This window comes from Cheilinus undulatus, linkage group 5, assembly GCF_018320785.1.
Source record: "Cheilinus undulatus linkage group 5, ASM1832078v1, whole genome shotgun sequence".
Classification (NCBI taxonomy): domain Eukaryota; kingdom Metazoa; phylum Chordata; class Actinopteri; order Labriformes; family Labridae; genus Cheilinus; species Cheilinus undulatus.
In genome coordinates this window covers 54,445,273-54,589,451 of record NC_054869.1, presented here as the reverse complement: position 1 = coordinate 54,589,451, position 144,179 = coordinate 54,445,273, and the positions used below count along the sequence as shown (strand labels likewise).

At 43.2% G+C, this 144,179-nt stretch overlaps 1 protein-coding gene across 1 annotated transcript; it reads left to right on the top strand.

Moving 5' to 3' along the window:
* Window positions 1-26,684: 26,684 nt before the first annotated feature.
* antxr2a (ANTXR cell adhesion molecule 2a) lies at window positions 26,685-114,222 on the top strand. The gene is made up of 17 exons (XM_041787460.1): window positions 26,685-27,191; window positions 35,838-35,909; window positions 44,631-44,702; window positions 45,816-45,897; window positions 45,983-46,087; window positions 46,312-46,380; window positions 50,509-50,589; window positions 59,338-59,398; window positions 59,739-59,834; window positions 63,244-63,313; window positions 81,726-81,804; window positions 83,310-83,405; window positions 98,537-98,587; window positions 99,777-99,866; window positions 108,392-108,562; window positions 109,115-109,195; window positions 114,046-114,222. Exons 1-17 carry the CDS (start codon window positions 27,022-27,024, stop codon window positions 114,220-114,222), a joined length of 1,623 nt encoding a protein of 540 aa, XP_041643394.1. The 5' UTR covers window positions 26,685-27,021.
* Window positions 114,223-144,179: the final 29,957 nt, after the last annotated feature.

The window sequence follows — 144,179 nt, the reverse complement described above, 5'->3', positions numbered from 1 at the left end:
TTGGGGCGGCAGTAGCTCAGCCTGGAAGGACTTGGGCTGGCAATCGGAGGGTCGCCGGCTCAAGTCCCGGTCAGACCACCTGGACTTTGGTCTGGTAGCTGGAGAGCCAGGCCACCTCCAGGCACTGAACCCCCAACAGCTCACGGCAGCGCTCCAACCAGAGCAGCAAGGCCATCGCTCTGACATCTCTCCATTGGTGCGTGTCCATGGGGATCCAGTATTTGCATGTATTCAGCCTATGTGTGTGTAGCATGTATAACAATAGAGTGTAAACTGTGAATTTGGGACTAAAGGTCCATTTTGACCTTTGAAACTCATGATTTGGACGTTTACCTCATATCTTGTTAAAAATCATGATTTTGAATTTTACATTAGTTTCTGACTTTTATAACTCATGGTTTCAGTGTTCTATCTCATATTTTGCCTTTTAAAAATATTATTTTGACTTTAAGTGTCATGTTTTTGCCTTTTAAACTTATAAGTTTGGCCTTTTTTTAGATTTTGAGTTTTTAACTTATCATGTTCACCTTTTAATGGTAAAATCATTTACCATCAGTGCCAGGTTTTTAACCCCATAATTCATTTCTGGTGAAAATAAGGTTGGGGTTTTATGGTTAAATATGGACCCTGTTGGTCCCTCAGGTTAGACCCAGGTTCAGAATCCGGCCCCTGCTGTGACTGAGTCTGACAGTCCTGGTTTAGAGGAAGATCCTCCTGTCTTTAAGATCATCTTCTTTTTGTCCATGGTTCATGTCTGACTGAAGTGTTTCAACAACCAGAGCTAGAGTTAGAGTATGCATGAGTGATCCTGATAACAAACGGGTTGTCCTCTGCTGTCATTTAAGAGACTTTTTTTCCATACCAAGTGAGACTCTGTTTGAATTTAACATCTCTGTTATCTAGAACGTGTGTCACAGAGACCAGGATCAGATCAGCTGTTATCTAGAAGGATCAGAGGGAAGTGAGAAAGGAGGGTAGTCTGGAGTACTGGACTCAGGGTGGGCTGCTTCCTGTGACAGAAGTGTCTGAGTTTGAGCTCTGAATCAGAGCGGTGAGATCGTATCTGAAGAGAGGACGGACGAAACCAAAGAGCTGTGAGTTCACAGAGAAGTAACGTAGAAACTGTAGACCTACCTGTACGTCAGGAACCTGCGTTTCTCTTTGCTAAACAACTTCAGTTCACCTCGGCATCTACCAAAGATTGCATATTAACAACAAGAGCATTCACTTTATCCCTGATTCACTCAGTCAGTAACGTTTATCAGAGTGGGACGTTCTCTTGGCATTCTAAAATCTTTGCATCTGCCACAGGAAGGAACAGTTAGATCAGGAATAAACCTCAGAAAAATCCTGAGGTCCTGACCTCGGTGACCTCAACGGTTCAGCCGTTACCATGAGGTACCTCTGAGTCCTGAATAAAGCTCTCAGAGGAACAACAGGTTCATGTGGTCCAGTTCCACCAAGAGGTCCAGTTTGGTTCAGTCCAGTTTGTCCCAGTAAACCCTGACCTTAGCCGTGTTTCCTCAGCTGATGTCTGTCCAGTCTCTCTCGCTGTGACGGGAAATCCGTCTCTTTTTTAGAGGTCCAGATCGTTTGGCCCAGCTCATAATAAGAACCGGTCTTTTGGTTCCTACATGGTTCCTCGTTTGTTTTGGCTTTTTGATCTGAAATAAACTAGAACAAAGATGAAGGAACGGGAACTTTGAACCGGGGAAACCTATCTTTCTCTCTCAGAGCCAGCTCCTACTAAAGTGTGCTGAAAGAGACAAAAACATGTGATTAACTGTGGTTTAATAGATTAATGCACTAATTATGAATAATATGAGATTAATGCATTAATGCTGACAGTCCTAATGACAACATAATACTAATTATTCCTCCTTTTATTCTGAGGAGTGAGTTAAAGTCTGATATCTCCATGAAGGCCGGCCTCCAGCGTCTGATGTGCTGACGTCTCCCGTAGGCGTGAGGAGGACTCTGATGTCAGAGGCAGACCTGACCAGGATGCTCTGCAGTAATGTCAGCGTGTCAGTCAGCAGTCACTGATTGTGAAATGCCTCTGAGCAACACTCTAAAGTCCACGGTTACACACCGCTGTAAACACTCGTAAAAACACGCCTCCGGATTTCCTGAGCGTAACGCTGTGATGAAATGTGGAGACGTTTCCAGAGGCCGGCGTGCCCGAGGACGCCGCGCTGACCTGATGTTTGCAGAGACGCTCTGTCGGCCCGGGAGGCGCGGGATCAGAGAGGTGGGAGAGAGAAACACAGCTGACACTCATCTGCAGCGCCGCGGACAGGAAGGTGAACAAACAATCACCAGGAGCAGACGTGCCTTTTGATGGACGAAGCTGCCAGCACCGGCGAAGGCTGCGTGTCAGCCAAGTAAATAAAACGGGGGGGGGGGGGAGTCAGGAATGAGATGGATCAAATCTGATGGTTGTTTTTTACAGACCGGCGGCGGTGTCTGAACCCAGACCAGGCAGGTACAAAATGTTTCTCACTTTTCACTAAAACAGGATGAAAATAAAATCAAAAATAAAAACACGTCTGAGAGACAACAGAACCAAAAACAGAACCAAGTCCAGGATCAGAGAAACACCTAACCCACCTCCAAGACCAGACCCTCAGACTGACGGGGTCTGGAGGAGTTTTCTGAGTCTGATATTCTCTTATAAACTTCCACGTTATCATGAAACCTGAACCCATAGTCTTCCTCTCTTCAGCCTTCAAACCCAGACAGACGTGTTTACCTGATATTTCCTCTTTCAGCTCATTAAAGACTGAAGAAATATCTCATCCTTTATGTTTCACAGACATCCAAACATCCATCCATTTTTCATTTGCAGTGAAATATTTACACACACATTAAACACACAGCCTCCAGTCGCTGTGATTTCCTTTCATGCTGTCACATTATTATTCTTCCATGAGCTTTCCTCTTAAATACCTGCTTTTAAAGTGAATTCATCTTTTAACATGAAAACAAAGCCTGGGCATCAGTGATATCCTCAGAGATGTTACCATGAACCAGTGAGGAGGATTTTTAAACCACGTTAACACTAAAACAGGCAGATTTAAATGAAGCCGTCACCTCTGAGGAGGAGAGACGAGACTCAGAGGGGACCCTCGGGTTCTCTGCAGGTTCTGGTCTCTGTGTTTAACAAAGAGGAACACGTAAAGGGGGCGTCCTTAAATCCACCGCTCTCTTCCAGGAACGCCGCTGCCCCTTTCACCTTCCTGCCATCTTCATCAGTTTGCATCATCCTTCCTGGTATTTCTGACACCTCTCCTACTGAACCACACAGTCGTATAATACTCAGAGACTGTAGCAGAACTGGACAAACCCCGTGTGACGTCAGTCGTCTGCTTACAATAGGCGGACTCAAACGGCTTTTGAAGCCCATCTGTGGATGCTTCCATATTGAAACCGCGGTCTCAACCGAACTTTAGATCAACCCAACGGCCTGCCCACTAAGTGCAACTTCCTGTCAGCCTGCTAGCTAGCATTCTGGTTAACAGAAATGGAGCCTAAATATAATCCAAAGGATCGTGGTACAAAAAAATTCACCCCCCGTACAGCAGGAGCACAATAAGACACTAGCTAATGAGACACGTTTGGTGTTTTGAACCAGGCTGTAAAGCAGTTTATTTTGTGTGTCAAAACCGGCTGTTTAACACGTGTGCAGACGGAGCTTCCAGTTTTCCTGCAGCCAGCCTCAAGTGGACACTCGCGGTAGAGCAATTTTTGCACTTCCCCATTGGCTTCATCTTTTAGGACCGGAGATTGCCGCTTGATAAAACTACAGACCTGTGATAGGGTTAAACATGTCTGACCTGAGAAAGTCTGCTCTAAGTCCATCTGAACACGTCCTGATAACACTGCTGGTTGGTTTAGTCGGATAATTAGCTTCTATCCTGCTGACTGAAATGTTTTAAAGGGGACAGATCAACAAAAATCACTTTTTCAGGCTTTTCTAACACAGATATGTGTCCCTGTCCTGTGCATAATCTCCTCAGGTACCACATCAATCCATGGACTCTTTTTGTGTAACATGCATGTGTGTAACATGCATGTGTGTAACATGCGTGTGTAACATGTTTGTGTAACATGCATGTGTGTGTAACATGCATGTGTGTAACATGCATGTGTGTAACATGCATGTGTGTGTAACATGCATGTGTGTAACATGCGTGTGTAACATGCATGTGTGTAACATGCATGTGTGTGTAACATGCATGTGTGTAACATGCGTGTGTAACATGCATGTGTGTAACATGCATGTGTGTAACATGCATGTGTGTGTAACATGCATGTGTGTAACATGCGTGTGTAACATGCATGTGTGTAACATGCATGTGTGTGTAACATGTTTGTGTAACATGCATGTGTGTAACATGCATGTGTGTGTAACATGCATGTGTGTAACATGCATGTGTGTGTAACATGTTTGTGTAACATGCGTGTGTAACATGCATGTGTGTAACATGCATGTGTGTGTAACATGTTTGTGTAACATGCATGTGTGTGTAACATGTTTGTGTAACATGCGTGTGTAACATGCATGTGTGTGTAACATGCATGTGTGTGTAACATGTTTGTGTAACATGCATGTGTGTAACATGTGTGTGTAACATGCATGTGTGTAACATGCGTGTGTAACATGCATGTGTGTGTAACATGCATGTGTGTAACATGCATGTGTGTAACATGCATGTGTGTGTAACATGTTTGTGTAACATGCATGTGTGTGTAACATGCATGTGTGTAACATGCGTGTGTAACATGCATGTGTGTGTAACATGCATGTGTGTAACATGCATGTGTGTGTAACATGCATGTGTGTAACATGCGTGTGTAACATGCATGTGTGTGTAACATGTTTGTGTAACATGCATGTGTGTGTAACATGCGTGTGTAACATGCATGTGTGTGTAACATGCATGTGTGTAACATGCATGTGTGTAACATGCATGTTTGTAACATGCATGTGTGTGTTACATGCATGTGTGTGTAACATGCATGTGTGTGTTACATGCATGTGTGTGTAACATGCATGTGTGTTACATGCATGTTCCATTACCCTTATTTGCAAGTTTTTCTCTTTTTGCTCCTTTAATCTATTTTTACAGCTGTTAAAGCCTAAGTGTGCCACTGCTTTTGCCCTTTTCACCAGTTTTTCCTTTTTTTTGTCCTGCTTTTCAATATTTTTTTCTACTTTTTTGCCATGTTTTGCCTCTTCTGCCCATTTTAGTCTCTTTTCACTCATTTTTTGCCATATTTTTACCGTTTTTGACCAACTCATTTATTGTCATCAGTTTTTGCCATTTTCCACCAGGGTGTGCCTCCTTTGTCTTGCTTTGCTATTTTCAAATTTTTCCCCATTTTTTGCCCCTTTTGCCTATTTGAGTTACTCATTATTGCCACATTTTGACCTTTTTGACCATTTTTACCACCTGTTACTTTAAATCAACTCTGCCACTCTTCTCCCCATTTCTGCCATTTTCCCTGAGTTTTTGCCACTTTAATTCTGCTTTTTCCTTTACTCATTTTTTGCCACATTTACAATTTTTGACCATTTTTACCACTTCTAGCTCATCATTTTATTTAATTTTGCCATATTTTTTCACAGTTTTTGGCAACTTTCACCCATTTTTTTGCCACTTCTATCCTGCTTGTAGATCATTTCACCACTTTAACCTATTTTTTTGCCACTTTAAACCATTTTTGCCACTTGTGGCTCTTGCAAAGGTATTTTTAAAAATAATCTGGCTCTTTGGTTGAGCAGGGTTGAGTAACGCTTCTCTAAAGCAATGCTCAACAAGCTTTAACCTTGAAAAGCACAACCCTGAGGTTTACTGGTTCTGTGTTTATCTTTGTGCCAGCTTCACTAACAGTAGAAGTTTATTAAACAGGCTCGTTTCAGCTCTTGGCCTTCGTAAGAAAGAGATTTCAAAATCATATTCCACCCATGTGGACATAGGTATTTGCTCCCTCTTTTTATAATTTTCCTGTCTATTCTAGCCTAAAACCACACAGCACACAGAAAAACAGGCGAGGCCTCGATTCTCTAGATCCTCTACATGAGAACCGTGAGTATTAGGAGGATTACATACTCAGACTTGTTACCATGGAAACAAACTGGAAAGCAATACACACGTCTCATGCACCCAGGCTGAGTGAGCTGTGAGACAGCTGAAGGGGGTTTAGCTTGCTGCAGATGTGCAGAAACACGCTCGTGCATCGATGGTTTTAGTTAACAGAGATACAAAATTTCAGTAGATCAGCAGATTGGGGTCAACTCTGATTGGTTGGCTGCTGCAGCTGAATATAGCTGATGGGGGGTGTATGATAAGTTGACGTGATTTTCATTGAACCAGACTGAATGATCTCTATGATCTTTCCTTTTCATTCTGAAGCGGGACTCAGAGGAACTACTAGTCTGAAAGAGCCCCATGTGGCTCAGGAGCCCAGGATTGTGGACTATATGTGCATCTCTTCATCCAGACTCCTTTAAGAATCCTGATATTTCAGGTTTCGTGGGTCTATCAGACATCAGACCACAGTTAAATAGTCCGCCATGTTGTGTGGCGGTCTAACTCCTGTGCAGACTTTCATGGGAGCGGCCCCGTCCTCACTGCTGAACATCAGGAAACCGCTCAGCGTTCCTTTGTGACATTAATCATTTCAGCCTCATGTTTCCTGAAATTAATCCGCACGCTCTCACGCAAGCCTTCACTTCCTCCCATGATACTCCACGCCAAAGAATCTCTGACGTCTGGGCGGCGTGCTGAAAGAAGTTGAAAGGGTGATTCTGAAGCGACTTCATCACCTGTTTCTTCCTCATCCGGCCTCCCGACGCCCCGTCTGAGAGCGTATTTATCCCAGTCTCTCTCTAATCCAATTAAACATGGAGGCAGAAGTGCTGTCAGTGCCAAACATGTTCCTGAACGAGCCAACGGAAAAAAAGCCTCAAGTCAGATTAGGGCGAAGGAGAGCCTTAATTTGTTAATCACTGAACTCTGCTGTCAGCGATCGCTGGACGAGCACGTCTTCATAGCGGCCCTGATATGAGAGGGGAGCCAAGCGTGAAACACAAAGGAGGAATCAGGAACAATTACACAGAGACGACCGGAGGATCTAACGTGGATTCATTTCATTATGTGGACGACGCCTCCTGAACGTCTGCCGCCGAGAAGCACGCGGTCGGTGCAGACGTGAGCTTAAAGAGAGGAGGAGAACCACAACACATCAGCTCCAGCAAACATCTCTATCATGTGAAGCTGCAGAGACGTGCAGACGGCTCTAAACGCTGTCAACAGGGGGTCTGGGGGCGTGAGGAGGTTTTCATGCCAAATAAAACACCCACATCACCCCGACACACAGTCTGACTCCCACAGGCAAATAAAGGGTTAAATATTCCCCTCACTGTGCTGCAGAGCAAACGGCATCCAGAGAAAAATCCACCTGTCTTTGTTGAGATCATAAAAGGTTTGAAACAGCTGCTATCTCTGTGCTCTCCCGTCTTCAACACTTTCATTTTCTACCTTTAGAGCCATTAAGGACAGAAATGTCCACTTCAAAAACACAGCTATAAAAACTAGCTGTTTTTGGTCAGATCTTTTAAACAACTTTAGTTCTGGTCAAAACAATCAAATACTGAATCATTTTCAGGATTTTAACCCTTTAAATGGCAGTTTGATTACAGGATGGTCATATTTTTTCTTAAAAAAACACACAAAACAGTAATTATTTTCCAGATAACTAATGTTGTGTGTGTGTGTGTGTGTGTGTGTGGGGTGGGGTGGGGGGGGGGGGGGTTGTTAAATCAGTCCTGGGTATGTCAAACATTAGCCAAAATATTGACTTTGGTGCATTTTTAGTTTTTGTGTATCATCAGATTTAAACTTACTACCCTTCAGAGTCATTAAGGACAGAAACGTCCCATTGACTCCATTCAAACCACATTTTGTTGACCTCATATCCTCTGTAGGATCATGCATTCTGCGATGTTATAGTTTCATTTTGGTTAAAATGAACAAGTAAAAGCTGGATTTAGAAATAACGCCCCAGCCATCCAACATTTGGTTTGAGGAAGATTTCACATTTTTTCACTTTTTTTATAAAAACGTTGACTTTGAGTGATCAAACTGGCATTTAAAGGGTTAAAATCCTCACAATGATTGAATGTTTGGTAGTTTTGAGCACAGCTGAAGTTGTTTAAGAGATTTATGCAAAAAAAAACAGAAAAAATATGAATCTGTGAGTTTTTATAGCAGTTTTTGAAAGTGGACATTTTTGTCCTCAGTGGCTTTAAAGGGTGGTAAATGTGCTTCAGTGTTTCCCTGACCTGTGAGAAAAACTGAAATTTCAGTCCTAAAGTTTGCCTAGAAAGAAACTTTGTTCCCAATAATGAGACCACATGCACTAACAGAGAGAGAAAGGTGAGAGCCCCAACGGACAGAAGTGTCTCTACCTGAGGGCTAAAACCGAGTCAGATCTGTTACTGGTCTAGTCTGAGTCCTGTCTGCTGACAGCTGCTGGTTTCTGTTTTACCTGCTCCGTCTTAAAGTCTGATAAACGTTATCAAACCGTCTTCAGTCATCTTTAGGCCCACTAAGGTGTGGTGCTGCATGCTGTTACTCTTGATTTGCTTCCAATCGCCTGACCACGCCCACCGGCTGCACCGTGCTCTGCAGCACCGCGGTTTCTCTCCAACCAAAGGCGAGCGACCTCGCACACAGGCAGCGTGTCTAGAGCGCCATGAAAACAGAAGAGCTCTGATCAGTTAGAGAAAAGAGAGCATGGAGGATCTGTTAGGGTTGATTCGCTGTTCACTTCAGCATGATTCCATGACTTTATGGCTTCTACCATGGTTGGGTTCTCCGTAGACTCAAACAGTTAATGTTTGTTGTAAACAGTTGTTGAAACAGAGATGATTTATTTTGTGTTCTGTCTTTAAGTTGACCAGATATTTTGCACATCTCTGCGTCTGTTAGTAACGATCCGCTCCACGTGGACTGGCGTGGTCTGGCAGCAGCCAGCGCTAAAAATAGACCAGGGCGGCGGCTCTCCAGTGAAGCGGGGCAGAGTGGTGCTTCAGGGACTGGAGTCTAACCCAGCGGTTCTCAACGTTGGGGTCGGGACCCCATCTGGAGTCACGAGACACTTAGAGGGGGTCGCCAGATGTCTTTAAAAACAAAAAATATTTCAAATGTTTTTTTCCCACCTAATATGGTCACTATTATTTTCCATCCATTTTTATCAGTTTTTGCTGCCATATTTTGCTCATTTTAACCCATTTTTGTCGTTTCTAATCCGTTTCCAAGACTTTTTTCTGATTGTTTTTCCCACTTTTAATCCAATTCTTGCTGCTTACTGCCTATTGCTGTCTCTGTTGACCCATTATTATGGATATTAACCAATTTTTACCCCTTTTTGCCCATTTTAATGACATTTGACTATTTGTTATGCTCATTTTTGCCAGTTTTACTCACTTCTGCAAAGTTCACTACCTCAGTTAACCCACTTCTGCCTCTTTAATCCCCTTTCACCATTTCTATGCCTGTTTTTGCCATTTCTGCTGCCTCTCTTATGTATTTTTTTTTTGCAGCCAAACCTTTTTCTTCTACTTTTAAAATCCCATTTGATCACCTTTTCCACCATTTTTTTTCCATTGGAGCTATTTTTAATCCATTTTAATTCTGTTTTTTTAAAAAACGATGCAGATTTCTAAGAAGACTATCCACTAAAAGATATTTGTTGCTTTGTAAAGAATTGTTTTTGTTCAGATTTAATATAAAATATGGTTATTGAAACTTTAGATTTTGCTGACCTAGTTTGCCCCCAGTTTGGCTGGGTCCCAGAAGGCTCTCCCCTTTAGCCCTCCTAATGGACGGCCTTGTCTCCACATGAGCTCAGCCACCTTCAGGTCTGGTGGGGGTCCCCGGTCTCTGGCACCTTTATTTTGGGGGTCACGGGCTGAAAAGGTTGAGAACCGCTGCTCTAACCGACCAGAGAGGGAGCAATTTGTCCCGAACGTTCACCGGCAGAACAGCGTGGTCGTGGTCGTTATATCGCTGATTTAACCCCTGGTTGTATCAATAACCATTCTTTATTTCTGACTCCAGCAGAGCTGGAATCAGGGTTAATACTCACAGCTATAAAATGTAGTCTAAGTCTGAGGTTAAAGATGAAGACGTCCCTCAGCTCTGGTTGATTTTCCAGTCAGAAACTAGTCAGTAAAATCTTTACGGTGGAGCACACTGCTGGCTTTCTAGTGGGTTTTGCAGTTCCGCTGCTGGCGCTCTGCTCCGTCTCAGGAACATTTCAGTCGCGCCGCTCTGCTTTAGACACACGCCGGTCTATTTTCAGGGCAGACCGCTGACAAAACACGCCAATCCACGGAGAGCAGGTCCATCCAGACGGCTGGAATAATGAGCAGCGCCTCCACTCCATCCAGAGTAAAACACACTCCTGGTAGTAAATCATCTCTGTGATCTTATTACATCACATCCTGTGGATAAAAACTAGCAGTCAGGGGTCAGAGGTCACAGATCTACAGCAGCAGCATTAACAAAGAAGAGTTAGCACGTCATATTCATACCCATGTGAACAGCCTCTCTAACGTGTGACAGCATCTTTAGTGACGTAGGTCTGTCCCAACAAACAACCTGGAACGACCTGCTTCAGAGATCAGACGTCAATAATTCAGAAACAGAGCTCACGATGAAAACAGAAGTGCTGATTCAGACCCTAACCACCACTAACAGCTGGATGATCCTACATCTCTCACTGACTTCAAACATGGCGGCCTGTCCACGTCTGCCCCGCCCTGAAAAATGACTCGTTAAGACCGAGAGAGATCGTCACTGAGGGTCTAATTAGCTTCACACACACAGACAGGTGGAGGAGCCGTCCAGCCTCACACACACACCCTCACACACACGCTGGGTTCTGGACTCTGGGTTACCGTGGTGATTGATAGATGCTGTTTGTTTGTAGGCAAGTCGCTCAATTTCAACTTAGGACGCCATTAGTGACAAACAGCGCTTCCTCCGAGGACGTCAACAAACTAAAACAACAGTTATTAAGCTAATCATGAGTTATGGGTGCTATTAGTCCTCCGCGGAGCTCTGGAACCAGGACTCAGACTTCCTTAGGAGGTTTTAGGGAGACTTTAAGGCCTCTACAGCTACCCTGCAGACACTCAGAGCTCTACCTAACACACTGGTCCTGACTCTGGTCCCCTATGGAGAAGACTGACACACATCAACAGCTGATGGAGAGGAATGTTGTCCCATTCTCGTCTGATGTTGGATTCTAGCTGCTCACCAGTCCTGGGTCTTCTCTGCTTCAAATGTTTTCTGTTGGTGAAAGGCCTGGACTGCAGGCAGACCAGTTCAGGACCCGGACTCTTCTCCTGTGAAGCCATGCTGTTGTGACGGATGTGGTCTGTGGGTTAGCATGGTCCTGCTGACAGAGACGTTGTCTGGATGGAGCAGATGTTGCTCTGAAACAGGGATTCTCAACCAAAGAGCCAAACGGTTGAAAATTACCGTTGCAAAAGCCACAATCTACGTGGAGAAAAATGGCAAAAGCAGCTTGAAGTAGCAATGAAAATAAGTTAAAAGTGGCAAAAATGGTCAAAAAGCAGCAAAATGGATGAAAATGGGAGAAAATGGAGAGAAAAGTGGAAAAAGAGTCAGAAAGTAGCAAAAAAATGGATGAGAAAAATGGTCCAAAAGTGGCAAAAACATGGCAAAAAAATTAGTAAAAAGTGACTGAAACAGGCAAAAAGCACTCAAGAGTAGCAAAAATGGGCAAAAAATAGGAAAAAGGTGGTATTTAATGGCAAAAGGCAGCTTAAATGGGCTAAAAGTGGCAGAAAATGGAAAAAAAGTTGGAAAAAAATGGGGAAAAGTACAAAAAAGTGGTATTTCATGACAAAAGGTAGCTTAAATAGGGGGAAAGTGGCAAAACAATGGGAAAAAGCAGCAAAAAAGTTCCCCTTTTCAAGGATTTCTGGGGGAATAATATTTAAAATGAAGACATAAAAGAGCCACAGGTTGAGTATCACTGCTCTAAAAGCTCTCTCTGCTTTCCAGCATGGATAGCATTGACAGATTTATGAGGACTGTGATCTGATCATGGAGGATTATCTGATGTTGTAGATGGACAGAGCCTGGAGAAGATGACCTTTACTAACTAACCATGGAGGGCTGAGTTCACCAGCAGGTCCTGCTGATGTCTTCATCAGACAGTCATACTCGAGGTCAGACCTTCATCAGGATCTGGTCTGGGTCTCTGTGAGGATGTTGGAGGTAGATCTCTGCTCCTTCTCTCTAAACTTTGACAGTTTTAGTCTGATGCTTCATTTTCGTCATGCTTTCGTCTGTTTATTCGCTCCAACACTCCTCTCAGTGACTTTTGTTGTTCTAACGCTCGCTCCTGATTTCCTCTTCACAGTAAAATTTTCGTGACAAATCCAGTCGCTGCGAGTGGCTGAGCCCTCATAAGCACTAAATCTACTTAATAACGGCGTCTCCGTGGCTGTTTCTCATCTTCTTCTCTTTGTTTAGGGCCCACCTGATGAGGAAGCGGCGCGTTAGGAAGCGTACACTGAAGCAGGCAGCGTGTAGAAGAATTAACATTCTAATTAAAAGCTAATTAGACTTTGATTTGGCAGATAATTACGCTGCTGTGTGGCCGTTCTCTGGACTGTTTGGATTTGATGAGGTGTGTTAGTGCTAATTAGCTGGCTGATATGGAGTCGTGTGACAGCGCCGCTTTCATGCCGTGTAAAATAAGAGTTTAGGGTCGGTTCCTTTGTTTGAGCGCTGATTTAGTGGAGCTTTGAGTCACTTCAACGATGAGAACCTGTGGGATAAATGTGTAGATGTATCAGCATGTTTGACCTGCTAACTCTGGAAGACTCACACCTGACCCTGTCCCACCTGGGGGGAGGAGTCCAGGAGAACCTGCGGGGTTAAACACACCAGGTCACAGTTCATCAACATCAAACTAACCCCATAAAGCAGACACTTTCATTCCAGGGCTGTTGGTCTCACCTGTACAGGTGAGCTCTGGGCCGCCATGATAATAATAACTTTATTACAGAGCGCTTTTAAAAACAAGGTTTACAGAGTGCTTCGCCATGGTTAAGAGCAAAGAAACTCAGAAAAGACGATGGAACATGACCACCGGGGAGAAGGGTCGGACTTGTCCGTTTTGTCCTTTTCCTTTTTTGTGTTTTTGTCCAATCATGACCCAAACTAACCTGGCACGCCAGACGGATTGTTTCACACATCCATCTGGGGTCGCCTTTCCCAGCTGTCATCGGCCGAGAGGCGGGTACTTCCTGGTCTGGTCGACAGTCAATCACAGCACTGACATGTAGAGACAGCCAGGCACACTCACACTCACACCTACGGGCAATTTAGAGCAGCGCTTCTCAAATGGTGAGCCTTAAGGCTAGTCCAGGTGTGCCGTGGGAATCTGTACCAAAGATCATCACTACAACTTTATAGCAAGTACAGTAACCAGGCCTGCCCACAGATCTGGACCCCTGAAAACCCCAGCGATGGACCACCCCAGTCAGGATTTATTGATGATGTCAGTGTGTGTTGGATCAGTAGCATTGGCGCTAGCATCCTGGCTAACAGTTACCTCATTTAGAGCTGAAAAGCATGGCGAGCTGTTATTGGGTTGAACAGGTGTAAAATTAAAAATTCATGCTATTTTTCACCAAGTTAACCAGTTAAACCTGTTTTTGCCACTTCTTTTTACTACTTTTGACCCATTTTTCCACTTTTTTGGAACTTCCTGCCACATTTAACCCATTTTTGACACCTTTTTTTTGCCACTTTTCACCCAATTTTGCTGTTGTTTGGCCATTTTACGATCACTTTTAAGCCCTTTTTACCACCTTTTAGCAGCTTTAACTGTTTTTTGCCACTCTTCTGTCACTTGTGATCTTATTGCCGCCTTTTTGACACTTTCAATTCTTGCCACCTTTTTGCCACTTGTTGCCCAATTTTGCCATGTTTTTCCACCACTTTTATCCCGTGTCTGCCCCCTTTTGCCTGCTTGTACATCTCCATGATCCCCCAGTTGGCTGGGCCCCAGGAGGCTCTCCTCTTGAATGCAACATTATTTTAAAAGTCTATTTTGTATCGATTTAAATATGGTGTGCCTTGAGATTTTGGCTTCACCTCAGGTGTGTCTTGGGTGGAAAAAGTTAGAAAACCATTGATTAAGAGTCACTGATTAACCTAACCAGCATGTCTTTGGTGGTGGGAGGAGCCAGAGTCACTGATTAACCTAACCAGCATGTCTTTGGTGGTGGGAGGAGCCAGAGTCACCAGTTAACCTAACCAGCATGTCTTTGGTGGTGGGAGGAGCCAGAGTCACCAGTTAACCTAACCAGCATGTCTTTGGTGGTGGGAGGAAGCTGGAGTACCCAGAGAGAACCCATGTGTTCAAAGAAAGACCAGGAAGTGAACCAGGATCCTCTGGCTGTGAGAGAGAGGAGGACAGTAATTAGAATCTTAGAAACGAGAGAGTGGGGTAGAGACGTGTGGGGAAGGAGCCACAGGCCGGACCTAAACCCTCGGTCAATGGCGTAGATGGGCCTCAAGGCCATCTGCACCCCAGACATCAATTTCAAGTCAAATCATTCACTTGGAAGCTGACTTTCAGTTGGACTGTGCGTCAGAGGGACATCAAGGCCGACCACGGCCTGGCCGGCTCCTCCTGATTGGTCGGATGGATCGCTGACCTCTTTGATATTTTCATGCGGCTACAGAGAAGAGGTCAGTAAGTCTGACTTCAACCTCTCTATGTGAGACTTCTTCAGAGGAAACTCCGCTGACATTATCACCCTCCATCCTGACCTGTACTGTGTCCCTGTCCCTTTAACTGCTCTGTACTGTCTCTGCAGCAGCAGGTTCAGGTAAACCAGGTGAGCTCAGCAGCTGCTGCGCTTCCTCTCTCAGCGATTTGAGCTAATTCCACAGCCTGCAGTCACATCCTGTCACACACGGCGTGTTGAAACACGAGGAGGCAGACCGGGGTATTTCCTGTTTGTCATGAACTCACCTGAACACAGGTAGGTTTGTTGTAACCTGGGGGGACGTTCGTCAGAAACACGGCGGTTAGGAAACATTCGTATTCGTCTAAAGTCAACAAGTCCAACTGTGAGAACATTTCCATCATCCTCCATGAAGCCTGCAGGGTTTGGACCGACGCTGGGCCACATGTTCACGTTTCAGCGAGACGTTCAGAGGAGCTCAGAGACGAGGAGGAGGAGGAGGAGGAGGAGGCACACAGCTCGGTGGGGCTCTGCCAGGTTTGGAGGTTCAGCTCCCTGCACAGATCAATGAGCGGAGAAACGCTCCGCCGCTGCCAGGTTTGAGGATTTAAACACACAATGAGGCGTGCAGGCTGACGGCGGAGACACCTGCAGCTTCCATAATGTGCTCGGAACAGAAAGGCCCATTTAATTGAATGTTAAACAAAAAAATCCCCTCATGCTCCTGTGCTCATACATATCATATCTGTCACGCTCGACGCGTTTAAAGACTTCCTCTGTGTGAGCGAGGGGAACAAGACCACACACAAGACCACGCTTTATGGATCTTTACTGGGAGACAGGATTTATTCTCTTATTAGAGGGATTCCTCCTCAGGATTTAAGACCATGCCCCTGTTTCAACAACCCCACATCCACAAAAGTTGGGTCGCTGTGGAAATGTAAACAAGACCAGAAGTCAGTGGTTGTCAGCTCTCATAAACCCAGATTTGATCCACACAGAACAGAAACAACAGATCAGACGTTAAACCGAGACATTTTAACATTTCAGGACGATATTAGCTCATTCTGAGTTTGATGGCAGCAACACGTCTCAAAAAAGTGGGGACGGGGCGACAAAAGGCTGTAAGAAACTCCCTGTGGTAAAGCGCCTCATCTCAGATGTACACGTGCTCATTAATGTCGTCTACCTCGTGTCCATCTGCCCACATGCTGGCGTGTTCTACACTTCATCAGGCATGGGCTAGAAACAATACCTAACAAGAGCACGCACATGTTTAACCTCAATTTTCAGAAAAATGTTCAAGACTTTGAATCTCCCTCCATCTACAGTCCAGAATATCATCAACAGATGATAGGGCCAAGGCTGGAGGGGCCCTCAGGGGCCCTCAGGGGCCACTGCATTACAAACAGGCATGATTCTGTAGTGAAATCACTGCATGGGCTCAGGATTATTCCAGAAATCATCGTCTGTCAACACAGTTGGCCGTGCCATCCACCAATGACAGTTAAAGCTGATCATGGAGAGAAGAAGCCATATGTGACCAGGATCCAGAAACTCCGCCGTCTTCTCTGGACCAAAGCTCATTTAACATGGACTGAGGAAACATGGAAAACTGTTCTGTGGTCAGAGGAAACATGGAAAACTGTTCTGTGGTCAGAGGAGACATGGAAAACTGTTCTGTGGTCAGAGGAAACATGGAAAACTGTTCTGTGGCCAGAGGAAACATGGAAAACTGTTCTGTGGTCAGAGGAGACATGGAAAACTGTTCTGTGGTCAGAGGAGACATGGAAAACTGTTCTGTGGCCAGAGGAAACCACAGACGCCGTGTCCTGTGGACCAAAGAGGATCTGGAGCATCCAGCTGGTTCTCCTGGCTCAGGTCTAAAGCCTGCATCTCTGATGGTATGGGGTTGCATTAGTGTCTATGGCGTGGGCAGCTCTAACATCTGGACAGGAACTATCAATGCTGAACAGTAGAGAGAGCTTTTAGAGCAGTGTTACTCAACCTGTGGCTCTTTTATGTCTTCATTTTAAATATTATTCCCCCAGAATCCTTGAAAAAGGGAACTTTTTACCACTTTTACCCATTTAAGCCACCTTCTGTCATTTAATACTACTTGGTTAATTTTTTCCCTGTTTCTGCCTTTTCTTTTTGCCATGTTTTTCCATTTTTGCCATTTTTCACATTTTTTTTTTGCCACTTTTAGCCCATTTAAGCTGTCTGTGGTCATTAAATACGACCAGTTTCCCATCCTCTTGACTGCTTTTTGCCTATTTTGGTCACTTTTTACTCATTTTTTTACTTTGTTTTTGCCACTTTTGGACCATTTTTCTCATCCATTTTTTGCTACTTTCTGGCTCTTTTTAAACTTTTCTCCCCATTTTTGCCCCTTTTCATCCGTTTTTCTGCTTTTTGACAGTTTTTACCACCTTTAACTTACCTTCATTGCTACTTTTTTGCCATTTTTGCCATTTTTCTCCACTTAGATTGTGGCTTTTGCAAAGGTAATTTTCATCAGTTTGGCTCTTTGGTTGAGAATCCCTGTTTTAGAGCAACGTCTGCTCCATCCAGACGACGTCTCTGTCAGGGAAGGCCATGGCTATTTCAGCAGGACGATGATAGACCACATCCATCCTTGCCTGCTAAAATGAACACAGCTCAGTGGTTAGCAGGATCTAAGGTTCTGCTTGGACACTTTTAAACAGAACATCCAGTTAGAATAGAGAAATGACAGCTGCAAACACAACAGATGACCGAGTCCTCCACCACTCTCTCCTGGTGTAAACCTGCTGTGGAGTCTGTGTGTTCTGTGTGTGTTTGCAGCAGCAGAGGCCGCCGTTATTCATGAACCCACATGAAGGTTTTCAGTCCTTCAGCTGTCGGCGTGATGAGAACTCTGACAGAGAAACAGAAGAAGAGAAACAGTGAGAGCATGTTTGACAGTCAGAAAGGTTTGAATGTTAGACTTCCTGTCCTCAGTCGACATCTTTGATTTGAGCCCCACATCTGCAGCCTCCTCTCTCTCCGCCAGCAGACTTCTCTGTTTCCTGTGCACAGATCTCTGAGCATCCTCAGAAGAGTCTGCGTCGTTTGCCACGTGTTTAAAGTGAAGTGTGCTGCAGATGCAGGGAAAGCTTAGCTGAAATGAAGAAGGTTGAACTGAGGATCTTTAGATAGAGAACATGTTCCCATGTGAGTTTTGTGGTTCTTCCAGGGTGTAATCAGTGAAAACAGCTTTAATATTGTGAAATGGAGATCAAACTTTATCAAAAACCCCAGTCTGTGCCAGCATGGAGCCAAAACTCGAACCATGTGTTTTCAGGGTTTCTGTCTTCTTTATTATCAGATGAAATGTTTTTAACCTTCATGTCCACAGACCCCTGTTGTAGTTCTGGCACCTTTCAGGACTTCTCACCAGCTTTCACTGATGTGAGGCTGACTTCCACTGCTCTCAGTGGAATGTTGGTCCGTTTTAAACAGATCTGTGTGCTGATATTTCATTTTATTCAACAAATTAATAAAAAGGTGAGAATATTTATAAAGGAGTCCTGTTCTGGTATCTGCAGCAGCTCTAGAGCTGGAAACTTTAACCCTAAAATGACCTGGCAGATCCGTTTCTTTGCCGCCATTGATGTTGACGTCAGAGGTCTCGCCTCTTCTTGATGCTGATTGGCCAGTGAGGGAGCTGTGACAAAAGAACAGCTGACAGAAGCCCTTAGATACACGCGTGTCAAAATGACCGTATCAGGGCACAGATGAAGATTTTTAAGTCTTTACCAACTTTTCAGTGTCAGAGACCCACAGACAGGGTTTCTAAAAACCTTTAGAGTTTATAGTGTGGTGAAAAAAGAGAGGATCAGCTCAGACCACTCTCACAGATTCTGTTCAGAACCAGAGTCTCATCTCTCAAAATGTCAGATCCTGCACAGCTAACAGGCTAGCTGCAAGCTACATGCTAAGCCTGTTACAGGTCCAGCCCAGCTCTGGTCTTTGTCACTTCCTCTGTGGTCCTTTCTAAAAAACATGTCGTTAAATCTTGGTTTCGTTGCAGTTTCTCCATTTCTGGTCCAACTATACTTCCTGTTTTCTACCAGTGCGATTGATGTAGTTTTCCACCTGCTGTAGACCTGCACAGACTGCTGTAGACCTGCACAGACTGCTGTAGACCTGCTGTAGACCTGCACAGACTGCTGTAGACCTGCACAGACTGCTGTAGACCTGCACAGACTGCTGTAGACCTGCACAGACTGCTGTAGACCTGCACAGACTGCTGTAGACCTGCTGTAGACCTGCACAGACTGCTGTAGACCTGCACAGACTGCTGTAGACCTGCACAGACTGCTGTAGACCTGCACAGACTGCTGTAGACCTGCACAGACTGCTGTAGACCTGCTGTAGACCTGCACAGACTGCTGTAGACCTGCACAGACTGCTGTAAACCTGCACAGACTGCTGTAGACCTGCACAGACTGCTGTAGACCTGCACAGACTGCTGTAGACCTGCTGTAGACCTGCACAGACTGCTGTAGACCTGCACAGACTTCTGTAAACCTGCACAGACTGCTGTAGACCTGCACAGACTGCTGTAGACCTGCACAGACTGCTGTAGACCTGCACAGACTGCTGTAGACCTGCTGTAGACCTGCACAGACTGCTGTAGACCTGCACAGACTGCTGTAGACCTGCACAGACTTCTGTAGACCTGCACAGACTGCTGTAGACCTGCACAGACTGCTGTAGACCTGCACAGACTGCTGTAGACCTGCACAGACTGCTGTAGACCTGCACAGACTGCTGTAGACCTGCACAGACTTCTGTAGACCTGCACAGACTACTGTAGACCTGCACAGACTGCTGTAGACCTGCACAGACTACTGTAGACCTGCACAGACTGCTGTAGACCTGCACAGACTAGTGTAGACCTGCACAGACTGCTGTAGACCTGCTGTAAACCTGCACAGACTGCTGTAGACCTGCACAGACTGCTGTAGACCTGCACAGACTGCTGTAGACCTGCTGTAGACCTGCACAGACTTCTGTAGACCTGCACAGACTGCTGTAGACCTGCTGTAGACCTGCACAGACTGCTGTAGACCTGCTGTAAACCTGCACAGACTGCTGTAGACCTGCACAGACTGCTGTAGACCTGCACAGACTGCTGTAGACCTGCTGTAGACCTGCACAGGCTGCTGTAGACCTGCACAGACTGCTGTAGACCTGCTGTAGACCTGCACAGACTGCTGTAGACCTGCACAGACTGCTGTAGACCTGCTGTAGACCTGCACAGACTGCTGTAGACCTGCACAGACTTCTGTAGACCTGTACAGACTGCTGTAGACCTGCACAGACTGCTGTAGACCTGCACAGACTGCTGTAGACCTGCTGTAGACCTGCACAGACTGCTGTAGACCTGCACAGACTTCTGTAGACCTGCACAGACTACTGTAGACCTGCACAGACTGCTGTAGACCTGCACAGGCTGCTGTAGACCTGCACAGACTTCTGTAAACCTGCACAGACTGCTGTAGACCTGCACAGACTGCTGTAGACCTGCACAGACTGCTGTAGACCTGCTGTAAACCTGCACAGACTGCTGTAGACCTGCACAGACTGCTGTAGACCTGCTGTAGACCTGCACAGACTGCTGTAGACCTGCACAGACTGCTGTAGACCTGCTGTAAACCTGCACAGACTGCTGTAGACCCGCACAGACTGCTGTAGACCCGCACAGACTGCTGTAGACCCGCACAGACTGCTGTAGACCCGCACAGACTGCTGTAGACCTGTACAGACTGCTGTAGACCTGCACAGACTGCTGTAGACCTGCACAGACTGCTGTAGACCTGCTGTAGACCTGCACAGACTGCTGTAGACCTGCACAGACTGCTGTAGACCTGCACAGACTGCTGTAGACCTGCTGTAGACCTGCACAGACTGCTGTAGACCTGCACAGACTGCTGTAGACCTGCTGTAGACCTGCACAGACTGCTGTAGACCTGCTGTAAACCTGCACAGACTGCTGTAGACCTGCACAGACTGCTGTAGACCTGCACAGACTGCTGTAGACCTGCTGTAGACCTGCACAGGCTGCTGTAGACCTGCACAGACTGCTGTAGACCTGCTGTAGACCTGCACAGACTGCTGTAGACCTGCACAGACTGCTGTAGACCTGCTGTAGACCTGCACAGACTGCTGTAGACCTGCACAGACTTCTGTAGACCTGTACAGACTGCTGTAGACCTGCACAGACTTCTGTAGACCTGCACAGACTGCTGTAGACCTGCTGTAGACCTGCACAGACTGCTGTAGACCTGCACAGACTTCTGTAGACCTGCACAGACTACTGTAGACCTGCACAGACTGCTGTAGACCTGCACAGACTGCTGTAGACCTGCACAGGCTGCTGTAGACCTGCACAGACTGCTGTAGACCTGCACAGACTGCTGTAGACCTGCACAGACTTCTGTAGACCTGCACAGACTGCTGTAGACCTGCACAGACTGCTGTAGACCTGCTGTAGACCTGCACAGACTGCTGTAGACCTGCACAGACTGCTGTAGACCTGCTGTAAACCTGCACAGACTGCTGTAGACCTGCACAGACTGCTGTAGACCTGCTGTAGACCTGCACAGACTGCTGTAGACCTGCTGTAAACCTGCACAGACTGCTGTAGACCTGCACAGACTGCTGTAGACCCGCACAGACTGCTGTAGACCCGCACAGACTGCTGTAGACCTGCACAGACTGCTGTAGACCTGCACAGACTGCTGTAGACCTGCTGTAAACCTGCACAGACTGCTGTAGACCTGCACAGACTGCTGTAGACCTGCACAGACTGCTGTAGACCTGCACAGACTGCTGTAGACCTGCACAGACTGCTGTAGACCTGCACAGACTTCTGTAGACCTGCACAGACTGCTGTAGACCTGCACAGACTGCTGTAGACCTGCTGTAGACCTGCACAGACTGCTGTAGACCTGCACAGACTGCTGTAGACCTGCTGTAAACCTGCACAGACTGCTGTAGACCTGCACAGACTGCTGTAGACCTGCTGTAGACCTGCACAGACTGCTGTAGACCTGCTGTAAACCTGCACAGACTGCTGTAGACCTGCACAGACTGCTGTAGACCCGCACAGACTGCTGTAGACCTGCACAGACTGCTGTAGACCTGCACAGACTGCTGTAGACCTGCACAGACTGCTGTAGACCTGCACAGACTGCTGTAGACCTGCACAGACTTCTGTAGACCTGCACAGACTGCTGTAGACCTGCACAGACTGCTGTAGACCTGCTGTAGACCTGCACAGACTGCTGTAGACCTGCACAGACTGCTGTAGACCTGCTGTAAACCTGCACAGACTGCTGTAGACCTGCACAGACTGCTGTAGACCTGCTGTAGACCTGCACAGACTGCTGTAGACCTGCTGTAAACCTGCACAGACTGCTGTAGACCTGCACAGACTGCTGTAGACCCGCACAGACTGCTGTAGACCCGCACAGACTGCTGTAGACCCGCACAGACTGCTGTAGACCCGCACAGACTGCTGTAGACCTGTACAGACTGCTGTAGACCTGCACAGACTGCTGTAGACCTGCACAGACTGCTGTAGACCTGCTGTAGACCTGCACAGACTGCTGTAGACCTGCACAGACTGCTGTAGACCTGCACAGACTGCTGTAGACCTGCACAGACTGCTGTAGACCTGCTGTAGACCTGCACAGACTGCTGTAGACCTGCACAGACTGCTGTAGACCTGCTGTAAACCTGCACAGACTGCTGTAGACCTGCACAGACTGCTGTAGACCTGCACAGACTGCTGTAGACCTGCTGTAGACCTGCACAGGCTGCTGTAGACCTGCACAGACTGCTGTAGACCTGCTGTAGACCTGCACAGACTGCTGTAGACCTGCACAGACTGCTGTAGACCTGCTGTAGACCTGCACAGACTGCTGTAGACCTGCACAGACTTCTGTAGACCTGTACAGACTGCTGTAGACCTGCACAGACTTCTGTAGACCTGCACAGACTGCTGTAGACCTGCTGTAGACCTGCACAGACTGCTGTAGACCTGCACAGACTTCTGTAGACCTGCACAGACTACTGTAGACCTGCACAGACTGCTGTAGACCTGCACAGACTGCTGTAGACCTGCACAGGCTGCTGTAGACCTGCACAGACTGCTGTAGACCTGCACAGACTGCTGTAGACCTGCACAGACTTCTGTAGACCTGCACAGACTGCTGTAGACCTGCACAGACTGCTGTAGACCTGCTGTAGACCTGCACAGACTGCTGTAGACCTGCACAGACTGCTGTAGACCTGCTGAAAACCTGCACCTACTGCTGTAGACCTGCTCAGACTGCTGTAGACCTGCTGTAGACCTGCACAGACTGCTGTAGACCTGCACAGACTGCTGTAGACCTGTACAGACTGCTGTAGACCTGCACAGACTGCTGTAGACCTGTACAGACTGCTGTAGACCTGCACAGACTGCTGTAGACCTGCACAGACTGCTGTAGACCTGCACAGACTGCTGTAGACCTGCACAGACTGCTGTAGACCTGCACAGACTGCTGTAGACCTGCACAGACTGCTGTAGACCTGCACAGACTGCTGTAGACCTGCTGTAGACCTGCACAGACTGCTGTAGACCTGCACAGACTGCTGTAGACCTGTACAGACTGCTGTAGACCTGCACAGACTGCTGTAGACCTGCACAGACTGCTGTAGACCTGCACAGACTGCTGTAGACCTGCTGTAGACCTGCACAGACTGCTGTAGACCTGCACAGACTGCTGTAGACCTGCACAGACTGCTGTAGACCTGCTGTAGACCTGCACAGACTGCTGTAGACCTGCACAGACTGCTGTAGACCTGTACAGACTGCTGTAGACCTGCACAGACTGCTGTAGACCTGCTGTAGACCTGCACAGACTGCTGTAGACCTGCACAGACTGCTGTAGACCTGCACAGACTGCTGTAGACCTGTACAGACTGCTGTAGACCTGCACAGACTGCTGTAGACCTGCACAGACTGCTGTAGACCTGCTGTAGACCTGCACAGACTGCTGTAGACCTGCACAGACTGCTGTAGACCTGTACAGACTGCTGTAGACCTGCACAGACTGCTGTAGACCCGCACAGACTGCTGTAGACCTGCACAGACTGCTGTAGACCTGCACAGACTGCTGTAGACCTGCTGTAGACCTGCACAGACTGCTGTAGACCTGCACAGACTGCTGTAGACCTGCTGTAAACCTGCACAGACTGCTGTAGACCTGCACAGACTGCTGTAGACCTGCTGTAGACCTGCACAGACTGCTGTAGACCTGCTGTAAACCTGCACAGACTGCTGTAGACCCGCACAGACTGCTGTAGACCCGCACAGACTGCTGTAGACCCGCACAGACTGCTGTAGACCCGCACAGACTGCTGTAGACCCGCACAGACTGCTGTAGACCTGCACAGACTGCTGTAGACCTGCACAGACTGCTGTAGACCTGCTGTAGACCTGCACAGACTGCTGTAGACCTGCACAGACTGCTGTAGACCTGCACAGACTGCTGTAGACCTGTACAGACTGCTGTAGACCTGCACAGACTGCTGTAGACCTGCACAGACTGCTGTAGACCTGCACAGACTGCTGTAGACCTGCAGAGTTTAGATAGTCCGGTCTGAGCTCTGATCACTGTTGATGTAACTTCATGAAGTAGTCCTGTTCTAAAGATGTGCAGATGTTATTGGGTGTATGCTCTGGGACCTCCAGCTCTGCGGAGGAGCAGCAGCTGGTTACAGCTCAGGCATGCGCACTGGAGACAAACAGTGATGCCTTCAAGTGCTGCAGATAATCAGAAACAACAGAATTAGTATGGGAGCGTGGGCTGCGGTGTTATTGTGCTCTGTTCATAACCCACATCAGAGTTGATGGGCTGAGGTGTAGTCTACATGCGAGCAGCAGAGAACCTGTCCTGTGCTCCCTGTAGACCCAGACCTGACCCTTTATTCACCCTCTGAAGTCTTTAGCTCTCTGGTTCCTCTTATCTGAGAGAGTAAGAACAGTTACTCTGGTACGCTTTATTTCACTGAGCTTCATTCACATCCATCTACAGCAATGATACTCAACCTGTGGCTCTTCTCTGTCTTAATTTCAAATATTTCAATTTTTTTCTTGCTACTTTTAATCCATTTTTACTGCTTTAAGCCTAAGTTTGCCATGTCTTTCTGCCCATTTTTACTACTTCTATCCCATGTTTGCCACCTGTTTTTTGCCTCTTTTACCCTGCTGTTTGCTATTTGCAATTTTCCCTCTTTTATTGCCACTTTTTGCCTATTTAAGCCGCGTTTTGCCAAAAAAATGCCACTGTTTTCAGGATTCTTGCATCTCTTTGCTGCTTTTTGACCATTTTCCAACATTTTTCCCATTTTAGTCACTTCTACCCTCATTTTTTGCTGTTTTTGCTACTTTTTGAAAGTTTTTCCATCATTTTTGCCTATGTAGTCACTTTTACACTCATTTTTTGCAACGTTTGTGCTGGTTTTTGGCCTTTTTTTGCCACCTGTAACTCAGTTTTTGGTAACTTCTCACCCATTTTTGCCACCTTCTGCCCTATTCTGCCACTGTTTCTCCATGTTTTTCCACATTTCACCCACTTTTTGCCTATTTATGCCTACTTTGCCCCTTTTTGCCCCTTGTTGCCACTTTATTGTTTCTGTTTGACCGTTATTTGCCACCTTGTACTTATTTTTATAGCCACTTTAATCAGTTTTTTAGATTGTGGCTCCTGTAAATGCATTTTTCAACAGTTTGGCTCTTTGGTGGACCAGGGTTGAGTAACACTGATCTACAGCGTCAACATTTCCATAAAGTCATTCTGTTTGAAGGAAAGGGGTTTACATGCTGAAAAAGGTTATATGTCCTTCAGCAGAAACAAATGAAACTCATCTTTGTTTTTCTAATCATTCAGCTTAAATATAAACTAGGGTTACAGATCATCTCCATGGCCCCCTGTTTGCCCCCCCATGGATGGCCTTTAATCCAGTAATGGTGTTAACTGTCAGACTCCAGGATCTGGATGGGTGAAAAGGGCTGGACATGTGGAGAAGAAGTAGAAAAGTGGTCAGAAAGTAGCAAAAATGTGTGAGAAGTGACAAAAACAATGAGTTACAGATGGCAAAAAAAAAAAAAAAAATGGTCCAAAAGAGGCAAAAACGCATCAAAAAAAAAAAAGAGTGGAAAGTGACTAAAATGGGCACAAAGCAGTCAAGAGTGGCAAAATGGGCAAAAAAAAAAAAAAAAAATAGGAAACAAGTGTTTTGTAATGGCAAAAGTAGCTTAAATGGGCAAAATGTGACAAAAAGAAGAGGCAAAAATTTGGGAAAAAAGAAAAGAAGTGGTATTTAATGGCAAAGGGTGGCTTATTTGGACGAAAACTGGCAAAAAAATAAAAATAAAAAAACAGCAGAAACGGGATAAAAGTGGCAAAAACGGTGAAAATAAAGCTATCTTTGATTATCTGTTCTTTGCATTTCTATATCCTGTAAAGATAAAGGTTTTAATGCAGCACTGAGATTCTACTCTTAAACTTTAACATTCATCGTATTGTGAATACTTTCCTAATTTTTCTGTCATTATTGATTAAAACGTAACAAAACTTCATTGTGTGTGGTATTAAATGTTTTCTCTGCAGCATGGCTTTACAGTCCTCCTGATGTTGGTCTTCAAAGTGTTTGCGGCTCATTCCGCTTTAACTGCGGTAGAAACATCTCAGCTAAAAGCAGAAAAAAGTGTTAAAAATAGGTCAGAGATCATTTATAACCGTTAACAACAATGAAACCAGAGGCTCTGCTGCAGCACTCAGATGTCCGAGCTCCCTTGAACGCCTCGGAACTTTTTCAGTACTTTGCGGGACTCCGGGCTCCTCAGAGATCCGGGTCTGGATTCTGGACTCCGCTGGTCTTCGGTGTGTCTCCGGACCAGTGCGTGGATTTGTCACGGTCCGTGTGAGTGATCCGTGAGTCAGGAGCGTGAAGAAACTTCAGGCTGATGACGTCACGTGGTGATTTCCTGTGCAGGGTTTTTTTGGGAGAACTTTGAGTGCAGCCTCAGACAGAGAGATGAGCATCAGCTGTTCAGCTCTCAGCGGAACTTCTTAAACTTGACTTTCTAACTTCAGGCCGGTTCTTTCCCGCTGTTTTCGGTGGACATGGAGAAGTCGTCCCGGCCCCCCCCCTCAGAGGAGCTCCGTCTCCCCGGGAGGACTCGGTGGAGCTCGGCGGCGGTGGCGGTGCTGCTGCTCGGTGTGTTGGCTTCGTCCTGCTGGGCTGAAGAGGCTTCCTGTCACGGAGCCTACGACCTCTACTTCGTTTTAGACAAGTGAGTACAGAAATGTAGAGAGACCAAAGTCTGTCCACTTCCGGTTCTCCTGAAAATAACAACAGAAACGCTCTTATTCTGAAAGGTTGGAGAGCTTTATTTTGGCGGGTATTTCCTGTGGAGGGTGTTGGTGGGGGTGAGGAGGGGGAGTGCACGCTTACAGGTGTGACACAGATTCTAGTGACCTGATTTTTAGGGTCACATCCGGTCAGTACGTAAAGGGTGCCACCTTAGTTCTGATTGGACAAAAGTAAGTGGACGCTTCCCTGCACATATGGCAGCCATGTGGACACCAGTGTTTGAATAAGAGGAAGTCTGAATAAAGACCGTGATGGCCCTGGTCTGACCCTGGTCTGAAATCCTTTACCAGTCCATAAGGTCCAGCTGGGACCAGTCTAGACAGAGGGAGACCGTCACCAATAGACCGGTTTAGTGATTAGACCAGGGGTTCTCAACCTTTTCAGCCCGAGACCCCCAAAATAAAGGTTCCAGAGACCAGGACCCCCACTGGACCTGAAGGAGGCTGGACAGCCAGGAACGTTGTAGAATAGTCGTGTGGAGACAAGGACGTCCATTAGGGCGGTGTTTCTCAACCTTGGGGTCGGGACCCCCTTTGGGGTCTCAAGACTCTGAGAGAGGGTCGCCAGATGCCTTAAAAACGAAGAATATATATTTTTAGTTATGCTGTTGCCTCTTTACACCAATTTTACCAAACGTTAACCTTTTTCATCACTTTTTAACACCAATTTTAGCACATTTAAAACCCATCTCTATGCATTTCAAACCCTTTCCATCACTTTTTTCTGCCTGTTGCTGCCTCTGTTCACCCGTTATCCTCTCTATAAACACATTTTTTCAATCCTTTTTCCCATTTTAACCGCAGTTAACCCATTTTTGCCCTTTTATATCAATTTTTCATCCCATTCCACCTAACTTCCACCATTTTTTGCACCTTTTACCCCTCCTCCTTCCTGTTTTTGCCACTTTAACACATTTTTTGGTCATTTTTTTCCACTTTTGTCAACTTTTGGTCACTTTTAACCCATTTATGTTCTTTAAAAATCAAATTTCACTACCTTTTCACCATTTTTAGCCATTATGAACAAATTTTAGAAATTTTTAAGCCATTTAAATTTTGTTTTTAACAAAAGTTTTTTCATCAAAAGAAGGCTAAATGAATAAATAAAGATATCTGTTTGTTTATAAGAGTGGTTATTATTCAGGTTAAATATAAAATGTGGTTTCACAGCTTAACTTTACAGCAGACCATGGTTTTGCTGACCTCCCTAGACCCCAGTTTGGCTGGGTCCCAGAAACCTCCCCCTTTATAACTCCTTTTGGGCAGCCTTGTCCCCACATGACTATTCTACAACGTTCCTGGCTGTTCAGCCAGCTTCAGGTCCAGTGGGGGTCCCCGGTCTCTGGCATCTGTGTTTGGGGGGTCGTGGGCTGAAAAGGTTGAGAACCTCTGCATTAGGGGGGAAAATGGGAGAGCTTTCTGGGACCCAGCCAAACTGGAGGCCAGTAACATCCTGGTCCACGTGGTATTTCATATTTAACCTGAATAATAACCACTCTGACCAATGACACACATTTTAATTCATTTGTGTAGTAAGGAGCCCTCCTAAAAATATAAATCCTTTTGTTAAAAACAGAATTAAAATACGTTAAAAACCGCTAAAATGGGTTAATAATGGCAAAAAATGCTGGGAAAGATGGTGAAATTAGACTTTAAAAGTAGCAGAAATGGGTTAGAAATTCGAAAAATTAGATAAGAGTCGCAAAAAAATGGCAAAAATGGGCTGAAGTGGCTATAATGTGCATATTAAGTGGTAAAAGGGGATTCAAAAGTGGCTGAAATGACCCTGAAGTGGCAAAAATAGGTGGAAATTTGGTGAAATGGGATGAAAATTGACATAAACTGGCAAAAAAGGGTTAGCTCCTTAGACTCCCAATTTTAAATTTAAAGGGATATTTCAACATTTTGGAAAATTCTCCCATTGCCATAATCCCTATAGTCTCAGTAATAGGTTCATTACCTTCAGTTGTCGGTGTAAGCTATTTTTAGATCAGCGCTGCCGAGTTCGGACCTGCTGTGCCAACTCAACGTAAGCAGACGGTATTCCGGCTTTCCCTCATCAAACTCATCAAATACACAATCCAACAACTCCAAAACGCTCTGGTGGACACGTTGTGACCTGCACATTCACCACGCTATGAAATAATAACGTATAATTATGTAACATAACGACACGTGAAGCAAATACTGGGAACTATTTCTTGAGTAAACCGCTGGGCGGAGTGACACAGTGCAGCAGCCGTGTCTGGAGTGTAGTTCCGGCTTTGCGTTTAGCTTTAAAACATCTCTGTCTCCTAATGTTCCAGGATTATGTCATAGCGTGGTGAATGTGCAGGTCACAACGTGTCCACCAGAGCGTTTTGGAGTTGTTGGATTGTGTGTTTGATAAGTTTGATGAGGAAAAACCGGAATACCGTCTGCTGACATTGAGTTGGCACAGCAGCTCCGAACTCGGCAGCGGCCGATCTAAAAATAGCTTACACCGACAACTGAAGGAAACAAACCTATTACTGAGACTATAGGAATTATGGCAATGGGAGAATTTGCCAAAATGTTGGAGTATCCCTTTAAGTCTTATTGAACCCTAACTCATAGAAACGTACTCTTTTTTCCCCTGACCATTTGGCCGTTTGTTTGCTACCATCGATGTCTCCGTAACTCTGAAGGACGCCGTTGTAGCGAGCCCAGAACTTTGGTGACTTTTCGGGGTCTTTGGAGATTAAATCCGCAGCGTTACATCCCATAATAAGCGCCTTTTTATCCATTTTAATCCATTTTCGATCATGTACTTTGACTTCCTTCAGTGAGCAGCCATATTTGTTTGACATGCAGAGCATTGTGGGAGTTGTAGTCGACCAGCCTCTACTGCTTAGAGGAGTAGAGAATAAACCGTGATTAATGCAACTGTCACATGTCCACCACTATCCAATAAAAGACTGTTAAACAGCGTTTTACCGTCGGCTAAGCTGTGAGGTAAAGATAACAGGAGTTTGTGTTAGTATCCTGTGTTTATCAGCGTTCTTATTTCATTTATCGGCTGGTATATCGGTTATCGGCTTTTTTTAGCCCACAGTATAAGAATCAGCATCGGCCCCAAAACCCCATATGGGTCAGGCTCTGTTGATTATGGTTAGGCTAAATGGTGACCCTGTCAGGATCTCAGGTTAGACCTGAGTCCAGAATCCTACTATGACTGACTTTGACACCCCTGGTCTAGGGATTCAGTGTCAGGAATTTTTAGTCTTTTTTTCCTGAAACCAGTGCACGACCCACTGAAAAAGCCCCGCGACTACCTTTGGGTCCCGACCCACCAGCTGAGAACCACTGCTCTAAAATATTCACAAGTATTTTTTGGATAGATTCCAGATTCCAGATGCTGACACTCATAAAACAGAACCTCAGATAGACACGGCTCTGTGAGCTATGAGAAGGGATAAAGGGACCGGATGCAGACCTTCAGTCTCCTCCGGCTGCAGCGCCGTGAGCCGACAGGCTCTCACAGCAGAATGGTCTGATCTCTAAATCTGTGGTCTGCACTGAGCTTAGACCTGGACCACACAGGTACAGTCCTAACGACAGAAACGCTCTCTGTGCTCCTCGCCGTTAAAGCCTTCGTTAACGTTGAACCGTGGTGTAGTCCAGACCGGTCCGTCGGTGATCTCTCAGCCCTGATACAAAACCATCTGTAGCTTTATTCTAATGCTCAGCGGTCCCAGAAACCTCTGATGAACCTCACTGAACCACATCAGCCTGACCACTGAGACCACGACCTTCAGCTGACCCTGAACAGCAAGTGTTCTCCTCCTGGTGTCAGCAGAGCTGCTGGTCTGCTCAGTAATCAGGAAAGCTGTTGTTTTTAAATTCAGACTGTTCTGAACATCAGTCTGTCTCTGCAGCGTCTCCTCCTCGGTCTACATCCGTCTCAGCTTTTTCCTGTAGTGTGATCAATAATCAGACTTTCCTCAGAGCAGGCCTCAGCTGGACGTTCTTACATCCATGTTCACCTTTTATTTTGTTTAGAGCAGTGATGCTCAACGTGTGGCTCTGGAGCCACATGTGACCCTTCTCTGTCTTAATTTAAAATATTATTCACCCAGAAAAGCCTTTTAACTACGTCTATCCCACTTTGGCCTCTTTTACCCTGCTGTTTGCTATTTGCAGTTTTCCCTTTTTGCCACTTTTCACCCATTTAAGCCGCGTTCTGCTGTTAAATGCCCCTGTTTTTAGCATTCTTGCATCTCTTTGCTGCTTTTTGACCATTTGTCCAACATTTTTGCCCTTTTTAGTCACTTTTACACTCACCTTTTACTGCTTTTTGAGAATTTTTCCAACATTTTTGCCCATTTTAGTCACTTTTACACTCATTTTTTGCTGTTTTTGCTGTTTTTTTTGCCATTTTTTGCCACCTGTTACTCAGTTTTTTGCAACTTCTCACCCATTTTTGCCACCTTCTGCTCCATTCTGCCACTGTTTCTCCGTTTTTCCACTTCTCACCCACTTTTTGCCTTTTTATGCCTACTTTGCCCCATTCACCCCTTGTTGCCCCTTTTTTGCCGCTGTTTGACCATTATTTGCCACCTTGTACATATTTTTATAGCCACTCTAATCAGTTTTTGCCACATTTCACCTCTTAGACCGTGGCTCCTGTAAAGGTGTTTTTTGGTGGATCAGGGTTGAGTATCACTGGTTTAGAGTATTTTTGCCTTTTATTATATATTCCTATCATAATGTTATCAGACAGTGAGCAGTAGTTAGCTGTTAGTGAGCGTGCAGCTCCTTCATCCTGCAGGGATTTTAAAGTGAAACTATGAAATGTCATACTTTGTCTCTGTAAAGCAGCTGTGCATGAGTTATCCACTAAATATAGAGCTGCTTTTGCATGACTTTAACCTGTGCAAATGAAGAGAAATCACAGGGTCTGATCCACACACAGGGTGATGCAAACTGCACACATCGCTTCAAAGCATCGTTATCATTAGTGCAGATTCTTCTGTGGATATGGTGCAAAACTGCACAGGTTTTCTGCCCTATTCCTGGCCCTGTTAGGGGATACAGTTCATTCTTTGTGAATCTGCCCCCAACTGTGAGGGAATTCAAGCTTAAAATCAGTCCAGGGACATTAAACCAGCTCAGCTTGCACCCCCATCAGCCCACCAAGGAGAAGAATCAGAAAGATACAGTTGTCAAAATAGCAGGATTTCAGACTTTTATATGAATCCATTTTAATCAAACAATGTCAGCACCTGCAGGAAACTGGAGCAACAAAAGCAGAAGTCCAGTGTTGGCCAATGTCTTGTTTTTAATAGTCAAAAATTGCATGCAAGCTTTCTAAACTGCACAAAGGCATTAGGTAATTTCAGCAGTGCTCTCTCTCTCTCTCTAGCTGCAGCTTCTCCCTGATCTGTGCTCAGAAATGCATCACATATATGCATGTTAGAGCTGAAAATGTAGATATAAATGTGTCTGCTCTGTTCCTAGTAGGGCTTCAGAAACATCTAGAAGAACATGTTGAACATTGAGTGAAGTTGCTGTCAGATTTCAGACTTTGGTAATGTTCTTCTTCCTGTTTCGTTCCCGCCCTCGGAGCTCTTCAGAAAGTAAACACATTTGTTCAGCTCAGCTTCATGGCAGCGTCCTGCACAGAGCTGCAGTGCATCCTGGGGAACTCTGACAGTGACTGTTTTTCAGACGTGCCCCCCGCCCCTCCACCCTCTGCTGCTCTGACCCGTTTTCTAACCACCCCGCCCTCCTCATAATGACTCAATGACAGGATGATGACAGAGATTGTTACAGAGTTTGGCTGTGGGCTCAGATCGGAGCTTTTCTTTGATTCTAACGCCGTTGCATGGTTGGACATGTGTCTGACTCCGTGTTTTAAGTGCTGCTGCAGAGATTCCTTAGTGTTGTTATCCTGCGGTCAGATAGGCACTGATCTCGTTGACTGAAGTTTTCTTGTCTGCAGATAAACACCTCCTACGTCAGGTTTCCGGGCTGTTCTGATAACGCCGATCTCTGATGTCAGCAGTTTGTGCAGCATGATTTCTGCAGCCAAAGGAAACTCTTAGTGCAGAAGTGTTTGCCAAACCAACAACTAAACCACAGTCAGCTGGAGCCAGATTCCCAGCACTGATACTCCAGTATGGCTGTGTGAGCGTGATTCTGTGCTGCAGGATGTGAGGAGAGGAAGAGTTCAAGATCAGGCTTCTAGTGACGCTATTCTTCCTTTTTATGTTCCCCACAAATCAGGACAAAGGAAGGCTGGTGATGCACAGACCAGCTGTTTAGGCCCTGGTACCAGTCTGATCAGACATCAGTGTTAGAATTATCAGCCCTGTTCTGCACTGTCAGATGAGACTGGGAATCGTTCATAGCAGCATCAGGCTGTTCTAGATTTGTAAACAGTTTTTAGTCAATCTTTTCAAACCCTCCTGCTCACATGTGGGGAATTTTCCTGAACATTTCCTGCCACATTTTTGCTCCAGTTCATCTCAAGGGCTGGGCAATTAATCGCAAATTAGACTAAATCGCAACATGGCCCGCTGCAATTTTCACATTGCAGACAGTACAATATTTCTTTAACCCTTCTGCCCTCCTCGGGCATTTTTGGCCATTTTTCTCAACTTTTTTTTTTTTCTAATTTGTAATCATTTTGTCAGTTTTACAGCTTGTGGCATGAATTTCTACAGGAACTTTTCTTTCTAGTTAAGTTTCTGAAATCCAACATGTTTTACTCTTAAATGTCATTCAGACTCTCTCAGTGAATTTTCTACCCTCTGGACACCTTCCAGGCCAAAATGTACACATACAAAAAACTGCCATTAAATCAGCATACATCAATATTTTTTCCTACTTTTTTTCATAAATCTCTGTAACAACTTCAGACCTGCTCAAAACTACCAAACATTCAATAATTCTCAAATTTTAACCCTTTAAACTCACACAAAACTCTCCCTAATATAACAGCAAAAACAGAAGAGTGTGGTGCATGGTCCTACAATGAGGAAATGCTTGAATCTGGTGGAATACGGTAAAAATGTCAAATGTCACTAGACTTCTTCACATTGAAATGCTGACATTAAAGAATGCATGATTTTATACTGCAGTGACAGTGAGATTAAAAAACCTGGTTTGAATGGAAGTCAATGGAGGATTTTAGCCTCCAAGGTGTCCAGAGGGTATTTCTGACATTACCTAAAAATATTAATGCAATCACATCAGTTTAGTTGCTAATCTTTGACCCATCCAAGACTCTCATCAGCACCAAAGCCCCATCTTTCTACTATTGATTATATGGAAAATAATTCACTTTTTGTTTTTTTTTGCAGTAAAAAATGAAATATTTCAAATAATCAAACTGGCATTTAAAGAGTTAAAATTCTGAGAATTATTGAATGTTTGGTAGTTTTGAGCAGGTCTGAAGTTGTTAAAGAGATTTATGAAAAAAGGTAGAAAGACATATTGATGTATGCTGATTTAATGGCAGTTTTCCTGTACGTGTACATTTGTCCAGAGGGTAGTAAATTTGTGGAGGGCACAAGGGTTAACCTGAAATTTGTAAAAATACCAGTTCAATGCATTTTTGTTTTGCAGCAGCAGCAGAGATTTTATGTTCTACACTGCATGCAAACATTCAAGAGACTTTTTTAGAGTTTTTATAACAGTCTTTTTCTAGGTTATGTTTATTTCTTTTTAATCATAATAAGAAGAATGTAAAATTCCCCCTCCATGCCAGTTGATATCAAATTTACAATGAGAGCACAAATTGTGATTTCTTCAAAATTGTTTATCCCCATTTTTTAAATCTAATATAGTGCTGGTTATAAAATAGAATGAATTATTGCTGAACAACACATGAGATGAGGAACCTAGAATAACTGCATATCAATTCACAGTTGCAATATTGGGAAAAAAATCGCGATTAGATTGTTTTTGCAAATCCTTCAGCCCTCCTCGTTACGCTGAGGTTTCACAAGGATGAAGGAAGGATGAGCCTGAGGGAAGGTGGGAGAAAGAGAATAGCTGCATTCACCTGGAAATGTAAAGGGATGCACAACATCACCAGCATGATATCAGTACCAGTAGATAGTACATTCAGGCCGTAAACATCCTTTAACTAAAGGTTTAGATCTGAACGTAGTTTATCAGCTGAAACTAATTCATGAATATCATCGTCCCCTAAAGTCTGACTTCACCTGCGTTCCTCAGTAGACCTGCTGCAGTTTGTCGCCCACTCTCCTCATACTTTGTCTCCTTAAATGAAGTTTCTCTGATGTGTTTTTGTGCATTCTCTTTATTTCTTCTGGTAAATAATTCCTTCTGCAGAGCCAGGGAGAGATTTGTAGAGAGACGGCGCTCTGCTCGTGTGAACATTTGAGCTTTCTAACAGCTTTAGTGGCTGCTATAGATCACAGACTTCTCAGCTCAATGATCCAGCATGTGGCTGGTGTTAATGTCCAACTGTGGCTGTGTTACAAAGCACACACACACACGGTGAACACACACACTCAGTGTTTTACTCCCCAGCACACAATCTGCTGCCGCTGACTGACTCTCCTTTCTTCTCTCAGGTCGGGGAGCGTCGCCACCGACTGGTACGAGATTTACTCGTTCGTCAAGAACCTCACCGACAGATTTGTGAGGTGAGTGGAGGAAGCTGGGGCGGTACTTTCTGACTTTCTCAAACACAATACAAGTTTGTTTTTACAGCGAGCATTTCATAGAGTCAGAGAGAATGATGATGAAAGATCTGAGCCTCAGAAAGGTTGGCATCAAACTTCCGGGGTTTGAACTCTGATTCTAATAAAATGACTGAATCCTGTTCGTTGGGGGGGGTGGGTCTCGGTGTCTCATGAGTCATCATGATGCTGATTCTAGGGTCACGGTTCCATTCTGAATCTGGTTTCAGAAAAATCCCTTCCTTCTAGACAGGAGATCATTTCTACTCCAGTCTGCTGAGCCGTTACAGCTCTCAGTTATCATTCAGCTTTAAAAACCGCCTATAAAATGTGTTCAGTGATGCATTTTAGTCTGAATTTGTCTGATTTTTATCATCTGTGCAGAATCAGGATCCACTTTTATATCCAAGTGAGATTTCAGAAACCAGGACTGACTGTTTGGTGATCAGATATTCTTTAAATATCCACAGTTATCTGAAAAGCCTCCTCCACAGAGCAAGGATAAAAATATGGAGAGGTTAGAGGCAGAACCGTCCAGAATCATTCACATTTACCTCCATAATACTCCATTCTGCCCGAAACATTCGTTCAAAATTAAAGAAAAAATTTTCCCCCAATTTCATTTATTTCTTTTATCATAACTGACCAAAACGACCAAATATTATTTATTCATTATTTATTTATTTGATTTTAAAAGTCAGTCTGACTAAAAGAAGTCACAGTTGTGTTTTTTTTCCATTAAAAAAAATGAATAAAATAAATAAAACTGAAATCTAAATGTCATGTGATGGTGGGATTTATTTAATACAGATATTGACGCATGATCAGTTTTTTGTTTTTTAGTGCCAGATTAAAATTTTGCACCCTGAATCAGTCATGGAGAAAAATCTACCGTTAAAAAAGTGCTTTAAAAACATTTTAACAGATTAATATTTTTCATTTTTTAAATGTAGTCCTGGATGTGTCAAAGTTCAGCACCAACGTTGATTTTAATAGATTTGGTCTGAATATTGAATAAATCTACACCATCCTCACTAGGGATGGACAGTTAATTGCAAATTAGTTAAATCGCAATTTGGCCTGCTGCAATTTTCAAATCGCAGACAGTGCAATTTTTTTTTACCCTGAAATGTGTCAAAATACTGATTTGATGCATTTTTTTTACAGCATAAATTTCGTCATCTACACATTGTGCATTTATACAATCGTCTTTTTTCCAAAATAGTTAAGTAAAGTCCTACTTTTCTGCTTCATGTATGATTTTCTTAATAAAAAATGAGAATAACATAAAAAATTATCATCCCTTCAGTAAAGCGATCAAATTTGCTATATGAGCCAAAATCACAATTACATTTTTCAAAAACCTTTTATCCCTAGTTTAATTAATCTTGTATTACATTAGCTATAATATAGAATTATTTATTGCGTATGTTTGTTGAATATACACAAGATGAGGAACCTTAAAGTAATCACATACTGGGATTAGATTATTTTCTCAAATCATTCAGCCTTAATCCTCACAAACCCTGAATGAGGAGGAGATGAGGAAATGTACGTTTAAGGAAGTTTGACTTCAGGATAGCAGGGAAATCCAGAAATGGCTGCTTTATGCTGCAGTTCTTGTTCTTTGGCTGCGTCCTAAAAGGATCCTAGAAGTGTGCAGAAACCCTGATCAGGACTGCAGAGTCCACACAGGAGGGCTGATGAGACGGTGCAGAGAGGTTTACTGAGCTCAGACTCTCTGCTGCTGAAAATGTTCTCAGGATGACGTGAATGACAGAAATAGTGGCTTTAGCTGATTTTATTTTAGAATAATTCAAAAGAATATTTAAGATTCTGATTTATGCCGTCATAGCCACTGAAATAAAAGTCATGGTCATTCACTCTTTGGTATTTTATTTATTTATTTGAACAGAAAACTGCTGCACACTGTCTAAGCTGCACTACTGCCAGTTCCAGAGTTTCCTTTCATTTGTTAAACAGATGAATTATTCACCTGGATGACAGAATTATTTTTTTAAAGCTTTGGTGCCCTGTGAACATGTTCACTGATGACCTTCAGCAGAATATTTTTATTGTTATTATTATTATTATTACTATTATTTTCATTACTATATTATTATTATTATTGTTATTATTATTATTATTATTATTGTTATTATTATTATTATTTTATTATAGAATAATTAGGAATATATATTATTATTATTATTATTGTCATCTAATAAAAATAATAATTATTAATATTTTTATTATTATTAACAATAATATTATTATAGCAATAATAATAATAATAATAATAACAATAATTATAATAATAATAATAAAATTATTGTTATTGTCTTTGTTATTATTGTTATTGTAATATAATAGAAAAAATATTATTATTATTGTTATGTTATTATAGAATAATAATATTTATGATGATGATAATGATGATTGTTAATAATAATATAATTATATTTATTTTTATTTATTAATAAATAACAATTATTTTAATATTATTGTTATTATTTTTATTACTTTTTAAAAATAATTTTTATTGTTGTTATTATTTTTTTTATAGTAGTTAACTCTAACAATAACATGAGTGCTCTCTGTCATCTTTATGATAATTTCTGAACTTTTCTAAAAGTTCATCTTTAATATAAAAACTAAACACAGAGATGATCAGAGGTAGCAGCCTTAGAGACACTGGGAGGAAGTCATCAGTTAACATGGACACATTTTTAATCATAACACCGGAGGAGCATTGACTTTGTTAACTTCTGTATTTCTGCTCAAATGTTGATGAGACATTTGGGCCTCGCTGCACCACGTCGACCACGACTCAGTACGTCGGGAGGCTAACGAGCTAACTGGCAGTTTGGAGCCATCCAAAGGTCACATGGTAACGGCTCATGAGCAGCAGGGGTGAAAGGTAAATGTGTGGAGGGGAGGTGACAGCAGCATGGAGCCATGCTGAACAAAAACAAGGCGGCGCAGTGGTGTGGTGTGTTTTAGGGTAAGATTCAGGACGTCTGGATGGTGGGTGGTGGGAGCTAGTGTGTGTGTGTGGGGGGGGTTCCCTCTGGGCGGCCCTGCTGAGGTTTCCTCTGCCCATGGGTCTGCAGGTCTCCTCACAGGCTAAGGTTACGGCTCATCTGGAGACTTCTCCACTGAGCGTCGGCCCTCTCAGAGCTCCCGCGTGTTTACCTCAAATAAAAAAGGTTTGATCAGAGAAATACACCTTCACTGATGGCAGAAGAACTGGAGTAACATTCTTATTAAACGGCTAAATTTAACCCCATGTTTGCTTCATTGATTAGCTAATTAAAGATCTCCTGACAGGAGTTTGGTCCTGCTCAGACTCCACTTCTTCACACCTGTTTTACAAATGATCAAACTGTAAAATCGACCACATCCTTTTTTTTTTTTTTTTTGCACATATTATGTTAAAAAAGCGTCTTGAATGTGGAGCTTGCATAACGTTTGAGTCAAACGCTTCCTGCCAGCACAGGACAGACGGCGGCGACCCAGCCAGAATCGAGTGGATGGTTGAAGAAAATAGCAAAGGCACCAGGTGGGAGTGGGTGGCAGAGAGGAGCAGTCTTCTGGGCTGTGAGAACGGCCATTTGCACTTGGGGGGCGGGTGGTGTGGTGTGGAGGGGGGTCCGGCTCCACACGTCGCCCCCTTCTCCTCTCAGCACGGAGCGGCCGGCGCTCAGACAATGTACAGTAAGAGCGAGAACACTGGAAGGAGCCGACGACAATCTGCTAAACAATGCTCGCTCACCAAGAGCTCTTCTGTTCCGCCATGTGGACACAACCGGACCCCCCTCTGCATAGACCCCCCCCAAAATGTCCCTGGCGTCTCCACTTCCTTCAGTCTTCATCAGACATTTCTCCACTCTTTAAACCCTTTTAACTTAAAGATGGCTGCTTGGATGTACGATGGCATCTGAGTGTTTTTATGTTTCTCTGAAATGTCCACATCTCTGTTCTCCTCACAACCAGAGAGAAACGTTAATAAAGCTACTGATCCTCCAGACAGAAACGTTAACGAAGCTACTGATCCTCCAGAGAGAAACGTTAACGAAGCTACTGATCCTCCAGAGAGAAACGTTAACGAAGCTACTGATCCTCCAGACAGAAACGTTAACGAAGCTACTGATCCTCCAGACAGAAACGTTAACGAAGCTACTGATCCTCCAGAGAGAAACGTTAACGAAGCTACTGATCCTCCAGAGAGAAACGTTAACGAAGCTACTGATCCTCCAGACAGAAACGTTAACGAAGCTACTGATCCTCCAGACAGAAACGTTAACGAAGCTACTGATCCTCCAGAGAGAAACGTTAACGAAGCTACTGATCCTCCAGAGAGAAACGTTAACGAAGCTACCGAGCCTCCAGAGAGAAACGTTAACGAAGCTACCGAGCCTCCAGAGAGAAACGTTAACGAAGCTACTGATCCTCCAGAGAGAAACGTTAACGAAGCTACTGATCCTCCAGACAGAAACATTAACGAAGCTACTGATCCTCCAGAGAGAAACGTTAACGAAGCTACTGATCCTCCAGAGAGAAACGTTAACGAAGCTACTGATCCTCCAGAGAGAAACGTTAACGAAGCTACCGATCCTCCAGAGAGAAACGTTAACGAAGCTACTGATCCTCCAGACAGAAACGTTAACGAAGCTACCGATCCTCCAGACAGAAACGTTAACGAAGCAACTGATCCTTCACGACTCACAGCGATATCACAGTTCTTAGCCTGAATCTGCAGATGCATGCCACACCCTAGCAGCAGTTCTATTCTTTTCCTTTATTGATAATTAAAATAACACTACCCCTAACTTTAGCAGCATGTTGGACACTGCAGCTCTGGAGCTGCCTTAGGCGTGTTGACCATTGGTTATGGCGTCTTAAGGGCGTGCTGAGCTCCCTGTGGCCATCATGCATGCTGGATGATGGCTGCTGGGATATTACTTCAGACTGAGGCTGCAGGGTCGGAGGCTAAAATGCAGCTCTGTAAGATCTGAATGAAGTTTAAGCTCATCAGTACTGCTGCTGAGTAGGGCTGAACGATTTGGGAAAATAATCGAATTGCAATTTTTTTACTCAAAATTGCAATTGACTACGCAATTATTCTTAAGTTCCTCATGCCGTGCATTTTACAACAAAAACAAGCAATAATTCATTCTTTACTATATAAAAACACAAAAGGGACAGCTTTTAAGATAAAGTAAGAGAGACAGAAGCTGACGGCACACCAGCGCTGTGAATCAGATAAACCAGAATGTGGTTCCTCGGCCTGCAGGATCGTTCTCCTCATCTGCTCACATCAACCATGAAAGTCCAACTTTAGGAAGTCCTGTTAAAAATATCTCAGCACGCTTGAATGAAGATGGTTAGCTCAGTTAATGAGCTGAGACGGTGATGAGACGATGATGTGAGGATGAGAAACGTTTGTTTCATGGATGTGAAATCGATCTAACAGGTGAATCAGGACCTTCACATCAGCTCAGATCTCTCCTGTTAGCAGTAATGTGTGAGTTCAAACTCTCAGCTACTTTAGTTCATCCTGTTAAAATGAACTAAATTCATAGATCATAAAAATAACTGGATCATAGCTGACAAAGCGAAGCGAAAGGTGCATGACAAGAAACTGCAGAGAGGAGACTCTTTCCTAATCTGATGTTTGAAATTAAAGGAAAGTTCTGCAGAGAAAAACCAAAGCAACTTTGCACAACAGAGGAGAAACATTTCAGAATAAAAGCGTGGATAACCTCACCACAGAAATAAGTCATCTGACTTTTACTTTGAAAAACATGACAGAGGTGCCTCGTACCGTCCTGTCAGTGTGGAATAGATGAACAGAGAGGATTCAGAGAGAGGATCCTGATGCAGCGCTGCATCCCCGATCTCCAGATTTAGACGTTTCCTAAACTGTCAACCCAGGAAGGAGTCCAACTAAAGAGGACCAGAACACCCCCCTGCATGTAGACCAGACCTCTATCCTGACCAGAACACCCCCCTGCATGTAGACCAGACCTCTATCCTGACCAGAACACCCCCCTCCATGTAGTCTAGACCTCTATCCTGACCAGAACACCCCCCTGCATGTAGTCTAGACCTCTATCCTGACCAGAACACCCCCCCTCCATGTAGACCAGACCTCTATCCTGACCAGAACACCCCCCTGCATGTAGACCAGACCTCTATCCTGACCAGAACACCCCCCTACATGTAGACCAGACCTCTATCCTGACCAGAACACCCCCCTACATGTAGACCAGACCTCCATCCTGACCAGAACACCCCCCTGCATGTAGTCTAGACCTCTATCCTGACCAGAACACCCCCCTCCATGTAGTCTAGACCTCTATCCTGACCAGAACACCCCCCTGCATGTAGTCTAGACCTCTATCCTGACCAGAACACCCCCCTGCATGTAGTCTAGACCTCTATCCTGACCAGAACACCCCCCTGCATGTAGTCTAGACCTCTATCCTGACCAGAACACCCCCCTGCATGTAGACCAGACCTCTATCCTGACCAGAACACCCCCCTGCATGTAGACCAGACCTCTATCCTGACCAGAACACCCCCCTGCATGTAGTCTAGACCTCTATCCTGACCAGAACACCCCCCTGCATGTAGTCTAGACCTCTATCCTGACCAGAACACCCCCCTGCATGTAGACCAGACCTCTATCCTGACCAGAACACCCCCCTGCATGTAGTCTAGACCTCTATCCTGACCAGAACACCCCCCTACATGTAGTCTAGACCTCTATCCTGACCAGAACACCCCCCTCCATGTAGACCAGACCTCTATCCTGACCAGAACACCCCCCTGCATGTAGTCTAGACCTCTATCCTGACCAGAACACCCCCCTCCATGTAGACCAGACCTCTATCCTGACCAGAACACCCCCCTCCATGTAGTCTAGACCTCTATCCTGACCACTGTGATCATGGAGAAAAGGCCGCCATGATAAATCAGGACAACTTTGTGTTTTAAACAGAACAGTTTCCATCTGGTGCCGTTTGGATTTTATGTAAATGAGAAGAGGATCATGGGAAAATGGCCGCCTGTTTGGGGTGTAAAAGCTAACATTTCTCCTCACAGTCTCCGTTAAAGCCTGGAGTTTGATATTAAGTCGGCGCCCACGGTTTTCTCCTCTCTGACTCGAGCGTGGCGAGCTTTTCGTCGAGTTTCTCTCAGAGTTTTTAGTCCACATATGACTGCAGACAGGATGTGGATGTATACGGCTGCTCCCTGCCAGCTCGGCCCGTGTGGCGGTAAAGATGGCGGCGTGTTTGCGGGGGAGGACGGCGACTGTGTCATGTGGGTGAGAAATATCAGCACCTCTCCTTATGCTGCCACGGCTTCAGATCTCTGAAGGAAACACCAGAAAGAGAAGGAGGGAAGTTTATCTGGCTCTGTGGAGGACAGACCAGGGCTAGGAGGACTGAGACTGGGTCTAGGACTGGCTTTAGTCCAGTGTAAACAGAGGACTGAGACTGGGTTTAGGACTGGCTTTAGTCCAGTGTAAACAGAGGACTGAGACTGGGTTTAGGACTGGCTTTAGTCCATTGTAAACAGAGGACTGAGACTGGGTTTAGGACTGGCTTTGGTCCAGCAGAAACAGAGGACTGAGACTGGGTTTAGGACTGGCTTTAGTCCAGTGTAAACAGAGGACTGAGACTGGGTCTAGGACTGGCTTTAGTCCATTGTAAACAGAGGACTGAGACTGGGTTTAGGACTGGCTTTGGTCCAGCAGAAACAGAGGACTGAGACTGGGTTTAGGACTGGCTTTAGTCCAGTGTAAACAGAGGACTGAGACTGGGTTTAGGACTGGCTTTAGTCCAGTGTAAACAGAGGACTGAGACTGGGTTTAGGACTGGCTTTAGTCCAGTGTAAACAGAGGACTGAGACTGGGTTTAGGACTGGCTTTAGTCCAGTGTAAACAGAGGACTGAGACTGGGTTTAGGACTGGCTTTGGTCCAGTGGAACCAGGACTGAGACTGGGTTCAGGCCTGAGAAGGCCCACCAGCTGGTTCTCCTGGCTCAGGTCTAAAGCCCGCTTCTCTGATGGTTTGGGGTCACATTAGTGCCTATGGCGTGGGCAGGTCTAACATCTGGACAGGAAGTATCAATGCTGAACAGTAGAGAGAGGTGTTAGGACACATATGGGGGTCCGATGGTCAGCAAGGACCCGGTTCATGCTAGATTTGAACTCTGATGACCTTTAGCTTCTGTCCTCTACAGTCTGGTCTTCTGTACAGGTGTCAGGAGAGCATTGGTAAAGTTAGAGTTGTGTAACGCTGCTGTCTCTGTGATGTAGTAAATGTTCTGTATTTACTCTAAAGCAGCTGTGTTTGTCTGAGTCATGTTTATGAGGGGACAGAGAGTAAACATGAGACAGAATCAGAGCTCAGTCCTCACACATTCACCAGAACACATCCCCACAGGTCCTCCATCATACCTGGGACCTCTATTTACATGTCAGAGGGGACCAGGCCTTTAGGAAAGAGTCAGGCTTTTATTTCTGAGGTTCTCCCTCTGAGAAGTGTTATCATTCATATTTAGTCTAAAGATATAACCTCATGTTACTTCATATTGTCATAGATTTGTGTTGTTCCTTTAAAGAATGAGCCATATTTATATTTTTAATGCTCATGTTTGTTTGTTCTTCTCCAGCCCCAGGATGAGGGTGTCATTCATCGTTTTCTCCGCTAAAGCCACCGTCCTGCTGCCGCTGACTGGAGACAGGTACAGACTGGAAGAGCTTCATCACCCTATATTTACCTCCCTGTGGACTATCCATGCTGTACACCCACTGTAGGAGTGACCCACTGTAGGAGTGATCCACTGTGGGAGTGACCCACTGTGGGAGTGATCCACTGTAGGAGTGATCCACTGTGGGAGTGACCCACTGTGGGAGTGATCCACTGTGGGAGTGACCCACTGTGGGAGTGATCCACTGTAGGAGTGATCCACTGTGGGAGTGACCCACTGTGGGAGTGATCCACTGTGGGAGTGACCCACTGTGGGAGTGACCCACTGTAGGAGTGATCCACTGTGGGAGTGATCCACTGTGGGAGTGACCCACTGTGGGAGTGACCCACTGTGGGAGTGATCCACTGTAGGAGTGATCCACTGTGGGAGTGACCCACTGTGGGAGTGACCCACTGTAGGAGTGATCCACTGTAGGAGTGATCCACTGTAGGAGTGATCCACTGTGAGAGTGATCCACTGTGGGAGTGACCCACTGTAGGAGTGATCCACTGTGGGAGTGACCCACTGTGGGAGTGACCCACTGTAGGAGTGATCCACTGTGGGAGTGACCCACTGTGGGAGTGACCCACTGTAGGAGTGATCCACTGTGGGAGTGACCCACTGTGGGAGTGACCCACTGTAGGAGTGACCCACTGTGGGAGTGATCCACTGTAGGAGTGATCCACTGTGGGAGTGACCCACTGTGGGAGTCCAGCTAACTGTGGAATGGTCTCAGTGCAGCTTCTGGCCCTGTGTTAAATATGTTATAACACTGGTTATTATATTATTATTAGTAATAGTATTAGTAATATTAATAACATTTTATTATTATTATTATTATTATTATTACTACTACTATTAATATTAATATTAATATTAATATTTTATTATTATTATTATTATTACTATTAATAATATTAGTTATATTATTATTAATAATTTATTATTAATAATAATTTATTATTATTATTATTATTATTATTATTATTATTATTATTGTTATTACTATTAATATTAATGTTTTATTATTATTATTATTATTATTATTATTACTATTATCACTATTATTATTATTATCATGGACCATTCATTGTTTTGTGTTTGTAGGTACGAGATCGAGGAAGGTCTGAGGAGGCTGCGTGACGTGAAACCAGCTGGAGAAACGTACATGCACGAAGGGATAAAGGAAGTCCGTACCTTTATTGTTATTAAACAGTATTTGAAATTTTAAAAATGCTTAAATGTAGATTTAATGGTGTTCTTTGACCCTGCAGGCCTCCGTTCAGATTCAGGCTCAGGGGATGAAATCATCAAGTATCATCCTGGCTCTGACGGACGGCAAGCTGGAGGTTTACGTTCATGAGCTCACTGTGCAGGAGGTGATATTCAGACCCACAAATAAATGATGAATGCTGCTTCATTTAAGTTTGACTCTAATTTTTTAAAGAGATTTGGATCTAAACTTTATCCTGAGACTGAAATTCTTTAAATTCTGTGATTGACGCCTACACATCTTGTTTGTTCCTCATTTAAAAGACACTTTTTTCCGTCTCCCCATCCTGGACCTGTTGCTCACCTTCTACACGTGTGTTTTCATGTGCAGGCAGAAGAGGCGAGGAAATACGGCGCCCGTGTTTACTGTGTGGGAATCAAAGACTTTGACGAGCAGCAGGTAAGAGAGCCGCAGTCTTAATGTGAACACGGCTCGTCTGTCATGAACGTATGCTGGAATATTTACCTCTTAAAGCGCAACACGCCGGCGCGCTGGAACGCTGACAACAAAGGTAAACACATGTAATATAAAAGCTGTTACCTGTGCAGGAAATCCTGGTCTTAAAGGGATATTACACCTGAAAATCAGGGCGCAGCTGGGCCTGGAGATTCCAAAATTAGTCAGCAAAGACGGCGTTTTTTTTTTAAAGAGAGGAAGGAGAGGATGAAGAGTCTGACAAACGTTAGAACTGTATGTTTTCCTGTCTGATTGTATTATATTTTTATCACCTGTTGTATCATATCAGGTTTTTATCAGGTTTGAATTTTATCTTGTTATAATGGAATCAGACCAACAGAGTTCCTGCGCTGTCATATCCTTCAGGATCCTGTTTTTATTGAAGTTGCTGGTAAATCCTCAAACTGTCTAAATATGTTGGCAACATGAGGACAAATGAAACCGACCAGTGTTTAGCTGTGTTATACTCCTCCAACCTTAAAGCAAAGCATTCTGGGTAAATCTTAAGATACCAGCCTTAATGCTTAGGGAAGCTAAGCTAAGTGAAGCTAGGCTAAGTGAAGCTAAGCTAAGTAAAGCAAGACTAAATGAATCTAGGATAAATGAAGCTAAGCAAAGTGAAGCTAGGCTAAGTGAAGCTAGGCTAAGTGAAGCTAGGCTAAGTGAAGCTAAGCAAAGTGAAGCTAGGCTAAGTGAAGCTAAGTGAAGCTAAGCAATGTGAAGCTAGGCTAAGTGAAGCTAGGCTAAGTGAAGCTAGGCTAAGTGAAGCTAGGCTAAGTGAAGCTAAGCTAAGTGAAGCTAGGTTAAGTGAAGCTAAGTGAAGCTAAGCAATGTGAAGCTAGGCTAAGTGAAGCTAGGCTAAGTGAAGCTAGGCTAAGTAAAGCTAAGCTAAGTGTATCTAGGCTAAGTGAAGCTAGGCTAAGTGAAGCTAGGCTAAGTGAAGCTAGGCTAAGTGAAGCTAAGCTAAGTGAAGCTAGGCTAAGTGAAGCTAAGCTAAGTGAAGCTAGGTAAAGTGAAGCTAGGCTAAGTGAAGCTAAGCTAAGTGAAGCTAGGCTAAGTGAAGCTAAGTGAAGCTAGGCTAAGTGAAGCTCAGCTAAGTGAAGCATAGCTAAGTGAAGCTAGGCTAAGTGAAGCTAAGTGAAGCTAAGCAAAGTGAAGCTAGGCTAAGTGAAGCTAAGTGAAGCTAGGCTAAGTGAAGCTAAGCTAAGTGAAGCTAAGCTAAGTGAAGCTAGGCTAAGTGAAGCTAGGCTAAGTGAAGCTAGGCTAAGTGAAGCTAGGCTAAGTGAAGCTAAGCTAAGTGAAACTAGGCTAAGTGAAGCTAGGCTAAGTGAAGCTAAGCAAAGTGAAGCTAGGCTAAGTGAAGCTAAGTGAAGCTAAGCAATGTGAAGCTAGGCTAAGTGAAGCTAGGCTAAGTGAAGCTAGGCTAAGTGAAGCTAAGCTAAGTGAAGCTAGGTTAAGTGAAGCTAAGTGAAGCTAAGCAATGTGAAGCTAGGCTAAGTGAAGCTAGGCTAAGTGAAGCTAGGCTAAGTAAAGCTAAGCTAAGTGTATCTAGGCTAAGTGAAGCTAGGCTAAGTGAAGCTAAGCTAAGTGAAGCTAGGCTAAGTGAAGCTAGGCTAAGTGAAGCTAGGCTAAGTGAAGCTAAGCTAAGTGAAGCTAGGCTAAGTGAAGCTAAGCTAAGTGAAGCTAGGCTAAGTGAAGCTAAGTGAAGCTAGGCTAAGTGAAGCTCAGCTAAGTGAAGCATAGCTAAGTGAAGCTAGGCTAAGTGAAGCTAAGTGAAGCTAAGCAAAGTGAAGCTAGGCTAAGTGAAGCTAAGTGAAGCTAAGCAAAGTGAAGCTAAGCTAAGTGAAGCTAAGCTAAGTGAAGCTAGGCTAAGTGAAGCTAGGCTAAGTGAAGCTAGGCTAAGTGAAGCTAAGCTAAGTGAAACTAGGCTAAGTGAAGCTAGGCTAAGTGAAGCTAAGCTAAGTGAAACTAGGCTAAGTGAAGCTAAGCTAAGTGAAGGTAAGCTAAGTGAAGCTAAGTGAAGCTAAGCAATGTGAAGCTAGGCTAAGTGAAGCTAGGCTAAGTGAAGCTAGGCTAAGTAAAGCTAAGCTAAGTGTATCTAGGCTAAGTGAAGCTAGGCTAAGTGAAGCTAAGCTAAGTGAAGCTAGGCTAAGTGAAGCTAGGCTAAGTGAAGCTAGGCTAAGTGAAGCTAAGCTAAGTGAAGCTAGGCTAAGTGAAGCTAAGCTAAGTGAAGCTAGGCTAAGTGAAGCTAAGTGAAGCTAGGCTAAGTGAAGCTCAGCTAAGTGAAGCATAGCTAAGTGAAGCTAGGCTAAGTGAAGCTAAGTGAAGCTAAGCAAAGTGAAGCTAGGCTAAGTGAAGCTAAGTGAAGCTAAGCAAAGTGAAGCTAAGCTAAGTGAAGCTAAGCTAAGTGAAGCTAGGCTAAGTGAAACTAGGCTAAGTGAAGCTAAGCTAAGTGAAGCTAGGTTAAGTGAAGCTAAGTGAAGCTAAGCAATGTGAAGCTAGGCTAAGTGAAGCTAGGCTAAGTGAAGCTAAGCTAAGTGAAGGTAAGCTAAGTGAAGCTAAGTGAAGCTAAGCAATGTGAAGCTAGGCTAAGTGAAGCTAGGCTAAGTGAAGCTAGGCTAAGTGAAGCTAGGCTAAGTGAAGCTAAGCTAAGTGAAGCTAGGCTAAGTGAAGCTAGGCTAAGTGAAGCTAAGCTAAGTGAAGCTAAGCTAAGTGAAGCTAGGCTAAGTGAAGCTAGGCTAAGTGAAGCTAGGCTAAGTGAAGCTAAGCTAAGTGAAGCTAGGCTAAGTGAAGCTAAGTGAAGCTAGGCTAAGTGAAGCTAAGCTAAGTGAAGCTAAGCTTAGTGAAGCTAGGCTAAGTGAAGCTAGGCTAAGTGAAGCTAGGCTAAGTGAAGCTAAGCTAAGTGAAGCTAGGCTAAGTGAAACTAGGCTGAGTGAAGCTAGGCTAAATGAAGCTAAGCTAAGTGAAGCTAGGCTAAGTGAAGCTAAGCTAAGTGAAGCTAGGCTAAGTGAAGCTAAGCTAAGTGAAGCTAAGCTAAATGAAGCTAGGCTAAGTGAAGCTAGGCTAATCAGATCCAGCTGAATTGTAAGAATGCTGACACAGGAAGGAATCTGCCTCAGTTCTCTTTGCTCTCAGTGTTCAGGAATTTATCATTAAATATAAAAATAAATAAACTGTATAAAATCAGATTTGAATGTGTTAGATTAGGAGTTTAACTGGAGCTTTGCAGCTTAATGAAGATCATACATGCTCGTTTTAACCATGGAGGTTTTTTCAACGTGTTGAAGGATCTTTTTTGTGTTCGTCCTGATTAACCATCTCCTCCTGCTGAATGTCAAAGGTCAGTTTTAGTGAATGATGTTCTAGTTTAAGGGTTCCCCCTACCTGTCTGTTACAGATGTATTTACGCATTTTAGATGGTATGCAGATTTTTGATTGATCATTAAAATGAAAATTTGTCGTTTGTTGGCTGTTTTGGACGTGTGCTCTGTAGCTGTGGGTCAAACAGTTTCAGTATCATTATATTTCTCTGGGATCGTATTTAAACATCCAGTAGTTACTGCTCTACTGAAAAATATCCTGATATATTTGAAGCATCAGCATTCAGCTGTAAATGCCTGTGATGTTTGGTCTGGATCGCCCGGCTCTCGGCTGTGATTGCCTCCTCATACTCTCCTGTTTAGACAGGAAAGATTTCCTATTAATCATGTGCTGATAAATCCGTGAATGGTCTCATTATTATTGAGTGTGATCCGCTCTGAGGTCAGGACGGTTCCTCCTCATGCCACTGAAGCCTTCACTTGTTCTAACACGCCGCCTGTCCGCCGTTTCTGTCGCTAACCGGCTCTTATTAAGTCAAAAACAAAGGAAACATTGCCTCCAGTTTGGGATTTTTTTTGAGCTAAGTGTTTGCCACAGTCATGCCATCTGCTGCGTCTCCTCGTGCCCGTGAATGAATGAAAGAAAGAGACAGAGCTCCGTCAGAAAGAGGAAAACACAAACAGAAGAAAGCAGCCATAAATCTGCACCGCTCCTTATTTACTAAAAAACTCTCTCTGCTCAAACCGACAGCTCGCAGACATCGCCGACACCAAGGACCAAGTGTTTCCTGTCAAAGATGGCTTCCACGCTCTCAAAGGCATCGTCAATTCTGTAAGTCTGCTTCTTTCCTTTCTGCTGCTGTGAGAGGATCAGGTTTCATTTTTACTGGAGCAAACACTGCAGGAGAAAAGGTTCAAAATACGTGGACAGATAGTCTCTTCGTCTGCAGGAGAAAATTCAAAGTTCAGGTTTTATTGGAGTTTTAGAAGGCAGAGCATTTAAACTCAGGTGTATGGATGTAAACAGGCCACAGAAACATGTCCTGTTTTAAAGGCAGCATCAGTGTCACACTCGTGCACACGTGCATTTTTATGTTTGAAGTGAAAGATTTTAAAAGTAAAAATGAAAACTTAGTCAATCCAGAGGGAAATTCTAGCAGCAGATTACTGCAGTAGTTTCTGTAAAAGAGCATCAAAAATCACCATGACAACAGCTGAAGCTTGGCGTGAATGAGAGTTAATAAAGCACGTCTGAAATAAAATATCAGAGTAATTCACTGTAGGGAGACAGTCACAGCATGCTCATACTAAATAGTAAAGTGAAAGCAGAAATACCAAGGAGGAATGAAGTGATGAGAACAAGTTTAAAAGAGCTGGGTCCTGATAAAGCAGCTTAAAGACACCATGAGGAGATGTTTGAAGCAGACTTTTCAGTAAAAGTAAACAGCACTGTCAGCAGCATGTCTGATATTTTCTCTAGGGTTGTTTTAATGCTTTCAAAGGTCAAATATGTAAAACTTCTGCACTAAAACCTCTAAATGAGCTAAAAGCAATGAGCAAAGGTAAGCTGAATATTCTCAGACATGACCTCAGATATCTCTGACACCTTCAACCAAAAGAATCCTTCATTTTTAGAGTTTTAGCGGGACGGTTCTTGTCCCAGCAGCTGCCACAAAAGAGCTACGAAAGACACATTTACTGTTACCATGGAAACACTGGATGGTAGTGAAATACTGCAGTGTAAGGGCATGCATCTGCAGGTAACATGAGCAAGCATCAGCATTAAAATCAGCCTGCAGCATGCTGCAGAGCAACGTCTCCCCCCTCGCTCCTGTTTTCCTGTCTGTCATTCACACAAATGAGGAACAAGGAAAGAGGGAGATGACAAGGCTCCAGGAGTGTCTGACAGGACTATGTTCTTGATTTTATTTCCTTTCCTCTCTCACAGAGCTTGTTAGCTTGTTTTAAAAAGTGAAGCTACTGGCATTAACCTTCTGAGACCGACACTGTGGTTTATGACAAGAAGAGACTCAAGTTATTTAAAGTGAAATTACTTTTGAACCATAAATCATAGCCATCAACTTCTTCCCCCTCTGGAAGCCTCCACTTTGCTGTTCTAATGTCACTATCCATGCCTTCATAGCTCTTATGGAGGCTTTTCTAGGGAGCCTGGAACATACGTGACTTTCCAAGGTCTTTAAAGGTTAAAGCCACTCCAGTAACTCTGACATTAAACTTCTTTTTTATCCACTTTTTAATCCATTTTGATTGTTTTGCTGTTAGCTTAGCATTAGCCACCATATTGTTTCTTCCAGAATGTAGTCAGATGGGCTGTGACCACCAGTGGTAGGCTGTTCTGTCATCACGCCATGCTTTCCCAAACTGACCATGTATGTACTCATAGATCCTGGAGGAGACACCTGAAAACTCATAATGGAGAGACGAAGAGTAATGGGGCTGAGTCTGAGATGTGGCCCTCAGAGTCTGAGATGTGGCCCTCAGAGTCTGAGATGTGGCCCTCAGAGTCTGAGATGTGGCCCTCAGAGTCTATGATGTGGCCCTCAGAGTCTGAGATGTGGCCCTCAGAGTCTATGATGTGGCCCTCAGAGTCTGTGATGTGGCCCTCAGAGTCTATGATGTGGCCCTCAGAGTCTATGATGTGGCCCTCAGAGTCTATGATGTGGCCCTCAGAGTCTATGATGTGGCCCTCAGAGTCTGTGATCTGGCCCTCAGAGTCTGTGATGTGGCCCTCAGAGTCTGTGATGTGGCCCTCAGAGTCTGTGATGTGGCCCTCAGAGTCTGTGATGTGGCCCTCAGAGTCTGAGATGTGGCCCTCAGAGTCTGTGATGTGGCCCTCAGAGTCTGTGATCTGGCCCTCAGAGTCTGAGATGTTGCCCTCAGAGTCTGTGATCTGGCCCTCAGAGTCTGTGATGTGGTCCTCAGCATCTGCGACTGAGAACAAAATTATTATATCTACTTTTTCAGTCCCAAAAAGCTGGGACAGCAAGTGAAATTATTGCATAAAATCAATTATAAACCATTTCAGATGATGTTGCCCAATACTGAAATGAATAATTCACATTACTTCAACCAGTTTTTCTTAGATGTTTTAATAGAGCCAGGGAAGTAAAAGCATTTTTTTCCCATCATTGTGCACAAACCCTCCTGGTTTTAGAAATTACAGAAGCAGCAAACTTTGGCCCAGACGGTGGGGTGGATGAACAAAATTGTTTCCTGTCTGGGCTTCGTTAAAATTGGTTGAAAATTAGAGCAAAACCTCGTTGACCTCCCTGCAAAGCTGCGTGGAAAATGTGTGGAAGTTACAGCTCAGTGGGCAGAGGGGGAAATGTTTTTACCACGCTGTAAAAAGTTACTCTGCCGTCTCCTTACAGTGTTTGTATTGTGCTCTAAGTCAAAAAAGTGATGCTTTATTCTGAGTGTTGGACATGCAGCATGCTGCTGTAACCAGCGAGGACCCGTCGGAGTTAAACAGCTTTTATGTGAACTTTCCCTGCAGCCTCCTCCTCCTCTGCCAGCCAATTAGCAGTTCTTTCCATTAGCTGCAGCTCTTAGCAGAAATGCTGTCAGCCAAGGCGGGGGGGGTGGTGGAGGCTGTTTGTGTGGCAACATTTGTACATGAGTGTGAGCCCTGCAGGATCTCTGTGACCCGAGCCGGACTCAACATCTGTGTGAGCGCTGATGGGGCCGACAGAGCTCGTAGTGTTTGAGAGAGCAGGCCGAGCTCTGCAGCTGGACGGACACACAGCCAAAGGGCGTGTCCTCCTCCTCATGTGGATGCAAAGTGCAACAACTATGACTGATTGTGTTGCTGTAACTGTCGAAAGGCGGGTCTGAAACTGGAGCTCTCTGTCTTTAACATGCAGAGAAAATGTTCAGAATATCTTTCACCATGATAATGACATCATAACTCTGCTGGTAATGCACTTCTACAACGCGTAACGAAGTATCCTGATTCATGCAGAGCTGCAAATAAGAACAAAACACAAGCAGGAAGAAGGAAAAGCTGCAAGCACAGATCAAACAGCCATGTCAATAAAAAAAATACATGAATGTTTGGTAGATTATTTTTCTGTTGCAGCAATTCTTCCTGTCAATAATTCTGATGCTGTAGTAAAGTCTGTTTATTTCCTTTAAATGGAGATGAGCAGCAGAGCTGAGTAAACAGCTGGTTCTCCACTGACTCTTGTTTGGTGATTGGATGATTGAAGTCTGAAGAAACAAGACGGATTAGTGATTTAACAATCTCATCATTAACAAACAGGAGCCTCAGTAGAAGAACCAATCACAGCCTGGCCCCTCCCCCTCATGCTAGTCACCAGCCTGGCTCCTCCCACATATGCTGGTCACCAGCCTGGCTCCTCCCCCTCATGCTGGTCGCCATCCTGGCTCCTCTCCCTCATGCTGGTCTCCATCCTGGCTCCTCCCCCTCATGCTGGTCTCCATCCTGGCTCCTCCCCCTCATGCTGGTCTCCATCCTGGCTCCTCCCCCTCATGCTGGTCTCCATCCTTGCTCCTCCCCCTCATGCTGGTCTCCAGCCTGGCTCCTCCCCCTCATGCTGGTCTCCATCCTGGCTCCTCCCCCTCATGCTGCTCACCAACATCACGCCCAAGCTGATCCACAAGAGTTCAGCAGGGTTGAGGTCAGGACTGCTGGCAGGACATTCCCTCCCCTCCACTCCCAGATTCTGCTAGTCTCTGATAAACCCGCTCGGTGGGGGCCAGCTACGCCATCTTGGAGGACAGAGTCCCAGACTGTGGAGATGTGGGATTGACACTGGTTGCAGAATCTCATCTCCATATCTCTCTGCAGTGAGATTTCCTCCAATGATGATCAGCCTTGTTTTTAGTTAGTTAGTTAGTTAGCTAGTTTCCCTTCTGGGAAATTCATTTTAAGAGATTCTGTAGCTACAGAACCACCTAGAGATGTTACTCTATCGGTGCAGCGATCAGCATAGCTCTGCCCACATCTTCTCCGCACTTTGACCCTACCATCCCACTGCTGTAGGCACCAGAAACTCAAAACAGGAGTCAACAGCGACGGCAGATTAAGCTGTTTGGGATTGTCAGAGAAGATTTGTCAGATTTTTCATGGACCAACCCACAAACTCAGCTCTGCTGCTCATCCCATACATGCATGTTCCTACAAATGTGGCTCCATTTAAAATGAAACAGTCAGCCTTTCCAATGGTATCAGATATAATATAGAGCATTGTTACAGCAAAGAAATCATCTAACATGCACTCACAAGTTTATATTTATGGATGCTTTCCAGACACTTCCATGCAGCATTTCTCTGCTGTAGCATCTTTGCAGTCCAAGAGAAGATCACTGAGATTTATGGATGCGCAGATCTGTACTGCGTGTGTGACCAACTATTGAGTTCTAGTCGGCGAGTCAGGCGTAAAGTCAACTCTGATCATCTCCTGTCTCCTCATGAACATCATGCCTGTGCAGCACAGACCCCTCTGAGCTGTAGGTAGATGTGGAAGTTTGAAGAGGGTCGATGCTGGCGTCTCTAAAATACTAAAATCATCCACAGCAGCAGGATGACTGTGGTCCACACATTAGACTAATGTAGACACCGGTGGACACCATGGTTGTCTCTTCCCTCTTCTTGGTGGATTTTCCAACCATCTGCATCCATACCTCCACCTACTCTCAGACTGTTCAGGAGTGAGCTCAGGCGCAGAACAGTGAAAGGTCTTTGCTCATGTTCCAGCAAGCTGACTGAAAAATGCTCCTTTAATTCTGTCTAAACTGAGGTAGAAGTTTTATTCTGCAGAAGCGATGGGTAACCATGACAACTAGTCATTAAAGGATAAAGTCAGCTCTGCAGATCCAGCCTGTTGTGATCAACATTCATGTGTGTTAGATCCTCCAGTAGGCCAGTAGCTCTCAACCATTTTGGGTCGCGAGACACCAAGAGGGGGTCACCAAATGCCTTAAAAAAAACTAAGAATATTTTTTTAATTACACTGTAGCCACTTTACAACAATTTTACCAATTTTAACCCTTTTTCATCATTTCTTTCAACACAAAATTTGCACATTTTGGCCACCTAAAACCCATTTGTGTCAATTCTATACCCTTTCCACCACTTTTTTCTGCCTAGTTTTGTCACTTCTAAACCAATTCTTGCCACTTTCTGCCCATTGTTACCTCATATTAACCACTTTTTACACCCCTTTTTGCCCATTTTATCCACAGTTATCCCATTTTTGACAGTTTATATTGATTTTTCATCCTAGTCCACATTATTTCCCTCAACTTTTTGCATTTTAAAGCCATTTCAGTCACGTTTTTAATCCACTTTTACCTTTTTTGTACCCATTCTAGCCAATTTTATCCTTTTTTGGTTATTTTTTGGCCACTTTTAATCTAAATTTTGCCACTATTATCAAATTCATTTTCTTTAAAAAAATCCAATTTCAACACATTTTCCACCAATTTTGCCATTATTCACTCATTTAAGCATTTTTTTAACCAATTTTAAATATTTTTTGTTAGCAACAGTTATTTCATTTTAAGCTTAACTTTACAGTGGACCATGGTTTTGCTGACCTCCATGGGCCCCCAGTTTGGCTGGATCCCAGAAACCTCCCCCTTTATCCCTCCGTATGGGCAGCCTTGTCACATGACTGTTCTAGACTGTTCATGACTGTTCATCCACCTTCAGGTACAGCGGGGGTCCCTGGTCTCTGGCACCTTTATTCTGGGGGTCCCTGGTCTCTGGCACCTTTATTCTGGGGGTCCCTGGTCTCTGGCACCTTTATTCTGGGGGTCCCTGGTCTCTGGCACCTTTATTCTGGGGGTCCCTGGTCTCTGGCACCTTTATTTTGGGGGTCCCAGGCTGAAAAGGTTGAGAACCACTCCAGTAGGTGATGCTGATTCTTGATAGCAAAGGAAAATATCTCTCAGTTGTGTTTGTGCTGGGTAAAAAAGCCCCTGTATGACGCGGAGACGATTGCACACGATGCTGTCCTCTTCTAAAAATCTTGTCACATATTTTCTGGTTTCATTGCACAACACTGAAATGTTCCAGAGCCAGAACATTTCCCTCTGAGTGCGACGTCCTGCACACAAACAGAGAGCTCGCTGGAGGAGTGACGCTCCCAGCATGCAGAATGAAACATTCCTCTGTGGTGAGTAATTCTGGATCCTCTCTCCTGGGCTGGATCTGAATGAGTCCAGATCATCTGTGCGGCTCTGTTACTGCAGGATCCTCCCGGCCTAGGGACCAGGACAGAAGGGGAACAGAGATCTGCAGGTTTCTGCACCATCAGGCTGATTCTCTCTGACCGTTGTAGTCTGAACCACAGGCCTTAGTGGGAAAACCCCAAATCACTCACTCACCACAGCCTTATCATCAGCACATTAGGCAGCACATATTTCAGTGTTTTCACATGTTATTCTGTCATGCTCAGCTGTTGAACATTTATTCGCAGAAATGCACTGTTCCTCCTCCCAACCTGACCTCAGCCTGGTCCTGTTAGAAAAGCCACAGCTATGATGACTTCCTCCTTCTTCGGCATTCTCTTCATGATGTTTGTCCCTCAGTGTCAGAGCATAAAAAGCTACTGTTGGAGTTTAATAGATAAAGGAATCATCTAACAGCTGCAGCCCCATTAGAAAAGGACGTCACAAATTGTGCTTGCATAATCATTTTCCAAACTGAAGGAAAGGGAAGTTTATACAGCACTGTTCATGTAAAAGCATCTCAAACAGCTTCACAGAAAAAAAACAGAATAATTAGAACATTATGAACATTAAAAACCCTGGTATTACACCGATGCAAAATATGTATATTTTAAAAAATAACATCAAAAAGAAATGGAGAAATTAACCATTAAGAAAACATCAACATTTAAAAAACGGGCCGAGGGACTTTTGTCAAATTGAACACGAACAAAAACTTTATAGAAGGTGAACTGATACGATACTTGGAGGTCAAAGGTCACTGTGACCTTACATGTTGTCATCTAACAGTATTCTTTATATTTTTAGAGATTCACAAGCAAGAGGACAAAGACGTGTATCCTCATGCAGGCATCAGACCACCAAGAGGTTCTTGATTCTCTCTGGGAGAGACCCAGAAACAGACTCTGGCTTCTGTACTGGTGCACGATGATCCGGACTTTACCGTAGATTACAGATCTCTGAACAATAAAAGACACCTCCTCCACCCCAGCCTCCTCCTTTATAGTCTAAAGCTCCACTTCCTCCACCCCAGCCTCCTCCTTTATAGTCTAAAGCTCCACCTCCTCCACCCCAGCCTCCTCCTTTATAGTCTAAAGCTCCACCTCCTCCACCCCAGCCTCCTCCTTTATAGTCTAAAGCTCCACCTCCTCCACCCCAGCCTCCTCCTTTATAGTGTAAAGCTTCACCTCCTCCACCCCAGCCTCCTCCTTTATAGCATTAAGCTCTTAAACTCTTAAGGTCTCCCTTCATCTGGATAGACCACTCTAGGAGGTCTGCAGGACTGAGTCCCAATGATCTGGATCCCCTTCTCTGTGTAGGGATCATTCTCCTAGTTTGGGTAGAAATGTTCTGATGATAACTGCAGCACACAGCACCACCTAGAGCTATAAAGTTCTAACCTTCCTCTGGCCCTGTCCATTCCTAATGGCCGTCCCCCACTTCCTGGCGCCAGTGACCTTTGACCCTGTATTATATTGAAGCTTTTGTGCTAAAGCCGTACTTTTACTGTCAGCCACTCAGAAACCTCACAGAGGAACAGAACCAGGCGGTTGTTCTTGTTTCCTTCTGGAAGTGTTGGACTTTTATAAATGCTGTGATCAGGATTTTGCAGTAGATTTCAGATCTTTGAAGTTTAAAATTACAAAACTCAAACAAATTTCCCTGAAGTAGAATATTCATCTTGGTTTTAGAGTAAATTCCTCTGCTTCAGTGGATGAAAATGCTCTCCTTCTTGTCCTCCTTTCATTGAAAGGCTCTTATTTTGAGTTCTCGCAGCGTGATAAAAGTGTCTGCAGAGAGCAGCAGCAGCAGATCTCTCCCCTGCAGCCGTCATCCTCCTTAATGATCTGGTATCAAACCATCAGATGTAATAAGTCCTCCGTAAACACTTCCTCTTCCTCCGCTCAGATTGAAGTTTCTCCCAACATCAAATGAAAGCTTCAAGTGTCCCATATCTGCGTTAATATGCTTCTTTTTACACACTGTGTTCTGGGATTTGCATAGTTTGTCCTCTGTTGATTTATTGAATCGTGGCGGCTCGTTCGCCGCGCTGACAGTGGGCTCACACCGGCCTCTTTATATGATAATGCAGCGTCGCGGAGCCTTTTAATAGAACTCAGAAATGTAATAGTCTTGCATAATTTTCCCATAAAGGCCGACACAGCTGCCGTTCCTCCCTCCTGATATTGGGCCGCTCTCCTTCAGCCGGCCGCGCTGCCTTCAGGAGCGAGACGTTTCTCAGGTGTTGCTCCCTAATCTGTTTTCTAAACTTGACAGAGCCGATAATGCCCGGGACTTGATGTATTTATTCTCGACCCCCCAGGTGATAATGTCCTCATTTCATTTTTTCTGCTCCTCTCAGATATTGAAGCGATCGTGCACAGAGATCCTGAGCGTGGAGCCGTCCAGCGTCTGTGTGAACGGTGAGTGGATCCTCCTGCAGACTGCATGCATGCATTCATGCTCTGCAGGAATCTGACTGCACGCTTACTCAACCAGCTACATCCTGAGTTTTAAAGGGGCGCAGTTTTAACAGCAACATATTTAAGACTCCCTGCAGAGAAAGTTTGTCTAACAGCCCAGCAATAGCTGCTGTGAAAGGAGCTTTCTGATTAGTGGACCAATCAGGGGGCCAATCAGGGGACACTGAGATCATGTTTGCATGGTATCAGATAGTATTAGCAGACTCCTTTGCAGAAGTAGCACATAAATCATTCCAGAGGGTTTTTCCTCATCTGATCTCCCGTTTGTTCGTTTCCACAGAAACCTTTGACATCGTCCTCAGAGGAAATGGATTCATGCTTGGACGCACTAATGAAGGCGTGGTCTGCAGCTTCATTGTTGACCAGCAAACCTTCAGTGAGTGTTTGAACTGCTGTTTTAGAGTCTGAATGAATAACATTTTTCCCTCCTGCAGCAGGCAAAAAGGCTGTAATGTGTAGGGATGTGTTCAGATATGAAACAACAGAAAACTGAGCAAAAGCGTTGTTAAAATAGAGCATAGGCAGGGATGTGACACAATCAAATAAAACCCTACCATGTCTCACTGTACGATGAGCACGGCACGGTACAAATGATACAACATGGAATGAAATATGATACAATAGGGCACTGATCATCAACTGGCGGCCCGAGGGCCATATCAGGCCCCCCAAAGCTTCCTATCGGGCCCCCAGAAGATCATTAAATTCAGAAAAGGAGGAAAACAGCATGTTGTTGTTTTAAAGGTATCTTTTGGTTTTACAATTAATATTGAAGTAGTTTTAGAATGTATTAAGAATATATTTTAAAAAAATGGGTTAAAACTGGCAGAAATGTAAAAATATTTTGACAAAGTGATGGAAAGGGGTTAGAGAGTGCCAAAAATGGGTAGAGGAGTAGCCCTAAGGGATAAAAATTGGCAGAAATGTAAAAATAGGTGATGAGGACAAATAGGGCAACTAGTAACAAAATGGGTTAAATGTGGCAAAATATAGCAAAAGGTGGCTTGGCAATGAACTGAAAAACGGTTAAAGAGTTACAAACAAGGGCAATAATTTGCAGGTGAGTGCAGCAAAGTGGCAAAAGGGATTAGAGGGGCAAAATGGCCGAAAAGTGGCAGAAATGATCAAAAACGGTGAAGATTGCAAAAAAATGCAGCAGAAATGGACAAAAGTAGTAAAAAGGGGTTAAAACAGTTACACAGGAGTTAAAATTGGTGTTAAATCACAACTTGGGTGGGCTTTTTCTCTGGGATTTTCAGGGGCCCAGCACCGGCTGGCTGCATTGTAGATAATAGAGATAGATCTCACCGTTAGTGCCCAAACATTTTCTGTGTTTTGATTGGAAAAAAAAACAATACTAATACAATAATATGGACAATAATATTTATTTAATTTGGTTTATTTTAAAGTACGGCCCCTCAGAGTCTCTGTCAAGACTAAATCTGGCCCTTGTGCAAACATAATTGATGACCCCTGACATAGGGCATCCACCGTGGGCAAAACAACACAACTGGACTCAACACCATACACTAGATATAATATAATACCATGTAATTTAATGTAATACAATTACACACAAGACAGCATACTATACTGCACCATATGATGCCATGCAATACAGTAGAACACAACGCCTCATGACACAAGACAATGGGATGCACAGCAATATGATAGGATACAACACAACAAGGCACCATACAATACCGTATGATGTTATTCAGTTAGGTACGACAAGAAGGGAGACGATATGACACCATGTAATATGATGGAAAGCAGTACAATAGGATACGATTAGATACAAGACAGCAATACAACACAAAACAATACAATATGACACACTATAGGACTAGATGCAATACAGCACGCTACAATGACATGAGAAAATACAATACGCTAGGACATGATACCATAACGTATAATACAGTAGAATATGATACAGAACAATACCACTCATCAATACGACATGGCATGATACAATCACGACACAACAAAAGCTTTGGTTGAACAAAAAGCTGAACAAAAGCTTTTGGACCAAACAATCAGCCCTAGACAGGACAGTACGATAAAACAACATAGAACCATTTAATAGGATACAACAGGGTACAATAAGATGACAGGTAGGCGTGATACGACACGACGGTTTCACCACAGCAGGCTGAGGCTGAATAACAGCGTTTCTGATCAAGCCTATGGGTGTTCTGTTGCAGATATCCCAGCATGCTTCACTGCTGCAGGAGGACTAAAGCTAGAGATATTGAGTTTCTTCTCCTGTAGGCTGTGCAGGTGTTAATGTGTCCGTTGTTTTTATTGTTCATGTCGGTTCACTCGTGACGGATCAGGACCAGGAAGTGTACCCAGTCCTCTGTTTCATAGGCCTAAAATAAGTCCACATCTCTGGTCTAGTATCCAGCCCGGTTTCGCTCAGCCTCCTGTAAATGACGGTGGGTGTTCAGAGGAACCTCACAGGAAATCAAGCCTGTGTCTGACACGATGACGGCTCCCTGATAACGACGCTGCCTCTATCTCTCTGATCTAGAGTGGAGAGAAGAAAGGAGGCTATGTAGGTCACTGTGCTCCTTATTCAGAGCTCTCAGCCGGCTCCTCAGAGAAATCCGTTTTTCACCAAGCTAACAGGATTTGGCACTGGAAGCCAATCTTTTAAAGCTCTCATTTGGCGGCGGGATCGACGGGATCGACGGCTGCCAATGACAACACTTCCCTGCTCGACGAGTTATTTTTGATTTCCTCGGCTCGGCTGAAGCACTGGAGCATATTTATTTTATTCGTTTTTAAAAAAGAACTTCATCTTCATGGGGACGTGGCCGTGAGCAGATGTCTTCCTGTTAGTCCTTTCTCAGTTTAGACCGTCTCACATTCGCCCACTTGGGGCTATTTATTCCCTGATTGGCTCCTGCATGTGTTCAGCGCGGACCTTTCTAACAGTGGGGGCACTTTATAATTACGGACAGGCATCATGGAGACGGCTCGACACGCCGCACATATGTACAACAGATGCTCCCGTCTGTGAGCGCACAAGCAGCGAGAAATATCAATAATTAGAGCGGCGGCTGAAGACGGTTCAGGCCTCTGTCTAACCTGCCGAACGCCGCACACACACACGTGCACGCACGCACACACACACACACGCCTTCACCAACAAACACACAAACACACAATCCAATCTGTCCGCTTTCTTTTTTTAACCGTTATGTAACCGCAGTGATTAAAAGATAGCTCACATCAAACATATGACACAGTTTCACCACTTTAGGAGCACTCAAAAAAGAACTAAAGCTTTGACAATGACAAAAATACTACAGTATAATCCTCCTCAGATAATTCAAAGGGTCAGAGATCATATGAGGATTTTCACATCGCTGTGTGGTCAAAGTTTTTGTGACAAACCAGGAGAAAATAGGAAAATTACACACTCCTTTATTATAAATAGACTCAATAATAGGGGTGCTTCTTCGTTTAGCCTTTTCTATCAGTCATCATAACTAATGCTGTCTGGAGAAGCTTTAAAAAGAGGATTTAGATCGTATGAAGGAGATGCAGAATGACTAAAGAGGAAATGTAGAAGATGGAGGAGAGACAATGGAGGGGGATGACAACAGAGAGAGGATGGAGAGGCAGAAAAAGTGAGGATGCAGCGAGATAGACTGAGATGTATAGTACTATTCAAAGGGAGTATCATTCATGAGTTTAGTTTCCTGTTGTGTATGGTTTATCAGACTTAATAGAGTTAATTTAAACCCTGCTGTCTTGTTCTCGTGTTTTCACAGCTCAGAGGCCGACAGTTGTCCGTAACGATTACATGATGTGTCCTGCTCCAAAACTCTCTGAAGTGGGACAGTGAGTATCCTGATTTTTTCTGTGAATATTCACTTTATAGAAATCATCAGTAGTGCACCATCATGTTAGAGTGGTACAGCTTTACAAATACAACAGTGAGTTCATAAAATGTCCTTACAATGCTGGAATTTAAACATCAGGTCATTCTGGCTCAGATTGAAGACCCCTGGGTCAGCTGATGGGATCTGCTGGAATATAAAAGCATGTCTTTATTTTGGGGACTGTGGTTCTTTCTAGAGGTCTGGATTATTAATGTGAGCTCAGTAATAAGAGCTGCACGTCTGCCCCTGAAAATCTCTTCATCTGGTCCCTCTCTACATTTATATGTCTGTAAACAAATGAGACGGACAAACGACAGTGAGAGCCTCTAACCAACATTTAGAGCCTCTAACCGCCATGAGAGCCTCTAACCAACATTTAGAGCCTCTAACCAACATTGAGAATCCCTAACTGACATTGAGAGACCCTCACCGACTTTGAGAGCCACTAACTGACTTTGAGAGCCCCTAACCAACACGAAGAGCCCCTTACCGACACTGAGAGCTTCCAAACAACATTGAGAGCTCCTCATTGACATTGAGAGCCCCTAACCGACATTGGGAGCCCCTAGCCGACTTTGAAAGCCCCTAACCGACATTGAGAGCCCCTAGAGGACTTTGAAAGCCACTAACCGACTTTGAGAGCCCCTCACCGACACTGAGAGCCTCCAAACGACATTGAGAATCCCCAACCGACATTTAAAGCCTCTACTTGACTTTGAGATCCTCTAACTGACTTTGAGAGCCCCTAACCAACATTGAGAGCCCCTAACCAACTTTAAGAGCCCCAAACCGACATTGAGAGCCCCTAACGGACATTGAGAACCCTAACCGACATTGAGAGCCTCAAACTGACATTGAGAGCCTCTAACTTAAATTGAGAGCCTCTAACTGACATTGTGGAGCCTCTAACTGACATTGTGGAGCCTCTAACCAACATTGAGAGCCTCTAACCAACATTGAGAGCCACTAACCGACATTGAGAGCCTCTAACCAACATTGAGAGCCTCTAACCAACATTGAGAGCCACTAACCGACATTGAGAGCCTTAAACCGACATTGAGAGCCTTAAACCGACATTGAGAGCCTCTAACTGGCATTGAGAGCCTCTAACCAACATTGAGAGCCTCTAACCAACATTGAGAGCCACTAACCGACATTGAGAGCCTTAAACCGACATTGAGAGCCTCTAACTGGCATTGAGAGCCTCTAACCAACATTGAGAGCCACTAACCGACATTGAGAGCCTTAAACCGACATTGAGAGCCTCTAACTGACATTGAGAGCCTAAAACCGACATTGAGAACCTCTAACTGACATTGAGAGCCTAAAACCGACATTGAGAGCCTAAAACCGACATTGAGAGCCTTTAACTGACATTGTGGAGCCCCTAACCAACATTGAGAACCCCTCACCGACATTGAGAGCCTCTAACTGACATTGAGAGCCTCTAACTGACATTGAGAGCCCCTAACCGACATTGAGAGCCTCTAACCAACATTGAAAGCCTCTAACCGACATTGAGAGCCTCAAAACGACATTGAGAACCTCTGACCAACATTGAGAATCCCTAACGGACATTGCTGAAAATGGCATTCAATAGCTTAAAAAATGATGAAAATAGCTGAAAAGGGCCTCCAAACGACATTGAGAGCTCCTCACTGACATTGAGAGCCCCTAACCGACATTGAGAGCCCCTAACCGATTTTGAGAGCCCCTAACCGACATTGAGAACCTCTGACTGACATTGAGAATCCCTAACGGACATTGCTGAAAATGGCATTCAATAGCTTAAAAAAATGATGAAAATAGCTGAAAGTAGTCTGAAAGAGCTTAAAATAGCCTAAAAACAGCTGAAAGTAGCCTCAAAATAGCTGGAAATAGTCTAAAAGTAGCTGAAAATGATATTCAATAGCTAAAAAAACGATAAAAAATAGCTGAAAGTAGCTGAAAAAGCTATAAATAGCCTAGAAATTGCTGAAAATAGCCTCAAAATTGCTGAAAATAGTCTTAAAGTAGCTGGAAATGGCATTCAATGGCTGAAAAAGCGTAGAAACAACTGAAAATAGCATGAAATAAAATACAAAATAATAACACAAAATAATAAAATAAAGTTAGAAATGAGAAAAGTATGAAGTATGAAGGAGGAGATAGCAGACACGGAAGAAGAAGAATAAACAAAATGGCCGAACCTCTAACTGACATTGAGATGCTAAAACCCCACTAAATTAAATGACCTAAATTGTTTTTCTGTGCGAGTTCCTTTAACTGACATTGTTTTAAGATTATACCAACATTAAACAGAACAAACATTGAGTCTAACTGACATTGGAATAATCTAACTGACATTGTAAACATGGTAAAAAGTTCAATTCAGCGTGATTTTGATTTTTGCCAACATTGAAAGCCTCTAACCGACATTGAGAGCCTCAGAAGCCATGAGAGACCGACCTAAAGATAATCCCTAATTTCCACATTTCTCTGAAAATGGCATTCAATTTGCTTTGATGATCAAACAGCTGATTGGCCTTATTTCCTAGTTTCAATCCTGTCAGCTTGCCCTCAGTTTGAGAGCCCCTAACCGATTTATATTTTGTTGCTCTTAGTACATTAATTTTCAGATCAACAATCCTAAATCGGACATTGCTGAAAATGGCATTCAATAGCATCCTGGTATTTAAAAGTATCTCCATGTTTACCAGTATCTGAAAGAGCTTAAAATAGCCTAAATGTTAAACAGTGTCTGGATGTCAAAATAGCTGTGAAATAGTCTAAAGTAGCGTGTTTGAAAATGAAGATTCAATAGCGTAAAAAAGCGATAAACATGGCTGAAAGTAGAAAATAGCATGAAATAAAATACAAAATAATAACACAAAATAATAAAATAAAGTTAGAAATGAGAAAAGTATGAAGTATGAAGGAGGAGATAGCAGACACGGAAGAAGAAGAATAAACAAAATGGCCGACACGAATATCAATAGTGTGGATGCTCAGCATCCCCACTAAATAAATGACCATAAATTGTTTTTCTGTGCGAGTTCCTTTCAGTCATCTGTTTTAAGATTATACAAATATAAACAGAACAAACAGAGTCACAGGTCGGGGGTGGAATAATCGTTCATTAATTGTAAACATGGTAAAAAGTTCAATTCAGCGTGATTTTGATTTTTGCCATAATCGCCCAGCCCTAATCCAGAAGCCATGAGAGAGTAAAGATAATCTTTATTTCCACATTTCTCTGAGTTTAATGACACAGATTTGTTTTTACATCAAACAGCCGTGATTGGCTTATTTCCCTAAGAAGTTTCAATCCTGTCAGCTTGTTTTTCTCAGTTTGACGTGCACAGATTTATATTTTGTTGCTCTTAGTCGCCTTTAATTTTCAGATCAACAATCCTAAATCTATAAATGAGCAGCAAGTTAAACAGCATCCTGGTATTTAAAAGTATCTCCATGTTTACCAGTATCTAAACGTTAACAGTATCTAAATGTTAAACAGTGTCTGGATGTCAAACATTAGCCTGTGTTTAACAGTACCAGTAAGGGAAGCGTGTTTGAGGGGATGAAGAGTTTGCGGTAGCGTAAAGACGCAGTAAACATGGCTGAAAGTCTCTCCATACATCCATCCCTGGGAGATTTCAGTGAAAACAGAGTAAATAAGCGTTTATTCCCTGCTGCACGCTTATTGTTTGACTTTAACGTCATCTTTTTAATCCTGAAGCGGAGCAGATGATCGCTAAGGCCTTCTAGATGGAACAACAGATTTTCAATGTCCCAGATCTAGCACAATCCAATCAAAAATGTCTGATTAGGAGCTGGGCGGGCTCCTGCACGGCTCTGAGACAGATTAGGTTTCATATTATCTCTGACGGATCAAAGAACAGTGTTTCTCCCACTTATTTGGGTTAAATACGCTCTGATAGGTTCAAACATCAGTCTGTCGTTGAAAAGGATTTCTTGGAAATTTTCCTTTCCAAAACCAAAAAGTTCCACAATTTAAAACAACTAAAATGTCTTTGTTTTTAAGAGTCCAATGAAAAATACCCAATTATTTCTTTAGATCGTCTTCAAAATTTTCAGTGAAAATCCCTGAAAATTCCAATAAAAAAATCCAATGCACATTCCTGAAAGATTTCAAGCAAATTCCCCTCTCAGTTTTCATGGCAAACTCCAAAATTTTTTCAAAAACATTCTCCAAAATTCCATAAAAATGATGGAAGCATCCCCCAAAATTTCCAATCCAGTTACCCCCAAATTTAGTAATAATTTCCCATATTCCCGTGAAAATGCAAAAAAAAAAAAAAAAAAAAGAAAGAAAAACTAAAATAAATTCAAAGCAATAAAAGTCTCAGAAATAACATATCTTCTTAATTTCCATAAAAATACTTTCCAGGCAAATTCCCTAAAATATCCAAACTGCAAATTCCTTAAACTTGAGTGGACGTTTTTGACAAATATTTAATCAATTTTGATACCAGAAATGATGACGATAGAGCAGTAATGTAGGCTGTGATATGAAGAAAATTTGTGTGGATTTTCTGAGTCTAATGCTGATTCAAATCTGGATGTTTTTAATATAAAGAAGGAGATAATGGTCATCACAGTCCCAGACATTTAAACAGTAAAAATCCAACCTTACTGAAACATTTTATTTTATTTATTTTATTGAACCAGGTTGGTCCTATTGAGATTAAAACCTCTTTTCAAGGGAGACCTGGCCAAGATGGGCAACAGCAAAAAAAAAAAAAAAAAAACACAAAAAAACCCCACAAAATTATAGACAGAAATACAAAGAGAGACAATGTAAAATTCACAAAGCACAACATATCGGATTAAAACCATCTATGAGTCAAATCTGGGAACCAATCGTTCAAACAGCCAAGCTAAAACATGGACGTCCTATAGAATCTGCTTCCATGTCTTTCATTTTAGATTGAAAACATTTAAGGACACCAGTTCCTTGAGCTTTAAGTCATTCTGCAACTGATTCCAGATTTCAGAGCACTTCAAGAGCCAAAAACATCCTGAGCATCAAATATTGAATATGATAATAAAAATCACCAAAATACAAGAGTAAAACGTCGCTGACATGATCAAATAATATACCGTTAAAAGTCTGTCAGACTCTAAAGACGGTCTCTGTGATGTAGACAGAAAGAGATCCATTAAAAACTGAGGTTTTTTTGTTTTTATTTTTTCTTTTTAGAGAAGATTGGAATCGTAGTTTCACAGTTTTTAAAACTGTATTTGAAATCTTTTGTGCAATTTAGCCTAACATTTTATAAGACAAGAGTTAGAGACGGACGGTAAAGACGGTGATACAGGTGAGCAGTAAAATCAGGTAAAAGTTTAACCTCTGGGATGTTCATAAAAGAGAGAAATATTAAAGAATAATAATCAAGAAAAATGGATGAAAAATACAGTGCATTATTATTATTTTCTTTTAATATAGTTTTATTTTTCTGCTGAAAAAAATCGGACATTATGCATGAAGGAAAAGAGAAAAATTTACTCTAGGGCTGAACAATGAATCCACATTGAGCTGAAATGACAGCATGGCCTTCTGAGGAGCTTCAGAGCCTCTTTAAGGACAAACGTGTGTCAGAGATGAAGCTAGAGTCCTGCTTTAATATCAATATTTCAGCAGAGAAATCCTGGAGCAGCTGGAAGAATAAATCATCTTTGTGCAGAAATCTGACTCACAGTTATACTCTTTCAATCAACATCTGATTTTTTTTTTCCCAATTAACCCCTTAAAGCCTGAAAACACAAATAATAGCCAGAAAATTCTAATTTTTTATATTTTTATATTTTTATTGTCTCATTTCATTCATCAGGAGTTTTTGGTAACTGATAATCCACTTGAGGGCATTTTTATCATTTATCAGATTTTATTCAGAAGTTTTTTGAGTAATTTATTGATCATATTGATTAGATAGAGGTTCATAAAAGTCTCTATCAAACATGATAAACAGGCTTTAAGGGGTTAAATACTTCAGTATTTTCCAGAGGGGTCCAGTCCTGATTCAAACATGCTGGATTCAGAGAAATAAACGGATTATTTTAGCAAAAATAGAAGATTTAGATATAAATATGAGAAAACAGAACATCAGAAGTGAATGTGTTGATGTTTTGAACCATTCCCACTGTTTTATCTAAATGTGGAAATGTTCTCATAAATAGTGGATTTATTTGAGGTTTAGTTTAAGAAAGTAGAAATATTTTGTTTTATTAAAACAGTAAATTCAAACTTCATGTAACGGCTGAAAGTCAACCTGAGACGTCTCAAAATCACACAGGAATAAAAGTAGAGGATTTATAAATGTACAGATGAGGCCTGTGATATCAGATACAAGCTGTTTAATACTTTAATAATGAAATAAATGTTTAAAAGCTGTTATGTTTTAAACATCAGAGGTTTAAACATGGAGCTGAAAACGTCTCAGAGGTTCAGTAGAGTAACATCAGCCGTGGCGTGGTCTCCACGCCGCGGCCTCCAGCTACCACCACCAGTCAGAGAACGCCGTCTTCAAATACTAGACCAGGGGTCATCAGCTACTTCTGCACAAGCGCCAGTTTTTTCCTAAACAGGCATTTTGGGGGCCGAACTTTCAAATAAACGAAAGAAATTTTCATTAAAGTCCAATTGACGTATTTTTGTATAGATATTTTTATTTTCTATTAAATGTACTTTTTTTTTTGGCTCAATCAGTGAGATCAGTACGGATATCTGAGCCAGAGGGCGACTGACATATTTCATCTGAATATTTCTGTGGCTGTCAGGTTGTCCATCTCTGGGTTTCATGCTGATATGCTGTGTAGTGATAAGAATAAATCCAATAAATCCCATCCTCCAAAAACACCTGAAGCTGAAAGTTTCCATAGAAAACAGCACTTTTTTAAAATCAAGAATCAACTGAAAAATACAAATTTTACATTTTTATTCCCATAATTATATTTGTATTCTTTATTCCCATTTCAGAATTTTTATTCTTTTTTCCCATTTTTATATTTTTATTCCCATTTTAATATTTTTGTTCCCATTTTTTATACTTTTAATCTTTAATTTCATTTTCATATTTTTATTCCCTTTTTCCATCTTTGTAATGCTTTATTTTTATGCCTTATTCGAATTTTAATGTTACATTTCTTTATTTCAAATATTATATTTTTTCATTTTTTATGTTTTTATTGTTCATTCCCATTTTTGTCAAGAATCAACTGATAAATATATGATTAACATGCATTATTGTCAATAATAACTAACAGGTGGATTTCTAAAAATGAAACATGAAGCCAGGTTAAGCCAATTAAATTGATTCAGTCTCATTGTTTTTTGAGTTGTTTTAATAGCTGTAGGGAGTTCATTAAGAAAATAAAATATAAATAAAACCAGTCCCAAAATATCGCATACTGCATAAAATACCGGTCATGTTCTGGGGGCCTGATGTGGCCCCCGGGCCGCCAGTTGATGATCCCTGTACTAGTCATTATATTTATGGAGAACAGACTTTTGCTGGTTTTATTGCATAAGTTAGATTTGCAGAGACGATCCCGCCGTGGTGCAGCCGTGACTGTGAACCTTTAAACCAGTCCCAGTCTGACGTCAGGTCTGTTGGATTACAGCCGAAGGATTCAGGGCCGACAGAGTCCAGCACCTGGGAGGAACAGTTTAATTCTGAATGTTATGGTGGTAGAAGTTCAGACTTGCTGCTCATTTCTTCAGTGCACACACACACATTTTCTGACCAATCATCTCTTATTCCCCTTCCTTTCTTCTGTTTTCTGGACCAAGTCCAGATGGGATCAGTAGAGCTGGTCTTAGATCCTCTTCAGTGGAGCCTTGAAGAGAGCCAGTGTTTTTATTTCTACACCATGCTTTCCTCATGAATGTGAAGCTGTTTTTATTTTGTTCCTCTCATGGCGGCGGTGTGGAGAAAACGCCTGCCCTTGAACCCGGCTGCTCCTGAGGAGACCGTCCTCCTCGTGTTTCTCCTGAATAGAGAAAAAGGAGGCGAGCCCAGAATCGGAGAGGTTTTGGCCGGCTCACTGAGGTTGCAGTAAAAAGGTTAATTTGAGCGTCTACATCTGTAAAGCACGGGCCTGCAGCGCTCGGTGCTGCCATTTGCAGACGGCCTGCTTAATTAACTCTTGGCTGCCGATGGTGACCCATTAAGCAGTTAGCTGCTACGGGCGGTGAGTAAACACATCTGCTGGAGGGGCTCTAAAAGGATGTGCGACAGATGCAGCCATTCCCTTTTCCACGCTCCCCATTTAAATAATTCACCACGCGCTGACAATCCCTGCACCCAGGACCACCTGCGTGGAACGAGGAGCCCTGGAAACTTCCGTCTCCGTCCATCTGTCTGCTTCTGCTCCATCGCCGCTCCCGGCGCACGGGGCGCTCCGCTAACACGGCTCTACTCAGCCGGAGAAGAATCGCCGTTCGACTGCACATTCTGGAGCGTGTTCTGTTCCACGTGAGGCCTCCTCCTCGGCGGCGCCGCCTCGCTCTGTGTCCCGACCTCTCCGAGAAGCTTTGCTGGGGAACATATTTTAGTTTGAGCAGAAGAGGAAGAGCTCAGCTGCAGCTTCCTGTCCCGGCGGGGGGGTTCACATCCAGCCTGGCCGTGCAGGAATCACAGCGCTCGCTCGCTCGTGTAGGAGCGCTCTCAGCAGAGGCATCATCTGTGCTGACAGCTGCGGCATCAGGCCTCAAACTCCGGCATCTGCTGACGCCCTCCCTCCCCCCACCGTACGTCCCCGTCGGGGGCCCCGCACACCCTGCTGGGGCCCCGATCTAGAGGTTAAGTGGCTGCGCTGGTGCGGCAGCGTGTCCTCACCTGGTGTTTTCACAAGGAGAAAAAATAACTGAGGGGGGAGTCGACACCTGCTTTACATCGCAGGTACAGTAGCTAATGCTAATGCTAGTCAATAATTAAACAGGCTGTCCCAGGGACAAGGCTCCATCTGCTGCAGCGGGGGATGAAGATGTTTATGATAAAGCTGTCCCTCATCGTCCTCCATGTTGGGACACAGACGGGCAGGATGACATGATGTCACAGTCTGAGGAGGGAAACGGCGACACAGAAACCGACGGATGCAGGGCTTCATTTTACAGGAGAGGAATGAGGCGTGGACAATTCTTCAGCTATAAACTCAGAACATATTTATAACCCACTGACAGATTTAGCTTATGTGGGGCCCAAGGCAGGCACAGACATGAGACCCCAGCCCCCCATAGTTTTAGGAGGAGACTTACAGACCTGAAAAAAACGTTTTTAACCTTTGTTAACTTAAACAGAAATCAGAATTTATGCAAAACACAGAGTGGGACCCTATCCAAGACATCATCTACTGCAGGGGTTCCCAACCTTTTCAGCCCGCAACCCCCAAAATAAAGGTGCCAGGGACCCGAGACCCCCACTCTACCTAAAGGTGGTTGAACACAGCCATGCACAATTAAGAATATAATAAGTGTGTGGGGGGGGGTCTTCTAGTGGGGGTTAGTGATTATTTCTAACATACAGAGGTCAGTAGTATTATCATTACTGTGAGAGTGGGCTGATATTTCACTTACTGCCGACAACTAAATATTAAAACAAACTATTTCAATTTAAATAAATAAATGTAAAGCAGGTTTAGGACATTTTTTTCCTCAGAGTTTTGTATAAATATATATTTAGTTAGTTTGGTTGAAAAAGTCCTTGATAGTAGACTCACTCAAATACTTAATAAAGCAGAAAGAGGAAATTAAACCAAAACAAAAAATGTTAAACCTTTTTTAAAGTTCACTACAACACACCAGCATCCAGAGGGAAGACATGAGAGATGGAGCACCACACCTCACAGCACGCTCTGGACCAGAATCTGTGGTGGATGAGTGAATCTGTGTCCAACGCATTCAGGAAATCAACATAGGCTGAAAGCAACCCTCTACTGAATTCTGGATAGCACTCAGTGGGATGGATGGATGATGGATGGATGGTTGGATGGATGGATGGATGGATGATGGATGGATGGGTGTATTGATGGATGGATGGTTGGATGTGTGAATGGATGGATGATGGATGGATGGATGATTGGATGGTTGGATGTATGGATGATTGGATGCATGGATGGTTGGATGTATGTATGTATGGATGGATGGTTGGATGGATGGTTGGATGGATGGATGGATGGATGGATGGTTGGATGGATGGATGGATGAATGGATGTATGGATGGATGGATGGCTGGATGGATGGATGGATGGATGGATGATTGGATGGTTGGATGGATGGATGGTTGGATGATTAGATTTATGGTTGGATGGATGGATGATGGATGGATGGATGGATGGATGGATGGTTGGATGATTAGATTTATGGTTGGATGGATGGATGGATGGATGGATGGATGATGGATGGATGGGTGTATTGATGGATGGATGGTTGGATGTGTGAATGGATGGATGATTGGATGGTTGGATGTATGGATGATTGGATGCATGGATGGTTGGATGTATGTATGTATGGATGGATGGATGGATGGATGTATGGATGGATGGTTGGATGGATGGATGGATGGATGGGTGGTTGGATGTGTGAATGGATGGATGATGGATGGATGGATGATTGGATGGTTGGATGGATGGATGATTGGATGCATGGATGGTTGGATGTATGTATTTATGGATGGATGAATGGATGTATGGATGGATGGATGGCTGGATGGCTGGATGGATGGATGGATGGATGGATGGGTGGTTGGATGTATGGATGGATGGATGGATGGTTGGATGGATGGATGGATGGATGGATGGATGGTTGGATGGATGGATGGATGGATGGATGGATGGTTGGATGGATGGATGGATGGATGGATGGATGGATGGATGATGGATGGATGGGTGGTTGGATGTATGTATGGATGGATGGATGGATGGATGGATGTATAGATGGTTGGATGGATGGTTGGATGTATGTATGGATGGATGGATAGATGGATGTATGTATGGATGGATGGATGGTTGGATGGATGGATGGATGGATGATGGATGGATGGATGATAGATGATGGTGGATTTTTAAAGTAGCAGAAATGGGTTAGAGTGGCAAAAAAAGTAAATAGTGGTAAAATGGAGCTAAAACGTGGCTGAAATGGCTTTAAATGGGCTAATAGGGGTGGAAATGTGGTGAAATGAAATGGAAGAATTGATAAACCGGCAAAAAAGGGTTAACTGAGACAGGAAAAAAAGGCAGATATTGGCAGAAATTGGTTAAAATGGCAATAATGGACACATCAAGTAGTGAAATGTGGTTAAAATTGGACACATTGGGTGTAAAAAGTGGTAAAAAAAGGGGTTAATAGTGGCAACAATGGGTCAACAGAGGGAACATTAGGCTTAAGTGGAAAGAACTGGTTTAGAAGTGGCAAAAACAGATAAAAAATTGGTGGAAAGGGTTTGAAATGGACAAAAATGGGTACTGAGTGGTAAAAATGTGTTAAAATGGTTGGAAAAGGGTTTAAAATTTGGCCAAATTGGTGCAAAGTGGCAACAGTGTAATTTAAAAAAATATATACTTAGTTTTTTTTTAGGGCATCTGGAGACCCCCTCTCAGTGTCTCACGACCCCAAAGGGTGTCCCAACCCCAAGGTTGAGAACCACTGATCTGCTGTACTGGCAGAGCTTATCTGACATACAAAACTAACATACCGGTAAAACCCCTGTTCCAAAAAAAGTTAGGACGCTGTGTAAATGTCAGTAAAAACAGAAGTCAGTGATAGTCAGATCTCATAAACTCAAATTTGATTCACAAAAGAAGAGAAACAACAGACCAGAGGCTAAACTGAGACACTTTAACATTTCAGAGAAGTATTAGCTTGGTGTGAATTTCAAAAAAGTTGGGACAGGACTATGTTTACCACCGTGTAGCATCTCCTCTTCTTTACCAACAGACTGGAAATGTATGTTAAGGGAGGAGACCAGCTGATGGGAGAGGAATGTTGTCCCATTCTTGTCCGGTGTTGGATTCTAGCTGCTCAACAGTCCTGGGTCTTTGCTGGATTTTTCCTTTTTCTGATGCCCCAAATGTTTTCTATTGGTTAAAGGTCTGGACTGCAGGCAGACCAGTTCAGGACCTTGACTCTTCTCCTGTGAAGCCATGCTGTTGTGATGGATGTGGTATGTGGTTTAGCATGGTCTTGCTGAAATAGTGGCAGCCTTCCCTGACAGAGACGTTGTCTGGATGGGAGCATATGTTGCATTGATAGTTCCTTTCCAGATGTTAGAGCTGCCCACGCCATAGGCACTAATGCAACCCCGTCCCATCAGAGATGCAGGCTTTAGACCTGAGCCAGGAGAACAAGCTGGATGCTCCCTCTCCTCTTTAGTCCACAGGACACGGCGTCTGTGGTTTCCTCTGACCACAGAACAGTTTTCCATGTCTCCTCTGACCACAGAACAGTTTTCCATGTTTCCTCAGTCCATGTTAAATGAGCTTTGGTCCAGAGAAGACGGACCACGGTGGTTCTGGATCCTGGTCACATATGGCTTCTTCTCTCCATGATCCAGCTTTAACTGTCATTGGTGGATGGCACGGCCAACTGTGTTGACAGACGATGATTTCTGGAATAATCCTGAGCCCATGCAGGGATTTCACTACAGAATCATGCCTGTTTTTAATGACGTGGCCCCTGAGGGCCCCTTCACCATCATTATGGAACAATCAGATTGTTAGTGTGCACCGCCACATCAGGTTAACTCCATCAGCTGATCTCTCCTATCAGCCAGATTGTTCACTCTCAGTGGAGCCAGCTGGGAACTTTATATAGCTGCTTCCACCATCATCTTTTCACCGGCTGCCATTTTTTGCAGGATTGGAGTCACTTCAACTAAACCTCACCTGTAGCTCCGCCTCTTTCTGCTATAATGATGCGGATTGGTCATTCTCCTTTAGTAACGCTCGCCCTGATGGCAGACAAGAATCTGGGCAATCCGTCTGATTTTCAAAGTTAGATCCATGTCATCAGTGATGAAAGCAATGATTAAGATAAATGATATTTTAAATCTCCTGAACTTCTTGTAACTGAATTTTTCAAAGTTTTGTCGGTGTTTCCGGGCACTTCAGCTCAGACCTTCTCCCACGTTGGGGTGTTTTTCTGAGCCTAACTGTGACAGTCTGTCTCTCTAGAGCACATCAGCCCATCTCTGTGAGTGCCTGTCACTTCCCTCCAAACGGTGGCCGTCTCACGCCCCGGCACAACTTCTCATCTGGTCCCCAGGCTTCACGCAGAGATCAGAACTTCTGCCACACAAACTCTGCAGAGCGATGGCTGCTGGATGCCCGGTGACAGCCCTCACATATGCTCAGCTGTGAATTATTCAGCCGGCTCAATTTTCACATCTTTAAGAGAAGTTTGAAAGCCATTAGCGTCACCGTTGTCAGCCGCTCCAGCTGCATCGCATCAGCAAGGCTTAACGTCACTGCGGTTTGACTTTCTGGTGGATTCTTCAGGGAGCCGAACGGGACAAAGTTTGTGCACGAGGAGCCGGAGACGTGCAGCGAGGAGAAGCCTTCTGTTATTCACCTGGAGTCCCAGAGAGGCCGAGTCGCTCTCTGACAATCTGCCCTCTCATCTCCCATTTATTCAAACATCAGCATGGACCCAGAGAGCAGCTGCCCTACTCCCCGCTGTCACTCAGCAGCTTTCAACACCAGAAAAGTTCACTGACAGAGAGACACGTTCTAAATCATTCATCCCCATCTTTTTAATGCCACTGATTTCATCCTGCTCCTCTCTCTGGCTCTCTTTGTTTCATGGTTGATCCAGAGAAACGTTCAGGTTTTAGGTTTTATTATTGTCAGTATGGACCAGTTTGATTCCTTGGATGTTGGTTTGTGGCCGGTCTGTCAGCGGTGTGTGGGTCTCAGTTACCAGGGCGTTTCTGCATCCCGGGATCCTCCCATTTAACCACTGAAATTAAGCTGACTACTTTAATGATTAGATTCTATACATTATATTAATGCCACAAGCAGTCAGGGCCATCCATGAGGGGGCAGCTCTCTAGGACCCGGCGTTATATAGGGCAGTGGTTTTCAAACTTTTTTCACCCAAGGCTCACCCAAGGTTAAGCCAAAATCTTAAGGCATGCCATATTCGTATCAATACAGCATAGACTTTTCAAATAATGTTACAGTCAAGGTGGTGTATAAGGGTAAATAAAGGGGAGAGCTTTCTGGGGCCCAGGCAACTAGGGGATCATGGAGATGGCAAAAATAGGCAAAAAGTGGCTAAACAATGGGTTGAAATTGGCAAACTTGTTGAAAGAGTAAAAATAGTGGCAAAAAAGGGTTGCAACGGGTCTAAAAGGGTTTAATGTTGTAAAAAGGTGGTAAAATAGGTTAAAAGTGATAAAAAAGGAAAAATTAAGAAAAATAAGCAACAAAAGTGGTTAAACAAAGGCAACAGTGGGCAAAGATAGGGAAAAAGGTGGCAACATAGATCACAAGTGACAGAAAAGTGGCAATAAAGGGTTGAAGTTGCTAGAAGGTGGTAAAGTGGATTTAAAGTGATGGAAAAAAATGGCCAAACAATAGCAAAAGTGGGCAAAAGATGGCAAAAATGGGTTAAAAGTGATGGAAAAACATGAGAAAACTGGGAAAAAGTGTCAAAACAAAGTCAGAAATGGGCAAAAAGTTTCCTCTTTTTAAGGTTTCTGGGGAAATAATATTTCAAATTAAGACATAAAAGAGCCACACATTGAGTTTCACTGCTCTATACAAACAGTTTCTTTTGAGTTTTTTTTTTTTTTACAAAAATCCTACTTTTCTCCCTCATGTATGTGTTTTTCTTACTCAAAACAAGAATAACAAGAAAAGATCATCCCCTTCAATATAGCAACCAATCTCAAATTTGCCATATAAATCAAAATGTTATTTATTCCTAGTGTTATTGATCTGATATGGTGCTCTTTTTCATAAAGAGTGATTTATTGCTTGTGTTTGTTTAACAACGCATAAGATGGGCAACCTAAAAACAATCCCACATCATTTAGATTATTTTTGGCATTCGTTTAGCCCCAGTTGACACACACCCCCTGGATTGTGGCTAACTGTATGTAACCCTCACTTTACACATACTCCACCTGCACTGCGTTCAGGGCCTGCAGCACTTTTTTCTGACCGACGGTGATCTGGAGTCTGTGCAGTGTGTTGTATGGATGCTTTGCACGTTTGCCCTGTTTTTCTGATCGATCTGCTCTATGGGACTGACACAGTTTGGCTGCAGGCGGTGCCATAAAATAGACCTGGTTCGAGCCAAGTGGTCCTTCTAGAATGTGCTGGAGACAGATCAGAATCTGCACAGTGGAACTGCAATGATAGACTGGAAAGGGAGCGATTTGCTCTGGCGTACACAGATGAGTGTGTGGAACTAGGGGGTTAGCATTGTTTGTGATGGTTGATGGTTGAATAGTCAGAGAGGACGTTTCCAGAACTGACCGTGAGTTAAAGAAACAGACGGAAATACTCCTGGATCACCAGGCAGCAGACTCCCCAAGAACATTTCCACCATGCTGAAGAACCAAATTGAAGTCACAATCTCACCACCACCCACCAAGATTTGGTCTCTGCCAAAGTCTGTCTAACAGGAAGTAGCTCAGCAGCTACTGCTATCAGAGGGGGCTCTCTGATTGGACTGATCAAAAAGCCCTGTCCATTGATGTGCATGTAACTAGCCCTTTAACAGTGACTTTTAAAATTTCCCAGCTGGTGGTTTTCAGGTGCTGGATCAGAAAAAAAGCACTGATCTCTGATTGTAGTTCATGCCTGACACCAGGAAGGTGGAACAACTGAAGGTTTTGTTTGTCTACAGGCCCTGCAGCTCGTTCTGACCACTAAACAGGATCTCTGTAGCGGAGCCTCAGCCTCTCTCTCTCTCTCTCTGGTTGGGTTGTGGTGTGTTGAAGATGTCTGTGAGGTGTGTGTGTGTGTGTGTGGGGGGGGGGGGGCAGAGGAGGGTTTATCAGTGCTAGCTTGGAGCTCTCCTCCTTTGCACCTCCAGCTTGATTAACAACCTCCCCACCATTATCACTGTCTGAAGGTGTCAGCTAAATTAGCCCCCCACCCCCACCCCCCCACCCAGCTCTTAGTTAACACGCAGAGACTGGAACGGTTCGCTGAGCTGCAGAGAGAAAGCAGGGATCAACCCAGACACACAAAAAAACACGTTTCTATCTTTGGTTTATCCAGCTTACCTTCCAGACCTCTGTAGGTCCTAAACTCTCTCTGGTGATGGCTGATGGGAGTAATTTCCTCTGTGCAGATGAAATAACCAAACATCTTCTGTCTTCAGAGAGACAATCAACAGCTTGGTTGGAGCTCACAGAGAAATCCTGTTGCAGGATTGAAACGTCTGACATCAGCACCGTGCTAAAGAGAGGAGACAGTGGTTTAAAGTGAGCGTTCAGACTCAGCGGGGGGCCTCCTCTCATTATCACCGCTGTCAGCGTGTGGATGGACAGAGCTTGGAGCTAACCAGCCTCATGAACTCCTATGACTTATTTAGACGGAGAAATCTGAGGCCAAAGCGGGCACAATTAAAACCCTAATGATGAACGGCACCGCAATTTCCATATGTCTATTACGGCCGATCCAATTACTGCGCTTTAATGAGAATTCAGGAAACGGAACGAGTGAAACGCCTGGAATCCTCCGACTCAGAAAGAGAAGAAGAGTGTTCGTGTGTGTGGAGGCCAGCTGTGAGTGTGCGGCGGCGTACAGGAGGCCAGAATAAAGAGCCCGAGTGGCTGAATAATAAGAGGTGCGCTCTTTGCTCTGCTGTGATGTAGCCCGAGGCGGCGCCGTGGGCCTCGGTCCTCCCGCGGCTCCCGACAGATGAGCGAGCAGACCGTGTGTCCGACTCTCTGCAGAGCGCTCAGATTATTGTGAACCGACTGCTCTGCACCTTTCTGATTTACTGAGTATTAATATTTAAAGGTGGAACTTTCCGGCACCGTGAACTCTGACACCTCAGACAACTTGTTGATGCCTCGGCTCGTTTGTTTCCTCCACTAAAATCACACATATACATTTTCCCTCTGATATAAAGCAGAGGCAGTGGTGATGAGATTTTCCTCTGTATCATAAAAAATCTGTTATTCATCATTTCTGAACTAGTCTGCCACTGACAAGAACAATGAGCTGCAAAATTCAAATAAACATATTTATTTATCCAGCAATGTTTGCATGCCTCTCTTTTATTTAATCTAAATGATGAGCTTATTTCGGGGGTGGGGGGTTACCATGAGTGTAACAATCTGTGAATAAAAGAAGTTTGGTCTAAAATAAAACCACTGTAGGTAGGTGAGTTTTTTGCTGAAATCAAAGTCATATTTAAATATGCACATGCATATTCTTGAATGTTCATGGCTGTGTGCAGCTATGCTCTAACCTCCTGCAGGGACACTCGTGGTCTCTGGTTCCATTATTTCAGAGTGCTAAATGCTCCCTCCCTGTTCCACCCGTTTTCAAATGTTGTGCAGCGAAGGGAATCCCTGCAGCCCACCGGCTCCACCCATCATTCCAAATATTGCAGACCTATACGTGCAACATAGGGAAACCTTTCCTCCTTACCCAATCCTCCCATTTTTCCTAAAGTTGTCACCATGTTGGTATCATCTCAGCAGCGCTCTCTGTCTTTCTCTTGCAGTGGCTTTATGCTAAAAATATGGCTGAAGGCTTGAAATGACCTAATTTGGGGTAAATGTGTGAATATCAGTCTGCAGATATCAGTCTATATCAGTCTGCAGATATCAGTCTATATCAGTCTGCAGATATCAGTCTATATCAGTCTGCAGATATCAGTCTATATCAGTCTGCAGATATCAGTCTATATCAGTCTGCAGATATCAGTCTATATCAGTCTGCAGATATCAGTCTATATCAGTCTGCAGATATCAGTCTATATCAGTCTATATCAGTCTGCAGATATCAGTCTATATCAGTCTGCAGATATCAGTCTATATCAGTCTATATCAGTCTATATCAGTCTATATCAGTCTGCAGATATCAGTCTATATCAGTCTATATCAGTCTATATCAGTCTGCAGATATCAGTCTATATCAGTCTGCAGATATCAGTCTATATCAGTCTGCAGATATCAGTCTATATCAGTCTATATCAGTCTATATCAGTCTGCAGATATCAGTCTATATCAGTCTGCAGATATCAGTCTATATCAGTCTGCAGATATCAGTCTATATCAGTCTATATCAGTCTGCAGATATCAGTCTATATCAGTCTGCAGATATCAGTCAGGTTCTTTTGTATTCGGTAGATATGGTTGAAGATATCCAGTAATGAAACACTGATTGTATTTTTCTCCTTGCAGGAAAATGGATGTTCTGATCAGTCTAAATAACGGGAAATCCTTCATCTCCAGCGCCTACACCATCCACGCCTCCACCTGTGTGAGTCACATTCATCTCCATCTTTGCACTAATTTATGAGTGCAGACTAACGGGGCTGTAGGAATAATTCACCTCACTACTGCAGGGCAGCTTTTAGTGATAGTGCAGTTCACATTAAAGTCTGAAGTCATGCATATCAACATTTAATTTTTCCGTTTAAAATGAAAGTATTAAACCTTTTGGTTTGAATTTTGAAAGAAAAAAGACAAACTAAATTTAATTTTAATAATTAATATTTCCTTTTTCTTTGTTGATCCAATGCAGCATAACACAAACAAAAGTTTTTTTAATTTTTATTTTTATGATTAGTGCATTGAAAAGGCACCCTTGCTCTTGGTATTTCTGCCCTCTTTTTCAAATGTGATTTATTTTATTTTGTTTTATTTTATTCTATTTATTAATATTCAGTTTTATTCTAACATTAAAAATAAAATTTAAAAAGCAGACTTAGAGATAAAAGATAACTGAATAATGTTTGTAATTTTCTAAGTTTTGACTCTAAATTGAATTGAAAGAAGAAACGACACACAAATTCTCTCCCAGCACAGACAGTTCTGCTCTCATGACAGAAGGATGTTAATGAATCAGTCATTTATATCATTCCAGGTCCAAAATTAAAAATTTAACCCTGATTTAACAATAAAAATCCCTCTACATTTCCAACATACTGCCTCTCCTTCAAAGTCTCTATGATGCTGTTTTGGGCTCACATTTAAAGGACCACACTGATGCAGACCTTATTTCTGGGTCATAACCTCTGCTCTTTATTTCTCAGTAAATATTTCAGTTCTTGTTGCTCATGTTGTGGTTTCAGTACGTGGTTGACCCAATCCTCTGACTTCCTCATTAGCAGAACTCCCTCCCTCTCCATCCTCCATTTTTATCACATGAAGACAAATCACTTCTTTAAATGTAGTCTCTAAATGTGTCCTATTATTGCGTTTTTATTATCACGTACAGGAAACAGAGGCAGTGGCACTGGACAAACTTTTATTAAGACAGAGCTAAGAAAAGGATTGTCCCACATTTTTAAGACTGATCACACTGAAATGTTTCAGATCATCAGACTAATGTTAATATCAGACAGAGATAACCTGAATGATAGTACAGTCAGTTTATAAATAATGATTTAATTTATTAAGGGTAAATCCATCCAAACCTACCTGGAGCTGTGTGATAACCCCCCCCCCCCCCCCCCTTTAATCATGCATTAACTGATTAACCACATTTTTATTAAGCTGAGTTCAGTTTGACTATCCACACCCAGACCTGCTGCATCCAGAAATACCTTATAAAATAATATTATATCTAAAATAATAAAATATAAAATAATATTATAGTACCAGTCTGACATCCTGACACAGTCCTATCTACCAGTGTTTATTATATGTAATATTAAATTGTATTATAATAATATAATAGTACTAGCATTTCAATGGTCTCATTCATCCCTGGGTTTAAATCCAAAGACGTACTTCTTATTTCTCGTCTCCTCCTCCCTGCAGTCGGATGGTTTGGCAGTGGCCATCGTCTTCCTGGTTCTGCTGATCCTCGTGGCTCTGGCCCTCATGTGGTGGTTCTGGCCTCTCTGCTGCAAAGTGGTGAGTGTTTCTACACATCTAACCACAGAAACTCATGACATATTTCACTTTGGGCAAACAGAGCTGATGATTCATGGTTTTTACGGACATTACAGCAGACTCAGAGCAGAAGAAGAGCTGTGCCAAAGCATTCATATGTGGCCTGGTTTATCTGCAGGAAATTATTAAAATAATATTAATCCCAGCGGCCATCTCTACGTCTGATTACAGCCGTCACTGACAAATTCAGCTCAGCGTTTTCATGGTGATATTTCAGGCCTTGGGTCTTTAGAATGGGGAAACTTCTAGTCATACAGTTGTATGTGGTGACACCTCTGAGACCTGGTGATGCCGTGTCCATGTGATCAGAGTCCTGATATCAGGGATCCTGTTGGACATATCAGACATTTTTATTTTTACTATTCCGGACAGAGAGAGAGGATCAGGGGTGAGAATAAACACTGTTGTCCAATCAGCTGTAGTTTCACAACGATTCAAAGTAGAGAGCTGAGGTAAACCATGTTTGTGTGTCAGTGAGCAGCTCGCTCTGACAGGACGTGGTCTCAAACATGAGTTCATCTCCGGTTTACCTCGGTGGCTTAGCAACACCACAGAAGAAGAACCTCAAACAGGAAGTGAGGCGCCCACATCCTGTTGATCAAATGAACATTCTGAGAAATCTGAGATCATTTCATGTGAACAAAGATTGAAAATAAAAAATGATGATGATGATGATAAAGGTGAGGATGATGATGGTGGTGATGGTGATGATGATGGTGATGATGGTGATGATGATGATGAGGATGAGGATGAGGATGATGATGATGATGATGGTGGTGATGATGATGATGATGATGATGATGATGGTGATGATGGTGATGATGATGATGAGGATGAGGATGAGGATGAGGATGAGGATGATGATGATGATGATGGTGGTGGTGGTGATGATGATGATGATGATGATGATGATGATAGTTGTGATGGTGATGATGATGATGATGATGATGATGATGATGGTGATGATGCTGTTGATGATGATGATGATGGTGAGGATGAGGATGATGATGATGATGGTGATGACGGTGATGATGATGATGATGATGATGGTGATGATGATGGTGATGGTGATGTGATGATGATGATGATGATGGTGATGTGATGATGCTGATGATGATGATGATGATGATGATGATGGTGATGATGATGATGATGATGATGATGCTGATGATGATGATGGTGATGTGATGATGATGATGATGATGGTGATGTGATGATGCTGATGATGATGATGATGATGATGATGGTGATGATGATGATGATGATGATGATGCTGATGATGATGGTGATGATGATGATGATGGTGATGATGGTGATGATGATGATGATGATGGTGATGATGATGATGATGATGATGATGATGATGATGGTGATGATGATGATGATGGTGATGATGATGATGATGGTGATGATGATGATGATGATGATGATGATGGTGATGATGATGATGATGATGGTGATGATGATGATGATGATGATGATGGTGATGTGATGATGATGATGATGATGATGATGATGATGGTGATGATGATGATGATGGTGATGATGATGATGATGGTGATGATGATGATGATGATGATGATGATGAAGGTGATGAAGGTGACGGTGATGTGATGATGCTGATGATGATGGTGATGATGATGATGATGATGATGATGATGCTGATGATGATGATGATGATGATGATGCTGATGTGATGATGCTGATGATGATGATGATGATGATGGTGATGATTATGATGATGATGATGATGATGATGCTGATGATGATGATGGTGATGATGATGATGATGAAGGTGATGATGATGAAGGTGATGAAGGTGAGGATAGGGATGTCAACAGATTGTGTCAAAGTTATCAGACTGTTTTTGTCTCTAATTTTTGTACCTGGGGATTGAAGAGATTACTCCTCCTCCTGATTTAATCTCAGTTTAATCTGCTGCAGATTAAAATATTAGTCTGTTTCTCTAAACACTCTGTCTTGTTTTAGTTTTGCTGCTAAAGTTCATCTCAGTTCTTCCTTGATTTTGTGCTTTTTACTCTTTTTCTTGTCAATAATATCTTTAGTCTTTCTGTAGTGAACTCTGAGCTGTCTGCAGAAGTGGAGGAATAATCTTAATCTGAAGATAAGCCAGGCTGAAGCATGTTTGGTATTTGTAGACAAAGTTAGGAGGGACAGCATCAATATAAGTATGGTTAAAACTCACCATGGAGTCCTGCTGAATGATGTTAAAGGCTGTGGAGGTTCATCATAATACCAGGCCTTTGTAATCGCTCTAAAAGATGACACATCTACCTGTATGATAACTTAAGATAAGATAAGATAAGATAAGATAAGATAACTTAAGATAAGATAAGATAAGATACGTTTGGTCATGCTTTTAATGATAACTCTGATGAAGTGGAAGGTAATACCATTTTGATTCTAACTGCATTAAATCAGAGTGAGGTTTATCATCATAGTAAGCATGTTTGTTTACAGAGGAGAATTGAAAATCCACAAGTTAGTTTGTACGGTGGCTGGGAGGTCTCACATGAGTGCACAAATCAAACGCTTTGCATCAACAGGAAACACACATGCAAACAGCTCTGACAGGAATCCACTATTAGAGTTAAAAAAACAATCTATGACTGCATTTTTTGATGTGACTTGAGTTTGAGCTGACTTGAACCTACTGGCAGTTATAAAAAGGCCACAACAAACAACAATGACCACCAACATTCAGTTTTCATGTTGATGTTATATTTGTGGGGAATTATTAAAAAAAAGAAATAAACTTTTTATAATATCCACTGCTTTGTCAGTAATGGATCTGTTCATGCCAATAAGGCAAATTAAATTGAAAAAAATATATATATTTTTGCCTCCTCACAAATACACTATATTGCCAAAAGTATTGGCTCACCTCCCTTGACATCCCATTCTTAATCCATAGGGTTTAATCTGACGTGGGTCCACCCTTTGCAGCTATAACAGCTTCAACTCTTCTGGGAAAGCTTTCCACAAGCTTTAGGAGTGTGTTTAAGGGAATTTTTGACCATTCTTCCAGAAGCACATTAGTGAGGTCACACACTGATGTTGGACCAGAAGGCCTGGCTCTAAGTCTCCGCTCTAATTCATCCCAAAGGTGTTCTAGGGGGTTGAGGTCAGGACTCTGTGCAGGCCAGTCAAGTTGATCCACACCAAACTCTCTCCTCCATGTCTTTATGGACCTTGCTTTGTGCACTGGTGCACAGTCATGTTGGAACAGGAAGGGGCCATCCCCAAACTGTTCCCACAAAGTTGGGAGCATGGAATTGTCCAGAATCTCTTGGTCTGCTGAAGCATTCAGAGTTCCTTTGACTGGAACTAAGGGGCCAAGCCCAGCTCCTGAAGAACAAGCCCACACCATAACCCCCCCCCACCAAACTTCACACTTGGCACAATGCAGTCAGACAAGTACCGTTCTCCTGGCAACCCCCAAACCCAGACTGGTCCATCAGACTGCCAGATGGAGAAGCGTGATTGGTCACTCCAGAGAAGGCGTCTCCACTGCTCTAGAGTCCAGTGGCGGCGTGCTTTACACCACTGCATCCACGCTTTGCATTGCACTTGGTGATGTATGGATGCAGCTGTTACCATGGAAACCCATTCCATGAAGCTCTCTACCACTGTTCTTGAGCTAATCTGAAGGCCACATGAAGTTTGGAGGTCTGTAGCCATCGACTCTGCAGAAAGTTGGCGACCTCTGCTCACTATGACCTCAGCATCCTCTGACCCCGCTCCGTCATTTTACGTGGCCTACCACTTGGTGGCTGAGTTGCTGTCGTTCCCAATGGCTTCCACTTTGTTCTAATACCACTGACAGCTGACTGTGGAATATTTAGGAGCCAGGAAATTTCACCACTGGACTTGTTGCACAGGTGGCATCCTATCACAGTACCACGCTGGAATTCACTGAGCTCCTGAGAGCGAGCCATTCTTTCACTGATGTTTGTAGAAACAGTCTGCATGCCTAGGTGATGATTTTATACACCTGTGGACATGGAAGTGATTGGAACACCTGATTAACAGTATCTGGATGGGTGAGTGAATACTTTTGGCAATGTAGTGTAGATAGTTTGTTAACGAGGAGGTCAAACAAGGCTAATAATTGGATCTGAATCCAATGACTTCTCTGTTATTCAAACTTTTTCTTTAGCAAAACTTGAAACTTCGTCACTTTGTCCTCGTCCCTGTCAGGACCCCCCCCACCCCCCCACCCCCCGGCGTTTACTAAAATCCACAGCAGCAGATTCTGGTTTGGGGCGATGAGCGCGGGGCCACAGATGGTGCTCTCTGCTCTTTTTCTGTGTCTCTGAGATCTGATGAAGGCAAATTCGCCCCCTCACACCCCCGCCTCACCTCCACCCCGTTCCCCCTGCTCCGCCCCTTAAATGATAGACGTCACCTGGCTTTGTGGACCTGAAGGGAGCCCGTCCAGGATGAGATGGAAGCATATTTTGGAAAACCAACAAAGGCATTAAAATGTAAACCCCCTGCAGCATGTCTGGCTGCGGACGTGTTTGTCTTGGTGGAGAGAGCTGCTGCTGCCTCCATCGAGGGACGAGGCGAAGAGGAGGGCCATGTGTGGCTTGTTAATATTTAAACCCCCAGTCTGCCAGCTTTCAGCAGCACACACACACACACACACACACACACACCCACACACGCACACACACACACACACAGCCAACCTCATTCCCACAATCCCCTCTCTCTCTCTCCCTCTCCCTCGCCCACATGGCCGGATGCCAGCAGAGAGGTCATACAAGCTGTGGAGCGATGATTTCTTTGTTTATGATTTGTTTGGAAATTAAAGTCAGAACTGTGCAGCCTTTAGCTCAAATCAAAGGATCCATGATCCCGGATGCACATTTTAATTATGAGGCATCTTAATTCCAAATTAAAGAGCTTCGCTGCTTAATTGGACTCACTTTTGGACACACTTGGACTTATTTTGTGTTAAATATGTTGATAATCTCACATAATTTCATGCTAGCAGTCGGCAGTGTTGTCACAACTTTTCCTGTAAATTCAGGATTTGTGATGCAGTTTTCAATAAATCTCCTGATTATCCAAATTACAAATGCCTCGCTGCTGCACTGGAAACACTTTTGGGCACGTCTGCAACTTAGGCTGGTTCCACATTCAGGACCAGGGCCCAGATCTGAGAACGTCTGACCCCAAAGTCTGGTTCATTTGGTCAGTATGAACACAAGCGAGCTGTGCCGGAGCACCCGAGTCCACTTAAAAACCTGGTCTCAGACTGAACACAAAGTCAACACACCTGTGTTGCTCTGCAGCCAAGGTCAAGCTTGGCATCTCTCTCTTCATCCCTGGAAGAGACATCTACATCACAACCAGAGGCTCGTGGGAACTCTACCAGCCACCTGGACCGTACCCTTGGTCCACTCACTCCTCTCACCCCCCCTACTGCCCTGGAGATGTGGACTAGTTTTTCAGTACCCCATTCCCCAGGCCCCCATAATATGCATCCATGGACATCCAGTGCATGGGGTTGTGTCAGTCCTCCTTCCACCCAATGGTGCCCTCAGGTATGGAGGACCAAACCTGCCAAAATTAAAAATAATTAAATAAATAAATAAAAGTGATAATGAAAATAAAAATACAAAATCAAATTCAAAAGTTGAATACAAAAAATAAATATAAATGGAAATAAATACAAAAATAAAAACAAATATTTACATCAGTAAATAAATAAAAGTAAAAATAAATACAAAAAAATAGACTCAAAAATTAAATATAAATACATAAATAAATAAAAGTGGAAATAAATAAAAAATACATAAATAAAAGTAAAAGTAAATCAAACATAAAAACAAATATATTTAATTAAATTTAAATAAATAAATAAATAAAAGTGGAAATAAATACAATATAAATTATGAATAGAATTAAATATCAATAAATACAAGTGCTCTGCTCCCACATTTAGTTATTTATTTATTTATTTATACTTCTGGCAGGTTTGGTTGTCCATACTCAGGCAGCTTTCTCACCACATCCACACCTGTCTGCAGCCTCAGCTCTGGGCCGAACATGCCTAAAAGTTCAGCGCAGTACTGTTCCTGATGGTGCTGCTGTATATGCTGCAGATATTTAAGGCTGATATGTGATTTTTACTGCTGACATGTGAGGATGATAAACAGCTGGACATAAACTTCATATCTGCTGACACTGATATCAGATCGATGATCCATCACATGATCCTCCTGACACAGCGTGACGGAAGTCTCCTCATCTCTGGAATCTGGATCTCTGGATGTTTATTGTCAGAGCTCTTGGTCTAGATCAGGACTACAGGTTTATATTTAGTCTCCAGTTTAATGCCTCACTGCTGTAGCTGATATTTTAACGTTCTTTAATGTCAGAGCTAAATATGTCCGTAATCTCTGACTGTTCCATGTTTGAAGTCGCTAACGTACCTGAGGACGTTCATGTTGATGTTGTCTCCTAGAAATCTTCTTCTGGGTTTATTTATTGATATTTGAAGCACCAATCAAACGTAAATATGCTTCCTGACTCTGATCCGTCCCATCAGCACACTGACTCAAACAGCTGGACCCATGTGGTTCCAGGTTCAGGTCAAATAAACGGATTATAAAGTCCAGGAACGGAGACGGACATATGGGTTTGATGCCCCGAGCGTCTCTGATTGGTCGGTTTTCCCGTGACTGAGGTGGCGAGTCTCTGGGTGATGTCAGACAGTTCAGTATCCCGGGGTTTAGTTTTTAATTACGGCGCCACGTCGCCGCTCTTCACATCTGTCCATCAGGTATGTGGGAAACATCGGCGGCGTCCTGTCATTTGTTTAATGCTTTATTTATCCCACAATATGTCGGAAAAATCTGCTGCTTAATTACTTCATAAAAGGAGATAATCCTGCAAACGTACGGTGTGTCTGAAATGATGTTAATCAGCGTACGCAGAGGCTGCCAGCACAGTCACTGGTGGCCAGTTGTGTGTCAGAGAGCCATGAATTAACCCTAATGGATTATTTTTCATTATTTTAATGATTACAGTATGTGCAGAGTGTGAGGCTATCTCTGCTCCTCACAGCGGATGAAACAGCTGTTAGATCTATGATATCCTTCAGTGACATTCTCCTTTTAAAGGATAAAACCAATCTAGTAAATGCAGAAGCAGAGCTGACGGGATCTCTCCTGGGTGACTAATGGACAGAGAGCTGCTTCATTTCTCTGCACAAAGCAATCCTCAACCATCGTATTCACAGGCCGACGGCTGACTCTGTAGTTAACGTGTTCTTCATCACGTTGAGCCAGCTTCAGACCAAAGAGACGCTGCTGGAGACTTACCGCCATCCTGTCTGCACGGCTGTCTGTGGACCGGTACGACTCCATGCTGAAGAATGAGTGGGGGCCGACATATAAGATTGTCCTCCAGGATTTCTCCCCTGCCATGCCAGAATATGTTACCTTTACATTTTTATTTTATTTTATTTTTTTTATTTAACCTTTATTTAACCAGATAAAAAAACCCATTAAGACCGAAATCTCTTTCACAAGGGTGACCTGGCCAAGAGGTCAGCAGCACACGTCATAATAAATAATACAGATTCAAGAGACCGATAATACACAATAAGTTAACACGACAATAATAAGAATTGGAGCTACATCAAATTTTAAAGTGACTACATACATGACTGATCCAGTCCAGATGAGGACATCCTGGACCACCTCAGTCTCAGATACTGGTCTATGTTCAGTACATAGTAGCGGCTCCGCTCATATATGAACCCCTGTGTGTAAACAATTTGCAGATTTTACCACTTTTTGCAACTTTAAACAATTTTAATACATTTAAGTCTGTTTGCATCTCTGTTCCTAACAGTTCTCGCCACATTGACATATTTCTGCCACCTTTAAATCACATTTCACCTTTTTTTACCCGTTACTTAACCCTTGTACCCTCCTCATGCATTTTTGGCCCATTTTCTCAACTTTTTTTTTTTTTTTATTAATTGTTATCATTTTGTCAGTTTTACAGCTTGTGGCATGAATTTTTACAGGAACTTTTCTTTCTAGTTAAATTTTTGAAATCCAACATGGTTAACTCTTAAATGTCATTCAGACTCTCTCGGTGAATTTTCTGCCCTCTGGACACCTTCGAGGCCAAAAATGCACACGTATAAAAAACTGCCATTAAATCAGCATACATCAACGTTGTTTTCTACTTTTTTTCATAAATCTCTTTAACAACTTCAGACCTGCTCAAAACTACCAAACATTCAATAATTCTCAGAATTTTAACCCTTTAAACTCACACAAAACTCTCCCTAATATAACAGCAAAAACAGCAGAGTGTGGTGCATGGTCCTGCAATGAGGAAATGCTTGAATCTGGTGGAATACGGTAAAAATGTCAAATGTCACTAGACTTCTTCACATTGAAATGCTGACATTAAAGAATGCATGATTTTATACTGCAGTGACAGTGAGAATAAAAAACCTGGTTTTAATGGAAGTCAATGGAGGATTTTAGCCTCCAAGGTGTCCAGATGGTATTTCTGACATTACCTAAAAAATATTAATGCAATCAAATCAGTTTTGTTGCTAATCTTTGACCCATCCAAGACTCTCATCAGCCCCAAAGCCCCACCTTTCTACTATTTATTTTAGGAAAAATAATTCACTTTTTCTGTTTTTTAGTAAAGAATAAAATATTTCAAATAATCAAACTGGCATTTAAAGGGTTAAAATCTTGAAAATAATTTAATTTTTGTTAGATTTGAGCAGGTCTAAGGTTGTTAAAGAGATTTATGAAAAAAAGAACAAATATTGATGTATGCTGATTTAATGTCAGTTTTTCTGTACGTGTACATTTTTGCCTTGGAGGTGTCCAGATGGTAGTAAATCTGAGGAGGGCATGAGGGTTAATAGTAAAACCATTTCCACCAATCCTCTGCCCGTTTCTGTCAGAACAAATTCTTTCCATCTACTGTTGCCTCTGTTGACCCATTATTCCCACAATTAACCCTTATTCATCCTTTGTTACACCCATTTTTGCCCATTTTAACCACATTCACCAATTATTATGCCCTTTTTTTGTCAATTTAAACCACATTCTGCCTTTTTCAGCTTCAGTTAACCCATTTTTTTGCCAGTATAGACCAGTTTTCCCCACTTTTTAGATCCCATTTCTCTCTCTTTTCCACCCATTTCTGCCATTTTAACCTCATTTTACCGTTTTCCATCAAATTGTGCCACTTTAAAGCCAATATTTCCACTGTTGATCACTTTTACCTCTCTTTTTGTTTGTTTTTCCCACTTTTATTTACATTTCACCACTTTTAACCCATTTTTATTCTGTTTAAGAAAAGGGATTTAAATTTTTTAGGATGGCTGTATAATATGGCACTAATGAATAAAATAAAAGATTTTCGTCACTCGTTATTATTCAGGAAAAAAGTGCAGCTATCACAGCGTAACTTTATGATGACTTATTTGGCCCCTGGTTTGGCTGGGCCCCAGAAAGCTCTTCCCTTTGTCCCTCCTTATGGACGGCCCTGTCTGCACATGTTCTTCAGTTTGCATGGCTGTGTTCATCCACCTTCAGGTCCAGTCAGGTCCCGATCTCTGGCCCCTTTATTTGGTTGTGGCGGGCTGAAAGGTTGAGAATTATGGGCTGTCTGTACTTGCAGCCGTGCTCTCTGCAGAAACTCCGGCTCCTGATTCCCAGGAGAACAAACCGGTTCTCTCCGGTCTGATCCGTCTCTCAGATGGACAGGATGTCAGAGGTGCGTTCAGCTGTCCCTCAGTAAAAAGTTAGACATCAGTATGTGAGGCGTCTGACTGATAGCTGACAAATGTCGCTGTCAGCCTCTGCTGGGCTCTGCACGCGCTCAGACCCCCACAGAGGCATCTTGTCTTTGAGCGGAATCACATTGTGGACAACCTGCTCCTCTGGTGTCATGTCATCGCCGTTGTCATGGACGCCGCCGCCGGGCCGGTCACTCTGCTGTGGGAGAGCCGAGTCTGGAGCCGGTGTGTGTTTTTAGTCGTGTGTGTGTGTGTGTGTGTGGGTGTGTGGGTGTGTGTGTTTGTTAGGGCTGGGCGATACGGACCAATCACATCTATGTAGAGCTGAACGGTGGTTGATGACAGAGACGTGAATGTTTGATCCCTTCAGGAGAACGTGGTTCAGCTCCTCTTCCTGGGAAAGTTCTCCGCTGGAGATTTTCAGACTTTTATTTTTGTGCCGGTGTTTTCATTGATAGTAAGTCAGAGTAAAATATTACCTGCATTCATCGGCATATAATACTGTATAGGATATGTTTTCATGTTTTGGGTTCTTATATCCTGTGTTGGTGAGTTCAGAAATAATGTTAAATAGTTAAAAAAGTTAATCTCTCACTCCTAAATACTGTGGAGGAGGAAAAAAATCTATAAATGCCCATGAAGGAATGCTGGCTGTGTGTTAACTACAGTTTATTTTTTAGGCATTTTTTAGTAAAATTAATTATCAGTGATTTCATTATTTTAAGCATTTATTATTTATTATTCATTTTTAATTTAGGCCATTTTAATTTAAAAATGCATTCATGCAGGAGATCATGAATGCTTTCTCTTTATGTTTTTCTACTGAAGTTCAGCTGAACTGTCCCCCAGACTCACCTCTGACCCCACGATTCTCAGTGAACACAGATCAGGTTCTCAACCTGTGGGTCGGGACCCACAATTGGGTCGCAGAGCCATTTGCTGTGGGTGGCGAAACTGTGGCAGAAACACAAATTGCCAGAATCTTTGAAGCACTTTTATGTCTTTATTTTTTCTGTTGTATTTTTCTGTACTTTAACTTTTTGACAGCAGAAAGAAAACAAGAGAAGTGCTTGACAGGATTGTTCAGGATTGTATCAGGATTGTTTCAGGATTGTTCAGGATTGTATCAGGATTGTTTCAGGATTGTCCAGGATTGTATCAAGATTGTTTCAGGATTGTCCAGGATTGTATCAAGATTGTTCCAGGATTGTTCCAGGATTGTTTCGGGAATATTCAAGGATTGTTTCAGGATTGTTTCAGGATTTTTCCAGGATTGTTCCAGGATTGTTTCAGGAATGTTCAGGATTGTTTCAGGAATGTTACAGGATTGTTTAGGATTGTTTCAGGAATGTTCAGGATTGTTTAAGGATTGTTCAAGATTGTTTCAGGAAAGTTCAGGATTGTTTCAGGAATGTTCAGGATTGTTTCAGGATTGTTTCAGGAATGTTCAGGATTGTTTAAGGATTGTTCAAGATTGTTTCAGGAATGTTCAGGATTGTTTCAGGATTGTTCAGGATTGTTTCAGGATTGTTCCAGAATTTTTTAGGATTGTTTCAGGATTGTTTCAGGATTGTCCAGGATTGTATCAAGATTGTTTCAGGATTGTCCAGGATTGTATCAAGATTGTTCCAGGATTGTTCCAGGATTGTTTCGGGAATATTCAAGGATTGTTTCAGGATTGTTTCAGGATTTTTCCAGGATTGTTCCAGGATTGTTTCAGGAATGTTCAGGATTGTTTCAGGAATGTTACAGGATTGTTTAGGATTGTTTCAGGAATGTTCAGGATTGTTTAAGGATTGTTCAAGATTGTTTCAGGAAAGTTCAGGATTGTTTCAGGAATGTTCAGGATTGTTTCAGGATTGTTTCAGGAATGTTCAGGATTGTTTAAGGATTGTTCAAGATTGTTTCAGGAATGTTCAGGATTGTTTCAGGATTGTTCAGGATTGTTTCAGGATTGTTCCAGAATTTTTTAGGATTGTTTCAGGATTGTTCCAGGATTGTTTCAGGATTGTTCAGGATTGTTCCAGGATTGTTTCAGGATTGTTCAGGATTGTTTCAGGATTGTTACAGGATTTTTTAGGATTGTTCCAGGATTGTTTCAGGATTGTTCAGGATTGTTCCAGGATTGTTTCAGGATTGTCCAGGATTGTATCAAGATTGTTCCAGGATTGTTCAAGATTGTTTCAGGATTGTTCAGGATTGTTCCAGGATTGTTTCAGGATTGTTCAGGATTGTTCCAGGATTGTTTCAGGATTGTCCAGGATTGTATCAAGATTGTTCCAGGATTGTTCCAGGATTGTTTCGGGAATGTTCAGGATTGTTTCAGGATTGTTTCAGGATTATTTCAAGATTGTTTAGGGTTGTTCAAGATTGTTTCAGGATTGTTCCAGGATTGTTCCAGGATTGTTTCAGGTTTGTTTCAGGATTGTTTCAGGATTGTTTCGGGATTGTTCAAGATTGTTTCAGGATTGTTTCAGGTTTGTTTCAGGATTGTTCCAGGATTGTTTCAGGTTTGTTTCAAGATTGTTTCAGGATTGTTCCAGGATTGTTTCAGGATTGTTCCAGGATTGTTTCAGGATTGTTCCAGGATTGTTTCAGGATTGTTTCAGGATTGTTCCAGGATTGTTTCAGGATTGTTTCAGGATTGCTCAGGATTGTTCCAGGATTGTTTCAGGATTGTTCAGGATTGTTCCAGGATTGTTTCAGGATTGTCCAGGATTGTATCAAGATTGTTCCAGGATTGTTCCAGGATTGTTTTGGGAATATTCAAGGATTGTTTCAGGATTGTTTCAGGATTATTTCAAGATTGTTCAGGGTTGTTCAAGATTGTTTCAGGATTGTTTCAGGATTTTTTCCAGGATTGTTCCAGGATTGTTTCAGGAATGTTCAGGATTGTTTCAGGAATGTTACAGGATTGTTTAGGATTGTTTCAGGATTGTTTCAGGATTGTTTCAGGATTATTTCAAGATTGTTCAGGGTTGTTCAAGATTGTTTCAGGAATGTTCAGGATTGTTTCAGGATTGTTCAGGATTGTTTCAGGATTGTTCAGGATTGTTTCAGGATTGTTCCAGAATTTTTTAGGATTGTTTCAGGATTGTTCCAGGATTGTTTCAGGATTGTTCCAGGATTGTTTCAGGATTGTTTCAGGATTGTTTCAGGTTTGTTCCAGGATTGTTTCAGGATTGTTTCAGGTTTGTTTCAGGATTGTTTCAGGATTGTTTCAGGATTGCTCAGGATTGTTCAAGGATTGTTTCAGGAATGTTCAGGAATGTTCAGGATTGTTCCAGGATTGTTCCAGGTTTGTTTAGGAATGTTTCAGGATTGTTTCAGGAATGTTTCAGGAATGTTTCAGGATTGTTCCAGGATTGTTTCAGGAATGTTCAGGATTGTTTCAGGAATGTTTCAGGATTGTTTCAGGATTGTTTCAGGATTGTTTCAGGATTATTTCAAGATTGTTCAGGGTTGTTCAAGATTGTTTCAGGATTGTTCCAGGATAGTTCAAGATTGTTTCAGGAATATTCAGGATTGTTTCAGGATTGTTCAGGATTGTTTCAGGATTGTTCAGGATTGTTTCAGGATTGTTCCAGAATTTTTTAGGATTGTTTCAGGATTGTTCCAGGATTGTTTCAGGATTGTTCCAGGATTGTTTCAGGATTGTTTCAGGATTGTTTCAGGATTGTTCCAGGATTGTTTCAGGATTGTTTCAGGTTTGTTTCAGGATTGTTTCAGGATTGTTTCAGGATTGTTTCAGGAATGTTCAGGATTGTTCCAGGATTGTTCCAGGTTTGTTTAGGAATGTTTCAGGATTGTTTCAGGAATGTTCAGGAATGTTTCAGGATTGCTCAGGATTGTTCCAGGATTGTTTCAGGATTGTTCAAGTATTTTTTAGGATTGTTTCAGGATTGTTCCAGGATTGTTTCAGGATTGTTCAGGATTGTTTCAGGATTGTTCCAGGATTTTTTTAGGATTGTTTCAGGATTGTTCCAGGATTGTTCAGGATTGTTCAGGATTGTTTCAGGATTGTTTCAGAATTGTTTCAAGAATGTTCAGGATTATGGTTACAGAACCATTTGGTCATTAACTGTTAGCAGTTTCCTTGCTGTAGGATATCTGCTCTTATCCTAAAATCCTCTTGTCTCTTCTCATGGTTTAGTAATGTGTTTCATCACAGCATTTTAAATCAACTCAAACCGTAAGGTGTGGCATCAGATCTATCTGAACTGAATCCTTTGGTACGGTATCATCTCCTGTCAGTTAACATCATATTCTATCCAATGACAGCGTGTGCTCTCTTATTTAACTGTACGCTGGTGTGTGTGTGTCTATGGAACATCCTCCATGCCAGATGTGACCCTGGCCCTGTTTCATGTGTTTTTGGGTCCATATCTGTCTTCTTTTATCTCAGAGTTAAATTTCGAAGGTTAGCTCCTTGTCTCGAGGTCTTCCTCACTACTCGCCACTGTTTCAGACGTTGCAAAAGTATCTGTGGAGTTTTCAGGAGTTTGCTGTGTTCTATACGATCTCCCCAGTACCGGCTGTCTGGGACTTCTCCTCTTGTTGCCATGGTAACAGGTACCAATCATTGTAACCAATGATAAACAAATAGAGGATAATTCTCCACTTGTGCTCAGTCAGCATGAAATACATCAGCATGAACATGGCGTTACAGTGATGTGGTCTTCCTCTCATTTAAAGAGTGTGTATGTAGATGGGTGTGGTCTTCCTCTCATTTAAAGAGTGTGCAGGTTGGTGGATGTTAGAAATGGAACTTTTGCCCAGCCCTCATGCGTGTGTGCCGCTCTTCTTCCTCTTAGACGTGTCCTGGAGCCGAGCCGAGCCTCCTCCTCTGCATCTCATCGGAGCTAATTAGCTCCTCAGGACTTTATGATTGGGGGGATCGGTGGGAGCGCTGAACCCCGTCTAATTAATTAAGAGCTAAACGGGCGGCACCGGCGCCCCAAAGACTCCCCAGTCAACAAGTTGGTTTTCACTGTTTCTTTATTTGGCACCAGGGGGCCGCTGATGTTGGTTTACAAGCAGAATCATGTCATCAGCAGTCAGCAGGGCCAAGGGGGCCGTGGCGAGGGGGGGGCGGCTGTGCGAGCGGTTCAGGGACGTCTCTGTTTGACTCACTCACCTGTCACCAGTCACCTCCGTCAGCCTTGTCTGAGCTCGCCTCCCTCCCTCCTCGCCGCTCGGACGAGTGCGTGCCTGTGTTTACATCTCCTGATGGACTTTGTGCTGACACTCTTTTGTGTTTCTGTTTATCCAGGTCATCAAAGACCCGCCGCCGCCCCCGCCACCTTCACGCCCTCCACCACCTGTGAGTACATCTCTGTAGTGTTGTCAGCACCTGAATGCTTCTATTTCTACCTGTGAGCGTGTTTGTTTTCCAGGATTACCCTGACAACCATCCAGACAACAACCACCAAACTACAGTTTAATAAACGCTGTGATCTACAGGCAGCTCTAACATTCACTCTAGAATAAATACAACTGCAGTAAAAACAGATATTCTAAAAGAGGTGGAGTGAAAGCATGCCCACACAGTCTATGTGCTGTTACTGAGATAACGCCCTCAAACTCCACCCTCAACTCTAAGGTTGTTAAGACGGAGGGTTAAGACTGAGGGTTGAGATTGAGGGTTAAGACTGAGGGTTAGGACTGAGGTTAAGATTGAGGGTTAAGATTTAGGGTTAAGATTGAGGGTTAAGACTGAGGTTAAGATTGAGGGTTAAGGGGAGAACTGGGATTCAGCCTTGGTCTGTGCAAAGAAAAAAGCTTAGTCACTCTTGTTTTCTGTTATAAATAAAAATCTCCTAGTTTCAAATTCTGATTTGTTTTTTTCTTTTGTCTTCAGATTCCTCTAACTGTTTTAAAAGTCAAGCGACGTTACCGTGGTAACTGTTGTCCTGAAAAAAAGGATGTATGGAGCTAGACTGTGCACCACAGGGTTGATGTTTTATAAGCTCTTTAAGACAAGAAGTCCAGGAGAGACACGGTGAAACCTTGCTGTGAGCTCTGAGGGTTAAATAATGAAATCGTCTCATTCTGCTGATCGCCACACACGACGATGCTGGAGCGTTATTTTTCTCCTCATCCTTGCAGAAGGACATTTTTGTTAAACTTTGATATTTTCCCCTGAAACTGTGTTGAAGTTTCTGCAGGAATCCTCAGAAATAGCAGCGCTGATCTGTTGTTTTTGTGACCTTTGAATGTTGCATAAGCTGTTTGTCATTACTGCAGAATTATATCATAAATGTGACTCATTTATCCGTCAGCACAATATGCAGCAGCAGGTTTTGCTCTCTAATAAGCTCCAGGTTTGTTCTGCTGAGGGTTAAAAATACCGATAAAGGGAGAAATCCCCGTTCTGGTCTTCCTTCCTGATACATGAAGATGATGTAAAGCAGTCTCTGCTTCCTGAGAGGACGTGCCGTCATCATATCCTGCTTCTGTCCTCAGACATGTTAATAAATGAATTAAACAGACTAAATCTGCTTTCATTGAAGGAGCCGGAGCCGCTGCCCAAGAAGAAGTGGCCGACCGTGGACGCCTCGTACTACGGAGGAAGAGGAGCGGGAGGGATCAAACGGATGGAGGTCAGATCCTCAGGGACAGACAGACGTGGTTTCAGGAGCTTTAACACTCTGAATAAAGTCTCATCAGGAACTCTGGGGGTCACATGATTAGGAGATGACCCTGGCATGCATCAGTTTACTTTAATGTCACATTAGAACGAGGAAAAACCCAGAGTCAGAGCAAGAACGCAGCAGGAGACTGCTTCATTTAGAGCAGTGTTTCTCAACTGGTGGGTCAGGACCCAAAAGTGGGTCGCAGATAGGTGTCTGTAAAAAAATGGTTGCAAAAGCCCTGAAGTCCTCAGTGGGCATGCATGGATACCTCCTATGTTACCGTTTTTCTGTGAAATTGGTTAGATTTAAAAGTTTGGTCAGTATTCCAACTAATTTATCTCCTTTTCTTCCAATGAATTAAGCTCATTTCCCATGATAATGAAGTAATTTATCAAGATCTCTGCAAAACTGGCAAAAATTTACACATAATGATGGGAAAAGAGGGCATAAGACTTGTCAGTTTTGTACTTTCTATTTTGCACATCATGAAATTTGGTCAAATCCTGCTCACAACTGCAAAATATTTCATCAACTAAACGTGCTGTTGACTTTTTTTTTTCTGATTTATTTTCGTGCCTTTATTAGATAGAGGAGGACGGTGGATAGACTCGGAAACAGGGAAGAGAGCGGGGAGAGACGTGCAGGAAATGGTGCCAACCCGGCCGCCCGCGTACATGGTGGCGTCTTAGCCACTAGGCACGGCCCATTGTTGACATTTTTGGGGGAAATTTGGGTCCTGATTTGGTGTGAGAGAGACTGGTGGGGCCTAAGGCTAGTAGAGTTGACAACCACTGATTTAGAGGGTAGAATACTCTAGATCAGTGTTACTCAACCAAAGAGCCAAAGTGTTGAAAATACCTTTGCTAGAGCCACGATCTTAGTGGTGAAAAGTGGCAGAAAAGGCTTGAAGTAGCAATAAAAATAAGTTAAAGATGGAAAAAATGGTCCAAAAAGCAGCAAAAATGGATGAAAAGGGGCAAAAATTAGGAGGAAAGTGGGAAAAGAGTCAGAAAGTAGCAAAAATGAGTGAGAATTTACAAAAAATGAGTTACAGGTGGCAAAAAAATGGTCCAACAGTGTCAAAACAAGGAAAACAAAGGAATGAAAAGTGACTAAAATGGGCAAAACATTGTCAAGAGTGGTAAAAAATAGGAAAAAGTGGTATTTAATGCAATATGTAGCTGAAATGTGCAAAAAGTGGTGAAAAAAGGTGAAGAGGGGCAAAAATGGGATAAAAGTGGCAACAAAAAGTTTCAAAAATGGGCAACAAATGGAAAAAGGGGTATTTAATAGCTATAGGTAGCTTAAATGGGTGAAAATTGGCAGCAAATGGTGAAAAAGTGGCAAAAAGAAGAGGCAAAATGGGGACAAAAAGGAAATAGGTGGTATTTAATGACAAAAGTTAGCGTCAATGGGCCACAAGTGGCAAAAATAAAATGGGGAAAAGGGCAAAAATTGGACAAAAAGTGGCAAAAAAAGGCAAAAATGGGCAAAAGTAGGAAAAAGGTGGTATTCAATGACAAAAGGTAGCTTAAATGTGTGAAAAGTGGCAAAAAATGGTAAAAAGGGGCAAAAAAACTTGCCTGTTTCAAGGTTTTCTGGGGGAATAATATTAAAATGAAAACATAATAGAGCCACATGTTGAGTATCACTGTCTAGACGGTCAGCTATGCAGGAGTTTGACTGAAACTTTTTTCATTCAAAACAATAAAATGCTCTTTATGGGCCGAAGGTTTTACAGACTGAAGGATTCCTACAGCCACGCTCGATGCCCACACTGCGATTATCTAAAATGTCCTTCTCTGCTCTATTTTTCAGGTTTTCCTCTTGTAATAAACGTGACACCTGGCTTTTCTAGTCTGAACAGTCAAACAGGACTGTAGTGCTTTCATTGACAGGGTTTGTGTCGGTACGAGTCAGTTTCACTTATGGGACACAAATATAAGAAAGCTTCACTGTCTCCTCTCTGTAAACCGAGCTCAGAGCTCTGTGAGGGAGGGGACAGAAAATCCTCTTCCTGGCAGACACTCCTGATGCCGTCTACCTCCGTCCACGTGAACGCCAGCGCCAGAGGAAAACAGGGACGGGGAGGTGGGGGTAAACGTTAGCTAAAAATGTTCTACCACATCGCTCTGCAGAGCGTGCGTCCTGTCAGGATACTACGGCAGGAATCAGCGTGGTCTGGGTGATTCTGCTGCTGATGCTGGCTCAGGTCTTTTGACACGGTAGCTCCTGGAGTTTGATGAGTACGCCACCTATCTGTTTCATACTCGGCCCTGGATGGACTTAAAGGCGAGCTGACGTCCCGTCTCCTACCCAGCCTGGCCTCAAGTCTTCTGTTTTCTATCAGAGGGGAATCGCTGCAATCACTTTCATCTAAATAAACCGGGTCAAAGAAGGACCAGTGCCTCCTTTCAGATCAACCTCAGCAAACAGTTCAGGTGTGAACTCCAACAGGTGTCGGCATCATGTGGTTTTCACTCACATAAAAGCTCCTTAGACCGACTGTGTCACATAGTTGTCACTGTCACTGTCAGAGCTTCTTAAAGATGATTGGTTTTTACCGAGCGCTTTGAACGCTCCGTTTCCTTAAAAAGCAGATTTCACATCGGTAGAGAGTAATTTTGTCCGTGATTCTACGTCCTGTAGTCTGTTGTGTTTGCTGACATCAGGTGAAAATCTAAGGGTTGTTTTTCCTGGGAGGTCAGGGTGAACGGGATGTTGGCATGCTGGGGTTAACGCTGGCATGCCTGAGAGCAGGAAGTGGGCCATGTTCAGAGAGACCTGCTGACTCTCGTGTTTTCTCTGGAGCCACAAGTTTGTGGACTTGTAGGAGGAGGAGGGCCGGTCTGACGGACGGCTGATGGACTGACGGACGATCTGACGGACCCGAGCCGTCGTCCTCGTCAGCCCGCTGACGTCTCTGACATGACAGGCCCTGCCATCTCGTCCTTGGCCGTCCGGCTCCTGATTGGATCAAGCCATTGCTGAGATGAAGGATTGAGTGCTGCTGTCAACTTGACATATCCACCTCTCCCACCTCCCCCCTCTCCCCCTCCCCCGTCCTCTACTCCCAAACCTTGGCAGCGTCTTTGTGATCCGCCTCCTCCGAGGGGACTCCAGGTTTAAAGGCGAGCTCCCCTCCCCCTCCCCCCCGGCTGTTTGTTCTACGTCCCGCTGCTCCTCAGCCCCGAGGACGTTAGTGGCTTTGCTGGGATTTCCCAGCATCCTTAGGGACGTCCTACCTCTTGACTTTTCCCCTGGAGTGTTGGTGAGGCGTGCAGCCCGTGTTTCCCATCGCTCTCTTCTTCCCGCGGCAGGTTGATTCTCGTCGACACTTCAGAAGCGGCGAGTTGCTGGTTAGATCAACCTGCTCGCTCCTCTGAAGCAACATTTAAGACGTCAGGCTGAGAAAAAGCACCTCCACCTCCACCGCTCTGCTGCTGCCAATATTTCAAACGCATCGCGAGGTGACAATGTTATCTTTTATTCATGGCGGCCTTCTCTCTCTTGTTGAAGCGGCGGGCCAGCGATGGATCCCCGGGATGATTCTGAAAAGCTGTTCTATATTGTCACGGCTTAACCTACAGCTTGAAAACTGTGTCGCTAATTAATCACCTCTCCCCGCTCATGTGACGGTGGATTTTTTATCTCCTCCTTGCAACAGATGTGATGAATTCAATTAAAAAGCAGGACAGCTTAACGAACACGTAGGCCCACATTCACACACTCTCACACACAACAACACATGCAGCACATTCACACACTCTCACACACAACAACACATGCAGCACATGGAGACGGCTCATTTAGAAGAACCCAGAGATGTTTGAGGGTCGGCTCATGTTCCTATGGTTATATGCTGATACCTGCTGCCGCGTCTTTAGCACTCAGTGGCAGAATGCATCATGGGAAAAAATCAGAAGGCATCACAAACGTGCCTCAGTGGGCGCTGGATCTAAAATGGAACATTCACAAAGAAGCAGAAAGGGGAGTGTGAGCTGATGCTCAGACCAGAAACAGGATTTGAACACTGTCAGACTAAACCTAAATCTGGTCCTGTTTGCAGACAGACCTGCAACTCCACCAATCATCATAAACTGTCATCATGACTAAGAATAGGCAGTAGTATGGCGATACCAGCATTTAAAGACTCTGAAAACTACTTCCTGTTTCATGGCGAACAAAAAATAAGTATATATTTTGCAGATTTTTTTTTTTCAAATTGATACCGATCCTCTCCTTTACTCATTCAAAACTGTGTGCTCAGATTCATGGCTTTGTTAGAGTTTAAAAAACATCTTCCTGTTTCATGGCGAACTAAAAAATGTTATGACAGCATTTTTTGATGTGACTTGAGTTTGAGCTGACTTGAACCCACTGGCAGTTATAAAAACGCCACAACAAACAATGACCACCAACATTTAGTTTTCATGTTGATATGATATTTGTGGGGTACGACGGAGTATTAGGGCCACACGAAGAGAAAAAACGAAATCAAAATTATTATTATTTTTTGACATTACAAGAATAAAGTCATAATATTATGAGAAAAAAATCGTAATATTACCAGAATAAAATATTACAAGAAATAAAGTCTGCCGCGGCGCTGCCTCCGTTAAAATGAGCAATGTTGAGCATCTTGTGAAGCTATACTTTAGTATCGGTTTTAAAAAATAAGGAAATACTTCATCTTTTGGCACATCAGCATCAAATTATTATTAGAATCAGGACAATACTCCGTCTAAGATATGCGGCGCCGCAGCAGACTGTCCTTCTTGTAATACTTAATTCTCGTAATATTACGACTTTATTCTCATAATGTCAACAAAGAAAAAAAAAATATGTATTTTTTTTTCTCTCTTCGTGTGGCCCTAATACTCTGTCGTCGCGGGGAATTATAAAAAAAAAAATATATATATATATATATACACACTGCTTTGTTAGTAACTGATCTGTTCATGCCAATAAAGCAAACTGAAATTGGAAAAAAAAAAAAAAAATTGCCTCCTCACAAATACACTATATTGCCAAAAGTATTGGCTCACCTCCCTTGACATCCCATTCTTAATCCATAGGGTTTAATCTGACGTGGGTCCACCCTTTGCAGCTATAACAGCTTCAACTCTTCTGGGAAGGCTTTCCACAAGCTTTAGGAGTGTGTTTAAGGGAATTTTTGACCATTCTTCCAGAAGCACATTTGTGATGTCACACACTGATGTTGGACCAGAAGGCCTGGCTCTCAGTCTCCGCTCTAATTCATCCCAAAGGTGTTCTAGGGGGTTGAGGTCAGGACTCTGTGCAGGCCAGTCAAGTTGATCCACACCAAACTCTCTCCTCCATGTCTTTATGGACCTTGCTTTGTGCACTGGTGCACAGTCATGTTGGAACAGGAAGGGGCCATCCCCAAACTGTTCCCACAAAGTTGGGAGCATGGAATTGTCCAGAATCTCTTGGTATGCTGAAGCATTCAGAGTTCCTTTGACTGGAACTAAGGGGCCAAGCCCAGCTCCTGAAGAACAAGCCCACACCATAATCCCCCCTCCACCAAACTTTACACTTGGCACAATGCAGTCAGACAAGTACCGTTCTCCTGGCAACCTCCAAACCCAGACTGGTCCATCAGATTGCCAGATGGAGAAGCGTGATTGGTCACTCCAGAGAAGGCGTCTCCACTGCTCTAGAGTCCAGTGGCGGCGTGCTTTACACCACTGCATCCAACGCTTTGCATTGCACTTGGTGATGTATGGATGCAGCTGTTACCATGGAAACCCATTCCATGAAGCTCTCTACCACTGTTCTTGAGCTAATCTGAAGGCCACATGAAGTTTGGAGGTCTGTAGCCATTGACTCTGCAGAAAGTTGGCGACCTCTGCGCACTATGACCTCAGCATCCTCTGACCCCGCTCCGTCATTTCACGTGGCCTACCACTTGGTGGCTGAGTTGCTGTGGTTCCCAGTGGCTTCCACTTTGTTCTAATACCACTGACAGCTGACTGTGGAATATTTAGGAGCCAGGAAATTTCACCACTGGACTTGTTGCACAGGTGGCATCCTATCACAGTACCACGCTGGAATTCACTGAGCTCCTGAGAGCGAGCCATTCTTTCACTGATGTTTGTAGAAACAGTCTGCATGCCTAGGTGATGATTTTATACACCTGTGGACATGGAAGGGACTGGAACACCTGATTTACATTGTTTGGATGAGTGAGTGAATACTTTTGGCAATATAGTGTATATTAAATCTCTGCAAATGTCCCTCAGGAAGTTTGTGGAAAATTGGTTGTTATGTTTGCCGTAGACAAACGCTTTTACATTTGCAGGGAAGGTAAAAATCACTGTCTCTCTAAATTGTATGAACTTCCCTCAAATATAATGTAGCATAAAAAAATAAAACAAAAATGTGTCTTTGACTGCTGAAGCGCAAGTCACATCAAAAGATGTAGTCATAGCAATTTTTCTTCGCCATGAAACAGGAAGATGTTTTTAAACACTAATAGAGCCATGAATCTGAGCACACGGTTTTAAATGAGTAGAGGATTGGTATAAATTTTCTAAAGTTCTGCAAAATCCAAGGTGTTCTGCCAGCATGAAGTCCTCAGAGGAGGTTCATCTTGTCCAAATATAAATGATTTTACAGTTCATAGAGAGCTGGCAAACTCACTTTAGCTGGCTCTTCTTTTTAAAGCAAGTCATTGTGTCTCAAACATATAGGAAACATTCTTCCTGAGACTTAAATGTGAGTGGACTTTAAGTTATTGTAAAATCATTTTAGTTATACAGTTTTAAAAAGGCTACAACAACAATGACCACAAACATTTAGTTCCATGTTCATTTTATATTGTAGGGAGGTTATCATTTTTAACAGACAGAGATTTTTGCCGTTCATCGATAAATCCCTGCAAATGTAGAATTTATTAAACTGATTTTTTATTTCATCTTCAGTGTACACCTGCTTTTACATTTGTGGGATTTTTATGTTAAAAACTGCAGATTTGTGCAGTGTGTGTGGTTTATTGTGAACGTTTTTACGTCTGCAGGTGTAACGAATGTCCGAGTCAGAGTGATCAGATTGAGAGACTTTAACAGGTCAAATCAAGTCCAGTCCAAGGTCCAGACATCAAGTTTTTTTCCTGCAGTCCTGCATCAACAGAGGAAGAAAACTAAAGACCAGATAACATGACCCCCAAAATAAAAATGGGAGAGCTTTCTGGCACCCAGCCAAACTGGGGGCCTATGGAGGTCAGCAAAACCATGGTCCATTGTAAAGTTAAGCTGTGATATCCATGTTTCATATTTAAAATGCTTTTTTAATTGCTACAATGGGTTAATAATGGCAAAAAAATGGATTTCAAAAGCAGAAGAAATGGTTTAGAAGTGGCAACAATTAGATCAAAATGGCAACAAAAAAACAAAATAAGTTAAAGTGGCAAAAATGGGCATAAATAGAAGTAAAAAGGAGTTAGAATGTGGCTAAAATTGCATTAATTTGGCAAAAATGGATTAACTGAGAAAGAAAATAAAGGCAGAAATTGGTTAAACTAGCAAAAATTGGTTTATCTAATGGTAAATTGGGGTTAAAATGGGAGAAACTGGCTGTAAAAAGTGGTTAAAAGGGGTAAGTAGTAGCAATAATGGGTCAACAGAGACAACATTCAGCTTAAGTGACAAAAACAAGCAGAAAAAAGAGGTGGACAGAGTTTAAAACTTACAAAAATATGTGTTAAATGGTAAAAATGTCTTAAAATTGGTGGGAAAAATGATGGAAGGGGTAAACATTTTGACAAAATTGGTTTTAAGTGGCAACAGTGTCATTTTAAAAATACTTAGTTTTTTAGAGGCAACTGGCGACCCCCTCTCAGTGTCTCACCACCCCAAAGGGGGTCCTGACCATAAGGCTGAGAACCACTGGTTTAGACAACAGTCTGAAGTTTTAATTCACTGGTCTAGAAACAGTAGAATACACAAACCCGTACTGGCGTTTCCACTTCTTCAGGCTGTAGTGGCGCTGAGACAGAGAGAGTAAAAACTGCTGCAGTGTGCTCCATAGCTCTATGAAAGAAGACCTTTTACATTTTAAAACCTCCCTGGATTATTTTTGGCTCTGTTGCTGGTCTTAAGTGTTTTCATCCTGAGTTCTGGTGTTAGATGGGCACCAGAAGATCTCCAGGTTCATCTCTTTTTCAATTCTGAAGAATTCCTGGTGAAAAATTCCCAGAAAAATCTGCACATATTTACCAGTATTTGATTTAGACCCACACAATGTAAGAATATGTTTAATGAATATTGCTCTGATAATTGAAGATTCAGAAAGCTTTATTTATCCTGAAGGGAAATTCAGTTTTTTACATGCAGTTAAATACAAAACTGTCCTAACCTTGCCGTCAGATGTCTCACAGCCTCAGCGGTGATATTGTTTTCTTTTTATCTTATAAATGAAGACAGAAAACATCCTGTCCCCTCTCTAAAGTTGTGGTTTTACCTGTTCAGGTGCGCTGGGGTGAGAAGGGCTCTACGGAGGAGGGCGCTCGGCTGGAGAAAGCCAAGAACGCCGTGGTGCACATACCGGAGGAGTCAGAGGAGCCGATGATGCCACGTCCTAAACCGAAGCCCGCCCCCACCTACCACCGCAACCAGAACAAGTGGTACACGCCCATCAAGGTGAGCGCTGCTGTCTGGCACCTGCAGGTCAAACTACCTGCTTTCTTTTTTTCTCTTTTGATTATGTGCTAAAGTTCTGTCAGGATGAACTATAGAGCAAAGTAACTCCACCCCAACTGTTGAAAAATACCTTTAAAGAGCCATAACCAGGCTGTGAATATATTAATGATAATTAATGATAAATTATTATAAATCAGAGAATGCAGAGGGCTAGGAATCATCTTTCATTTTCATTATTGTTTATCAATAATCAATTAAGATGATCGTCTAGATTTTATCCCCGTTGTTAACTCCGAGGATGTTTATGATGGTTTTATTTTACAAACAGATGCATGATGCTGTTATTTTGTTCTGCTTATTTCAGCTTTGAGATGTAATTCACGAGTGTTTCTGCACACCTAAAAGCACCTCTGCTCAGGACGTTTTGGAACAGTTCCTGGTATTTTAGGGGTGAACATGTCGACTGATAGCTCTGCTAAACAGCTCAACTAAAAAGGCCTTTAAAGGTTCAGTTCATCTATTATTTTCTTTCTGTTGTTTTAATACCACCAGGGTCGCCTGGATGCTTTCTGGGCTCTGCTGCATCGACAGTACGACCGAGTTTCCCTCATGAGACCGACGTCTGAAGACAAGGTAGGCCAAGCCTCCCTGCAGAACCTCTGCAGAGTCTCAGGGAAGCGGTGGTGTTTCTGACTGTAGGCTCGTGTAGGATCCAGGAAATCAGCGTCATGTTTTGTTTTTGGATTCTCAAACTTTGAGCCTGAAGGCAGTGAGTCAAAGTCTGTTGGCAGTTTCTGCTTTCAGAGATATAAATAGTGAGTGAGTGTCATTAGTCAGCACTGTGAATGGTACTATTATAAAAGCCTCCATGAGATTATTTTTATCTTTGTAAATCTTTGAGTCAGAGCCCAGTGCTCTTGTGTTATTGAGCTGTAGTACATCTGTGAGCTCAGGAAGCTGCTGGCGTGCGCTCAGCATCGTGTCGTTGTTACCTAACGCAGCTGCAGCTGCACAGAATATCTGGAGGAAGTGTGACATACACGACCTAATATGGTCACATCATGGACGGTTGTCAAGCTCAGAGGAAACAAGTCGACTCCACAAACCGACGCTCTGAAACCCGACCCACTCGGGCGGTTAGAGGCGCACGCTGCTCTCAAACCGCCGCCGAGTTAACCAGATGTTTTTAGATGTTCTTAGATTTCTGAGAGAGCGGTCGACCCAGAAAACCGCACCATCTGCTGCCGACACGGCGATATGAGCTCAATGTCAAAACGGACCGCTGAGATGAGCACCTGTTTGTGGGCAGGTGTGGAGTAGGGCTGGGAAACACAGACCAAAAACCATTCCTCTCTTGAGGACGGTAAGAGTTTCACTGAAGGATCTGCCAGTGGAATGACATTTACCGCTCTGAAGAGCGGGAAAACGGCGAGACAGGCGAGCTGTAAAGCTGTTGGTTCATCACAGAGCTGTGGTTAAACTCTGAAGATGAACAGAAAGAGTCAGCATCATCAGAGGGGAAAGAGGGACTTTTAGACCAAACTGTCACATTCAATCATGTGACCAAATAAAAAACTACCTTTGTAAATATTCCCGCTTCACCTCCAGCAGACGCGAGCTACATGCAAAGCATTCTGGGAGCCTGGAGCAGCATGAGGCCGTTTTAAACTCCTTTTCATCTCGCTGTGTGAAATTCAACCACAAAAATGAAAGGTTGGTTTGCAGTACAGTGCCTACAGATTATGGAGTTCAGTTTTTTATGTGAAGACACCTAAACTGATAAAAGATAGTTGGGGACAGATGTGGGCGGGGCTTGATGGACGTGCTCAGTGAGGCCGTAGATCAAGGATGAAGTATGCATGTGTGTTTCTGAGTAAACTTGAACCTGAAGTCTGGTTTGTTTTGGTCTGTGTGAATTCAAACAAACGCTCGGGGGACCAGGTCCATGCCCACCTGGGAAGGTGGTCTTGGGCAATATTCAAGCGGACTGACATGTAGGGATGGGAACAATTAATCGATGATCGATTAATTGGTTGTTAAGAATTTGGTCGATCACTGGGAATCTAGTCGATCTGATGTTGGCGTTTAATAAAGAGACTCGTCTTACTCTGCACATTGTGAATGGGACCATGCCTCGTTTATGTTTAAGAGCCCTAGCGTGAAAAAGGTTACCATGGCAACTTCCTCTTCTTCTTCCTCTTCTTTCTCCTCCTTGGAGGGGCGTAAACCAGCTATGTGCACAGCGCCACCTGCTGTATCAGAGCGAGTTCACACAGTGGAGCCGTGCTCGCATCGATGTTGGAAATGGGAAAGTAAACCAGGGTCAGAGAGGGGAGCGACCACGGCGGGGAGTGGTTGGAACATTTTAGTCTAATGTTAAAGAAAGTGATCTTAAACCAGACTCTACCTCTCCTTCAGTAAAGACTGTCCTTTTTCTAACGTGTTTATGGTGAACGATCACGACTGCCCGGTCATTTCAGCACAACGGTGAAAGCAGCGTCCAGATTAGAAAACTAGAAACCCCCCTTAGTTAAAACGATGATTGGAGCTATCAAACCGTGATAAACGTGACAATTCTAGTCACTGCTCCACGTCACTGGACCTTTCCAAGTCAATCATTAAAATGAGTCTGACCAGGTTAACAGCTCCAGAAGGAAACAGGGTTTAAAACGATCTGGGGCCGCAGATGTTGGCCTGGGTTGGAATCCGGCCTTTGTCCCTGCACTGATGTCTCTCCCCGCTCTCTTCCCTGTTTCCGAGTCTATCCTCTGTCCTTCCTCTATCTGATAAAGACATGAAGAGTGTCAGTTCTTCCTCTCTGTGACCGTTGATCCGTGCTGAAGCTGGTCTTCTCCTCTAGCTGTGGTTACTAGAGTATGATGTTGGAGTTTCAGTGGTCTGCTGCTGTTCCTGAGGTGTTCAGAGACTTCCTGAGCTTTCATTAGGAAACCAAAGCTGCATCTGTCCTCTGGTTTGCTCTTTGGAAGGTTTCGTAGATGACATCCCCCCTCTGATGTTTACTCGTCTGTCTGAGGTCGCCTCAGCCGCTCCGAGCAGACCGTTAGGACGGCTGAGAGCAGGAAGTGAATTCCAGCAGAGAGGGAGCGTTCAGTCGGAGCTCCGAGGAGGGAGGAAGAAGAGCTGCCGGTGGAGTCGTCAGCACCGCCGGTTCGCCTCATTCACATGCCCCTCAGCACGCCAAACTCTGCTTTTAAGTCTTTGATGTAGAGCGAACACGGCGGACGGGGGGGGAATCAAACGGGAGGCCACAGAGGCGGAGAGCGACTGAAGTCACGTCTTAACAGAGCAGAAACTATCGGCATAACAACAGAAATCATTTATTCTGAGGATTAGACGGCCTCACTCTCACCAATGGGTTAACATGTCACAGAAAGGCTCCACAGCATGTTTCTGATTGGACCACCCAATCAGGAGTTCCTGAGCCCCCTGTATCTATGGATGTAATCATGTATACATTTATTTAACAGTTAATGGCTCTGTGGAGGAGCTGAACCTGGTTTCATGGGGACTTTACCAGCAGATCTGCAGCTTCAGCTTTCACTGACGTAGAGAACGATGTTTTTAACACGGGCTGCTGGATATAATCTCTGTCAGATGCTCAGTGACGTACTGTCACCTTTATTAGCCATGTGTTAGCCACATGTTTCCTCTTTAAAGCCTCCAGTCTGATGCGGGCTCCTTTCATCGATGGTGTCATCTTTGCTTTATAGTCTGTTTAACCAGAGCTCATCCTGGACCCCAGTGTTTATGTTAGCGCTGTGTTATTTGATAAAAGATATCTGTGTGGCCATTAGCCAGAACCTCTGTGTAAGTTGTCTTTCCTCTTACTAAGACTCTTGGAAGGTGATTGGACAAACGATCTATCTGTCACACCACTGCAGCCAATCAGACACAGCCTAGATGAGTTATTATGTATTAGGGCTGGGCAATTAATCATAAATTAAATTGCAATATGGCATGCTGCAATTTTCAAATTGCAGACAGCGCAATATTTCTTTAATCTGAAAACTGTCAAAATACCAGTTTGATACAATCTTTTTCCTTTTTTATCCTTTATACCAGTGTTACTCAACCAAAAAGCCAAATACATGAAAAATACCTTTGCAAGAGCCACAAACTAAGTGGTGAACGTGGCAAGAACAGCTTGAAGTAGCAATAACAATAAGTTAAAGGTGGCAAAAATGGTCTAAAAGCAACAAAAATGGGTAAAAAGGGGCGAAAATGGGGAGGAAATGGTGGAAAAAGTGTCAGAAAGTAGCAAAAATGGGTGAGAAGTGACAAATAATGAGTTGCAGTTGGCAGAAAATGGTTCTTAAGTGTCAAAGCTGTGAAAAAAATTGAGTGAAAAGTGACTAAAATCGGCAAAAAAATGTGAAGCTTGGCTAAAATGAGCAAAAACTAGGAGAAAGTGGTATTTAATGACAAAGGGTAGGTAAAATGGATAAAAATGCTGAGAAAACAGGGTGAAAAAGGGAAAAAATGGGATAAAAGGGACAAAAAATGCATAGAAAGCTGCAAAAAGTGGCAAAATGGGCAAAATAGAAGGGAAAAAGTGGTTTCCAAAGGCAAAATGTTGCTTAAACGGGTGAAAAGTGGCAAAAAATGGTGAAAAATGGCAAGTAAGTTTCCCTTTTTTTTTAGGTTTTCTGGGGAAATGATATTTAAAATGAAGACAAAGGAGCCACATGTGGCTCTAGAGGCATGCATTGAGTATCACTACTTTTTACATTATTCAAACCTTCAAGTTTCTTTTTATCTTATTTTTTACAAAAATCTTTTCAGAGTATCTTTTGGTTTTAAAAGTCTGCAGCTGTTAAATCCAACCCACAAACAATTAACACTGAAATAGTATTAGAATGACTAACCATAAAACGTGTTAGAAAGTGGCAAAAATAAATAAAGACATGCAGGGAAAGTGGTTTAAAGCGGGTTAAAATCTTTCAAAAATTGTGTTAAAGGGGCAAAAAGTATCAACAATGAGTTTATAAGTGGGAAAACTTGATTTTGAAGTTGCAAAAATTGTTGAAAAAATGTAATGAAAGGGTAAAAAAGTAGCAAAAATAGAAAAGTGGCAAAATGTGGATAAAAGAGTTTCACAAAAGGGATAAAACGTGCAGGAAAAGTGGTTCAAAAGGGGTTAAAATCATGCAAAAGTTGGGTTAAAGAGGCAAAAGGGGCAACAAGTATTAAAAAAAAAGGTTAATATTGGTGCTAAATGTGTCCAGAACCTCTGTGTAAGTTATCTTTCCTCTTTCTAAGACTCCTGGAAGGTGATTGGACAAACAATCTATCTGTCACACCCACTGCAGCCAATCAGACCCAGCCTAGATGAACTAGTACGTATGCACAGCTCTGACAGTGACCTGAGTGCTGCTGTAGTTCATGGATGATGGAGCGGAGGTTGGTGGATCAAACTCATGCTGAGGATGGTCAGGAAGTGTAAACACATCTTCTCTGCAAAGAGAGGCTTCCAGTCCGGTTTCAGTAAAGACGTGTGGTCCAGGTCTGAGAAGCTGACAGGATTCCACGGCTACATCAGAGCTGATCGCCGCACCGTTGGCGGCCATTGCTGTCGGCTTCCAGTACAGCAAAACTCCACCGTTCGCAACCCTCAGATGGTTCCAGTCATGTTTTCTTAAATGCTGAGGATGCACTTCCTGTCCAAGCATGTTTGACCCTCAGAGTCCCCTCCCCGTGATGAGTGTGAGCGCTCTACACTTCCACGGTTGGAGGAGGTCAGCTCTGGCACAGCGTGGTCGCTCCTGCATGGGCGTGGGTAATCGGCATGGACATGGATGCTCCTTTTCTCCTTACAGTCTTTGAAACAATGATGCTGAAGGGTCCATGATGCTCTGCTGCAGAGGTTGAGTGTTTGCTTCATATTTGTCTTCCAGATCAAATCTGAGATCTTTGTGAAAATCTGCGACTCCTGGGGTGGCCCCTGAGTTTGTTGCTGTCCCTTCCCTCCTCTGTGGGGTTATGTGAAGTCAGAATCTGCTGCTGTTTTTCCTCTCCCACCCCCTCACTGACGCACTGAGGTGTAAAGGTTTTGGGCTGAACAGATCATCTTTGCTGGATCAAAGCTGGAGGAGTGAGAACGTCCGGTGGGAGGCGAGGTGTAGATGGCAGAGCGGGCAGAGAGAGAGAGAGAGCAGAGGGAGGGGGAGGCGGCGAGGGGAGAGAGAGAGAGAAAAGGGGAGGAGGGGTGGGGGGGCAGCGGTCTTTGATGGCGGACAGGAAACCTCCTGGGTCATGAATTTTTCAGCGAGCTGCGTCCGCGGGGTTACAAGGACTCGTACAGGTGTAAGGAAGCAGGTTGTCACAGACATCTGTTCAGCATGGGGACCCCGGTGTCCATGCCTCCCCCTCCTCCCCCGCTTCCTCTCCTTCCATCCTCCCTCCCCAGGCAGCCTCCTCTCCCTCCCTCCGTCCGTCCTCCCGCCCGGAGCGGAGCTGCTGGATTGTCAGCAGATGCAGAAGAGAGACAGAGAGACAGAAATGAGAGTGAAACTGTTTTTTTTTTTTTGTGGTCTCACATTTAGCGCCCGAGGGCCTCCAACACCAAAGGTAGAGCGGGGGTGGACACAGCTGCAGCGCCGAACTCGCCCCAGGCACAAATAAAGAGATCTGATGTGCTTTGACTGTGTTGTGGGTGAGAGCGGGGAGCCGGGGAGGCACTTCAGAGCCAACTTAGCACAGCAACATCTGCCGCCAAGTTTTCCCCGGATCGGCTGGGGACAGCAGGTAGAGGAAGGTGGCAGCCAGGGCGGGGGGTTGGCCTTATTCTGGGGGCTCGCTCAGACTCTCTTTGAAGAGGCGGTGTCATACGTGGCGTGGGTTTTTTTTTTTCATAATCTCTTTTTTTCTCATTTGTCGCCCCCTGACTTCACACTGCGGGTGTTGTTTTCTAAAAGCAGCTGTCCACTGAATGTCCAGACACGGCGTGAGATGAATGATGCATCCCGCTACAGAGGACCAGCTAGGAAGGGCGTGATACAGCAGCGGTACGATACGATAACGTACTTTTTTAACTACACCTGTTAAAAGAATAATAATAACTTTATATAGCACTTTTAAAAACATGGGTTTACAAAGTGCTTTGACATGTGAAGAAGCAAACAGGAGAACAACGCAACAAACCCAAACAGAACGCAACATGCAAACAACATCAGCAGAATTCAAACGCTTGAAGAAACAAACCAAAAATATGGATGAGATAATAACTCACCAACAACAAAATGCATTGAAACATGGACGTCATGTGATGCCACGCAAACTAAGACATCACAGATATCAATCAGAGTGGAGGCATGAAACTGTTCTACACAGCTGAGACATCATGAACATCATCAGGATGCCAGCAAGACACAGACATCAAGTACCGTAAAACTAGGAATAGGAATAAGAACCCAGGCAATGCAGGAACCCAGCTACACAGGCTGAGAGCAGGAGGACCAAAACAAAGGACGTGAGAAATTAAAAGAGAAACACAGGGGAGTAAAAACAAAACAGGAAATAAACAAGAAAAGGCGGTAAAATGTAAATGAAGAGGGCAAAACAGATAGTAAAACAAGAAAAAAAGGAAAAAATGAGCAAAAAAGTGGTCAAACAAAGGCAAAAGTGGGCAGGAACAGACAAAAACGTGGCAAAAATGGGTTCTAAGTGGCAGGAAGGCAGCAACATAGATCACAAGTGACAGAAAGTGGCAATAAAGGGTTAAAGTTGCTAGAAGGTGGTAAAAATGGATTTAAAGTGATGGAAAAATAGCCAAAATGGCCAAACAATAGCAACAGTGGGCAAAAAAGTGGCAAAAAAATGTGGCAAAGATTGGTCAACGTGGTAAAAATGAATGGCAAAAATTCTAAAAAAGCAGCAAAATGGTTTAAGTTGTCAAAAGAAGTGGAAAGAAAGAGGTAGAAAAAATATTTAACTTGGTTAAAAGTAGCATAAATTAATAATTTCAACACCAGTGTCAAACCAATTACAGCCCGCCATGCTTTTCAGCTCTTAACGAGGTAACTGTTAGCCAGGATGCTAGCACCAGTGCTACTGAGCCAACACTCATACACTGACATCATCAATAAATCCTAACTGTGGAGGGCCCGTTCTCCAGGTTTATCAGGGGTCCAGATCTGTGGATGGACCTGCTTACAGTACTCGCCATAAAGTTGTAGTAATAACGTATGGTACAAATTCCCACGGCACGCCTAGACTAGCCTTAAGGCTCGCTAGTGTGCCGTGTCACACCACACTGGTCCACGTCACACAGGAAACCAGCAGGAACGACCCGTTCAGTGAACAGCAGCCTCCATGATGGCTGAGAGAGTAGAGTCAGCTGTTTACAGCCTTTCTCCCTCCTTTACTCTCCATCACTGACAGATGTCAGTCAGCACCACGGACAGCTCCACATTAACACACACCCAGCATCAGCCGTCTCATCTTTACAACACACACTGAACCTTACATCATTACACACCGAAATATTTCAGCCATCATCACCTTCATCAGAGTGGTGATGAAGACCTCACAGCAGCAGAGAGGAGAATAACAAACATGAGCTCAGCTGTTTATTTGGCTCCAGCAGCCTCTGCTGATCCCTCAGCCTCCTTTCTTCCTCTCTGCAGCTGACTGGTGCTGATAACAGCGTCCCTGTCTGATGTTGTCACGCCGTCGCTAGCGTTAGCACCACTGTTCTCGACTGTAGTCCTAACAGACGCACCGGTTTAGTATGAAACTCATCACAGTTGATCGTCTTTTTCACATTTCCTGCTAAACCAGACTGCAGGTATTGAAACTTAACTGGCGTGACGTGAACCAAACTCCTACATCAGGTGTCACTGTGACATGACCACGCCCCCATCTCCAAGACAGGAAGCTCCATCAGGAAGACTCACGACATGACGCACGTTTACATCGATGAAATATTTCTGAAAATAAAGTCACAAGTGATTGAAAAAAAAGCTTCTGGATAAGATATACAAATATATCTCAATACAACATAAAAAAACATTAAAGTTTATATGAAAAAAGTTTCCTTTTTTTAATTCTGCTGCAGAGACACGTGGGAGGGGCTAACTAAGCCGCAGGTTGCTGACTAGAGCTGGGAATCTTTATTCATACGGCTACGATTGATTCTTAATCCGTTATGGATGAATTTTGATGCGCTTGTTTTTTGTTTTTTTTTTTACATTTCTGTTGTTCTCTTTGTGTCACACACACAGTCATGGAAAAAAAGTATTGGCACCCCTGGAATTTTTCCAGAAAATACACCAAAATTGTTGCAATTACAAATGTTTTGGTATACATGTGTTTATTCCTTTATGGAAATTGAAACAACACAAAAAAGCAGACGAAAAAGACAAAATGTACATAATTTTTACAAAAAACTCAAAAAATGGGCCAGACAAAATTGTTGGCACCCTCAACTTAATATTTGGTTTCACACCCTTGGGAAAAAATAACTGAAACCAATCTCTTCCTCTAACCATCAACAAGCTTCTTACTCCTCTCACTGGAATTTTGGACCACTCTTCTTCTCCAAACTGCTCCAGGTCTCTCAGATTTGAAGGGTGCTTCTTCAACAGCAGTTCTGAGATCTCTCCATAGGTGTTCAATGGGATTTAGATCTGGACTCATTGCTGCCACTTCAGAACTCTCCAGCTTTGTCTCCAACCATTTCTTGGTGCTTTCTGAGGTATGTTTGGGGTCATTGTCCTGCTGGAACACCCATGACCTCTGACCCAGACCCAGCTTTCTGACACTAGGCCCTACATTGCGGCCCAAAATCTTTTGATAGTCTCCAGATTTCATGATTCCTTGCACACAGTCAAGGCACCCAGTGCCAGAGGCAGCAAATCAACCCCAAAACATCCTTGAAGCTCCTCCATGTTTGACTGTAAGTACTGTGTTCTTTTCTTTGTAGGCCTCATTCTGTTTTCTGTAAACAGTAGAATGACGTGCTTTTCCAAAAAGCTCTACCTTAGTCTCATCTGTCCACTAAATGTTCTCCCAGAAGGATTGAGGCTTACTCAGGTCCATTTTTGCAAACTCCAGTCTGGCTTTTTTCTGTCTCTTTGTCAGCAGTGGGGTTCTCCTGGGTCTCCTGCCATAGCGCTTCATCTCATTCAGATGACCACGTATGGTCCCAGCTGACACTTTTGCACCCTGAGTCTGCAGGACAGCCTGAATCTGTGTGGAAGTTGACTGAGGATGTTTATCCACCATTCCAACTATCCTGGTTTGCATTCTTTTGTCAGTGTTTCTCTTCCGTCCACGTCCAGGGAGATTAGCCACAGCTCCATGGTTATAAACTTCTTGATTATATTACACACAGTGGACAAAGGGATTTCTAGATCTCTGGAGATGGTCTTTAACCTTGAGGTTGTTCATATTTTTCCACAATTTTGCTTCTTAAGTCCTCAGACAGTTCTGGGCTCTTCTTTCTCTCCTCCATGCTTGGTGTGACACACACAGACACACAACACAAAGGCTGAGTCAACTTTTAGACATTCTAACTGGCTTCAGGTGTGATTTCTGGATTGCAGCACCTGTTACTGCCACAGGTGAGTTTAAATGAGCATCACATGATGAAATAAAATGATTTACCCACAGTTTTAAAAGGGTGACAATCATTTTTTCCAGCCCATTTTTGAGTTTTGTGTAAAATTATGTCAGTTTTGTCTTTTTTCTTCTGTTTTTTGTGTTGCTCCAATGCACATGAGGGAAATAAATGTGTAAACATTTGTAATTGCAACAATTTCTGGGAGAAATGGTGTGTTGGTGTGGTACAGAAATCTCTCACTCTAACAGTGACACAAACTTCTCTAACTTTGTTTTAATAGCCACAAATAAAAGACCTTCCTCCTCCATTATCACTGGTTTTGTTCAAAGTAACCATTTCAGTAGTTAGTGAGAGGTTGCTGCTTTATTCCCGTCTCAGTGCCAGCGCTCGGCGCCCGGCTGCAGCAGCGTCTCCGTTTACTCAGTACTGAGGTGGAGCTGCTGTTGGAGCGACTGATGAAGAGAGTGGCTGTGATGGAGGAGAGAGAGAGAGAAAGGAGGGGAGTTTATAAAAAGGGAACAAGCCAAAGGTCAGCCAGGGCAGAGGTGACTGTCTGCTTTCCTGGTGTAGCATGGCACAGCCCGGCATGGCACGGCCCGGCGTGGCACGGCCCGGCGTGGTAGGGCTGTCCTCAGAGGTCATTGCAGACATGCTCAGGCAGATTTCCTCCTCCCCCAGGGATATCTGTGTTCTCGCTGTACCTGGCCATCATGAAGGTGCTCCACGCCGTGTCCTAACACCAGCAGGGGAATTTTCTCACATGACTGAAATCAATCAGAGTGCCGGCAGCCTCCCTCTGCTCCCTCCCATCATGGCGTCGGTTTCTCTCTGAGTTTCTCTCAATGACAGATGGATGATGGGAAATAAAACAGCGTTTTCAGAAAAGTTAAAAAGTCACCTTTGATACTGAGGAGGATCATGGGAAATGCAGTTTTAGAGGAGAACAAGCCCTGGAGTGTCATTACTGCTGCAGACGTTTTCTTAACCTGCTGAGACCTGAGCCTTTGTTTGGAGAGCATTTTTAGTTTCTCCCGCTTATTTAGGATAAATACGCCCTGATAGGTTCAAACATCAGTCTGTCAGTGAAAAGGAGTTCTTGGAAATTTTCCTTTCCAAAACAAAAAGTTCCATAACTTAAAAGAATTAAAAAAAATTTTGTTTTTAAAGAGTCTCATAAAAAATACCCAATTATTTCTTTAGATCATCCTCAAATTTTTCAGAGAAAATCCCTCATAACGCCTGAAAATTCCAATAAAGATTTCCTCAAAAATCCAATGCACATTCCTGAACATTTTCAAGCAAATTCCCCATTAAATTTCATGACAAACTCTAGAAATTTTCAAAAACATTTTCCAAAATTCCATAAAAATGATGAAAACATCCTCAAGCCTTAAAATTTCTACGAAAAATTCTGAAAATTTCAAAAGACAATCCTGAACCCAAAATTTCCAATCCAATTCCTTGAAATATTTAGTAAAGAATTCCCCATATTCCCATGAAAATGCAAAAAAAAAAAAAAAAAAAGAAAGAACTTCTAAGCAAAAAAACTCTCCAAAATATCCAAACATATCCTCTTAATTTCCATAAAAATACTTTGATATTTACTTTATTTATTTGGGATAAATACGGTCTGATAAGTTAAAATATATCAGTCTGTCGTTGAACAGGAATTTCTTGGAAAATTTTCCTTTCCAAAACCCCCAAAAATTACATGATTAAAAAAATGTCTTTGAAAATTCTTAAACATATTTTTAAAGTGCTCAAATATTTCTTTAGATAGTACTCAAATCTTTCAGTGAAAATTCCTCATATAGTCTGAAAATTCCAATAAAAAACTCCATGCAAATTCCTGAAAATTTCAAGCTAATTCCCCAAATATGAAAGTAAATTCTCCCTTCAATTTCTTGGCAAATTCTAGACATTTTCAAGAAACATTCTCCAAAATTCCATGAAAATGATGGAAATTACCCAACCTCCCTAAAGGTTTCTAAGAAAAATGCTGAAAAACTCAATGGACAATCCTGAACCCCAAATTCCCAATCCAGTTTCCCAAAAATGTGTAATAATTTCCCCATATTCCCATGAAAATGCATAAAAAATTGAAATAAATTTAAAGCCATGAAACCCTCCAGAATATACAAACATATCCTCTTAATGTCCATTAAAATACTTTTATAACTTCCAAGCAAATTCGCTAAAATATCCAAAAAGCAAATAACATTTCAAGCAAATACCTTAAGCTTGAGTGGATATTTGGAGGATTATTTCATCAGTTTTAATACCAGAAAAGGCTGGAATGATGTTTAGAGCTGGACTGGAGACCACAGGAATGATGAGAGGTCAGAGCTTTAACTTTACTGTGGTACCTTTGATTCTTGACCTCCCGACCCCATCTGAGTTTGGAGCATCATCAGGATCATGTGACTGCAAACGCCCTATCACAGCCAGATGGTTGACCACATGACTGTAGATACCATGAGTTTAACTTCTGTTTAACTTTTTTATAGTTAAAGGTTGAGCTGATCTACAGAGCTTAACAAATGTATCAGCCCACCCTAACCCTAACCACAGTCAGGTTTCTGCCACAGCTGCCCTAAATTAACAGCATTGGTAATTACCAAAATCATTTTGATGTTTCTGCAATGGTTAATACACCAATATGTAGAAGCTCTTTAACCCAAATGATATTTTTAATGCTAAAATAGAATTATTATTGTTATCCATGAATTTTACAATTTACTGATTTACAAAAAAAATGAAAAAATAGTAAAGCACATGAATATTTCTGATGAATGTGTCAGATTATAGTTATTTACTGTCATTCCTGAAGAGAAAAATGAGTTTTAGTGGTTGAATGTTATGCTTGATTCATTTCTGACTTCTCAGAGAAGCCCAGTGAGCCAGCTCAGATTTGGGTGAATTCAGTTTGAAATTCCTCATTCCTGTTAAAAATGGTAAAACGTGGAGAGCTGACTGAAAATGAAAGAGTCCGCATTAAAGCACTTCATGATGCTGGATGGTCTCTGACAGAGATGACAGCTGGTCTGATACATTTGTTAAGCGCTGTATGTATGGAGACAATTATTATTATTATTATTATGAGGGGAGATGATTAAATCTTAAAAATGCTAATAATAATGCTGTCGACTGTTAACCCCTCCACCTTTTTTATTCTTCTGATGCTCATGAGTAAACGCATGCTGTTTGCTTGAATATACGGCAGATAAATGATCTGAATGTTGCTGTCTGTCACAGAAGAGTGCTTTTCTGCTCAGCTATCTGAAGCATACCGAGAAGATTTAAACACAGACTGGTACGCTGGACTGAAGCCAGGCCATAGGATCAGCAGCATCTGTGGCTGCCATACTGGTCGTACTGGTGGATGAGAACTCACTGGGATTACAGGAGTGACTGCAGAGGAGGACAGGGACTCTCTGGAGGGTCAGGGTCACTTTTCCTTTAGAATAAAAGAGGAGCAGAAACGTGCATAAAGGGTTAAAAACGCTCTCTGCTATAGGAGCTGTGAGCGTGTTCCTCGGCGCTCTAATCCATTCAGCAGACTGTTTATTCAGCTCCTACATACATTCAGCAGCTTCTCTCTCGGCAGCTTTACTCTCCTGATCTCTGGATGTAAAGCGGAGCAAACATTTGCCGGGTATTGTTAGAAAAAAGTGTAAACAGATGCACACATACTCATCCTTTCACGCTTCCTGTTTGTTGCTTTTATCTCGTCGCATTACAATGCCACGCTGAATATGGTGAGAACATCTTTCCTGAAGCTAATAAAAGCCGTCAAACTGCATCGCTCAGTGTTAAAATAAAAGAGCCAAAGGATGACACATCCTTTAAGGTTCTGGGCGTGCAGAAGGCCCACGTTTTATTCTCTGCACAGCCGCTCACAGGAATAATTTTATACCTAAACGTCTGATAAAACAATATGCTAATGTGCTAATAATGTATGCCTAAAGAAAGAGGAATGCACACATGTTGACATCAGCCGGGATGTGCAGCATCACGCAGAGAAACGCCTGGCTGAAACAAATGTAACACTTAATTTCACAATAAAAGCCTTTAATGGAAAGTAAACAACCTGGCAAATGACATTAAGCTGAAACGCAGCTCCAGATCAGAGAGCATGAGATTTCCTAATTAACACGGCTAATTGGAATTAAACCGCAGCGTCACAAATAATGAAGCGTTAGGAGAGGAGACGGGGGTGGGGGGGAGGCTGGAGAAAAATCAGAAAAATAAAGGCTGGAGATAACAATCAGACATTACTAACGCCTGACGTTTAACCCTGAAAGTATCATCATGTGCAGACTGCAGGACGGGGCTTATTCTGAGCTCTGATTGGTCGCTTTGCTCGCTAAAATAATCAAGATAGCGAACATGTTTTTAATTATTGCTGCTCCATTCTCCTCCTGCTGCAGCTGGAAGTGTTACAGATGGAATTTATTCTGATTTTTTGTCTCTATTTGTGATTCAGATTTTCAAAATAAAAATGTGAATTTGAGTGAAATAACTGGCCTCAGAGGTAGATAATCAGCAGAGGGATCCTGCAGCCTCAGACGTCTAAATGATGTTATTCTGTCCACTCAAATATGCCATAAACCTCTTCAGCACCTCACTGCTTTGCATTTCTATCTCCACAGACAGCTCGTGTTGTTCACAAACATTTTTGCAGCAGCAGAGCGTAGTTCATCTTTGGCATCAGGCTCCAAACTCACCTCTCCTCACAGAGGGGGCCAGTGAGATAGCATCTTAAACCTTGCTGGAGTCTACAGGTGCATGCTGGGTGGTGGCTGGTTAAACTGAGAGTGCCGCACTGATTTAAGGCAGAGCACGGAGAGGGACCGGGAGACCTCCAGATTAGGAGACGTTCATGTCGTCTGCCTGGACCAGCTCTCAGGTGTCGCTCCATTGCTCTTATTTCTGTAAACTGTGTCTGCGTAGGGTTACTGCTGGTCAAAGCAGCGTGCACTGTGAACGGGTGAATGCAACAAAATCATCTTTAAAAAGTCGTTTCCTGTTGCAGTCATTCACCATTTTTACCTCGACTCTGTTTCTGTTTCCGTATGTTGCTCGCCCCAACAAGGCCGAGAATGAATGAATGTGTTCCTCCAGGAACACTTTCCTGATTTTATTTCTGTCTGTTTAAAGCAGGGGTTCTCAACCTTGGGGTCGGATCCCCTTTGGGGTCGTGAGACACTAAGAGGGGGTCTCCAGATGCCCTAAAAAAGGATATTTTTAAATGACACACCAATTTTACCAAATTTGAACCCATTTTCATCATTTTTTTCCACCAATTTTTACACATTTTCGCCATTTAACACCTATTTTTGCCGATTTTTTAACCCTTTCCACCACTTTTTACCTCCGCCAAGGAGGTCATGTGATCGGGTGGGTTTGTTTGTTTGTATGTTCATTCGTTTGTTAGCAACATAACTCAAAAAGTCATGGACGGATTTTGATAAAATTTTCAGGAAATGTCAGAAATGGCATAAGGAAGAACTGATTAGATTTTGGGGGTGATCCGGATCACCGTCTGGATCCAGGAATTTTTTAAAGGATTCTGTACTATTGTGAAAAAGGGCTAATGGTGGAGGTCTGCACTGTTACCACTTTACACCAGGAGATGGCGGACATGAGTAACTTCAATCCCAGCAGCAGTTTTGGGTGTGTTTCTATTCAAGGTTTTGGAGTTTAGAGAGTTTGAAAGACGCACGCCTGGTCGAGGAGACGAGTCGGAGCGTAACAGAGAGAAAGACAGCGAACTGTAGCGAGAATACTCACAATGCTGGGAGGAATAGAGGAATATTCACCCTCTGACATGACCTCCAGTCGCCCGTTGAGACCATGGGTGCTTCCACCACGACAGTTCACACGTAGCGAAGCCAAGGCTTTGCCTCACCGTGTCTCCACCCTACCGGGGAGGGAGTAATCTGCGAATTAGATTTTGGGAGTGATCCAGATCACCGTCTGGATCCAGGAATGTTTTTAAGGATTCTTCACTATTGGGAGAGAGGTCTGATAGCAGAGGTCTGCACTCTCTGAGTGCTTTTCTAGTTTCTTCCTGTTTTTGCCACTTCTAAACCAATCCTTGCCACTTGAGCCTAATGTTGCTTCTGTAGACCCATTATTGGCACTTTTAACCCCATTTTATCACTTTTTTTAATGCCCATTTTTTCCCAACCACACTTCACTATCTGATATGCCCATTTTTCCAGTTTAACCAATTTCTCTTAATATCTGCTTTTTTTCTTTCTCAGTTAACACTTTTTTGTGAGTTTATATCACTTTTTCATCCCATTCCACCAAATTTCCACCAATTTCAGCCCATTTGAAGCATTTTTCGACACTTTTTAAATCCCCTTTATCCTTTTTTGTTTTTTAACTTTTTTTTTTGCAATTTTAATCTAATTTTTGCCACTTCTAACCCATTTCTTTTACTTTTAAAATCCAGTTTCACCTCCTTTTCCACTATTTTTTGCTATTATTAACCCATTTTTGCAATTTTTAACCCATTTTAATTATTTTCTTAACAAAAGGGATTTACATTTTTAAGAAGACTATTTACTACACAGAGGGGTTATTTTTCAGGTTAAATATACAGTATAGAAATCACTGCTTAACTTTACAATAGACCAGTGTTACTCAACCTGTGGCTCTGGAGCCACATGTGGCTCTTTTATGTCTTCATTTGAAATATTATTCCTCCAGAAAACCTTCAAAAAAGGAAACTTTGACCTCAGAATTATCCATTGTAAGTCACATTAATCAGTTTGTTTCCCACACTTGTACATTAGGCTTTAATTGGCCACTTTTAATCGGCCACTTTTAATCAATTTTTGCTGCTTTTAGCCTATTTTTGCCACTTTTGTCCTGATTTTTGCTATTAGCTGTTTTTTCTCCTGAGTTTGACCTTTTCTGCCACTTTTCGCCCATATAAGCTGCCTTTTTCCATCAAATGCCACTTTTTTCAAAGTTTTGCCACCATTTTACAGCTTTTTGCCCATTTTTGCCACTTTTATGCTGCTTTTTGACCGTTTTAGTCACTTTTCACTGATTTTGTTTGCTACATTTTTGTCGCTTTTACCATTTTTGCCCCCGTAACTCATTTTTACTGCCAATTTATCCTTTTTCGCCACTTTTCACCACTTAGATTGTGGCTCTTGCAAAGAAATTTTTTTTAACTATTAGGCTCTCTGGTTGAACAGGGTTGAGTAACACTGCAATAGACCAGGATTTGCTGACCTAAACCGGCCCCCAGTTTGTCTGGGCCCCAGAAAGCTTGAACGTGAATGGCTGTGTTCAACCACCGTCAGGTAGAGTGGGGGTCCCCGATCTATGGCACCTTTATTTTGGGGGTCACAGGCTGAAAAGGTTGAGAACCACTGGTTTAAAGAGGAGGTCTAAGGCAGGATCCATGTGGGTCTGAGCAGGTGAGGATGGTCAGACAGTGGAGCTGTAGTCAGTTCTGAAACTGTTGCACCCATGCAGGACCGGCCCATCCATCCTCTGAGCTGGAGCGAGGATGCTGTAGTCTGTTAGATAATCCACAGTAGCACGATGGACTCTAGAGTCCACATGGAGCAGAAATCAATGTCGACTAGAGTTTCTTCTCCTGGTGGATCTTTAACCACACCACCGCCTACTGTCCCAGACCGAATCCCACCAGGGAGGAGAGGGACGGGGTAACAGCTGTGAAAGGCAACCATGCTGCAGGATGCTGGCTGATATTTGACGCTCGTTGTTTGGACACACTTTAAGGCTCATGCAGAATTATTCCAGATGTTTTTGGTGCATCACAATAGAAAATGGATTTTCCACCCTCTGCTACCCCTTGTGCCAAAAATGCACACTTAGTTGATATTTTTTTTAAACTTTGTCCTCTTTCACAGCTAATATTATCATGTATTGTATTTTTTGTTCATTTTTGCACAGTTTTCAAAATTCTGTCCCAGCCACAACAACCAGCCCAACATAAATAAAGTTTTTTTATAGCGTTAATGTTCCTGCTGTGTAAAAGTCCCCACTGAAACCCAGTCAAACCACTTCGTTAGATCCATACGCCATTAAGGCATGAATCATGCATGTTCTGGTTTCTGGGCTTCTTTGAGAGTTGGGGCTTTACATTTGCACCTGGACCATTTTTTTACCCTGTGACGTCACTTTTACCATATATGGGCGAGGGCAGGAGGTACATGTTTTTTTTTCCACCAGATTTCAGTGTTATACTGCCCTCTGCTCCCCTTCTCACTAACTCTCTGAGGTTTTGTTGAAGTGCAGATCAGTGTGTGAGTCTGTGAGTGTGTCTGTGCAATAATCAAAAAATAAGTTCTCTCATTTTCATGTAGTAACCTGCAAAAAAATCATTTTTTGTGTATTTTGCATCTAAAAATGGAGTGACATCATCAATGAAACATGGCATTTAAAGGGTTAAAAAATTAAAATGAATGAGTATTTGACATTTATGGTTAGGGCTGACCTTAAATGAAAAAAATATAATTTAATAACAGTAAAACAATTCTGAAATGTATGATATTTATAACATGATTTAAAGGTGTGTATTTATGCACAGAAGGGTGAAAAACGTGAGTATTTTAGAATAACTGACAACAAAAAACTAATAATGCATTTTAACCGATGATGCTACTAATCAATGACATATGCCAGGCTGCAATCATCCATGAATAAGTTATTCACTTTCAGTGTAGTATCTGCAAAAAATCAGTTTGTGTTTTTTTTTCATCAAAAATGTTGTTTACATTACAAACACAGCAATTAAAGGGTTAAAAGATATGAAAATGATTGAGTATTTGGTATTTTTGTTAATGGCACAAGTTGATGAAACAAGGAAAAAATTAAACAATTGAAAAAAAAAAAAAAAAACTCTTTTTTTACAGTAATAACACCCCTGTGTGTTTATGCACACTAGGAGGAAAATGAGGCAGCAGTTTGTAGAGATACCAGAGGGTTAAGGCCATAAGAATCAAATTAAATATGCAATAAAATTATCATGAAAGCATGTAACATATTTAACGGTGCCGAGCTGTGATGTCTGCAGAAATGTGAGTAAAGCCTCAGCATGAAAACACACATGGACAGACACACTCAGCCTTTTACCTGAAAGTTCATGTGCAAATATTTAAAATCAAAACCATGAAATCACAGCTCAGCATTAAAGAGTTTTTGATTTTACAGGGACTAAAAATAGGCTGTGACGTTTTTAGATGTGAGCACCGTTTCAGGATTCTTATTCATGATTAAACACATAATAATGATAATGTTAGTGACAATAATTACAGCTTTGTAATGAGATTAAAACACGATGGAAAGATCCTGAGGAAACCATCAGAATGTGGAACAGTCACATAAATCCATGAACGGACTCTTCTGGAATTCTAAAGAAAATCAAACCTTCTTTTTCAGGGTGTGAGGAACTTTGATTCTGAGTTTTGTTTTTTCTCGTCCTAAATAACGCTGATCTCGGTGTGTTCCTGCAGTCTTTATGCATCATAAAGCAGATATTCTACCAGCAGCGGCGGCGGTATCAGTGGATCTCAGAGTCGTGGCTGTGACGGCGCTGATGGAGGCGGTCGGCTGTGCAGCGAGCCCTGGGCCTCATTAGTCCTATCAGTGGACGGCCTTGTTAGCCCTAACAAGTAGCCAGCTGACAGCTCCATTCAGCCCCCCCTCCTCCAGCCCCCCCCCCCCCCACACACACACACACACACAGGAGAAGTGACAGCTTTAACTGCAGCGGGGAGAGCGTAGCGATTTATGAGGCGTGCCCGCGCTCTCTTAACCAGATTAGTTCTCTTTACATTAACCGAGGAAAAGTAGGGCAGATGTCCGAGTGACTGGTTGTAAATTTGATAATGACCGCCATGTTAATCCCCCCCAACCACTACCCCGCCTCTTCACCCGTACGCCGCCCCACCCTTCCCTGACCAGGCAGGGGCCGCTGGTAACAGGATTACCACCGATGGGACCCTCACCCTGATGGGGATGAGGGGGGTGTGGGGGGGGGGGGGCGTCTTGGCCCAGGATAAAGGAAGCTAATTGTGGTTGGTGGCTGCTGGTTGGTGGAGGAGAAGAGTGAAAAGGAAGCTAATGTGGGAAACAGAGAGACGTGAGGCCGGGGTCGAATCAGAATCATGAAGTCTCACATTCTTCGAACACCACTCTTCTCTGGTCCTCTCTGGTCTTCTCTGGTCCTCTCTGGTCTTCTCTGGTCCTCTCTGGTCTTCTCTGGTCCTCTCTGGTCTTCTCTGGACTTCTCTGGTCCTCTCTGGTTTTCTCTGGTCTTCTCTGGTCTTCTCTGGTCCTCTCTGGTCCTCTCTGGTCCTCTCTGATCCTCTCTGGTCCTCTTTGGTCTTCTCTGGTCTTCTCTAGTCTTCTCTGGTCCTCTCTGGTCCTCTTTGGTCTTCTCAGTTCTTCTTTGGTCCTCTCTGGTCCTCTCTGGTCTTCTCTGGTCCTCTCTGGTCTTCTCTGGTCCTCTCTGGTCTTCTCTGGTCCTCTCTGGTCTTCTCTGGTCCTCTCTGGTCCTCTCTGGTCCTCTCTGGTCTTCTCTGGTCCTCTCTTGTCCTCTCTGGTCCTCTCTGGTCCCCTCTGGTCTTCTCCGGTCCTCTCTGGTCCTCTCCGGTCCTCTCTGGTCCTCTCCGGTCCTCTCTGGTCTTCTCTGGTCCTCTCTGGTCCTCTCTGGTCCTCTCTGGTCCCCTCTGGTCCTCCTGGTGCTTCAGGAGAAATGCGATTCCTGCGACCCTGAAAGCGAGGCAGCCGTGGTCGTCAGTCTGCTCTGTCTTTTAGCCACCAGTCCCTGATTCTTTATTCATCATCGCTGTTTTAGTTTCTGTTTTTTCTGCTGTATTTTTATATTCATGCTCAGTTGTTGCTGCTGTTAGGAGAGTTTTACTGTAACATAAATGCACACGTCAGAATTTAAAGAAACACACACACACACACACACACACACACACACCCCCACACACATAACTGGCCAGCCATGCCTATTTTTTACATTTATATATATATACACATTTTAATGTTTTTTTCAAGCATAATTTCCACATTTATGAGCAGGATTTTTGCTCTGGTTAAACTGAACGGACTTGCGTTGTTTTGCGGTGCTGGACTATACCATTTGGACATTTTTAAGGGGGGAGCAGAGACCCCCAGTATTTATTTCACTCTCTTTGATCCTAATTTCAGTCTGTTGACTGAATCATTTGGTCACAGCTGATTCAACAATGACACTAATGATAAAAACACACCTTTCATTGCAGGCTCCTCATGGGCCCCCCTGCTGTGGGCCCGGGTACTCAGGACCCCCCTGTGCCACGCCCCTGGTTGGTGAAACCAGACTACACACTCAGTGTGTGACTGAATCAGTGTGTCCTGTACCATCAGATCATTCTGCCTGTAAATGTTCAACAGATTAAAGTTAAAGTTCCAGCTTTAAAAACTCAGACATGTTTGAAGGCAGGGTTTGAAAGATTGACTTTTTATTTCAGAGTTTTAGGTTTAGAAAAGAAGGAAGCAGTGTGACACATTTTAATGGTTTCAGAACAAAGAACTTATTGATCGATCATAGAAATAATGATTAGATTATTTATTTAATATCTGTAAGTCTGAGAGTTGATAAAAATGCAGTTTTATTTCAATATTTGCTCTTCTATAACCTGAACAGAGTCTTTGATTTGGTTCAGATGTTTTAGGCCTTCCCTTCAACCTTTTTCAGATTTTAACTATGAAACCAATCACCAAACTGATCGATCCTGGAAGCCTTTATGGGCTTCATCTTGGACAAAAACAGGATTTTAAAGGCCAGCATTCATTCAGTGCTCTGAGATTATCATGGATTATTATTCCCAGAGCGTCTGTGTTTTTGTCTCCGATGATCTCCAGCATCATAAAAACTAAATCTGGTTGAAGTCAGCCAGAGGAGTAAAACCAGGACTGAGGCGGTCTCTGGTCTGTGGATCTGCTGAGGGGCCTGCTCTGGATTAGCCTGTTCTAAATCCACTTTACCTCGTCGCTGAGATCATGAACGGTTCCTGGTTCCATCAGGAGTCTTTTACATGTTTTTGTCTCCTGTGGTTTGTTTTCGCCGACCTCCCTCCTCCCCCTCCTCGCCCTCTCTGTCCGCTGATCTCTCTTGTTGTGTTTGGGTGGTCTGGGCTGGTACCTGCACCCCCCCTCCGCCTCCCTCGCTCACCCTCCCTCCCTCCCTCGTCCTCCTCGGTGTGATACGATGTGAACTGATGTCCTGCCGGTGCCTTTTTTCCCAGAACCCCTCAGACTGGTCGGAGCGTGGCGGTCGGTGTCGCCGTGTGCCGAGCCGTTTCTTCATCACCGATTAAAATCAAGGGAGAAGAGCGCTGCGAGTCTGAGCTTTAATTAAATTACATTATTGTTAACGTCAGCTTTAGCTGTGTGGCGTGCTCTCTGCCCTCCTCCTCCTCCTCCTCCTCCTCCTCCTCCTCCTCCTCTATATGTCTGTGAGGAGGTGAGCCGAGGAGGAGGAGGGATCACACATCCAGGCAGTGATGTATTCTAATGCTGCATTAGAATTTTCCAGAGTAATGTTATGTAGGGAATATGTTCACAGTGAATATTCAATCAGCCTGCCGCTCTTTAGTCTGCAGAGATGTGAGTCTGCAGGCTAATGTGGAGTGAAGGGCCCTCACATGTAATCTGATCCTGCTAAAATGTTTGCGTCTGATAGCAGACGTACGTCATGAATAAACATGTAAACATGTGCCGCCAAACCGCAGCTGATTATTCTAAAGTACAACATGACCGCTTTAAATCCTGCAGCTTTAACATCACCCACAGCAGCTCCATGTAGACCCAGAAACTACAGTCTAGACCAGGGGGTCAGAATCTGGATTTAGGTCTAACCTGAGGGCCCAACAGGGTCAACGTTTAACCAAAAACTGTCAACCAGTGATGATTATGGGAAATAAAAAATAACTTAGCTCAGTGATAAAGGATTTTTGGATTTAAAAAGTCAAAAAGATCCGTTTAAAGGTTCAGAATCTGAGGTAAAAAGGGCAAATTTATCCGTTCAAAAGGTAAAAAAAAGAATAAAATAGAATAGAAGAAAATAATAAGACAGAAATATAAGACTGGAAGTCAAAATCATGAATGTAAAAGATCAAAATAAGAGACAACATTCACAGATGTGAATTTAAAAGGTGAAATATGAGAATACGAAATTAAAAAGTTGTGTTTTAAAGGCTAAAATATGAAATAAAATTTAAAATCATGAGTTTTAAAGCTTAAAATATGAAATAAAATTTAAAATCATGAGTTTTAAAGCTCAAAATATTCCTCCATCTTTTTCCTTATTTAATCCACATTTAAAAAGATAAACTGGGACCAGATGAAGAGAAACCAGCTCTACTGGGCTGAGCCCACCAAGCATAGAGTCATGAAAAAGGCGTACTGCCATTAAACTCTATGAAGAAGTCTTAAACTTGTGTTTTTCATGGACAGTTGTCTCTAGAGCCCAGCGGCTCAGCTCTAGTGGGATATTTCCTGGATTTAAAACGGCGCTTTGGTTTGGCTCCTCCTCCTGATCCTCACTCATTCAGAATAATTCAAAGTTTTTTTCTTAACTCAAAAAGAAAAGATAAAATGGTTTAAAACAGAAAAGGTTGATAGCATCACTGGATGAGTTAGAGTGAAACAGAAACGGGGACTACAGAGGCTCAGGTGTCTGAATGGGAGGGTCTTCTAGCTGGTTTTTCCGTCTCCACTGAGGCTGGGAGGAGTTCTTATTTTTCTGAATGTGTTTTACTTTGAAAAGCTCCGTGGTTGTTTCCTCTCAGCCTCTCTCCTCAGAGAGCCGTCACTAATGTGGCTCTATTCAGCGAGTGTTTCCTTCATGACAGTCCAAACACACACCCACCCCCCCACACACACACACACCCACACACACACACACACACACACCTACACACACCCACACACACCCCCTCACACCCACACACACACCCACATACACCTACACACACACACACCCACACACCCACCCCCACCCCCCCACACACACACACACACACACCTACACACACACCTCTTGTTGCTTAAAAGTGAAGCTCATTCACTCCAAACACGTCCATAAGAGCAGCTGAGTGAGAGCCCAGCTCTTCAAAATAAGAGTCCTCTGGTCTGTTCTCTTCCTCTGGTCCAGGGTCAGGTCCTGGTGTTAGTTTTCCTCTGGTCTTCTTTATAGCCAGTCCTCAGACTCCTGGTTTGGATGTGTTGTTGAGGTTTGGAGAAACGGTATGAAGTAGGGATGCTGCTGTGCCACTGATGTCAAACCCCATTAACCCTTTATCTACTGAGTCTGAGAGCTTTGGTCCCTTTTTTCCCAGGAGTACTAGAACTGACTTTTCAACATCTGATTATTGATTATTGCACATTATATGGAACAGGTGTTTGGCTATGAATGCCCATGGTTGTGAGTACTGTAGTGAGTCTTTGGATTTAAACAATAAAACTTAAAAACTAATGTTCATTTTTAGAACAGTGCATCTCTCTCTCCCATGAATCTGAGGGAGTGACCTCCTAGATTTCAGCTCATTCATGTAAAGATCAGTGGAACTCTTGGTGCTTATTAATGCAGTCATTAATCATTCTCACCTTTGATGGAGAGCGCTCCTGTTTAGTCATGACCTCTGTGTGTAAATGTGGACCTGCAGACCTACGCTCTGATCTTAGCCGCCGTCTTTAATCCTGAACTTCGTCTTATTCTTATTTTTCCCGTCCCTCCTCCTGAAACGTCCCCGTTCCTGTTGTGATTGTCCTCCAGCGAGCGTTTAAGTGAATTAACGGCGTCCCCGTCAGGAGGGTCGCTCTTGGTCCAATTAAAGGCTTCACCTCGTTAACTCCTTCAGTGCCATTTTTTAAACATGAGCTTAATTATGCTAATGAGCTTAAGCATGCTAATGACCCTGCTCTTTCACCCTAAAGTGAGAGCTCTGAAGACGTTTGACACTGATTAATCTCAGCCAGGGTGAGTCATGTGACCTCAGCTCAGAGAGGCCAGCTGGTTTAACCCTTTAACTCCATTATTAATGTTTTTATTTTATTTTGAAAGGGTAGCACCAGAGAGTGACAGATATAACACCATCCTGGTGATGGAAGAAGATTTTAGATCAGGGTTCATCAAGTCCATCTGCACCAGGGCCAGATTTAGTCTCAACAGAAACTCTGGGGGCCAGATTTTCAAATACACAAAAATTACATGAACATTTTGGTCTGATTGAAATATTACTGCAGTAGTATTTGTATTTTCCTTTAAACTACAGGACATTTTTAGTCATTACCGGTGAGATCTATCCCTATTACCCATAATGCAGCAGACCTGACAACAGGATTGGCCAGACCCCTGAAAATCACAGAGAATGGGCCCTCCCTAATTGTCATTTAGCACCCATACTACCCCATTTTGACACTTTTAACCCCTTTTTGATACTTTTTGCCTCATTGACCCAATTTTTGCATGGTTTTAACCCCTTAAACACCACTTTTCCTGCATGTTTTATCCCCTTTGCACCACTCTTTTATCTATTTTTGCCACTTTTTAACCCCTTTTATTACATTTTTTTTTAACAATTTTGCATCTTTAAAACCATTTGTCCCACTTTTCACCCATTGTTGGTACTTTTTGCCTCATTAACCCAATTTCTGAAAGATTTTATCCCCTTATGCCACTCCATTATCAATTTTTGCCACTTTTTAACCTCTTTTCTTTACTTTCTTGCACTATTTTGTGTCATTTGTAACCAGTTTTTGATATCTTTTGCCCCTTTTTCCTCTTTTACTATTTTTTGACACATTTTAACCTTTTTTTTCACAACTTTTTCTGCGACTTATCGACTTATTTTGACAGCAAATTTCTGTAAAAACAGATCAAATGGTTAGTCATTCTAAAACTATTTCAGTGTTTCTTTGTGGGATGGTTTTTACAGCTGCAGACATTTAAAACAAAAGATACTCTCAGAATCTTCTTTTCCTCCTTTTCTGAATTTAATGATCTTTTTGGGGCCGGACAGAAAGCTTTGGGGGGCCTGATGTGGCCCCCGGGCCACCAGTTGATGAACAGTGCTTTAGAAGCTTGTTGTTTCTGCAGAGGAGATCTTTGTCAGTGACGCTTTATTCTTCAGCTTCTGATGTTTTTGACCTTACATAACTTTCAGATGTTTGAGGAACTCCATGGAAAGACATTTAAAAGTGCACTGACTGATCCCTAAAGGGTTAATTCCACATCTGCAGCTTTCGTAGAATCAGTCTGTGTCCGGCTGCTGATTTGAACAGATGTCTGCTCTAAGGATGCGGCTGAAAGCTGTTTTTTCTCAGGGCCGCACGGATAAATCACGCCGATTCATTATTGATCGAGTGAAAAAGATGCAGATGTGATCAAATTGGCAAAACGTCTGAGCGGCTAATTGAAATCTTTGAGGACTTCCAGGTGTGATCGTTTCTGTCTCTCACCTCACTGTGATGATGATTTTAGTCTCTAATCCACCGCCGTATTAAAACCACGCCTGTTTGATCAATATGCCGTTCATCATCCTGATAGATGTACTTGCTGATAAAACAGCTTATTAACCTTAATGACAGTGATCTTTTACCTCTGATAGGCCGTCTCACCTTCAATTATCCTGAGTAATGACGATCCACGTTTAGTCAGAGCGCCCTGATGGAGATCCTCACGGCCGTACCCACGCTCAGAGTTCTCTAAGAAAGCATCTGTTTGATTCTTTAGTTCACATTTAGGCACAGGAAGCTCACGACCCTGCAGGAAACCTTCTAGACAAGAGTCAGAAATAAGGAGCGACTGTTCACATCAGATGATCCTAAACAATGGATCAGATTAGTGATTGATCTATCCTCCATAGATCTACATCAGCATCTATGCCTCCGTAGATCTACATCAGCATCTGTCCCTCTATAGATCTACATCAGCATCTATCCTCCATAGATCTACATCAGCATCTATCCCTCTATAGATCTACATCAGCATCTGTCCCTCTATAGATCTACATCAGCATCTATCCTCCATAGATCTACATCAGCATCTATTCCTCCATAGATCTACATCAGCATCTATCCTCCATAGATCTACATCAGCATCTGTCCCTCTATAGATCTACATCAGCATCTATCCTCCATAGATCTACATCAGCCTCTATCCTCCATAGATCTACATCAGCATCTATCCCTCCATAGATCTACTTCAGCATCTATCCCTCTATAGATCTACATCAGCATCTATCCCTCCATAGATCTACATCAGCATCTATCCTCCATAGATCTACATCAGCATCTGTCCCTCTATAGATCTACATCAGCATCTATCCTCCATAGATCTACATCAGCATCTATCCTCCATAGATCTACATCAGCATCTATCCCTCTATAGATCTACATCAGCATCTATCCTCCATAGATCTACATCAGCATCTATCCTCCATAGATCTACATCAGCATCTATCCCTCTATAGATCTACATCAGCATCTATCCTCCATAGATCTACATCAGCATCTATCCTCCATAGATCTACATCAGCATCTATCCCTCTATAGATCTACATCAGCATCTATCCTCCATAGATCTACATCAGCATCTATCCTCCATAGATCTACATCAGCATCTATCCCTCTATAGATCTACATCAGCATCTGTCCCTCCATAGATCTACATCAGCATCTATCCTCCATAGATCTACATCAGCATCTATCCTCCATAGATCTACATCAGCATCTATCCTCCATAGATCTACATCAGCATCTATCCTCCATAGATCTACATCAGCATCTGTCCCTCTATAGATCTACATCAGCATCTATCCCTCTATAGATCTACATCAGCATCTATCCTCCATAGATCTACATCAGCATCTGTCCCTCTATAGATCTACATCAGCATCTATCCTCCATAGATCTACATCAGCATCTATCCTCCATAGATCTACATCAGCATCTATCCTCCATAGATCTACATCAGCATCTATCCCTCTATAGATCTACATCAGCATCTATCCTCCATAGATCTACATCAGCATCTATCCTCCATAGATCTACATCAGCATCTATCCCTCTATAGATCTACATCAGCATCTATCCTCCATAGATCTACATCAGCATCTATCCTCCATAGATCTACATCAGCATCTATCCCTCTATAGATCTACATCAGCATCTGTCCCTCCATAGATCTACATCAGCATCTATCCTCCATAGATCTACATCAGCATCTATCCTCCATAGATCTACATCAGCATCTATCCCTCTATAGATCTACATCAGCATCTATCCTCCATAGATCTACATCAGCATCTATCCTCCATAGATCTACATCAGCATCTATCCTCCATAGATCTACATCAGCATCTGTCCCTCTATAGATCTACATCAGCATCTATCCTCCATAGATCTACATCAGCATCTATCCTCCATAGATCTACATCAGCATCTGTCCCTCTATAGATCTACATCAGCATCTGTCCCTCTATAGATCTACATCAGCATCTGTCCCTCTATAGATCTACATCAGCATCTGTCCCTCTATAGATCTACATCAGCATCTATCCTCCATAGATCTACATCAGCATCTATCCTCCATAGATCTACATCAGCATCTATCCCTCTATAGATCTACATCAGCATCTATCCTCCATAGATCTACATCAGCATCTATTCCTCTGTAGATCTACATCAGCATCTATCCCTCTATAGATCTACATCAGCATCTATCCCTCTGTAGATCTACATCAGCATCTATCCCTCTGTAGATCTACATCAGCATCTATCCCTCTGTAGATCTACATCAGCATCTATCCCTCTGTAGATCTACATCAGCATCTATCCCTCTGTAGATCTACATCAGCATCTATCCTCCATAGATCTACATCAGCATCTATCCTCCATAGATCTACATCAGCATCTATCCTCCATAGATCTACATCAGCATCTGTCCCTCTATAGATCTACATCAGCATCTATCCTCCATAGATCTACATCAGCATCTATCCTCCATAGATCTACATCAGCATCTATCCCTCTATAGATCTACATCAGCATCTATCCTCCATAGATCTACATCAGCATCTATCCTCCATAGATCTACATCAGCATCTATCCTCCATAGATCTACATCAGCATCTATCCTCCATAGATCTACATCAGCATCTATCCTCCATAGATCTACATCAGCATCTATCCTCCATAGATCTACATCAGCATCTATCCTCCATAGATCTACATCAGCATCTATCCTCCATAGATCTACATCAGCATCTATCCCTCTATAGATCTACATCAGCATCTATCCTCCATAGATCTACATCAGCATCTATCCCTCTATAGATCTACATCAGCATCTATCCTCCATAGATCTACATCAGCATCTGTCCCTCCATAGATCTACATCAGCATCTATCCTCCATAGATCTACATCAGCATCTATCCTCCATAGATCTACATCAGCATCTATCCCTCTATAGATCTACATCAGCATCTATCCTCCATAGATCTACATCAGCATCTATCCCTCTATAGATCTACATCAGCATCTATCCTCCATAGATCTACATCAGCATCTATCCTCCATAGATCTACATCAGCATCTATCCTCCATAGATCTACATCAGCATCTATCCCTCTATAGATCTACATCAGCATCTATCCTCCATAGATCTACATCAGCATCTATCCTCCATAGATCTACATCAGCATCTATCCCTCTATAGATCTACATCAGCATCTATCCTCCATAGATCTACATCAGCATCTATCCTCCATAGATCTACATCAGCATCTATCCCTCTGTAGATCTACATCAGCATCTATCCTCCATAGATCTACATCAGCATCTATCCTCCATAGATCTACATCAGCATCTATCCTCCATAGATCTACATCAGCATCTATCCTCCATAGATCTACATCAGCATCTATCCTCCATAGATCTACATCAGCATCTATCCTCCATAGATCTACATCAGCATCTATCCTCCATAGATCTACATCAGCATCTATCCTCCATAGATCTACATCAGCATCTATCCTCCATAGATCTACATCAGCATCTATCCCTCTGTAGATCTACATCAGCATCTATCCTCCATAGATCTACATCAGCATCTATCCTCCATAGATCTACATCAGCATCTATCCTCCATAGATCTACATCAGCATCTATCCTCCATAGATCTACATCAGCATCTATCCTCCATAGATCTACATCAGCATCTATCCCTCTGTAGATCTACATCAGCATCTATCCTCCATAGATCTACATCAGCATCTATCCTCCATAGATCTACATCAGCATCTATCCTCCATAGATCTACATCAGCATCTATCCTCCATAGATCTACATCAGCATCTATCCCTCTGTAGATCTACATCAGCATCTATCCTCCATAGATCTACATCAGCATCTATCCTCCATAGATCTACATCAGCATCTATCCTCCATAGATCTACATCAGCATCTATCCCTCTATAGATCTACATCAGCATCTATCCCTCTATAGATCTACATCAGCATCTATCCTCCATAGATCTACATCAGCATCTATCCCTCTATAGATCTACATCAGCATCTATCCTCCATAGATCTACATCAGCATCAGTTGGGCCCAGTTAGAAAGTGACAGGACCAATCAGCTTCGAGGGGGCGGTACTTTCGGGTGCAGCAGAGTTGTGATGTAAGCGAGCAGCAGCAAGAGCTGGTGCAGTTATGGAGGAGGAGATTAGCGTGGATGCTGCTAAAGCGCCAGTTTTATCAGAACTTGACGACATTTCTTCATAAAAGAAGAACAAAGATCAGCAGTGAGTTGTTTTCTTTTCAAAAACCACAACAGTGGTGTACTGACATGTCAACAGTCGCCATGGTTACCGTTATGCAGTGTTTTGTTGCTCTGATTGGCCCGTAAAGATGTGACAGACAGAACGTTCATCCCATCACCCTCAGAGTTTTTTTTCAAAGGCTCTTCCCTTTCCCAAACGCCGTCTATGAGAGGTTTACCACATGGATGTGTGAAACTAGTCCATGTGGCGTGCCAGGTTAGCAGGGACCCAGATTCCTCTCTGAAAGGGGTCTGGCTGCAGACCACCACAGTGAAATCCCTCCTCTGTCTGAGCAGAAGGGGTGTCATCAGGATGGTGTGTTTTTAACTGTTGTTCTGCTCTATCAAACATTTGATGATCAGGTTTTGCTCGGTTCATTTTGGCTTAAAGTTTAAAGTAAAACTGAAAAGTTTGACCGGTTTTGTTTTGAAGGTTTTTTCATGGATTTCCATCCCCATTTGTTGAATTGAAAATGTCTTTTGGAGCTTTGATGGAGCAGAACGAATGATTGGATTTAAAGGCAGGACAGAACCAACATGTTTAACATGTTTGCATGGGAGGACACGCAGAGAGAAGTTTCATTTTGCTCTATTTCCCCCGGTAACAGGAAGTGACACATTAACTCGGGAAACCAGCTTTGGTGTTCGTGGATAATCAGGAAAAAAAAAAACAATCACTTATCTTTGCAAAGCGGAGTAAAAGAAAATGTCTGGATGTATTTTGGCTTGTGAGTTCTGCAAACTGCACTTCAACCCACGTTTGGGTCCCGACCCACTGTTTGAGAACCTCTGCTTTACATCTCACTGTTTAAGGACCTGTTGTTTTTAGTTTTTGGGTGTTGCACTGATTTCGACCAGTCTGCACCGATGCACCGTTGTTTCTGCAGCTTTTGGACTGATGAGCTTTAAATGTGGATTTTGAATGACAACATTTGTCAGACATCTTGCTCTGCTGCTGATTGGACCCTGTGAGAGTGGATAAGTGTTCACATTGAAGTATTTAGCCACCATAATAAAGATCTCATGGTGGAGCAGCAGACAGCAGGACGGTCAGATGAGCTGAGTGAAAAACTGAACCTCGCAGACAAAGTGCAGGGCAGCAACTCCCACGTACCCGATCTGTCTAATTGAGTCAAATATTCTGCCCTGAAATCCCAAAAGGCCTCTGGAGCCCACACACACTGATGGAGGCCCCCCGTGCTCCAGAGCGGCGGGCGGCTTCATTAGCAGCGGTTTGCATCATCCACGGTGAAAACGTCACATGTCATCAGTGGCTCCATTCTTTCTCACTCCCCGCGTACAGACAGAGTAACCTTCAGAAACCTGCTGCCCGCAGTTTTACGTCTTCATTAGGAGCTCTGTCAGAGCGCCGCCGCGCCCTGCGTCCCGATCCGAACGGACAGAGAGCGATGGAGATGCAGAGGGAGTGTGAAAGACGGCGGGGAAGGCACGGTCAGACAGCAAGGAGGGAGACAAAGGAGGCAAGGGAGGAGGAAGGAAGGAGATATGAGGAGGAAGAGGGTGGAGGAGTTATGGCAGTTAAAGGACACAAGAGGAAGAGAAGAGTTTCAAGTTTTAGCAGACAAATAAAGATGAACCTCACGACATCAGCATGAAAACAAGTCAAACTAGCTGCTAACATCGGCTAAAATCACCCTCAGGGTCGCATATCAACTCAGAGATATGACAGAGAGGAGCAATGGTGTCTCATTCTTACAGAGAAAAAGCTTAAATTCAGACTACGTGTTCACATGGCCTACCCACAAGGTGGGCTGGGCCCCTGATAAACCCAGAGACTGGACCCTGAAAAAACCCAGAGACTGGACCCTGATAAACCCAGAGACTGGACCCTGATAAACCAGAGACTGGACCCTGATAAACCCAGAGACTGGACCCTGATAAACCCAGAGACTGGACCCTGATAAACCCAGAGACTGGACCCTGAAAAAACCCAGAGACTGGACCCTGATAAACCCAGAGACTGGACCCTGATAAACCAGAGACTGGACCCTGATAAACCCAGAGACTGGACCCTGATAAACCCAGAGACTGGACCCTGATAAACCCAGAGACTGGACCCTGATAAACCCAGAGACTGGACCCTGATAAACCCAGAGACTGGACCCTGATAAACCCAGAGACTGGACCCTGATAAACCCAGAGACTGGACCCTGATAAACCCAGAGACTGGACCCTGATAAACCAGAGACTGGACCCTGATAAACCCAGAGACTGGACCCTGATAAACCCAGAGACTGGACCCTGATAAACCCAGAGACTGGACCCTGATAAACCCAGAGACTGGACCCTGATAAACCCAGAGACTGGACCCTGATAAACCCAGAGACTGGACCCTGATAAACCCAGAGACTGGACCCTGATAAACCAGAGACTGGACCCTGATAAACCCAGAGACTGGACCCTGATAAACCCAGAGACTGGATCCTGATAAACCCAGAGACTGGACCCTGATAAACCAGAGACTGGATCCTGATAAACCCAGAGACTGGACCCTGAAAAACCAGAGAGTGGACCCTGAAAAACCCAGAGACTGGACCCTGATAAACCAGAGACTGGATCCTGATAAACCCAGAGACTGGACCCTGAAAAACCAGAGAGTGGACCCTGAAAAACCCAGAGACTGGACCCTGATAAACCAGAGACTGGACCCTGATAAACCACAGAATGGACCCTGATAAACCAGAAACTGGACCCTGAAAAACCAGAGAGTGGACCCTGAAAAACCCAGAAACTGGACCCTGATAAACCAGAGACTGGACCCTGATAAACCACAGAATGGACCCTGATAAACCAGAAACTGGACCCTGATAAACCAGACACTGGACCCTGATAAACCAGAGACTGGACCCTGATCACCAGAGACTGGACCCTGATAACCAGAGACTGGACCCTGATAACCAGAGACTGGACCCTGATAACCAGAGACTGGACCGTGATAACCAGAGACTGGACCCTGATAACCAGAGACTGGACCCTGATAAACCAGAGACTGGACCCTGGTAACCAGAGACTGGACCGTGATCACCAGAGACTGGACCCTGATAAACCCAGAGACTGGACCCTGATAAACCAGAGACTGGACCCTGATAAACCCAGAGACTGGACCCTGATAAACCCAGAGACTGGACCCTGATAAACCCAGAGACTGGACCCTGATAAACCCAGAGACTGGACCCTGATAAACCCAGAGACTGGACCCTGATAAACCCAGAGACTGGACCCTGATAAACCAGAGACTGGACCCTGATAAACCAGAGACTGGACCCTGATAAACCCAGAGACTGGACCCTGATAAACCCAGAGACTGGACCCTGATAAACCCAGAGACTGGACCCTGATAAACCCAGAGACTGGACCCTGATAAACCCAGAGACTGGACCCTGATAAACCAGAGACTGGACCCTGATAAACCCAGAGACTGGACCCTGATAAACCCAGAGACTGGACCCTGATAAACCAGAGACTGGACCCTGATAAACCCAGAGACTGGACCCTGATAAACCCAGAGACTGGACCCTGATAAACCCAGAGACTGGACCCTGATAAACCAGAGACTGGACCCTGATAAACCCAGAGACTGGACCCTGATAAACCCAGAGACTGGACCCTGATAAACCCAGAGACTGGACCCTGATAAACCAGAGACTGGACCCTGATAAACCCAGAGACTGGACCCTGATAAACCCAGAGACTGGACCCTGATAAACCCAGAGACTGGACCCTGATAAACCCAGAGACTGGACCCTGAAAAAACCCAGAGACTGGACCCTGATAAACCCAGAGACTGGACCCTGATAAACCCAGAGACTGGACCCTGATAAACCAGAGACTGGACCCTGATAAACCAGAGACTGGACCCTGATAAACCCAGAGACTGGACCCTGATAAACCCAGAGACTGGACCCTGATAAACCCAGAGACTGGACCCTGATAAACCAGAGACTGGACCCTGATAAACCAGAGACTGGACCCTGATAAACCCAGAGACTGGACCCTGATAAACCCAGAGACTGGACCCTGATAAACCCAGAGACTGGACCCTGATAAACCAGAGACTGGACCCTGATAAACCAGAGACTGGACCCTGATAAACCAGAGACTGGACCCTGATAAACCCAGAGACTGGACCCTGATAAACCCA

Excerpts from the sequence above, each read along its gene's own strand:
- antxr2a (XM_041787460.1), top strand. The coding sequence starts at position 27,022 with ATGGAGAAGTCGTCCCGGCCCCCCCCCTCAGAGGAGCTCCGTCTCCCC. Across the intron at positions 46,381-50,508 it reads AAGACTTTGACGAGCAGCAG|CTCGCAGACATCGCCGACAC; the intron begins GTAAGAGAGCCG and ends TCAAACCGACAG. Across the intron at positions 59,835-63,243 it reads TGTTGACCAGCAAACCTTCA|CTCAGAGGCCGACAGTTGTC; the intron begins GTGAGTGTTTGA and ends GTGTTTTCACAG.